The sequence below is a fragment of the Eulemur rufifrons genome, chromosome 8 (assembly GCF_041146395.1).
Source record: "Eulemur rufifrons isolate Redbay chromosome 8, OSU_ERuf_1, whole genome shotgun sequence".
In the NCBI taxonomy this organism is placed as follows: Eukaryota; Metazoa; Chordata; class Mammalia; order Primates; family Lemuridae; genus Eulemur; species Eulemur rufifrons.
The window spans coordinates 100576450-100698726 of NC_090990.1; the positions used below are offsets into that span (position 1 = coordinate 100576450).

Here is a 122277-nt window from a genome sequence, read left to right on the forward strand (position 1 = left end):
CGTACTGCTCCGCCCCGCCTCCGGGCCCCGGCCCCGCCCCGGGGCCCACCCCCGAGCTGTTGTAGTGCGGGCAGTAAATATCCAGGTAATCGTTCACATTCACCTGGACGGTGTAGCCCTCTCGCCGCAGGCTGTGGGGAAAAGGAAGCGGGTCAGAGAGAAGAAACCCCAAAGCCAATCCGCTTTGCACCTCACCGCTCCGCAGACCTTCCCTAGGGTCCCCGAGCCTCCCGACTTTCCCTCCGAGCTTCCTCTCTTCACAGCCCCTGTCTCTGTCCCCAGGGCCCTAGTGCCGCCGGTCCCTCAACTATCCTTCCGTGCCCTCTCCTTCTTGGCCTGTCTTTCTCCTGGTGGCCACCAGAGGGTAGCAAAGGCGCAGGGAAGCCCGGCCTGCCTCCAAAGAAAAAGGCGAGGGAGAGGGGCGGAGGGAAGGGAGCGTACGCTGTGGTTGCCACAGAAACGGCGCAGGCCCCAGCGACTCCCAGACCCAGGCCCGGATTTCCTTCGTCCATCCCCCATAATTCACCAGCCGGGAGGAGGGATGGAAGGGATGGAAGCGTAGGGTGAAAGTGGGAGGGATCCCTCCCGAGAGACACACACCCTCCCTCGCTTCTCCCAGCATGCTTCCCTGCCGCTGCCAGTCCACCCCCAAGGCCAGTCCGACAGGACTTGCCCTCACATACGCATGTATGGCGGCTTCATGCATATACATGCATAAGTTCTATGGCACACACACAAATATGTCCACCGTCTACTCATGGGCGGCATACACACAGAAATCTAGGTTGTATGTGTGCTGGCCCACATGCCAGTCTTGGTGACCCCAGCAATCTCAGGCTTTCTCCTTGCTCTCCCCACACTATGGTATCACTGGCCTTTGTGCCTTGAGTCCCCTGACCTCCACCCTAAGGCCATGGACAATTAGGTCCCCAGTAATCTGACACTACAGATCAGGGAGCTAAGGGACTGGGCACCAAGGCTCCACGTGGCATCTTGCCAACCAGCCATAACTTCTGTCTCATTATGCACCTCCCTCCTCAACCTGGGCACCACTGCCCCCCTGAATGATGCTAGGCAGAGCAGTGGGCATAGTGCCTAGACAAGATGGCTGTGCCTCTTACATCCCTGATCCCTCTTTGGGACAGAGAAGCAGATGCTGGGTCCCTTGTAATCCCCACCTGCCTTGCTAGTCACCATCAAAGTGTTGGTTTTAACGTCCTGGATAGTGGCACTGAGTGGTGTGGGTATGGGAGAAACCTCTGAATGGAGAAGGAAACCTGGAGAAGGGGGTAGGATTTTCCTCTAATTTCCTTGGGGTAAGAATGCACACATCTTGGCAGAGAGAGGGGAATATGGTGGACACAGGAAGGCATGGGGTATTTGGCAAAATGTCAAACCACTGGGGTCCCTAATCCCTGGGAACTCCCTGAAGGGAAGGACTGGCTCCCCATGTCACCAGGCACCACCCATTTCCACAAACAGTAATTAGGTCCATTAAGGAAATGAGCTGAGCTTGGAGGCCTCTGCCTGGGGTGGGGCTTTGAGGGTCCCTCCCCACTTTACCCTACCTTCCTGGCTTTGCCTGTGCTGCCCCCTCCACAAGCACCCCCTTATAAGCCTGGCAGTGAGGCAGACAGATGAGAGCCGGTGTTTTGGCACCCCAGTAAGAATGGGCACAGCCTTCTTGAGTCATGAGGAATGCCACCAGCCCCACTCGGTTCCCATGGGAGTAATGGGTCATTCAGGCCCCTCCCTGGCCCCAGCACTGAGGTGGGCAGGAGTCTTGGCCTGGGGTACTGGGAGCAGGAAAACAGGTTAGACCAGGCCTGGCACCAAGCTGCCACCCCAGGCTTGCCTGTCCATCCTCAACCCCACAGTCTCCTGTTCCTCCCCTCAGGCTTTGGGGAGGGGGCTGCCAGCAGTAAGGATGCCAGGCCTGGAGCAGCTGCACAGCCACACTGGGGCTTCTGTCCTTGAGCCTCGCCCATGTTTCCAGTCTCACTCTGAAGGAGCCCTTCCCTGCTGCACCGCCCAGTTCCCCCTGCAACACACCCCATTCCAGAAGGAAGTAAGCCAACTCTGCAGGTATTCCTACAGGTAACTCAGTTTCCTCAACAGGGCAGGACTAGCCTTATAAAAAGGTTGCTGGGTGACCACAAATGAAGAGAAGCCACCTTTTACCTATCCCTGTGCTGGGTAGCAGAAACAGTCCCTGAAATGACCCTAAAGCTGGGCATGTGAGAGAAAGACCTGCTAAGGGGGTGGCTGTGCCCAGTTGAAGCACAGGGGCAATGGGACAGAAGGGCTGGGTGCCAGGAATCCCCAGCCGCAATGCCTGGGAGACCCAACGTGTCTGCTTGGCTTGGGCGCTTTAATTGAATCTGTCATCCTCGCTGGCCCTGGCAGTGGAGAGGTGCCTCTAGGTCCCAGCGAAGCTCTGCAGCTAACCCCGCCTCCAGGGCCGCACCCCCCACCCCAGGGGTGGTGGAGGTGGAGGTGGGCTGGGAGCTGGGGACTGGGTTGTGCCCTGCCCCTTCATACAGTTCTCTTATTCTTCTTCTACTTCATCCCTTACTAAACTCTCACCTCTCTTGCAGAAAGGCAAATGGCGACACACCCCATCTGTAGTGGGGGGCCCCTCACCCCGTTATTTCGGTCTCTCCCGACTCTCACAGCCCGGGAAGCGCATCCCGACCCCTCTCTTTCACTCCTTCAGTGCCCCGCCTGCCCCTGCCTGGCCCCACTGAGCCCTGAGTATCTGCGGAGGGGGGCGGAGGAGGAGCAGGGAAGGAGCAAACCTCTCCCCCCGGGGCAATTAGGGGTGGATAAACAGGGTGTCTAACAAGACCAGGGTGTAGGGAAAGGATCCCAAGGGGCCCTGAACTTGTTAAATCCCTGACCCCAGCCTTAGACGCACGGATGCAGAGTTACGGGAATGGAGCAAGGGTGTAAAGACACCGGGCCCGGGTTCTTCTTCCCTCCAGCGCGCGCCCCCGAGGCTGCGCGCCGCCCGCTCCAGCAGGCGAGGCCGCACCACGTGTGTGCGGCGTGGGGTCCGCGCGCCCGGCCTTTGCGGGGGGTGGTGGTGGTGGCGGGAACGCTCGCGGGGCAGCGCGTGCACGCTTACACCCTCGCGCCCCTCAGACGCCCTCGGCCTTGGCGCCGCGCCTGTGCGGGTCTTGCCATCCTAGGTCCAGGCCCCGGGCTTTCCCGAGCAGCGTCGGGTGGGGGAGACTCAGCGCGCCCGACACCCCCGCCCCTCCTCCTTGCGACAGCCGCGGCGACGGCGGCGAAGGTTTATTGATCTGCAGCGGCGGAGAGGAGCGAGAGACCCGCCGAAAGCGAGACACACAGAGACCGAGTGAGAGCGGAGACTAACAGAGACCAGATTCACTGAGAGGGGAAGGGAAGGAAGACACAGCGAGAGGGGAAGCCAGAAACCAAGAGGGGGACGGAAGAGAACAGGAACTGAGTCTGGGAGGACCCCAGAGACACAGAGGCCAGAGAGGCCCACAGACAGCGGAGATGGAGACAGAGACGCAAAGGAGAGAATCAGGGACACAGAAGGGTGCAGGGCAGAGACTCGGTGACTGGAAAGACCATCGGGCACATAGTAGAGCCTCAATAAATATTTGTTGAATGAATGTATGAATGAAAGAGATCAGCAACAGAAACATTTCAGAGATAAAGAGACAGGTAGAGAGACAGCTAGAGAAAGATGTTCCTGAGGCTTCTTGATACAGGGGAGGATACCAACACCCTGCTCAGTTCTGCAAAGAAATGAAGCACAGGCCAGGGGGCATATACTTGGCCATCAGTCGCCTCCCTCCAAATTCAATTCCCGGCTTAGGGGACTCTTCGACCTCACATTCTCAGGCATCCCTCCAGTATAGTGCCCCATCCTAGTTTCTGGGCCAGGTTGGGAACAGTTCTCACCTATTTCAGAGGACTAAACGGAAAGGCTAAGTCCGGGGCAGAGGGCTGGGTCGCGGTGGTTGTGCAGGGCAATGCCCCCAGGTCTGTCAAAGGAGGCCGCTGCACGTGTCCCACCAGCACCCTCCCACGTGACCCCCAGGAGGCGGGGTCGCAAGACCCTCCCCACGTGACCCCAAGGGGCCAAGACCCTCCGCTCGCGACAGGAGGTGGGAGCCAGGAGCTCGGCTCACGTGACTGGGGGGAGGGGGCTCGGGAGCCTGTGGCTCGGCCCGGCCCCGCCCCCAGCTCCCCGGCCCTTCCACTCTCGGCTCCGGAGCACGTCGCTCTCACGATTTATGGGGCCGCGGCTGCCGCAGTGAGGGAGCCGGGGAGCCCGGGCGCAGCGGCAACAAAGGCCCGGGAAGCGAGGCGGGGGCGGCGGCAGCCTCCTGGCCGGGTGCGCGCCCCCTCCTACCTCTGCCGGTCCAGGCCCGCACCGGAGTGGAGAGGACAGAAAGGAGGCTCCCAGAACCCGGGCTCCTCCACCCCCTCCCAGAGCTTTCACCTGCGCCCAGGTGTATGCGGGGGAGGGGAACCTGATCAACACCCACCCCGGAAGGCTATTCCCACACCCCCCACCCCCACCCCCGGCTCTGGCGTCCCCTAAGAACGCTGAGGTGCTCCAAGGGTGGCGAGGAACCCGAGGCCCCTCACCTGCGAGCTCTCTACTCCCTGCCAGACTCTAGCGGGGCGGGGGGCGGACGTGTGAGTCTAGGGGAAGGGATGAGCTAGATAGAGCAGGGGAGTCAACCCCCAGCGCCCCCCGGAGTTCTTGGAGTCCCGCTCCGGGGGGGAGGGGCCACATACCCACCCCCGAGGTTTCCATGGGAAGCGAGAGGGGGGCGTCGTTGGCTCATCCCCACCCCCAGTCTGACACTCCGGGCGCGAGAAGGGAGAGAGGGGGAGGCGCGGAGCCCCAAACAACAAAGAGCGGAGCGGCGGGCGGCAGCCCCTCCCCCGGGAGGTTGGGGGTCGAGGCCGCCCGGCCCTCCTGGTCCCCTCCCCTTGGGTCTCGTCATTTGCTCTCTAGTTGCCCCCCGGGGTGGGGAGCCAGAGGCAGTGCTGCCGCCACCACCCGGGCAGGTGTGACAGTGACCCCCGCGTCCCCAGGGATCCCCCCCTACCAACACACGGACACACACTGAGGTGGCCGGGGTGACAGACACGGCGGCTAGGTGGGGAGGAGAAGACAAGGGCAGCAAGGACTGAGCAGAATGAAGACCCGGCCCCGCAGCCAGCACCCGGCCGCCGCGCCACACACCCCGGGAAACCACACGGCCTCCCTGACACCCGCCCAGACCGCGGCGGCGCCAACAGCCACCCCAGCCCAGACGCGGCGGGCCACGCGGACACCGGCCGCAGCCCCTTCCCCGACCCACAGCCCGCTCCCACCCCCAGACGATCGCCGACGCAGACACACAAATCACACACTCAGACACACACGCACACTGACAGCCGCGCACGCCCGCTCACACTTGGAACCATACGCCGTCCCCAGGCCCGGCGTGTGTGTGCGTGTGTGACACGCCGACATCTCCCTGCCTCCTTCCCTCTCGCCGGTACCCCACGTTCCCATCTTAACCAAGCAGCACTCCCAGGGCCCCCCAACTCGGCGACCCAGCCCCAGCTCACCCCAGCCGGGTTTATCCACACAACCAGGACAACCTATTCGCCTTGGTTCTGGGGAGGTGCTCAGTCGCACTCCCTGCCTCAGCTCTGGATCCCACTTTTAAAAGCAGGAGTCCTAGACAGAACCCCTGGAAACACTCATGGCCGAAAACAGGTCATTCCTGGGCCCCCAAATGTAGCGGCCTATCCTCAGCACACTGGTACCCCCAAACGCCAACCCAGCTAAAGGGAATGAAGATGGGGGGACTATGGGACAGGGGCACGCTGTTCCAGTGGTGGGTGTGGAGAGAAGCCAAGATGGGGTGGGGGGCCCCTCCAGCAGCCACCTCCGCACGGCCCGAGCGCTCCTTACTATACCCCAGCAGCTTCTCTCACACACCCCAGAGTTTCATAGACGCCCACAGAGTGCGTCCCTCTCTCCCCTAGCTCCCAGCCCCCAGCTCTGGTCTCCCAGGACTCCCACCCTGGTCTCTCCCAGGACTTCCCGGGCCCACCAGCTCCTCCCGTCACCGACATCGGACGCACCGACTCCCAGGGCCCCCGACTTACTGCTGGTTGGAGCTGTTCCAGTACACCGCATGCCGGTTTCCCAGCGCTCCCCCAGGCCCCTGGGCCAGCAGCGGCAGCAGCGGCACGGGCACAAGCAGCAGCAGCAGCAGCAGCGGAGCCGCCGCCATCCCCGGAGCCGCCGCCGCCGCCGCCCCCCGACTGAGCCCCGCGCTCCCGGCTTCTCCGCTTCCCAGCTCCCTGCCGCCGCCGCCGCCGGCCCCCAGCCTTAGGCCACGCCCCCAGCCCTTCCCTCCGCCCTCCTGGGCGCGCCCCCGAAGCCCCGCCCCTGGCGCGCTCTCGCCAGGTCCTGTCCCGTTCCGTTCGGGAGCGCGCGGCGCGTGGGAGGTGGGACCCGTACTGCCCCCTTGGGAATGACCGGCGCGCGCCTCGCCTTTCCCTCCTAGGTTCAGTTTGCTACAGCTGGTCCTGGGCCATTTGCTCCCCAGGCTGGCGTTCCCAGAAGGATTTGGGAGCCCAAGATACGGATCTCCATCTCACACGGAGGAGACCTGAGAGGAAGCTGGGGGTCTAGGACCTCTTAATAAGTTGGACTAGACCCCCTTCTTTCCTGAACAACCTGGCCCTTGGCTCCCTCCATGTCCCTTTTGCCGTGTGTATGAAGCAGGTGGGCACAGAAGGGTGATGGGGAAGTCCTCAGCTGGCATCAAGGACCTGACAGCTGGTGACCTGAAGTCCCCAGCTGAGCCTGAGGCTTGCTTTTCTTGGAGGTGGAATAAAAGAGCTCGGGCCCCCAGAATGTCAATACTGGGTGCTGGGAGGGACTTCCTTGGCCCAGGGCCCAAGGTGCAGGCCCAAGGGCTAAGAGTCAGCTAGAGCAAAGCAGACTTTCCTGGAACACCTACAAAAGATTCAGCCCTCACACTCAGGCAGGGCCTGCTCCCAGTGCAGCCAGTGGTGTCCCTGGGCATTCTCCCTCCTACTCACATAGACGCTGCCCCTGAAGGCAGGAGACAGAGCACCTTGTGTCTCAGCTCTCACCACAGTCATTGTCCTCACAGTGACACCCATGTGCACACGCATGTGCCCGCGCGTGCGCACTCACACACACACACACACACACACGCACACACACGCACACACATACATATTCAGGAAAAAGGCACTGACACCCAGAGGCAGAGGACATAGAAACAGGCACTTGACACACAGACACCCCTCAAAGACACACACTGCTAAAGGTACTGTTAGACACTAGAGAGCTGTAGAAACATAGGGACTTAGACACATAGAGACATAGAAGCACACACCCATACACAGACACACACACAGTGACTCTCACACACAAACCCACACACATCCTCTGACACACACACAGTTCCCTGCTCTCCTCCTCTCTCTTCTTTTCCTAGGAAGTAGAATTCAGGGAAAGAGTCCAGAATCCAGACCTGGGGGAGTCCACTCCTTTTCTCTCCTCTTTTGGAGAGGCCTAGACTAGGAGTGACCAGGCCGAACCAAGCCTGACTGGGTTGTCCAAGCCAACCACCTGTGCCTAGGGAGACAGGCATGATTCTGTTTTGCTCCTGTGCTTCAGGAGAGAGAACATACAGGCACCCTCCATCTGCTTATCCTCGGCAGGACAGGTCCTGACCACAAGTCTGCCTCAGGTGCTGGGTTTGGGGGAGGGGCAGTGCCATCTAGAATAGGCTCTGTGTCTAGCTGCTGCCAGGCAAGAGCAGGCTCTGTTCTCTCTGGGCTCCTCTCCACCCCAGGAGATCTCTTCTCCCTTCTCAGGAGCCAGAAAATAAATTAGGCCTCTTGGGGTGGCAGTGGGGGACTTTGCAAACAGCTTTCCCTCCCCCCAGACTCTTAATCCCCAGGAAGATTTATTTCACCCAAATGATGCTAACCTGCCTACTCCAGATGCCACAGATCCCAGCCCCCTCTCCTCCTACCCATACTCCCTGCTCCACAAGGTAGGCTTCTCTCTGTAGGGCCCACAGCTGGCAGAGAGGCTGCCTGTATTCATAGTGAGTGGGAGCTTGCTGGTTTGGTCTAAGGCTTTAGATTCCATTTTAGAAAACCTATGTCCTTCTTTCTAGAATCTGGGTCCTGCTTAAGAATTCTGGCCCTTTTCTATAGGGCCCAGATACTTCTTTTTAGAATCTAGCACCCCTACACCCACCCTCTAGTAATAACTGAGCCCTTCTCTCTAGACTCTGGAGCCCTCTCCATAGGATCTAAGCAGCTCTCTTCATGGGGTCTAAGCCTCTGGTTTTAAGTTGAGATACTCTCTATAGGGCCTAGGCCTGTGTCCATGTGATCCGGTGCTCTGTCTACCTGGGCCTCTGTCCACAAGGCTGCTAGCTGATTTGGGCCTTTGTGTGAATGAGAAAAAGTACCCCCTTATGCAGACCCAGTCCCTAGGGTACATATATTAGCAAGTGGTACCTTTGTGCAAAAACAAAGGTGCTGCTTCCTTCAGTGGAAGGTGGCTCTATATGTCTCCCTGTCTTAGTGAGGGACCTTGGGCTGATGTCAGCCTCTATGTGCTTCTTGGGTGGCTCATTTGTGCCATGCACAAACTGTACAACTGTACATGACCGTTCGGTCTATAGGATATATGCTTCCAGCTATAAGGCCTATGCCTGTCTATAGGCCTCTATTCATGGGGTCTAGACTTCTCTAAGGACTAGGCCTCTGTGTATAAGATCTGGCCACTGCCACATGCCTGGGACCTTATCTGAAGGCCTAGGCCTCTTCCTATGGCGTCTGGAAGGACTTAGGCCTCTATCAATGGGGTGTAGGCCTTTGTTTATAACTGTGACTCCATTTGTTTCTGTGACCCACAATAAGATGTATCTTTTGCATTGCAATCCAGTACACACATGCACACACACACACATTCACATAAATAACTGAAATGATGTTTTATAAAATAATACTTATCCTACTACAGAGCATACACTCTGATATTTTTTCTTCTGTTCTAGTCTTATAATTAAAAACAGCAAAATATAAAAAGCTGGTTGAGACCCATAAAATTGATTTGATTTCACCACCCCCAATGTCACAACCCATAGTGTAGAACACTTGTCTAAGGCCTGGACCCTGACTACCTCTCTGCAGAATGAGGGCCTCTGTGAAAGCTGAAGTTCTCACCATGGGGTGCTCACCATGAAGTTCTCTCTAGGGCCTTAGGCCTCCTTTCTCCTCACCTGCAGGCTCTGCCTTCATTTCCCTCTGACCCTGGGGCTTGCTAGTACACTGCTGGCTGCCATGACCTCTCCAGGGGCACTGAGCTCAGGCCCCTGGGAGCACTCTGGCATGGTGCCTCACTCTCCCTCTCTCCCTGGGGGCTAAGGAAGCAGGGAGCCAAGCAGGTCTGGGGCAGAGGGAACTCTTAGGCTGTGTGGTCCAAGGAGGCTCCAAGGGTGGCAACCACCGAGCTGAGCTGTGTTCAATAAATCATGGAGGCTAGGGCCTGGGGAAGGGGAGGCCAGGAGAGAAGGGTGGGCCAGGGATAAATAATTCATTAAACAAATAAACAAGACGCCTGTGAGAGGGAAGATCTGGCACACGTGTGAGCAGGAGAGGCAGCCGCCAGCTCCAGACATGAAATATTCACAAGTTCTGCACCTTGCACGGGGCTCATGTGTGTGCCCCAGCACAGGCAGGCTGTTGGTGTTGTTCTAACATGGAAACCCGGGTGTCAATGAGAGGGTGGTGTACATATCTTCTGACTTCCAAGTGTGTGTGTCAGTATGGCTCCATGGTGCGCTAACATCCATGAGTTGATGTGGAAGAATACACATGACTGACAGCAGGGAACAGGGTACAGTGCTGTGTGGCCCAGGACACAGGAAATTAGGGTACAGGGCTTGGTGGGTGGGGTTGGTGTATAATAACCTCTGATTCTAGTCATGCCCTGATCCCTCTAATGAGTCCAGCAAGCCAAGAAGCCTGGAGAGGGGAGGCATCTCCCGTGTGTTACACTAGAGCTGTGAGTCCTCTGAATGTACTTTGAGGAAAGCTGAGAGGGAGGCCACATGGCTTAGCAGGTAACAGCACGGGCCTGGGTTCGAATCCCAGTTCTAAGTTCTTAGACTCACTGGCTGTGCTAGTCATTTGACTTCTCTGGGACTGCTTCCTCACCTGTAAAATGGGGATAATGATACCCTACCTTGAGGAGTTGGCTGTTGAGAGGATTAAAGTCCATAATGTCTGGAAAGCATTTAGCACAGTGTTTAGGATCCAAGAGGTGCTTATTAATGCAGGGTTTTTCATTATTAAGAGGTCATCCTCTGTCCACCTAGACCAGCCCCAGACTCTCTTTTCCATTTGTTCTCCCTTACTTCCTAGCTTCCCTAAAAGCTATCATAGTGACAGAGGTGACCTGGGACATAGAGGGTAGGGAAAGGGTAGGAAAAGATTAGATGGAATGAAGGGAAAAGGAAGTTACAGTCAAAAAAGGAAGTCCCCATCCTTGACAGTGTGGAAGAAGGGGTCTGTCACCATCTCCTCAGACCCCAAAGCTTCTCCTTAACCCTGAAAAACTTTCCCTAGATCTAGACTTTCACCAAAATTTAGCTTTCTAGAAAGTGGCTGCAAGGAGACAGAGGGAACTGGAGTAGAGGTCTCTGAGTAACATCACCCCTGCCCCCCACCAGTCTTCACTGCCAGAGTTCTCTCCCTAGTGGCTGAGGGCTTCCCTGGCAAAGATGGTTATGTCTGGGCAAAATCCAGAAAAGTGGCACCCCAGAGTGGGTGGGGAGAATCCAGGATGGAGAGGGCCGGGGTGGAGTATCTGGCAGCTTCTCAGTAGGCCCCAGCATTCCCCAGCCCTCTCGTGTCCCCTGGAAAGGATCCGCTCCCTGTGGGAGAGAGCCAGCAGACAGGTCTGAGCTGGCCTGCTCCTCCGCAGACAGAAGAGGAACAGGTTGGGGGAGGGGGCCTGAGATCTTGGTGCGGAATGGTGCCTGTAACCCCCATGTCTCCTCTGAGGAGTCAGGGGCAGAGGGGACTATGGCCTGGGTATCTCCTACCAAAGCCCAGGCACCAATCCTTCGCCTCCTTTGGCCAGCTTGCTGCTACATGGGGAGCCAGAGGTCTGGGCACCCAGGTGTGAAGATGGTGCCTGCCCACCCTTTCCCAAGAAGCCAACATCAGTTCTCCACTTCCCCTCCCCTGGGCTGGGCAGGTTCAGGCCAATCTGTGCAAGAGCTTCACAGCAAACATTGATCTGTAATAAAACCACAATATGTGTTCAGGAGAAGGGATTCCAGACACACAGAGCTCCAGACAAAACACATACACAATCACACACATACATACAGATGCAAAACGTGCAGCTCTGTGAGGGCAGACACCAGCAGTCCTGAAAACACATCTAAACATGGACCCACACTGTGTCAAACACACAGACATCATTGGTTCTACACATCCCCTCTCTGCCATAAGCTTTGTCCTTCAGAACCAAAGCCTTGACTACCCATTTTCCTTGTGTTCTCATAGCACTCTGTACGTAGCTCTATATTGGCATTTATAGTTGGCATTATAATTACTCATTGGCCAGTCTGTCTCCTTGGGTAATCTGAAGATTCCTTAAGGGAAGGGATCCTGTCTTATGCAAGTGTGTACCCCCAGCATCTAACATGCAGCATGGCATTTAGTTAGCAGGAGTAGGTGAGGTGCTTAATGAATAATCGTTGAATCAAGGAACAAAAGAATAAATGTGTTCTGACCGTGGGACACCCATTCCTAGAATCCCTCAGAAGCCCACAGAGGGTGACCAATGCATGCCACTCGTGCCTCTTGCCCTGCCTTCTTGTCTCCTGGTCCCCCGACCTCACTGCCTCTCAGCTTCCTCAAAGGCCCCCCTTTCTCCCTCTCCACTCAGTGTGAGACCATGAATTTGAGTTCCACCTGAGGGTTGGCAGGCAAGGCAAGGGTTAATGACACCTCATTAGTGTTTAATTGGAGGAAGGAAGCTGCCTTGGCACCAGACAGGTGGGCAGGCCTGCCCCTTGCTGGAATCAGGCATCCCTAGTTCCAGCACCCCACCAGGCATGTGGGTGATTTGGCCCTGGAGACCCTCAACCCAGCCGGGCCACCTCCCCCACCACTTGCTCTGCCAATTCAGTCTCCAGGCAGTACAGACCAGCACTCCCCATCTGTCACCAAACATCCAGAGGGAGAGCAGACTCCTATCCTTTCTCCTTTAGCTGGCTTTGCCCCCTCCCATCCCCAGGAGACACTGGAGAGTGGGAGGAGGCGGGTATGGAGTTGGACAACTGAGAGATTAGATTAGAGAGCCACTCAGGGATAGATTCCGGATACAGACAAGAGACAGGGCTGGGGATGTGGAGATGTCTGCCCAATTTGACCTTAAATGAAGAGAATGCAAATGAGATGCAGACGATATGCAGATGAACACAAGGATCTCAGCGTTGACATTCCCGGTGGCAGCAGCTCTGCACCCAGGACCCCAACGCTGTCGCCAATAACTCCCTCCTACTCTTTCTAGGTTAAGTGGTGCTGACCATTACCTGGAGTGAGAAAAAGGATCTCAAGAAAGATAAGAGCTTGGTTGGGCTAGGGCTGCAGGACCTGAAAAGGTGAGCTCCACCCCAGCTTGCGCACCCCCACCCCAAGTTCCCACCCAAACTGCCACAGCGTCTCAGGCAAACTCCACTCTCTAGGTTACGCTGCCGGACGCACCGTCGGTTGCTATGGGGACCCCTCCTCACTTCCAGGCCTGAACCAATGGGTATCACCGCTGATGACCTCATGCCCCAGGCCCCGGATTCTATTTGCTGTTTGGAAGCCACAGTGCACCCTTTTAAATTGCGTCACCTTTGAGGTTCCCTCGACGACCCCTGCCAGTGTGGCCAACTGAAAGAAGGGCGCCGCCGCTGGGAGCTCACAATGTGTTGAATGAGTGAATAAGGAAAGAAAGGAAGGAACTAATATTAATAAAAGGGAAGACGGGAAAAAAGGAGCCGGGACAGAAAAAGAACAAAACTTCAGGGTTTAGTCCGGAGGGGGAAAGGGCTATATACAGCCCCACGAAGTGTGGAGCAGCATCCCGGTCGGGTCGCAGAGACTTGGGCTCTCGGGCTCTCAAATAGGGAGACAGGGCAAGGTAAAGATGAGTGGAGTTTTTGCATCTGTTCGGGAAAGACAAGGGCAGGCGCAGCAAATTGAGAGCCCCACCCTCAGCAGCCTAACGCCGCTGAGTTTAGGGGAGATTGGTGACGCCCCAAAACTTGCAGGCCTGCCCAGCCTTCTGGAACCCCGCCCGGGAACACGCCTCGAGGACTTCTCGTGGTAGGGCCGAGTGCCCGGAAAACCTCCCAGCGGCTTCAGCCCGTCTCAGCCCCGTGAGCGGACTCAGCCCTAGCTGTCCGTGGGGACGCACCCCGGGACTGAATCAGCCGCCCGCGCAGGGCCCAGGCTATGAGGAGAGTGTAGGGAGGGTAGGCTTGGCCTGAGCGCCTGTGGCTGGGCGGGCCTGAGTTTGCGACCCCCTAGCCCAGCCCCCGCAGTCCCGGAGGCATCCACCCTCACACCTGCAGAGGGCTGGGCGGCGGGCAGGGGCGTGTGTCTGTGTCAAGTGTGTGCGTCTGCGAGGGCGTGTGTCTGAGTGCGGGGAAAGCCGACTGGGCCCGGTGTCTCTCTCGCACATGCGTTCTTATCAGCGGCGGATCCGCGCGCCGGCCCCAGACGCGGGAGCGAGCGCGCCCGCCTTGGTCCGCGAAGAGGGAGTGCCTGGGGCAGCTGGGAGCAGGGTGAGACCCCCACAGTTCTCAATCCAGGGCAGGGGCTGCTAACCAGTCGCCCCCGCTCTGCCCCGCCTATGGTTTCACTGGGGAGGGGCAGAGGTAGCAATAAGTCTGTTTCCATGGCAACATATAGACACCCTCCTGGATGACAATAGAGACGGAACTCGAACCCGGGACTATTAGACCTAGCCCGCAGCTCCTCCGTCAGCTGACTCCACCCTATCCTCCGCACCAAGCCTCTCGCCCCCATAAAGATCGAAGTTTGGGGTGAGGGCCCTAACACGTGAATACACGGGCACACGCGCCTACAAAGGTATTTTCTCAAAGTGGCCTCGAATGGGGGGAAGGGATGGACTCGAGCCTGCTCTGCCCATGGTACTACCCTCCACCCCAGGCCTCAGCCAGAAATGGAATTAACATGAATGTGACGACCGAATGAAGTCGGCACATGGTGGTGGGGGACAGGCCCCCCCCCCCAGAGGGACCGGGGTCTCATCTAGGTGCGCAAGGGAGTGGGGGAGGGGTTCGCAAACTCCAGCACCTCGGTGTCGGTCTCTGGACCTCCAGTCCCCCACCCCACCCCGTGTTCACACGCTGCCTTTCGCTGCCGCAGCCGGCCGAGCTAATCAGCACAACATCCACCTATCGATCGCTGGCTGGGTGCCAGGCGGGCCGGCACCGTGCCAGTGGAGGCTGCGGGGCACTGGGGCGGGTAGAGCACAGCTGCAGGGGAAGGGGCGCCCCTTACCCTGGCTCCACCCAAGACACCGTTCAGAGAGAGGGCCCCGGTTGGGCTGGGGGCGATCATAGCCTCCCCTGCCAGAGGTGGAAGACTGTGGGCTGAGAGCAAAGGGGACCCTCCCTCCTCTGCCCCACCCCCTCCTCCTTATAAAAGCGAAGAACAAAGAGGCCGCTGGGGAAGGAGGCTTTGATCTGACCCCACCTTCCCAGTTCTAGGCCAGGCACCGCCCAGAGTGTCCTTGGGGAGAGGGAGGGATGCCCAGCTCTCAGGGACCCAGGCATTCTGAAACCCAGGTGCTGTCTGTCTCCTGCCCCTTGCTTTTGCCCCAGTGCCCTGCTTGGTGCTGCCAGGGCTTGGGCAGTGCCCCAAGTGGGTGGGCTGTCAGGAGCATCTGCCCCTCCTCAGCACAGGAAGCCGGCTGGGGAGGTAAGAAAGGGTGCCAAGCTCCACAGCTGCTGCTGGCACCCACCCCACACTGCCCAGAGGGGTACCCACTGAGGCCTGGCATGGATGGCCTGGGCACAGCTGGTATAGAGGTCAGGCCAAGCTAAGCTGAGAACACAGGCTGCAGGGAGTCCTGGTATCAGGGAAGGAGCCAGGGGCCAGTAGGTTGGGGAGGGCAACAAAAAGATGGGTGGTTTATTGAAGGTTTGGTCTAGACACTTATAAAAATACAAATTGGCATGAAATTCAACCTCATGACAAGTCCGTCTTCATAGAAGACAAGTGAGTGACCCCCTGGGGAGGGCAAGGTGCTGCCCCAGGGAAGAGGTCCACAGGGCACAGACGGTAGGTAGGGCTTCTTCTTTGCCTTGGTTCAGCAATCCACTTGTCCCTAGGTCTTCAGCCTTGGCCCCCAGCTGGCTCAAGGATTTGATCCCACCAAATCCTAGTCTTCCTGGGGGATGGGATGAGACCATCCAAACAGCCTACAAAGCCCCCGTGTTTGTCTTGCCTCTGCTCCAGGGTGTCCAGGGCTGTCTGAAGCTCCTCTGTAGCCTGTGATGAGGGGGCAAGCACTTGCCAGGGTCACCTCAGACCCTCTGACCTCCCCCATCGATGCTCCATCTTATCAGTCTGGATTGGCATCCCCAGCGTAGGTGGCAGGGATCCCTCCTCCTCCAGGGGATCTTGGGAGGGCTCTGGCTCCTTGGGGTGGCAGGGAGGGTCCGCTTGGCTCACAGGATTCGCAGGAGACGCAGAATCAGGAGGAGCAGCAACAGCAAGAGACAGAGGGGGCTGGGAGTGTCCCCCTCTCGCCACCCTGATGTGCCACTCTCTCCAGGGTTCCCAACAGGATGGGCTGACTCAGACTCTGTGGGGGGAAGGGGTAGCACTGATGGGTCCCTCCACTTCTTCAGCAGCCTCCTTCCTGCCCTTCCCATGAGCTGTTCCCTCTAGTCCCATTCTCCAGGGGCTCCCAAACCAGCCACTCCTTTCCACGATCCCCTACCTCATCCTTTCTAAGCCCCACCTTCCAAGTCTCCCCCAAATTGTCACTAGAGACAACCAGCCCAGCTAAGGCCTTGAAGGGCCTTGCCCCTGGATACCCCATTCCCTCGCCCCATATTAAAAAGGAGTACAGTGGAAACTCCCACAAGGCCAAATGGGGAATAGGCCCCAGCTTCAAGTTCCACCTGGACCTCTCACAGCCTGATGCTCCTAGATTCTCCACTCTCTTTCCCAAGAGCCCCACACTTGCCAGAAGGGTTGCTCCCCATGCCCCAAACCACTTACTGCTCTTCTTGCAGCAGACAGACACCTGGAGCCTCAAGCACTGCCCAGGACTCTCTGGAGTTGGCACCGCTGCGTGGTGGGAAATTGGGAGGAAGAAGTTGGCACAGGGAGTGACCCCTCTGTATGACCCTGTTTCAGACCCTCCAGCTTCTCTTCTCTCCAGGTCCCTGGAAAGCTTTTCCTTACTTTGGGGCCACAGTCACGTACCAGGCTCCATCTATGCCCCTCCTGCCCTCCCAGCCCCCTTTCCCAGCCCCTCCTCTCTATAGACGCTCAAGATGTTCCCCTCAAGATGTTCCCCTCAAGATGTTCCCCTCTTCTGTCCTGGGCGCAGCCCCCTTCCCCCCACAGGCCTTTCCTTCCCCCTCCTCAGCCTCTGTGCTTTGACCAGTGGCAATGGCAGGGAGCCCCACACCTCCCCACGTTCCCCAAGAGGTATCCAGTGTGCCTTTGTCACTCACAGATGTAGTAGTAAGTCTCTCCAGGCAAGAACTCGAAGCCAAGGGAGAAGGGTGTGAAGCGCTGAATCTTCTCTGAGAACTGAACATGGGCGAAGGGAAGGGAGCACACCCAGCGCTTGAAGGCACCTGGCCCCTTCGCCTGGCAGGCCTCGTACCCTGGCCAGTCCACCATGTATAAAGTAAACGTCTCGGGCCCCTCGGGGGGGCCTGGGCCTTCATAGTGGGGGCAGAAAATGTCTAGGTAATCGTTGAGGCCCAGCTCCACCACAGCGTCTCCTCGAAGCAGCCTGCGGGCATAAGGTAGGGGTGGGCTGAGCATGGCTGCGGATGGGGGGCAGAGACACCCCTTCTCAGAGGTCCCTGCCAGCCTCTCCTCCACCCACTAGAGACGGAGCAGCTCAGGAAGGCCTGAGTTCCCCAGACTGACAGCTCCTGAGAGACAAAGAGAGTGCGAGAAATGGATGAGATGATTGATTCACAGGTTCAGAGAGGCTCGGGACTGCAGTGCCCATGACCACATGCCTTAAATGTGAGAAGGCTGGTCACCACACCCTACCTTTCAGGCTGGAGCTGCCACACACCTTGCAAGCCCGACCCTGGGTGTGGTACAGCACCAGGCTTTGCAAACGTTAGGTGCATGGGTGCTGTGAAGAAGCTGGGCAGAGGCAGAGGGGACAGATATGGTCCACGGCGCAGTTACAGACACAGAGATGGAGACGGGGACTGGGAACAGTAGCCTCAATGACAGACACAGAGAGAGGAAGACTGCCCTTTAGACCTCAATCCAATAGTGAAAACAAAGCCATGGTTAAAAAAAAAAAAAAAAAAAAAGAATGAGGTAGTCAGTACTGGGTACCTCCCTTTTTTGGCCAGGAGAAGGAAGTGCCAGCCATGGAGGGGTCCACACACTACCCAGTCTTCAGCCTTCTCAGGAATCCCTTCCCCCACCTCAGGAGCTGCCTGGGGGAGCCAGCACAGGTGGGAAGGGCTATGACAGGCTGTCCACCACAGTACTAAATACTATATGAACCATTCCCCCCACCACACACAGAGCAAAGCTTGACTTATTGAAGGTCTCCAATTGTCCCTTAAAGGGTGGTCTGAGGACCACCTGTATCGGGAGTTCTGATTAGAAATGAAGATTCCTGTAATCCCAGCACTTTGGGAGGCCTAGGTGGGAGGATCACTTGAGGCTAGGAGTTTGAGACCAGCCTGAGCAACAAAGAAAGACCTCAAGACCTCATCTCTACAAAATATACAAAAATTAGCTGTGCATGGCGGTGCATGCCAGTAGTCCCAGCTACTCTGGAGGCTGAGGCAGGAGGATCACTTGAGCCCAGGAGTCTGAGGCTGCAGTGAGCTATGATGACACCACTGGACTCTAGCCCGGGCAACACAGTGAGATTTTTGTCTCAAAAAAATAAAAATAAATAAAAAATTAAAAAAATTAAAAATTCCTGGGCTGAGCCTAGACCTACTAGAACACAAGCTGAGCAAGGACAGGGTCTTTGTATGTTTTGTTCTACTGCATCCCCAGTGCCTGGAAAAATGCCCTGCACAAGACAGCGCTCAATCAATATTTGTGGATTGAATGAATTAGAAACCTCAGGGCTAGGGGCTAGGAACCTGAATTTTTAACAGGTTCTCTCAGTGATTCAGAGGCATTGGTCTGTAACAGAGATGGAGGAATTCAGAGTCTAAGGACAAGAAGAGCTCTTATCACTTGGTATTGTAATGACCTGTCTTTATGCCTGTTCTTCCAGAGTCTGTGAACTCCCAGAGGGCAGGGTCTTGGTCTTCTCCTCTCCCTAATCCCCAGCAACCTAGCACAGGTTGGGGCACACAGATTTTAGTGAGTGAACAAATGAACAGAGCCACAGATTGTCTCAAGTAGAAAATCAGAAAGGAAAACAGGTGGGAAACAGAAGAGAGGGAGATTTGGGGAGGAGGATGGAAACAATAAAATAAAAACAAAAACAAATCTGAGGTTCAAAGGTAGACAGCTCAGGGGAGAGAAAGAAATGACAGTGTTTATCTATACGGCCTGAACCTATTTCACATACATGACCTTAGTTAGTCCGCCTGGCTTCCCAGAATACTAGGTGTTATTAGCCCATTTTACAGATGAGATAAATGAGGTTAGGGAGGTCAAACGACTTGCCCAAAGGTGATTCGTCTACAAGGGCAGGGCCGGGACAGAAACAGAAGGACCAATAAAGACCGAGATGAAATCAGAGATAGCAAATGAGACCAGGTGATAGAACGAGAGCCAGAGGGGAGGCCCAGAGAACAGGAGAATAACCCACGCTCTTTCACCAGAGTAAAAGCCCCCTCCTTGGTTCTCCAGTCCGTCCGCCCCAGCTCCGGCCGGCGGTATGCTGGGGATCACCAGGAGAGAAGCGAGGGGGGCGGAGCCCGAAGTCCGGGCAAAGGCCCCCCAGCTCCATGCTCCAAGACCCCACAGACAGCCTTCTGGGCTGGGGTCCTCCGCTCGCCCCACAACACGTGCGGGCTGGGGGTAGACCCGGGGCGCGCCTCGCCCCTCCCCCCCTCCCCCGCCGGCTCAAACAAAGGAGCCCGGGCGCGCGGCCGAGTTCAGGCGGCGCCGCGCAAAGCGCGAGTGGCGGGCGCGCGCACGGCCCAGGAGCGCGCAGACCTGGCTTAGCGCTCGCCCGGTTCGGCCCGGCTACCTGGGGTTACTGGAGTTCCAGTAGACAACGTGGCGACGGCTGGAGCCCCCGCGCAGAGGGGAGCCGAGGAACGCGGCCCAGAGGACAGTCCGCAGCAGGGGCAGCAGCCGCATCGCCCCTGGGGTCCGGTCTGGTGTGGCCCGGCCGGTCCCGGCCCGCTTCACAGTCCGGGCGAGAGAGGTACAAAGTGAGGAGGGGGGTTGCGGGAAGGGGGGTGGGTGCGGAGACTCAGAGGCCCGGCCCCTGGATAACTTTTCACCAATGGGAGCGCATCTCCTCCTTTCCACTCAGCGCCGGCTCTGGTTAACCCTCTGTGCACCGTAGCGCGCGCCAGGGTAGCCAAGGCTTCTCCCGAGGCCGCCCCACACTGCGAGGGGGCGGGGAGGAAGGAGTATTCCACTAAGTGTTTTTAGGGAGGTCGTGTCTTTCGTGTCTGTCTTAGTACAGGGTAGAAAGCCTTATTAGAAATTTTGAGGATTTTAAATAGGGGCACGAAACCTTTGCCCAGATAGGGCAGTGAGGACGAGGATCCACGAAGCCTGTCCAGCCACCTTCATACATTGCCTCCTTGTCTTTGCACATCTAGAGATGGTACATGGGGAAGGGACAGTGCACCTTCTGGGACACCCACCTTTCCGTACAGAGCCTTAGCTGGCGCGCTAGATGCCTGCTTTGGGGTTGGCGTCTGTCTCTTTCCACCCCACACCTTTATTCTGTGCTGGGGGTACCACGCGGCCTGAGTCCCGATGACGAACTAATGAGGTGCTTGCGAACTGTACAGAGCGCCTTTGTTCCGGAGCCCTCAGGGGGTGCAGGAGAGGGGGAGGAGGCAGGTGCGCGGCCTGGGATCGTGGGAGCCGCTGTCACGCTCGGTCCTGGCTCTGGGACTCTAAGAACATAAGCCAGATCCATTTTTCCCAGCCACTGGTCAGAGGGTGGAGACGGGGTTCCGACAGCTCGGCCGGTTTTGTCGAAAGCCGCCCCTGGGGGCCGCGCGGCGATGGGGGAGAGGCCTTGGAGCCTGGGGGTGGCAACCGGAGTACAATTCCCCGTGATACAGGATTGCGTTGAGAGCCTTCCCTGGCAGAAATAAGCCAGGAGCATCCCCGGGACACACACGCTGACCCATTCTGGGACTCCCCCCGCGTCCGAGGCGGCAGCATCTCCTGGCGGCCAGACCTGGAACCGCAACAGGGGCAACCCAGCTTCCAGCAGCAGACAAGCTCCAAGGCACGGTCCCAAGATCTCACGTTTATTGCAGCTGAGCAGAGACAGGCTGTGCGCACCTCCCTCAACCCTGTCCAGCCCCCAGCCCCTCCCCAACCCCCGGCTGCAGCGACGTGGGCAGGTCCCCAGAGTGCTGCTTGACAGCTCGTGCCTTGTGCCTTAGGACACCCGTTCCGCTGCGTCTAGGCTCCGGCTCCTTCAGTCATGGCAGGGTACACTCCACGGGGCAAGTCCGCCTCTTGAAGTCCTAAGTCTGGGTTGGAGGCCTCAGGAGAGGTCAGAGGTAGAGCGAGAACGCTGCTGGGGGTGGTGGCGCTGGCCTGGAGTGCAGAAAGCCGAGAAAAACGGTCAGAGGTCTTCTTGCCCCAAATCACTCACTCCGTCCACCTATCCGCAGCTTTCCTCCTTGCCTACCTGGAGGGTGCCACTAGGGGCGGGATTCCAGCTCCTGAGCCAGGCAGGTCGTCTGATGGGCGCCGGCCCTGGGGGCTGGCAGGCAGTGGTTTCCTCGGGGGTGGGGGCTTGGCAGGCCCCTGAGACTGAGGGAGAGAAGGAAGGAGGTTGGCTTGGCTCCGGGGGTGTCATGTCGCCCACCCCCGTTGCACTGGTGCTGGGGAACACCAGCTTGGGGGCAGCACCAGAGGTCACTCGTGTCTCCAAACAAACCTGTCACCATTAAAGGCGCCACCGGGGTATGTGCCCTTGGGCACTGAGGGGCCATCTTGCCACGGCCACCACCTCCAGGACTACCAGCACCACAGCCCTAGGTGGGGGGAGAGGCTGTGCCCTTCTCTCCTCCCACTGTTACCTTCGGGCTCCTCACCACCGGGTCAGCGGGCAGAGGGCGGGTGGGGGGATTGGGTCGGTCAGCGAGCTCAGCCTGAACAGAGAGAGGGGCAGTGGCTATGAGAGCACAGCCAGGGGCAGTGGGCATGCAGAAGTTCCCTGGAGGGATTCAGGTCAACATGCAAAGTCAGCCAGTGGGGGAAGGAGAGAATGGGGGCATGCGCAGAGGGCTTGGGGGCATGCCAGCAGATGTCTCAGGGGAGGAAGGTGTGGGTCAACCGTGGAGTCCCTGGCCAGCTGCAGTCCCGCCACTGACCACCAGATGGTGGTAGAAACCAAGGCAGGAGGCTCACCCTTTGCTGCTTCTGGGGCTCAGAGTGTCTGAAGGCTGAGGGGCACCCTGGTCACCTAATGAAGAGCACCACTGACAGGGAGCAGGGATGAGAACTGCAGTTGGGCACCAAGCCTCCCACCTGCCCTGGGCCAGGGCAGAGCCTGGCCCAGATTTACCTGGAGTCTCTTAGGCACAGGGTCAGGCGGCAGCGGCCTAGAGGGGGGTGCCCGGAAGCCGAGATCAGTAGCCTGCCGAGAGAGCAGGAGGAGCAGACAGGCACAGGGTGGGGGAAGCAGAGAGACAGATGTGGGCAGAGAAGGGTTAGTGCCCAGGGAGGACAGTCAGGGCCCTAGGGGTAGGGGGTGCTGTGCATGCAGTTATTCAGCTGCATGCGGGGGTAACAGGTGGTGGTGGGGACATGCAGACCACCCACACACACATACTCCTGTCATCAGACCCAGAGAGCTCAGGGCAGGGGCACTCACCAGCCCTTCTACACATGGTGACCTGGGCCTCATCTGGTTCTGGCACACTGAAGGCCATTCTGAGCACCACCCCCCTTCTGCCCTCCAGGGGTCACTGCTGGGGGCACAGATAGACCCACCTCTCAAAGCCACCAGCTTGGCCAGCTGAAAGAGCTCAGCAGCCCCTTCTCTAGCTGTCCCTCCCACTCCAGTCTGCACTCTGCTTCTCTGCCTGCAGCCAGGCAAGGGCTCGCCCCGACTTCTATGGCTGACCTGGGGACAAAGCTGGCCTTTCTCTTAGTCTAGAGCTTTTAATGCCCACCCCCCAGGGCCCAAGCTGGATGCCAAGCCAAGGTGGAGCCCCTTTCCTCTGGCATCCAGGACTCACCTTAGTGCCTGGCATCAGCAGGGCCCTCTGTGGGGGTCCTGGCCGTTCAGGAGGACCAGATTGGGCTGCCCTGAGCATGAGGAAAGTCAAGGAGGGAGAGAGTCCAGCCTCAGACTCTGTTCTCCAACCATATGCCATCCTTGAGTGGGGTTAACCCTTTGCAGCCCCTTGAAGAGGAGTCTGTGTGTAGTTTAGGTCAAATCAGGGGTGGGGGCAGTTGATCAGCCTGAGGAAGGGCCCCACTTATCCAGCACAGGGGCTCCTGGGGAGAAATGGTCCTAGCATCCCAGCTGCCCCCTGAAAGGTTGACATATGAGGTGAAGAGTTATGGGGTGCATGTAGGGAAGAGAGGTGTGTGGGGTGTGGCAGTCAGCAAGCTCAGGGTCCAAGGGTCTCAGGGCTTAGAACCGGGTGGCAGGGGCTGCAAAGGTGAGAGCAGTCTTCAGGACTGTCCCCAGTTGAAGGAATTGGTAGCAGGAAGACAATGCTCATACCTGTATTGGCAGCTGGGTCCCTTGAGCTGGCAGAGTTGCTGGCGGAGGCGGCCACGGTACCAGTAGCTGGCACCAAGCAGCACCAGGACCAGTAACAACAGGAGGCTGAGGATTAGCCCTGTGGTCAGGGAGCTGGTTGCTGTGGGGTGAGGTCAGCTTTAAAGGTGGGCAGGGTTAAGAACTCTATACCCATGAAGGAGCAGGGGGCATGGAGTGAAGCTCAGTGATCAGAGAAAGCGATGGGGTCAGAAAAAGAGAGCCAAGAGGGAAAAGTAAGGAATGAGCCGCTCTGCCCTCCCAGCTGCCCCTGCCCCCACCCCATGCTACCTCTGAGCTGGGTTGTGCAGTCTGGGGGCGCCCAGCCCTCCTCACAGTGGCAGTGCCTATTGCTGTCACAGACCTAGGGGGCACAGGGCAAGCAATGAGGGGCTCTATACTTGGGAGGCCAAGGCGGGAGGATCGCTTGGGCCCAGGAGTTCGAGACCGGCCTGGGCAACATAGTCAGACCCCATCCCCCACCCCTAAAAAAGCGGGGGGCTCTGTACTCTTGGACTACTTCTCTGTCTCCAGCTTATCAAGATCTCAGTTGAGCTGGGGATGATGGGTAGAGAGAACTAGAGCCCTAGAGAGAGGGAGCCTTCCATGCCAGAGGAAATTAGATCAAATTAACACCGAGCCCCTTCTGTATCCTGGGTACTGTGCTAGAAGCTTTCATATTCATTTCATCTTTTTCTTTTTTTTTTTGAGACAGAGTCTCACTCTATTTCTGGGCTAGAGTGCCATAGCATCAGCCTAGCTCACAGCAACCTCAAACTCCTGGGCTCAAGCGAGGCTCCTGCCTCAGCCTCCCAAGTAGCGGGGACTATAGGCATGAGCCACCATGCCCAGCTAATTCTTTGTTTATAATTTTAGTTGCTGGGCAAATTTTTTCTATTTTTAGTAGAGACACAGTCTTGCTTTTGCTCAGACTGGTCTCGGACTCCTGACCTCAAGCAATCCCCCAGCCACGGCCTCCCAGAGTGCTAGGATTATAGACATGAGTCACTGCACCTGGCCCATACTTGTTTCATATACCCCAAGAAGTGGGTACTATTATTATGTCCCTTGGATAGATAAGGGAACTGAGCTCAGGGGGGTTAATAACCTGCCCCAGGTTACACAACCAGGAAGTAGTAGAGCAAGGGTTAGAACCCAAGTATGTCTGTTTCCAAAGCCCATCATCCTATTCCTCCCTGGAGGCTGTCTGCTCCCCTTCCATTTCCCTCATCCCAGCTCACCCCATGCCCATGGCATTTGCTCCGACATTCCTGTGCTCCCAGGAGATCCACAGGCTGGCATCGATGGGCTATGCATACCTGCCCCATGTGGAGAGAAGAGCAAAGGTCACATTCTCACAAAGCTTTGCTGTGACTGGGAGGCTAACAAGGCTTTTACAGATGGGGAAACCAAGTCTCAGTGGGATGGCAGGACCTTGCTCGTCTGAAGTAAGAATCTGAATTCCCTCAGAGTCTGTGCCTTTTACACTCATGGACGGTGAGGTCTGGGTACTGCTCACCATGGTCCAGATGTCCCTTCCTACCTGGTCTTGCCCACACAGGCTGCTCACCAAGCCAGGACCACACGCTGTGCCAGGCAGAGTCAGGAGGGGCTGAGCCACATCGTCGCCCAGGTCCAGGTGCACCCAGCTGCAATTCAGCTGGGTCCCGTTTGCTTCCAGTGTCTCCCAGAGCAGATCCTGGACTGAGCCCAGCAGAGGCTGGGCTCTACCCCCTTGGCACTGAAGCTGCCCACAAATGGCATCCCTGGGGAGAGGGGGGAAGGGCACACGGTCAGTGGAAGCAGGGCCAAGGCTCCCACAAACCCAGAGGAGGAGCTAAGTTTCCCCATTTACCTAGGGGCACAGGACACATAGCTGCCTTTGCGGCTGCGCCCACAGCTCCCAAAGGCGTTCCCCCGAGTGTTGGCTGTATGGAGGCAAAGTGGCGCAGCAGGCTGGGCCCCAGGTCCCCAAAGTGACTGGCACTGCTGGGCATAGGAGGCGCAACGCCCGTGCATGCACACAGCCTGTCCGCCAGCGCAGGGTTCACCATCCCCCAGGCTGACATCAGGGGGACACTGGGAGCTGTCTCCAGGGCAGAACTCGGGCAAGTCACAGTCGCCTCTGGTAGGGCGGCACTGCCAGCCAGCCGGGCGCAGCTGTGGAGGGTGGACAGGCATCAGTGTAGGATCAGAATGACCCTTTCCACCCTGGCCTCAGGCACATGAGCTCTTGCTGGCCAGTCTAGACTGTGCCCACCTGGCAATTTTGACAACAGGGTCCATCAGATGCACACTGTGCCCCTGGCCTCAGCTGGCAGGTGGAGTAATCACAGCAGGGATCAGTGCAGTCCTGTGGGCAAGGGCATAGAGGGGCCAAGCATCAGAGCAGGCAGGGCCTGAGAGCCTACCTCCAACCCTCCTCCCGGAGACCAAACCCAGAAGGATGCCCAAAGCCACAAAGAAAGTAAGAGCTAGACCCCAACAGCCCACGTGCTGTCCCTGCAGACAGAGAGGTCGGGAGAGGGGTGGGAGGTCCCTTCAGAACCAGAGAGGAGCACAGGAGGCTTGGAGAGGCTAATGAGCCAGAGCGAGGGCACAGAAGTGAGTGGGGCAAGGCTTTGGGTGAGGGGCTCACGTCCGGGAAGCCACAGTCACACTGTTCGCCCGGCTCCACAAGCATATTTCCACAGAAAGTGGCCAGAGAGGGCAGGCTGGGCAGCCGTTCAAAGAGGCAGCTGCCCATCCCATCCAAGAGGGCTTTCTCCAGGGCCTGTCGGCTGCAGTTGCTGAAGTTCAGGCCTGGCAGGAAGCTGGGGAGGGTGGCAAGGAAGGTTGGGGCTGTGGACCTCTCCCTGCCCACTACCCCATCACCTCTCTACATCCTGCAGCAACTCACTCTGTGGAGGCCTCCATGATGCAGCTCTTGGCTGGGGCTGGACCCGGACAGGGGCAGCTGTTCCCAGGTGAATCGTGGTCCAGGCCCAGGCTGTGGCCCAACTCGTGGGCCATGGAGGCGGCGACTCCCAGGGTGCTTGTGGAGTGGTCCTGTCATTGGGGAGGTGTACTCCAGGTACAGCCCCAGCCTCAGCCTGCTTCCACCATAATGCCTAGCCCACCCTGTCTGATCTCTTGGGCACGCAGTGGGTACTGCTTCCCTCCTTAATTGCTTCTAAAGTAGAAGGAAAGCCCAGGCCTGGGTGGCAGGAAACCTGGGTTCTGGCTCAGCTCTGTGTCCCTCCCTCACAGCAATGGCCCTAGGAGATCACCTCTGTACTTGGGCCTCAGCTGCTCCTCTACCTTCCTCTAAGAAATGGGAGGACTGCATGGATGAGGACGGTGTACACTGTGATGGGCTGGCCACAAGCGAGGGGTTGCCGGACAGCAGAGGCCACGTCATACACCTCCATCCTCTATACCCACAGCTTTGGGTTGGGCAACTTTGTAGGGTGTTTCAGTGAATAAGTGGTACCAACTTGGGAGGAACTGAATTGGGAATGGGCAGGAGACCTGGAAATAACTCACCATGTTCACACCTCCTGAGAATTCAGGAGAACAGATGGAGTTCTGAATGGCCATGCCTACCGTAGGACCAGAGAATGAAGTGCTGCTGTGGGATGGAGAGGTCAAAGGTGAGGCCCAAAAGCCATGGCACTCAGAGCTTCAGGGCCTGAGGTAGGGAGTTGAAGGAGGGTGAATTTGGCCAGGACAGGGTAGAGCCACGTCCCTCTGGCTCAGTCTGTGGGTCTTACGTCATCAGCTGGGCACTGTCATGGGGCAATCGAGGCAGCAAGTCTGCCTGGCGCCAGTGGAGGAAGTTGTCTAGCGTGACAGCTGCGTCCGGGCTTATCTCTACCAGGTCGTGATGGGTCCAGGCCTCTAGGCCCACTAGTGCCACTCGTACATTCAGAGGCCGGAAGAACTGAAAGAGAGCTGGGGCTCAGAAGAGGGGTTGCCATGGTCATGGGCTGTGGGGCTGCTGCCCTGTCTAACACTCACTGTGTCCAGCAGGAGGGCCACTTCCAGCGTGCGGTTCAGCAGGCGCTGGAAGTCTGGGTACCTCTGGACCTATGGGCCAAGGGAGGTGACCGTGAAAGGCTGCAGGGTGGGTGAGGGGTGGGAGTGAATGTGCAGGGGCCAGCAGGCTCACCTCCGAATGATCAGCCACAATCACCAACTCAACAATCTTGGTCTCTGTTACCACATCTCGCCTCCGCTATGGACAAGAAAGTGGAGTATCAGGCAAACCGCTACTCACAGCCAGCAGCCACGTAGGGCTCACCAAGACGTGTCCACTCCTACCTGTGTAGTCAGACAGAGGAGGGTGGACAGCCCATTTTACAGGTGAACTACCGAGGGCCAGCGAGGCCAGGGACTTGCCAAGGACCACCAGGAAGTAGATTATGAAACTGGGAGTAGACCCCTGCTTTTCTGTCTCCAAACTCAGTGCTTTTTCCAAATTTAAAGCAATAATAAAAATAACAATAGCCAACACTATCAAACACTTATCATATGCCCAGCACAGTTCCAGGAACATTATATATATATAGATTCATTTAATTTTCCCAGCAACCCTATAAAGCAAGTAGTTTTATTATCTCCATTTTAAAAATTAGAAAATTCGGTTTTCATTGCTTTATAATTGATAACTGTGTGTTATCTATAACCAAGTAAGAGTTCTCTGCACATGGGATCATAAGACGATGAGGAGTGTGAGCCAAATACCTGCTTCCGAATCCTGGATATACCATTTATTAGTTGTATGGCCTTGGGCAAGTCACCTAACCTCTCAGAACTGGTGTCCTCATTTTAAAATAGAGCTATTAATAGCACCTACCTCCTAGGGTTGCTGAGAAGAGTAAATGAGATAGTGTTCATAAAGTTCCTGGCACGTGGAAATTTCTCCGTTAGCAGGAGCTGTTGTTACTGTGAACACATAGCTCTGAGGGTAGGGGTCAGCCCTCAAGATGACCAAAGCCCAGCCCTCCTGCATTTCATCCTTACCCTGCGAATGTGGCGCTGTCCCTCTGGTGGAGCCTGAGTGGGCACAGATGCATGCCCGCGGAGGGTACAGGAATGTCCTGGCAGGAGGAGGTCTTGGATTCGGGAGATAATGGGAGGACCCTGAAGATCCCCAGGCCCCTGCTCCAGGGTGTAGCTTCTCTCTGGAGACAGGACCACTAAGCCCCTAAGGAAAAAGAAAGGTAGTCAGAGAACATTTCGGCTCCGTGCCTGGTGTCCCCTCACTCTCTCCACTGTCATGGAATCCACCCACTGTACCTGAGCCCAGAGCAGGTGCAGATGGACACCCAGGAGTCCACATGGCCCTGCACTCCTCCCTGGTAGCAGCAGTTCTCCTACAGCAGAGAAATGTTAGTGCTATCACGGATGGTAGTCAGGATTTGAACCCAGGAGTCTAGCTTGTTGGTAAAGATATGCAATGCCCACCCACATCCTCCAGGGCTGGCACCCCCAGATGCCCCCTCCCTCTTTCCCCTAGGCCAGAAACTAGGCACATGAGGGCCTGACTCACCAGAGTGTGTCCCTCACTGACCACCCGAGTGCCATCGGGCTGGTACCACATCAGGGTTGGGCGGCCTAGGGCTGACTCCCTGTGGAGTGAAGAAAAAGGAGGGCAGTGCTCAAGCCACCTCCCGGGTTGGTGTAATGACAAGCTGAGGCCTGGAGGTGGTAGGGGGACTGGAAACCAGGTAGCCCCCCAACCTTCCCACTGTCCCCCGAGGCAGCAGAGTGTATCAGTTGGGCCACTGACTCTGCAAGGCTATCTGGGTTCTAACCTGGTTTTCACCATACTAGCTCTGTGACCTTGGCCCAGTTATTTAACCTCTTTGTGCCTTGACTTCTTCATATGTAAAATGAAGACAATAATACATAACTATCTCCCCTACAGAATTTTATGAGGATTAAATGAGCGCAAGCGCTTAGTACCTGCCACATAGTAAATGCTATACAAGTTGTTAGCCATGCGATCATTATTACAATCATCACTATTACCTATTCTGTAGCAGCTCCAGGATATGACTCTCACCATCCAGCTCCAATTTGATCCTTAGGGACTCAGGCAGACTGGTCTGTGGGCACCAGAGGGCATGTCACCTCCCAGACATCCCTGTAACTTCTACCCTCTCTAACCAGAAAACCTCAGGCCCTCAGGAGAGCACCAACGATTAGATCACGGGTGGGGGATCCCAAGGGAAGGGCCAGGAAGCCCTGCCTGGCCAGGGGCATTGTTCTGGGGGGTTGTGTGGGGAGGTCAAGGAAGGTATTTGAGCCGCCCCTTCTCGGCTTCCTGCCCAGAGAGGAAGCATCATAGAGGACCCAGTGCAGGCCCCAGCCCTTCCTCTGACTCAGCTTTAGAGAGTGTGGGGGGTGGTTTGGGGAGGCCCTGACCCTTTCCAAATCCTCCCCTGAGAAAACTGACAACGTGAGATGAAGAAAGCAAGTTTGGCTTCAGAATTTCCCCAGTGGAGATGGATGGGTTGGGTGGGGCTGAGGCAGACAGATGTGTGTGTAGAGGCGAGAGGGCGATAAGTGAAGCCAGGTGTGTGTGGGGGGGGTGTGTGGTGGGAGAGGCAGCCAGACCTGGAATGGACCTGCCACAGCGAGGTCTCCTCACCAGCTCCTCAGCCAAGCTTTGGCTTTGAGACGCCTGATTGTGCTGGGGGTGAGGGCGAGTGTATATATTTATTAGAGGGGAGAGTGACGCTCACCTGAAGCACCTCTGCTAGGTTAATCGGGAGGTTGTCCTGAAAGACCTGGGGCTCCAAGGGCCCACTCAGGGCTCTCTCTGACCTTGCCTGCTGCTCCTCAGTGCCACCTGCAGGGTCCCAGGATACCCCAAGAGAGCGCTGAGGGAATGAACTCCAGACCCACCAGCACCCAGCACATCAAGGCCCTTAGGTGCTCGAAGGGCTCCTGCATTGCATGCTGAGACTTAAAGGAGAATACTGGAGGGAGGGGGCTTCTCTCCAATTTATGGCTTTCCACCCACCAATCTATCCACAAGTCCCACAAGTTCCCAGAGAAAGAAGTTCAGCTTGCCCAGCCTGTGGCTCCTCCTTGTCCCCCTCGAGCCAATCCCAGGTTCTCACAGGCACCCTCCCTTGTTCCCACTCCCTCCCAATCACTCCCCCTCCCGGGAACGCCCCCTCTCAAGTCTGAGCTAAGCCCTGTGGCCGGGTGCCCATTCACCCTCCCCTTCCTTCACAACGGAGATGCCAGGAACACCCATTTCTGGGTGAGCAGTGCAAACACCCCCACCTCCCGAAATACCCCTCATGCCCAGTCAGACACACCCGCTCCCCACAGCCTCGGCTTCCTCCCCCAGTACCCCTGCTACACACAATGGCCCTCTCTCCTCCGGACACTCCACCCGCGCCTGCCCTCTCGGCCCCCAGCCCAAGACAGCAGCGGGAAGTGAAAGTTCCAAGGAGGAGTTGGTGTCTCAGCCTCTTTCCTGGCCAATTCTCCCTTCTCCTGGCTCTTTCCGGGCCCTCCTGCTCGGCTGGGCTTCTGGTGGCAATAGCACCAGGGTGAAGGTACCTGGCTGCCTAGGCCTGGGATAAGGGGCTAGAAAGAATCCTCGTCACTAAACCCTATAAGCCGTGCCCACTCGGCGCACTGGCACCGGGTGGAACGGTCAGCTAGGCCCCAGAGGAGCGAAGATGTCAGTCCTAGGAAGCAGCGACCCTCTTTCCACGATCCCGAGGAGCGCAGGGCAGGCCCTTCGGTCCCTGGTACCTGAACCTGAAAGTGTCCGCAGACACCGCGCAGAGGACGGCCAAGAGTCGGGGCACCGGCATCCCCCCGTTTCCCCCTCCACTCCATCGCCCAGTCGCCGGGCCTTAGGCCCAGGACAGCAGACCAGGGCGGGCCGCGCTCTGGCTGGGCTCTCCCAGGATCTCTGGCCGGCCCCAGAACCCCAGTGCCTTCCGACTTCCCTGCACCTCCTCCCAGCCCGCCCCCGACCCGCTCCAGACTGAGGACTCACCTATACTTGGGAGCGGCCAGGTGGGCAGAGGGCTGCCCGCGCCCAGGAGCCCCAGGGCCCACAGCAGCGCCAGCCGCATGGCAGCGGCGCGCTGGGCTGGGCGAGGGCAGCAGGTGCGAGACCGCTCGCGGAGGAGCCGCCCGCGGCCGGGTCTGCTTGGAGCGACCTGCGGCGCAGCGCTGCCACTAGGCCCCGCCCCGCCCCCTCCCACCCGGCCCGGAGCCAGGCTCCGCCCCTCCCCGGCCCCGCCCTCCGCTAGGCCACGCCCCCGCGCGCCGGGTTCTGCAGAAGCCGGAACCCGCCCCGGACGCCGGCTTCGCCAGCGCTTCTCCTCTTTGCCGCTTTCCTTCAACTGCGCAGGGTGGGAGCTGAGGCCCGGTCCCACCGGCTTGGGCGTCGCGCCTTCACCTGGCCCCAGGTCTGGCCCCCTCCCTAGTGGCCTCGCTGTTTTCCCGCCTCCTGTCCGCGGTCGGGCCCTGTGGAGATCCGGCGAGCCAGTTCTCCCGACTGCCGGCTGGACAGCGCCGGGCTCACCCAGTCCCCGACCCATGCGAAGCGAGGGCAGCAGGAGCGTACAAGGCGTTTTATTAAACGGGAGGGAGCGGGGCGGGAGAGCAAGCCAGACGCCTCTTCACTCTGCGTAGGTGGTGTCGTCATTGCTGTCACTGAAGGCGGAGGAGGAGAGATCCTCGCGGGGCGTGCAGACCGGGCACCGCTGCCGCATATCATCCCAGCACGACAGGCAGTACACGGCCTCGCAGTCCAGCGTCGGGCACACGTAGGACTCGGGCGTCTCGGGTGCCAGGCACACCACGCAGCGCCGGCGCAGCCAGGGGCGCAGGAGCGGGCAGCGGCGGTGCAGGATGTCCACCAGGTGGTGGCGCTGTTGGGAGGTAGGGGTTAGAGCCAGTTTGGGAGCGAGGGGCTAAAGAAGGGTTTGAGAAGGGAACTGGACAGCGCTTCTTGTCTGAAGTCAGGAGACGTGACAGTGCCCACATGGGCGAGGCTAGGTTGGGCAAAGAAGACCCCGGAGGGCCAGTGTGCTAGGGAAATGAGTTCTGGAGAGCCTCCCTGCCCCACTCCGTGATGGAGAGTGGGAGGATGCAGCCTCCAGGTCTCTCCCAGTGGATATCAGCAACAACTATCTTTGGCGGTTCTCACGCGAGGCTGAGAAATGAGTAGGCCAGAAAGACTGTCACTATTGTTACCCCCACTTTACAGACAAGAAAGATAAATCTCAGAAAGGTGAAGTGACTTTCCCAAAGGCACAACAAATAGTAAACAATCAAACCTGGCTGGACCCACATGTGCTGATTCCAAATCACAAGCCCAGTTCATTATTCTCTCCCCTCCCCCATACACTGTCTCCACACAATTGCCAGGAATAATTCTTCACAGGCCACTTTATTAGGTCACTCTTTGTTCAAGAAGCTCCAGGGGCCCCACTGCCTGCCTGCCAGGCAGAACTCCTGGCTTTGGCCTTTAGAGCCTTCCATAATCTGGTCCCTCTCTAGCCTCTGCTCCACTTTACCCCTCCCTGAATGCTGTCTCTTGTGTGCCGGTCTCTCCTTAGACTAGCCCTGGCGCTTGGCAGTCCCTTTGGACTCTGAGTCTTTGCACATTCTGTGCCCTCAGCTTGTAATGACTGTCCCTCACATTTCCATCTGCACACTCAAATCCAGCTTACTTGAGGACCCTGTCAAGGAATCCCAGTAAGTTCTTTTTTCTTGTTCATTTTTCCATAACACATTCATCTGGCCACCTCTGTTGTGTGTCATGGGGGCTGGGAGGGTCTAGGCACTGGAGGAAAAAGTTAAGCAAACACAGTCTCGCTATTATGAACTTCGTGTAAGAATGGCTACCACTCATTGGTTATAATATCAGGCCCTGTACTAAGATACTGTAAGCCAATCAATAATCATACAAGGCAGACAGTGCTATTATCATCATCTCTTTTTCAGATGAGAAAACTGACCCTTGGAGAGGTGGTCACTTGCCCAGGGTCCCATGATGACAGCAAACATGTATATGGAACTTGCTGCATGCCAGCACCGTGAGAGTAAAACTCATTTAATCCTTACAACTTGATGGAGTAGTTAATGCCATTTTACAGAAGGGAAAAGCCAAGACAGAGCAGTTAAGTAATGTGCTCAAGATCACATAGTTGTCATGGTAATAAGGGGAGGAGCCAGGATTCAAACCCAGGCCCTCTGGCACTACAGCCCCACACCTCACCCATACTCTGTACTCATGTCTAGTACAGCTCCCTGACCTCCAGGAGCTGTATAACTGGGGCCCTTAGCATGTGTGGCATCAGAACTCACCAAGTTCAAGTAGGCCTGGGACCACTGGTAGGTGCTGGGTAGACTGAAGGATCCGCTCCCTTCCTCACAGTTCTTAGGCCCAGCCGGGAGCTGGCAGGACCATGCAGGCCTGGACTTACCGGACCCTTCTGCTGTTGTGCCCGTCTCACGATGGCAGCCCTCCTCAATTTGGTGAAGGCTGCTCTCTTTTTCAATAGCTCATTATAGAAGAACAGGATCCGCTTCTTCTCTCGCTGGGGGCAGGAAGGGGAGGAGGAAGGCATCCCCCAAAGATGGAGTTGGTGGGGAGCTGCTGCAGTGTATGTGTGTATGTGTGTGCACGTAGGTATGTAGGGGTGGAGAGGTCTAGGGAAGGGCACACCTTGGGGAAGTAGAAGGCTGCGATGACCCTCCGGAGCCGGTAAGCAAAAGCCTGTAACAGGCAGAGACACAGTAGCAGGCCAGTAGGTAGTGCAGCTCTCCAATAGGCCCTGGCATCCAGGCCCACAGGCTGGGGCAGGCAGGCTAGGGGAGAGGGCAGACCCATCAGGGGTCTGGTCAGGGTTGGCCTACGGACAGGGAAGCCCTGGGTTGAACCCCGCTATCCCAGTGGGAAATGCATGTTAGGCTTCTGATCCCTGCTCTCCTGCCTGCCCCTCACCCTGCAGAACTGCACTGTCAATACCTTAGCCACTAGGCCCATGAGGCTGTTTGCTCAATGTGGGACAGATCTTGAAAATTTCCACCACGGCAGAAAGTTCTGTTGGACAGTGCTGCTCTAGAGGGCTGGGACCCTCTGGTCCCAAGACCCCAGTCTCCAGACTCCTTCAACTCAAGCCCGTCATCCTCCACTTCTTCAAGCCTGCCCAAGTGTGCCATGTTCTGATTCCGCAACTCAAGCATGCCGACCCCCATCTCTCCATACCCAAGGCCCACTCTTTACCTAGGAATCTTTTGACCTTTGCCCCCAGCCCTCAATTTCTCTGATCCAAACTTTCAACCTCACTCACGCATGTTGTTTGATTTCATCACTGTCTCTGAGGAGGTGTTCAGGGCCCCAATGGTTTTCCTAAGAAGCCGGGCAAGCATAGAGTCTCCCCCGACCTTCACCTCCAGTTTATGACTGCCTGAGGCCAGGAGAGAGGGTGAGGAGTCAGGAAAGAGCTGGAGTTAAGGGGGTGGGGCAGGATGGTGGCTGGACTTTGGGGAAGAGTCTTTCTATGACTTCAGTGAACCCTAACCCCTCCCTGTTGTAAATGTAAAGGGTTAACTGAGGCCCCCAGTGACAGCTGTCAGGTTGCAGGGGTGAGATTTGACCTTGAGGAGAACAGGGAGGGGCTGAGTCACAGAAAAGGGAGCAGAAGAAGCAGAAGGAGGAGGCGCAATTGGAAGAATGGGGTGGGGTGGCTGCACAAGGGTTGGCCGTCTCCAGGGATTGTCTCTTGGGCCTGGAACCTGGAGTGTGGTATGGCCTCACTGTGGAAGGAGTACTCCAGGAAGGAGTGGTGGCGGATGGTGTCGAAGATGGAGTAGAGCGCCCAGTCCAGTCCGCACAGCAGCAGCAGCAGCAGCAGAATGGGCAGCGTCTCCAGGAGCTCCCTTACCTACCCAAGGAGCAGAAGGGTAGACCTGGACCCGCTGCCTGCCTGGGCACAGAGCACTCGGCGCCTCTGCCCTCCACCCTCAGCCCCAGGCCTGTGCTTGCATCCAGGAGCCGGCTGCCCATGCCGTCCTCACCACATTTCTCATTTCTGAGGCCTGGATAGTGGGCTTGCAGGGGAAGATGACGGTTTTCTCCTCGGCTTTGCGGAGTGGCAGCAGAGTCCGTTTGCCCTGGAAAAACATGTCCACACAGCTAGGAACTCCAAGGGCCTGCTGCCCTTTCCCTTCTGCCCTCCTGGAGCATGAAGCCCACACAGGGCACATAGCAAGGCATCCTTGGGCAGGGCTGTGCCCGCTCACCAGCTGCTTCCTGCGCTCATCTATCTGACAGAAGTAGGTGCTGATGTAGACATTGTCAAAGCGAATGTCCTGGTTATAGCTGTCCATGTAGGAGAAGGACCTGTGGATGGGTGGACGACGATGTCTCTGTCTCTTCCTCCGCATTCACCGCACACACCCTCAACCATGGGCTTCCTTGAGCCACAGTCATTTAACTGACCAACGAGTGTTCATTGAGCACCAACTATGTCCTTGGCCCTGTGCAAGGCAGTAGTGATAACAAGGAGACTCTGTCCATCTTCCAGCTGTGGACTGGGAGACACGCCCCTCCACGCAGGGGATGAGGTGGGGCTTAGAGGCAGGCATGGCCAGCCTGTCCAGGATGGGGGAGTGTGTGCATGTGAGGTGGAGGCAGGCAAGCAGCCTGCAGGATGAAGAGCATGCGGAGGCACAGAGACGGAAAACTCCCAAGGCTGCAGGAGTCACCTAACCCACCATGACTCCCACATTCACCTCTCAAGTCCCTGCCTCTTGGGGTTACCTGCAGCACATCTCTTGGAGGTTACCTCAAGTAACGCTCACTGAAAACCACCATCTCCCTTCCACCAGCACACCTTTGCCCCGCCCTGGCTACCCTTGAGCACGGTAGTGGTGTGTGCATGTGTATGTAGCTATCCTCTGTTATCTTCCAAAGTCCCACGTTTCCTAAGGAAGAAATGTTAATTGTTGGAAATGTGTTTAAAACTGTAAAAGTACATTAAATAAACTCTGTAAAGTGTGAAACATAAGTTCCAATGCTATTGGTTCTGGGCCCTGTAAAAATCCCTATCTTTGCCTTTAAAATAGAAACACTGTAACTATAAATGCAAAGGCTGTGAGCGCCCCCTTGTGGAGGGACCCATGGTGGCAGCGCCTGGGTTTACTGAGCAGGACTGCCCTCTGGCTAGCTCTGTCCTTTTAGTGAGTGACCTCACCCAGGTTGAAAGCCTGCAAGTGGCTTTGGACTCTGTGCCTCCTTCCTTCCCTCCCGAGCTGGCTGAGACCTGCTGCATCTTTCCCTTTCCTCCCTTCATCTCAAGCCATCTTCCTGCCACGCCCCACCCCAGCCAGGCTTCTGACCTACCTCACCTCCCTACCTCCAGCCTGCCCAGTCCATCTTGCGACCACCCTCAGTTCTGGGCCTTCCTTCAGGGCTTTCCAGACTATTCTGGTCATGCTCACTTCAGCCCAATGCCTCACCCCAGTCTCTGCCCTCTGCATCCCACGGATACCAGGATCCTTGCCCAAGGAACCACACCCTTCTTTCCTTGACCATAGGTCCCCATCTGCCACCTTGTGGAATCCACTTATGGCCCTTCCAGGGGCACCTCCTCAGCTCTCAAACCTGTCCTGATAGCCAGTCCATATGGCCCTTGAACCATCTCTGTCTTGTGGGTGTCTCTCTGTCAGCACTCCCACTAGATCATGAGCTTGGTTTTTTTTTTTTTTGAGACAGACTCTGGCTCTGTTGTGCGGGTCAGAGTGCCGTGGCGTCAGCCTAGCTCACAGCAACCTCAAACTCCTGGGCTCAGGCAGTCCTTCTGCCTCAGCCTCGCAAGTAGCTGGGACTACAGGCATGTGCCACCATGCCCGGCTAATTTTTTCTATATGTTTTTAGTTGTTCGGCTAATTTTTTTCTATTTTTTAGTAGAGACAGGGTCTCGCTCTTGCTCAGGCTGGTCTTGAACTCCTGACCTCAAGCGATCCTCCCACCTCGGCCTCCCAGAGTGCTAGGATTACAGGCATGAGCCACCTCACCCGGCCCAACCATGAGCTTCTTGAGGGCAGGAATATGGCTCATTCATCTTTGTCCCCCTACAGGGCCCTAGGTACACACACAACCACTCCCTTGCAGTCACTCTGGGACCCACAAACAGAGGCAGACAGAGCCCCTGTGGCTGCCCTTGCCCAGCTCCTGCCCACCCCAGGCGTCTGGGGTGGAGACAGGAAATAGAGGGTCCAGAGGTCAACAGGGAACAAGAGCAGAGAGGCCCAGGCTGCCCAGCTGGACACTGGGCTGGGTGGGGTTGAGGACTTTGTTCTAAATGGAGGGAAAGTAGCTGCCAACGCAGCAGGCGGGAGAAAATGAAAGCAAAATTGGATGATAAAAATGGCACAAAGTCAGAGCCAAGGGGAATATGAAGGGCAAGAAAAAATCAAAAGTCAAAGCTGAATGTAAAAAAAGTCAGTTTTGGGATAAAGGCTAGAAGGAGGTGGATAAACGAAGACAGTTGCCCTTTTAAGATGGTGGGAACTTGGGTAATGTTTCTTCTGACAAAATGTCCACATTTCCTTTGACTCTGTATAAACAACAAACTCAACTTAAGAAGGCAAAGTTAAAGGTAAAAACATTCCGATTCAGAGCTAGGGATGGGATCTTTGGTTCCATCTTTATCACCTCCCTCAGGGCAGGGCCCCCATCCAGGGCGAAGGAAGGGCTGCTGGGGCGGGGGTCATGGCTCACGCGTGGAGGACCAGCAAGAAGGTGCAGGACAGCAGCACGTGCAGCAGCCCCAGGGCCTGCTCCAGCCAGGCCTCCTGGCGTTCCACATAGTCCCGCACCTCGGTGCTCACGTGCTCCCAGCTCGTGTTGAGGCCCAGCACCCCGGCCCGCTTCTCTTCCTGGTGGAAGGCAGGTGTGCAGGCTCAGCCTGCTGCAGTCTCGCCAGACCCACATCCAGCCTCCTGGTGACATCTCTCCCCTGCCACTCGACTCCTGTCTCCAGGATCCTCCCAGGATCTTCAGGAGTTGTCCCTTCTGCCCACTACCCTCCTTGACAGAGTATTGCTTCCTTGCATGTATATCAGCTGACACCACCTCACGCCTGGCTGACCATTCCGTCTCCAAGCCAGGACCACGCATACCTGGCTTGGCTTTGTCCCCTCCCCCACATCACCAACACCATTCCCCTTCTTGTCCCCCTCCCTCATCCCCAGTCACCTCTTTCCTGTGCCCTCTCACTTCTCCTACCTCATGCCCTAGTCCCGAATGCCTTCCTCCCACTCCCTATCTGCCTCACCCCCACGCCCTTGCCTCTTACCTTGAGGTCAATGTTGGCTGAAAATTCCCCACCCAGGCCATGAATAGACTGGTTGAGGGAGTCGTAGGTCTGCCCAAAGTTGCCTTCCACTGGGATGCGACTGCGGCACCAAATCTCCATCACTGGTGGACACAAGTGCAGGTGGGGGCTTCATTCTTAACCATTCTTAACCCAAACCGATACTAATATTGACTGCCAGCATCTACAGTGCACGTCCTCCGCGTGCCAGCTCTGTTACCAGCTTCACATGCGTTAGCCCCTTACCTCCTCAAACTCTCCTGATGGGATAGTGCCATTATTACGCCCATCTTTCAGATGAAGAGAGAAAGCCCAGAGCTTTGTTATAACTTACCCTGGGCCACAAAGCCAGTCAGGGGATGCACTGCCTTGGAGGGTGCTGGTCCTCAGAGCCCAAGCCCTCTCCACCTGATGGCTTTCCTGTGCCACACCTACCAGTGGCCCCCAAGGACTCAGCTCCCTAGCCCTTTTGCCCCCCACCCTCCTGCCACTGTGCTGACCCTTGGCAATGCTACAGAAGAACTTGAACTTCATGGGCAGACAGAGCAGGTGGTTGAGGAGTGCGGCCCGGATGTGTTGCATGCACTGTTCATGCTTCCGGTCAAACCAACGACGGCAGCTGAGTATGGCCTGGTTCACCACATCTGCAGGAAGGAGGAAGGGATGTCTAAGGTCCCCATATCCTGACCTGGAACCCCAGCCCTGTGGCCCACCCCACCCTTCCCTGCCCAGGGATACTCCTCACAGGAGCAGCGCAGCTTGGTCTTCAGTTCATACATCTTCTGTGTCGAGAGGTGGAGTCTGGAGGCTGGGGCTTGGTGGGTCTTTATGCCTTGGGCTGTCTCCCCTGAGTCCATGACATCCTCTGGCTTGTAGCCAGCCTCACTATTCACCTGGCCATCCAGGTCTTCAAAGGAAGTGGTGATGTTCTGAGTCTCTGCTTTCAGTGATTCTTTGCTGCCCTAGAGTTGGAGGGGGAGGAAGGACTGGAGTGGCAGATGGGGGCTTAGAGCTTCTGCTGCCTGACAGCCTGTCCTCCCACCATTAGCCCAGCTTTGGGCTCTTACCCCAGGCCTGCAGGAAGCCTAGACCCTACGACACAGACTCTTATCTCAAATTCCCCACCGTGCATAGGCCTGGGTAGCTCTCTGCTCTCCCCAGCTGCCTCACCTGTGCCCACGTCTTAGCTGCACTGGTGTCCCAGGCTCCCAGTTCCTCCTCAGGCCTCCTGTCCCAGATCCTTACTAGACAGTGGTTCCCAGGTCCTTGGACCCACCCTTCACCACTAATGTTTTAGATCATTATGCCATCTGAATGTCCCCAACTTCCAAACCCCTCAGGCCCCGTCTCCCCTATTCTCCCAAATCCCCAATCTCTAGCCCTGGAGTATCCAATTCCCTAGTCCTCTGGTCTTCAAAGCTTCTGAGCTACTCAAGGCCAAGGCCCCCAGTTTTCCTAGATGTTCTAGTTCAGCTGCCCAGAGTATTGCCCACTCAGGTATTTGGAAAGGTGTGTAGGACATGTTCCAATGACTCGGGGTCTCTCCTGGCATTTAGTGTCCCAGGACCAGGGTACATTCGGCAATGCTCAGAGACATTTCTGCAAAACATGCAGTAGTATCTGCATTGGGAAGCCGTAAAGCCAGGGTGACAGCTCCCAGCTCAAGCCAACTTGGCCCAGGGAGAGGGAGCCCCAGGCCCCGCCTGTGCAGAGTCCTGACCAGCAGGTCCTTGAACACGGCTCGCAAGGGGGCCGTGGAGATGCGCCAGGCCGCGCGCGTGTTGTTGATCTGCAGTTCCACGGTGCAGCCCAGCGATGATATCACCTCATTGAGGTTGTGCCGCAGATTGGCCACTGGCCCTAGAGGAAGAGGCCCTGGTAGGTCACCGCTCTGTAGAATCAATACCTTCTCAAACCCACCCTGGCTCCTTCTCTATATCTAGTGACCATCTTCTAGAATTGTACAAAGGCGGGGCCAAGAAGCCTGTGAGAGGTTGTCTCATTCAACCCTTGATTTTTTCACTCATGTAAACTTAGGAGGCACAGAGATGGGGAGGTGCTGTCTTAGGGACATACAGCAAGTTGGAGCAGCTGGGATTAGACCCCCACCTTTTTTCCTTCACCAGGCCTGGCTCCCATTGGGTGGCCCACCCAGGGTCATTGCTTCAGTGTCACTAACTGGCACTCGGGGGCACACACTCACCCTCATAGATGGCAGCCAAGGCGTATCCCAGGACAAAGAGCCTGCCCTCTCTGCCCAGCATCTTGGGCACTAGCAGGAGGCTGGCACAGCGGATGTGAGGGGAGGTCCCCCAGCCTATGGCCCCCAAGCCTGTCAGGAGAGCCCAGCAGATGGGAAGGCAAAGTGAGGAAGCCGCCTCGTCACCATGTTTATCAGAGCACCCACCTGCAGCCACCCTGGCTGGAGCCACCACTGTCCTGCCCTTGCGCCCCTTCACACGGACCTGATAGGCCTTCTAGGCCTCTCATTCATTCATTCAACAGCCACTTACAGAGTTCACTGTGTGCCAGCCTCTGGAAGGGCATGGAGAGATGGCGAGAGGTTAAAAAGCCGTGAATGTGTGTATGTGACGTGCTTGTTTGTATGAGGGAAGGAAGCCAACACTTTCCATACCCAGGACGGAGTCGCACTTACCCTAGGTGCCGGAGGGAGCACAGAGAGCAAGAGAAAAATTCTGGAAACAAGCACTGGTGCTCAGAGTGGTCAGAAGAGAGGTCAGGCCGGGCGCGGTGGCTCACGCCTGTAATCCTAGCACTCTGGGAGGCCGAGGCGGGAGGATCATTTGAGCTCAGGAGTTCGAGACCAGCCTGAGCAAGAGCGAGACCCCGTCTCTACTAAAAATAGAAAGAAATCATATGGACAACTAAAAATATATATAGAAAAAATTAGCCGGGCATGGTGGCGCCTGCCTGTAGTCCCAGCTACTCGGGAGGCTGAGGCAGGAGGATGGCTTAAGCCCAGGAGTTTGCGGATGCTGTGAGCTAGGCTGATGCCACGGCACTCTAGCCTGGGTAACAGAGTAAGACTCTGTCCTAAAAAAAAAAAAAAAAAAAAGAAGAGAGGTCAGAGCCCACCTCGATATTCCCAGCGCTCTGACACCTACAGCACTCACAATCTCTGCCTCTAATTTTAGCCCTTAATCATGCCTGGTATGTTTTAGAAGTTTCACATGTGTCTCCCTGTGGTCTCTGCAAGGAGACAGTGAGCTCCTTGAAGCTCGTAATCCAGGGAGAGACAGATGAGTAAACAAATGACTGCAACGCGATGTGCTAAGTGCACAAGGGCGGTACTTACAGAGAGCTGTGGGAGCCAAGGAGGGAGTAGGTATTTCTGCAGGGAGGGGTGGGGCTGGGAAGGCTGGACAAAGGAGATGATGTGTCAGCTCAGCCTGGAAGATGAGTAAGTGTTGTTAGGAGGTGCGGATGGCATTCCAGGCCAAAGGAACAGCATAAGCTGGTTGGGAAGCTAGAAGATTCCCGTGTTGATGGAGTGTTCGCCCAGTGATGGTCAAATCAAATCCCAAATCCTTACACTTCCCTCCATCTCCCCTGTCCTCCTAGAGTCCCATCATCTCGCTGGGACTGTAGCCTTCTAACTAGTGTCCCTACTGTCTCTCTTGCCACCTTATACTTCAATTTTCACAAAGTAGCCAGAGTGATCTTGTAAAAGCATAAATTGGATCACGTCCCTTCCCTGCTTCAAATCATTCAGTGACTTTCTACCACATGTGGGATAAAATCCAAACTCCCTCAACACGGCCTGCTGCCCCTCGTGATCTGGCCCCTGCCTACCTTCTGAAGTGATCTCATGCTGCTCGGCCCTCACCCACCACGTCCACCCACACAGACTTTGTTGCTGTTCCTTGGACACGCCAAGCTCCTTCCTCCTCTCAGGTCTCTGCCCTGGCTGTGTCCCTGCCAGGGACACTCCTCCCCCGGTTCTTCACATGGCTGCCTCCACCTAGTCATACAGGTTTGTGGCAAACCCTGTCGGGTGCCACCCAGCAGTTTTTTCTGCCTTCCTCCATGCTAACACAACTTGGGTTTTGTTCAAGGGCAATAGCCTGGCCCTGTCCCGGCCCCTGGGGGGTAAATCTGGATCTGCCTAAACTCATCATGGTGTAACAGGACATTGCAAGGGACTTGTTCTGTGGTCTTGGCCTTCTAGCTAAAGACTCAAGCAAGCTGAGGACAATTGTTGACAAATAGTTACCCTAGGTTCTAATGTGAGCCCCCTGGAACTGCAGGTCTCTTCGTTGGGTTACCAAAAGAGCAACACTAGCCTTTCCCTCCTCTACCCCGAGTCCATATGAAGAGGCCAGCAATGTGAATCTCCCGGAAGTGGAAGGAGGCAGCGGGAGGGGGCAGGCACGGAGGGAGCGTCTGTGGAGAGGGTGGGCATCACATGCCAAGTGAGAGGCTGCACGGGTCCAAGGCTCTTCAGGGACTGGAGCTGCAGGAAGGGGAACCTGCCTCATCCCTCCTGGACGGGACTTCTGCCAAGCCCTCGCAGGGCAGCTCCAGGGCTGCCACCAAAGCACAGAATCGGGGGAGCATTTTTGGGAGTGCTGAGCAGGGCCTGAGACCGGCCCCAGCCCCTCATCAGGGCAGGAGAGAGGGCAGCCGCAAGAGGCCCTGCTTTCCCCGTCTGGCAGGGCAAGGATGTGTGCATTTCCTCCAGGACAAGTGGACATTTTGGGGGGCAGCAGACCCTGAGTCATCTGTGAGGTTACACTCCAAGGAGGCAGCCTGCTTGAGGGACAGATGTAAAAGTAAGAGGCTGTGGTGGCCTGTAGGAGCTAACGGGGCCTTCCTAAGAGGTCATCCAAACAGAATTGCCTTCTGCAGGGCACCGGGCTCGGCCGGGGTCCACACAGAGCCTGCCCTGAGACCATACACGGGCCCGCTGGCACGGCCAGGCTGAGCTCCTGCCACGCAGGGGGCACTGGCAGTGGAATCATAACAGCATCGGTGACTTCAGACTTTTGTCCCTTTTCCTCTTATTCTTCTAATCTCCTTTCTGACATCAGAAGAACCAAAAAGGGAAGGAAGTGGAGAAAAAAGTGAAAGAGCAGGCCAAGCCCCTTTTCTACATCAGGACCCCGTGCCAGGGATCAGGCCTGAGCTGGGGGCTGGGGTCAGGGGGAGGGAAGATGCTCGAGAATGGATGTGAGGTTGAAATTTTAATGTAGAGTGTACTGGACCTCTGAGCACCTGAAAATAAGTCACAATTGCTGAAGTGGGGCTGGGTCTTCTAAAGGAAAATAAGCTTTCTTTGTGAAAGGTCATCAATGGGAGAACATGTTTGAATACGGTGGCCAGAGAAAAAGTAGTTTCCTGTTGGTATCCGACAGGATTCATTCAATAAACTGATGAGACGCTAATTCCATTCCTCTTCCCTGGGACAGGTTCACGAAAGGACATGTGTTGCAGTTCTCACCAAAGAGATGGGAGGGGAAGTCTGCTGGGGGGATTATAGGGAAGTTTTCCTAGTTCTTAAGGAGGGACATGAGAAAGGGATGTTTCTTTCTCTTTTTTCTGGCCTTTAACATTGTTGTATGAAGATGTGATGCCTGGAGTTGCTGCAGCCATTTTGTTACCTGAAGAGGAGGGGTTGACAAGCCAAAGATGGCAGAGGGAAAAGACTGAAGGGACCCAAGTCCTGGGTGGGTTACCGAGCTGTTGAATTACCCAAACTCCAAAACCACCCTACCCTGAAACTTTTTACTATGTGAGATAATAAACTTTCTCTACAGTTAAACCACTTTTAGGTGGGTTCTCTGTTCTTGCAGCCCGATACCTCCTGATACAAGATCTCCATTCACATATCACCTTCTCTGAGAATCTTCCCTGACTACTTGAGGGAGGGTAGCTTCCCAGGCCCTTTCTATCACATCCTCCTGGTCTACTTTTTTCATACAACTTGTCACCATCAGAAATGCTCTTATTTATCGTTCACTCATTGTCTAACTCTGTCCACTGGAATGTAAACTCCAAAAAGCCTGGGTGCTTGTCAGCCGTGCTCCCTGCTGAATCCTCAGCAGGTGCTCAGTAAGTGCCGGATGAATGAATGAATGAACAAATTGAGTTTCTCAGGAGAAGCAGAAAACGAGGCCAGAGAGGTCGGGAGAGATGAGGGTTATCAAGGGTTGTGGGGTTTGGACCATATCACGTGGGTAGCAGGGAGTCTCTTAGATTGGGGATGGACAGTGTCTTCTTTCTTACATTGGAAACCTCTTCCCTCTGGGCCTCCCCCTAAAGCCTGAGAGGAGGCTGAAGCCACAGGGAAGCTTGGGTACAGAAGACACAAGCTCAGACTCCTTCCTGGGCATGCGGGATGGGGCTGTGTTCCTCAGGCCTCTCGAGAGAGCCTGGCCTTGCCCAGCACTAACCCACCAAGCTGTACAACATCACCATCTTCTGCTCTTCATAGATGTTTATGGGGTTCACCAGGAGCTGAAAGAGACCTAAGAGTACAGGGTACAGACCTAAGGGCCAAAGGTCAAAAGATGGGTCCCAGCCCTGGTCCAGCCCCTGCCCACCCTTGACCTTTTGTTTCCACACTCACCTATGGCCAGGAGCCCCCCAGCGCCTGCCCCCAGCAGGAAAGCAGTGACAGGAAACTCGCCTGGCTGGCGCCACAGGAACTGGCTACAGGACACTGGCAGCCCCCAGCTCAGGAGCCTCTGCACCGCTGAGAGGTGGGACAGTTTCTCTCAACAGCCCACTCTTCTGGCTGGGATGTGGCTCATTAGGATTGGGGGCTTGCAGGAGGACAGAGGTTGGGAGAGGATGAGGGACCCTGAAGAAGTGGGGCTGGGCTGGAGGGGGCCACTGGATGAGAGGGGTGGAGGGACCCCTGCAGGAGAGATGGGGTGAGAGGAGTGGAGGCTGGCGGTGCTGGGAGGGGGCGGGACCTCTGGTGACTGACTCACTGGAATGGGGTGGTTTCCTTCTCTGCCCTTTGGCTCCATTCTGATGACGTTTAATGTCCATGAGCCTGTGCTGGGGAAGCCCCTCTCATCCCAGAAGGCTCCTCAAGGATTTCCTTGGATGTGAGGTTCTGGCGAGAGAGGGGAGGGGCTGTCTGCCTGTCCTGTCTGGCTCACAGCCAAGGTCTGAGCTCCGCGTCCTTCAGTCCCTCTGCTCTGAGATGTGGGGAGGGTTAGAGACCTACCTATTCCCACACCAGTCCTTGGAACTGGGTAAGGGATTCCAAGATACATGCAGGAAAAGTCCTCCGGAACCTTAGAATATGGCGAGGAATTCCAGGAGCACAGAACCTGGTGGGCATCTCCTAGAGACAGGCAAACATTTGGTCTCAGCAGCCATGCCCAGAGTCATGATGGATGCTGTGCACCCCTTGGGGGATGAGGAGCCTAGCATGGCACGCGCTTTGGTCCTCAGCGTGGGGGCTTTTAGCCTGGGCTTGTCACTGGCCACAGCCTATGGGCTTCTAGAGCTGCTGGTGGAAGGACATAGTCCCTGGGGCTGCTTTGTGGGCACCCTCACTTTGGCTGCCTTCCTTAGCCTGGGCATGGCATTCTCTCGCCAGGTCCGGGTCACTGTCTTCCTGCTGCTGCCCCAGGCCTTCTCCAGTGAGCCTGGCACCCCATGGAAGGGGACAGGTCCTGGGTCAGGAGGGATCCTGGGGGATGGGGAGGGTTAAGGGAAATGTTCCAAAGGCTTACAAGGACTTGCTGCCATGTTCATGGCCCGGGTCCTGGTTCTGATGGAGCTGTCACCCCCAGGGCAGGGCCGGATGCTGCTGTTGGTGGCTGCCTTTGGGCTGGTGCTGCAAGGGCCTTGTGCCAACACCCTGCGCAACTTCACCCGGGCCAGTGAGGCTGTAGCCTGTGGGGCAGAGCTGGCCCTGAACCAGACGGCTGAAATGCTGGAGCGGGCCAGGCAGCCCCTTGTCAGTAAGTCTCCTCCACCCGCCACTGTCTCCCCCCGGCCCCCATGTCCCCCTTGCCCTGCATGTTCTACGGTCCTTGGGCTTCATTCCTCACTGCTGGTACTGTGTCCTAATCTCAAAGCATCCGGGCCTGGCAAGGACCTCTGGGCCCATTTAGACCCCCTTACTCGCACTCTGTGGCGTCCTCCACTCCAGATTAACCATCTCCCAGACCAGGCATCCAGGCTCCCCACCTCCGGGTGGCAGCCCCTCTCCACTCACGCCCCAGGGGCAATGTGAGAACCAGCCCCTAGAGGAGAAGGCCCATAGCGCCCCTGCCCCTGTCCCTCAGGTGCCCTGAGCAAGATTAAAGCTATCGCCCAGAAGGCCAAACAGGTGGCTGACCGGGTCCGCAAGTTCTTTCGGTCAATCATGGACAGTGTGAAGCATATAGGTAAGCACATTACCATGACTAATTGGCGGGGGTGGGGGGGTCAAGGGGCACCCAGTGTCCTCACCCTCACCCCTGCCCAGGCCTCTTCTGGCCCCTCCTGGGTGCTGACTGGTAGCCACTGGACACAGCACAGCCAAACCCCTGGCCACAGGCCTCTCCAGCTCTGGGTGTTGTGCTATTGTTCCCCAAACCCTGAGAAGTGGTTGCGGGACTCCAGCCCTGGGTACCAGCCCCGCAGCTGTCCCCAGCCAGGGCCCTGCGAAATGTGTGGTATTGGCTCCTACACATCGGCGATGTGTGCAACTCGGAGCTGGGAAACCCTTACTTGAAGTGTGCTCGGGTTTTCGATGATGCCAAGGACAGCTGCGTCAAGGTCGTGCCACAAGCCTACCACCTATGTTACGTGCTCATGCCCTTCAAACTGGTGCTCTGTGGACTTGCCAGCCGTGAGAAAGCCGGGGCCCGCCAGCAGGGAGGAGCTGATGTGGGGCGGGGGTCTGGGGGTGGAATGTGGGGGTTAGTTGGGAGGGCGGGCCCACGGGAGCAAGAGAGGGCAATGAATATGGACCCAATAAGGATGCTGGGCCCGAGGGAGGGACCAATGAGGGTGTGGGCAATAGGGAGGGGCTAAAGGCTTTGAACAAATGTGAAGGCTAATAGAAAAGTCAAGAGGCCCTGTGAGAAGGGGGTCCTGGGAGGTGGGGGAGCAGGCTGAGTCTCTGCTCCTCCTCCCAACACTCAGCAGTCTCCTACTCTCAGTGGCCCAGGTGTTCTGCGTCATCCCCAAGTACATCCAGCCCTTCTTGCGCAAGGCCATCGGCACCCGTGAGTGACCCCCTCCTAGCCCCTGCCACATACGGTGCTCCCGAGTGGCCTCCCTCCCTCATCCTGGTATGGCCATTGCCGGCCAGGGGTGCTCCCAGTCCATAAATGAGAATGCAAGAGCAGGAAAGGACCTCAAGAGGTCACCCAGGCCAATGTCCATGCTGTACAGATTAGGAAATTGAGACCCAGTGGAGGGGAGGTCCCTCATCAAAGCGAGACTTCAGAGTAGGAGCTGAGAGCAGAAGCAGGGCCACCCGTCCCAAGCTCAGGTCATCAAGATCATTCATTCTGGAGCATCTATTGTGTGTTGGGCATAATGCCGGGTGCCAAGCGTGCATGGTGATGGCCCAGATGTGGGGGCTTTGTCTCTTCCTCAGTCCACTGTAGGTGCAAGCACTGGGGGTTCCTGGCTGGTCTGTGAGCTGCGCCGGGGCCCTTGCCCGGTGGCAGCTCTGCCCTCTCCTAACTCTCCCTGCTCACTCTCCCCTGGACCTGCTGGTCCCAGCTGTGATAAAGTTGATTAACCGGGTGCGTCAGGAGTTTGAGTTCAACATGACAGCCACCCACCACTTCTCTGTCGATCTCAATGCGTCTCGGAGCCTGTCCCAGGTAGCTGTGGACCTCCACGAGGCCGTCAGCATGAAGCTGTACCGCGCCCGGGAGGCCCTGGCTCTGATGGGCTACACCACGCCTCTGCTGCTCGTGCTGCTCTACCTCCAGTGAGGGGCTGCGGGCTGCGGTTGCAGAGCCAGGGCTGTGGGGACCAGCTCATCCCCAGGGCATCCTGGAAAGCTGAAGTCATGGGGTGGGACGGGAGGTGCCCTGTGGGGTCTGGTCCGGGGTGCCGAGAGGCCTCACCTGCGCTCCATCCCTCCTAGAGCCCTGTTTTACCGGTACTGTTACCTGAACTGGGATCATTTCGACAACGTCTACATCACCAGCCGATTCCTGCGCATGGAGGCCGTGCGCGCCATGGCGGGGCTGCCCACGGTGCTGCCGCTCAGTGCTCACGAGGCCGGCCGCTACATCCAGCCGGGTGAGGGCCCCCAGGCTGGGGAGAGCAGGGGCTCTCAGGGAAGCCAGGGCTTTCCCCAACCCCCCTGGCCTGACCCTAAGCCACTGTGCAGGCAGGGATGAGGCAGGGCTTGGGGAAGGGCCAGAGAGAGGAGAAACAGCTCAGAGCTCAAGGAAATTTCAAGCTGAGGGGGAGACACAGCCAGTCCGTGGGGAGTTCTCAGTCTGCTGGGGAAAGCGGACACCTTGGAGATTGCGGACAGACAGGGAGGGGCAGGTGGTTCTTCTGGGAACACCCTGGAAGTCAGGACAGTGGGGAAAAGAGGGGGCTAATAGCCATGGAACAGGGGAAGTGAAGTTGGGGTAGGGGTGGGGGCAGGAAGTGTGAATGTGCTAAAATGGAGGGGAGGACTGCCTGTGAGGTGGGGAGCCAGGTAAGGGGATGAGGGATGCCCCAGGCGGGAGGGTTCCTGGCGACTGGGAATGGGTCACTGGACCCAGGTGGAGATGCTATGGCAGCTCCTCTAGCCACGGAGCCCGCTACCCCTGAACAGTGTTTCCCACCCTGGCTGTGGGTCCTCATAGCTTCTTTCCCTTTCCTCTTCCTGCTGCGCAAACAGGCCCAGGCTCAATCAGGGCCAGGAGCTGGGATCTGGTGCATGGGAGCACTGGGGAGCACCCTTCTGACCATCCACCCCCACTCAGGCTCCATCTTCCTGTCCCGATGGGAGCAGTTTGTTTACACCCTGGAGACCTTCAACCTTATCCGACACCTCCTCCTCGTGCTGCTCCTGGTCTTCCTGGACTATGCTGTCTTCTGGGTGCTCGACCTGGCCCGGTACCACTTGCAGGGGGAGATCGTGGCCCGCAGTGAGTATCTGCACCTCCTCCCGCCTGCCCGCTGCAGCCCCCTCGGCCTGCTCCTGCGTCCTCCCCATCCACTCTGAGCCTTTTCCTCTCTCCCACCCTCAGCCATGGGGGACTGCCTGAATGTCCCCATGTCACTATTACTCACCAGCCCCTGACTGTGCCCATGTTTCAACTCTATCTTCTGCCTAGTAACACCTGTGCGCAGGTCAAGTTTAGAACATAATAGACTGGCTCTAGAGTCAGACTGGCTTTGGGTTCAAATCCCAGCTCAGTCCTTTACTAGGCGGTGACTTTAAGCAAGTTGCTTAACCTCACAGAGCTCCAGTTTCTGCATCGGAACAATGGGATGACAAAGTTCGCAGACTGGGTTGCTAAAGGAGTAAATGAAATTATATGTATTGACTGCCTATAGACCATTGCTTGAGAGTGTGCCACAAGCCAAGGAATATAATTAATCTAATTTTGCTTTCCGGAGGACCAACAGAAAAAGTTTTAACCTCCCCCCCAAACAATAAAAAAGCCCCCAAACAAACTATAAAAAAGCACGTAGTCCAGTGCCTGGTACACAGTCAGTGCTCAGCCAATATTTTAACATAAAAGTCTCTGGGTGGTCGTGGAGGCAGAGGTGATGGCCTGGGAAGGCGGACCAGACACCAGTGCCACCCCGCTGGACCACGGGGCCAGTCCTGTGTGCCAGGACTGAGGCTCAGGCCCTGGGGCACCAAGAGGGTACCCGGGGCATCAAAGGCCCCTGGCTAACAGTATGGGCCATGTCTATAACTTGGACTGCTCCTCTTTCCACCTTCCAGAAGGTGTGGCCTTTTCTGCATGGTACAGGGGCGACTGCCATGAGTGCCACTTACAGTGTCTTTGTGCCAGGCCCTGTGTTGGTATCTATAACCGTGAAAGGGACTGGCTATACCGGGAATATTTATCGTGACCTGGTGTCGGCATTTGACGTCCTGCAGCAAGGCAACATCACTATTTTGTCCCCGCGCTGCCTCCTGCGTCCCTCAGAGCCCGATGCCACTGGCTACCTAGTCATCGGTATCAACCACACCCCAAGGGCCCTGGGGGAATGGACCATTCAGGGCATAAGGGGCACAGACTGCCGGAGGGGCGGGAGGCCAGGGGTGTGGCTGGCACCTCATGCCCATTGGTGATGCTTACTGTGTCTGCTGTGTCCCCAGGCATCATGTATGGCCTATGCTTCTTCGTCACTCTGTTTGGCAACTACGTCAGTCGGCTGCGGCGAGTCATCTGTGCTTCCTACTATCCATCCCGGGAGCAGGTGAGGGGTACATGGCGGGCAGCCAGCCTCTTCCCTCCCCGAGGTGCTAAGCTAGTGGCTGTCTGCCTTGGCTTTGAGAGCGTGGAGTTCTTCAGCAGCCCTGGCCCTCCCTTCTCTGGTTGAACCCAAAGCATGTTGCCTGGACTGCAGGCCCCTGGAGCCCAGCGGGGCCGGAAGGAATGGTGCCTCTGGGGCAGGCCTTCCAGAGACAGCGCTTGCCTCCAGGGTTTTGTTAAAACCAGGGGAGGACGGGGCAGTGGTGGCATGTTGAGGGGTGAATGGAAACTTGCCATTTGTTTGCTCATTTAGTCTTCATGCACGGAGCACCTACTGCATGCCAGTCACTGTGCTGGGCTCCAGGGTGCCAGGATGAACCACACGCAGTCTGGAGCTCACAGTCTCAAGGCAGGCCAGATGGGCTTTCAACAAGACGTTACAATTTAAAAAGTACTTTTATTAAGGAATGAATAAAGTGCTATGGAAAGCCGGAGGAGAGAGTGGGTAACCCCACCTGGGGGAAGTCCAGAAGGCTTCCCAGAAGAAGGGGCGTTTGAGCCAAGCCTAGGGGGATTCACAGGAGTGGGAGAGAAGGAAAAGGTAGGGGGTGGGGAAAGGCGCAGAAGAAACAAGGGCAATTGGAATCCCATTCCTGACCTCAGGAAAGGATCTCCTACCTCTACAACATACTTCTGAGCCGCCGAACCAACCTGTTATCTGCCCTGCGCCGAGCAGTGAGGCGGCGTGCAGCTGATGAGGGCCACAGCAGTGCTTTCTTAGTGCTGGCCAGCCGGTGAGGCCACTGTCTTTTTCCCAGAAGGGTGAGATGAGAGGGGACAGAAAATGAGCCAGGAGTTAGAATGGATCTGTCTTCCTAAGTGTCAAGAGCTTTGGGTGAAGAGGGTGCCCATTCCATGCCACTCATGCCCTGAGAAGGAGAATTAACGATGAGACTCCTTAGGAGTGGGGAGTGAAGGGAGAAAAGAGGACAGGGAAGCAGAGAGGTTGTTGCTAAAATCAGAGGGATGGAGGCTAGACTGCAGGAAGTCCTCCCGATTGTTTGGAGGTCAGTGCTGGAATAGGAGGGGTAGGCCGGCTGGCTTAGTGTCTGTAACCTCTCTTCTCAGGTGCCCCTGCCTGGGTCCATTTGTCAACCAATTCTGGCCGCATCGGGCCTACTGCCTGGGCTGTGGGCAGCTCCAGGATGAGGCGGACATGGAGAACTTTGTGTCTTGTAGTACCCCGAGCTGCAAAGGTGAGACCCCTGAGAAATGTGCCTTTCCCTGCTGGGACTCACCATATTTGCACATGATGGTCAACTGTGGTCCTTTCTTTATGGACTTCTTGGATATTTCACTTTTTTAACCCTCCCTTCATTACTATGCATGTTCTCATTTACATAGAGCCCTTAGGTAGCTCATTTTCTCTATGCTTGCCTTAATTCTCCTGGGTATAAACAGGATTTATATGCAAGTGGCATTGCAGCAGTTCCCTACTGTGCACCCCATGACAAGATGGTCCCTTCAGGGTGGGATGGGGGAGGCAAGTCCTGGAAACCAGGGAACACAGGGGGGTGGTGGACAACCTCAAGTTCACCTCCTTCCCTCCTGGCCTCTTCTAGGCCTCTACTGCCCCACCTGCTTCCGCCTCCTGGACAACACCTGCTCCGTGTGTGCATCTCCCCTCTCCTACCAGGGGGACCTGGAGCTGGAGCTGTGAGTCTTTCAGTGGCATGGGTGGCTGGAGTCTGTGGGGGCAGTGGGAGCAGCCACCCTTCTCCCAGGATGTCTGTGAGCCACTGAGATGGGAGGCTTCTCCAGGGACTCTAGTGATGAGGAGGGCCCCCAGCTATGGCTGGCTGCAGCTCGAAAGAAGGACCCCGAGCAGGAGTGGTTACTCCGGCAACGGCTCCAAGAAGCACTGGACAGGAGCCTCTCCACAGAGTCCAGCTCCGAGTTCAGGTCAGTGGGAAGCAGAAGGAATTGGCACTTGGGAACTGCGAGGCGTGAGCATGTTCTATCCCATTTACAAAGGGCTTCCTGGGTGCCTGGACCTCTGCTAGGGCTGGGGATGGAGATGAGGGGAAGGGAAGGAATGGAAGTTTGCCAAATGCCCACTCTATGTCAGCACTGCTGCCCTGGAGGAGCTCCCCACACAGCGGGGGACAGTGACATCAAATAGATAACAACAGTGTTGAGAGCACCCCAATAAAAGAGTGAAGCACGCTCTGGGCAGCACAGAGGACAGAACAACCAATTTGGGTTGGGGGTATATTAATGAAGGCTTCATAGAAGAGGCAAAAAAATGAACTGGATCTGGGGGGCAGCCTGGTGGTTTGCTAGGCTGAGACAGGGAGGAAAGCATTCCAGGAGGAGGCCTGTGTGACTTTGGAGCATGTGAGGCTTTCAGGAGGGCAGAGCCTGAGGGGGTGTGTCTGAGTGGAGACCTCAGAGGATACCGGGAGATGAGGTCTGAAGTGAAGGTGAGGAGAGACGGGCAAGGGCCTCACTTGCCATTTGAAGATCTTAGGTTGGAAAGTGACGTGTTCATACTTGTCATAAGCTCGGAAGGCAGAGCAGAGATTGGGCACAAGTAGAGGGCCCAGAGAGGTGTCTGTCTTAGCCTGGGAGAACTTGGTGGTGACCTCAGGATTGAGGTGCTGAGGGTGACTGGGATTTCTATGCTTGGGACTGGGCAGGTGTTAGAGCAGGAAGAAAAACAGGTTCTGGGTCGGCACAATTTGAGCTTTTTGAGGTGTCTATAGGGCATCCAGCTGGAGATGCCCAGGGGACAGTTAGAAAGGGGCAGGGCTCTGAGCTAGAGGTATATTTGGGGGGGGGGTTGTTGACTTGGAGACTGTAAGAGAGAGGATGAGGAGGTCATCCCGGTAGAGTGCATAGCCAGAGAGAGGGAGGGGACAGGGACAGAACTCCAAGAGCTCAATTACAAACCAAGGAGGGGAGAGGCTTAAGAAGGCAGGAGAGCAGAGCATATGAAATCAATTAGGACCATCTGAAGACAGATGGTTAAGAGATCATTGGAGTGGCGTGTTGGCAGTATTTTTCATGGCATCAGGAAGACCTAAACCCGATCATGAGGGGTTCAGAGGTGACTGGTAGAGAGGACTCAGAAACAGGGTATGTGGCTCCTGTATCACTGTCCCAAGAAGTTTGGTAATTCTATTAATATAATAACTGCTGTAGTTTTAAAAAGTAAGCTTGATGGCGAAGAGGAGGGAGTTAGCCTCACATGGTTAGAGAGTAGCTTGAAGGGGATCCAGCACTGAAAGATTTTTTATATCCAAGGACAGGGAGATCTGAGCATTTAGGCAATGAAAAAGAAAGGGAGCATTGAAGAGGGAGGGGATGGGCTCTAGGGCCAGGTGGACAAGGTGGCCTTAGAAAAGAGCAGGCTTGTGGAGGCAGGAGGGGAGAGCGAGGGTTCTTCCGAGCAGAGCTGAGCCCGCTCCAGCCCAGTGGCCTTGCTTTTCTCTGGGGAGTAGGAGGCAAGGGCATCTGCTGAGAGAGCAAAGGGGTGGCTGGGAGTAGAATAAAGGTTTCAAGAAGTGGGTGGTGGAGGTTGAAAGACCTGCCCTGTGGAATATGCAAAGAAGCTGACTGGGGAGGTTAAGGGATTTCCAGGTAGCATTAAAGGCCCAGATGATGTTGAAAACCATAACCCGTAATGACTGCTCCAGTGTGGTTATGTGGTTTTCTCTGGCAAATGTGGTAGCCATGAACAGGATTCAAGGGTTGAGGGCTTTTTCTGGGCAGGTCAGGAGAAGGACAAAAGAGAGCTGAGGTGTCTTTAGCAAGAGTGTCTGAGATGACTGGCCTCGGGGAAGAGAAGCGGCTGAGGCCCCAGGGGCAGTCCAGGGTCTGTGTTTTGATGAGGTGTTGGAGCAGGGGCAGTGGCTAGAAGGGAGAGCTGGCTGGACAGGAGGGGCTCAGAGAGTGGGCAAGGGAAGAATTCTGGGGTGACTGCAATGAGTGGCTGAGGCTGAGGATGTCTGAGTGGGAGCAGAAGTGAATGAAGGTCAGTCGGGCCAATGAGGTGAGAATTGAAAGGCCAGAACGTTGGATGGGTCCTCCAATGAGGATGCTGCTGGACCACACAGCCAGAGTCCAGTGCCGGCATCTTGGATGGATGTGGCAGGGTGTCTGGGAGGCCTGAGGAGCCAGCCACAGTGCTGGTGTTGTGGCTGCCAGGGGCTTTGCAAAAAACACTACGGGCCAGCTGGGTCTGAGAAGGTTAAGCTGCCTTCACTTGGGAGGGCTGCAAAAAAACTGTCCAGTGGGCACATTCCAGTGTGAATGGGGCGGTAGAGGTCGTGATGAGGTTGAAGGGGAAGCAAAGCTTTCTTTTTAAAGGTTCCAGAGAGCCCAGTGAGGTTCAAAGCTGGGTCAGCAGAGGGGCTGCTTGAGCCTTGGGCAGGTGTGATCACTGAAGTCACTAGTGATTCTGCCCTTACTAGCCATGTGGCCTCAGGCAAGTCATTGCCCACCCTCAGCGTCAACCTAAAATCAGAAAATCTCTACAGCCATGGGCTGTATGCCTCATGGCAGGAAGACAGGAGTGGCTGGTAAATAATAGGAGTGGATCTGAACAGATGGGGCAGGCAGGGGCAGGAACGCACCTGTGAAAACAGAATGTTGGTGACCAGGCCACCCCCCTTCCTTTCTTCATCAGTGACCCGGATGAAGAGAAGGGGCCCCGGCAGAGAAGGCACGAGCAGCAGCCCTTACCTGAGACCAGTCAGCCTGCCAGCCTTCCAGTGCCTCCTGAGCCCCATGGACCACCTCAGAAATCCTCTGTCCCCAAAGCAGCCCCCGCCCCAGCTTCAGAACCCCCAGTCCCTCTCTCACCTCCCTCTCCTCCTGATCCCTCCCTCCCACCTCAAGAATAAAGGAACCAAAAGTGGACACAAGTGTGAATCTTAAATTATTATTATTTCTTCCTGTTGTTTACACCCAAGGTGGGGGGGCAGAGGTAAGGGAAGGGAACAGGAGAGGGGGAAACGCCTCCCCCACTAAGGCACTGACTGGGAAAGCCGCAAGTAGGGAGAGGGGAGGCCACATTGTCCCCACTCTCTGGGGCTAGGCCCCAGGTCTCCCTAGCCCTGGGCTCCCTCCATCACCTGAAATGCTAAGATGAGGCCCAGGGCAACCTGACCTCCCCCCCCCAATATATTACATCATCACTTTTTAAATAGATACAGGGACTGGTCCCGATACCCCCTCCCTGTGACCCCTCCCCACTGTTGGGGGTACCTGGGCAGCTGTGCAAATGGGCATGGGGGTGCATGGGAGGGAAGAGCACCGGGCCCCTGAACCTGCCCCTTTTAAGGAGGGGGAGGGGCCGTCAGGCCAGGGAGGGGAAATAGTGCAAGGCAGAGCCCAGGCCATAACGGGGGTCCAGCACCCAGCGATGAAGGGGGGGGAGATACCCCCCACCCCGAGCAGAATTGGGTAGTTAAAAATCTGAAACTAGATTTCAACAAGACCAACAGAGAGGCTTATGTACAGAATGGGGGTGGATTCAATCCTAAGAGTGAGGGGATTATTCTCCCCTACCCAACAGGAAGCCCGCTGGCAAGGAGCCGGGAAAGGATCTCTTTCCCACAGGGCCGCGGCCCGCTTTCCCAGCGGCCGAGCGAGAGGTTACTTGCCCACTGCCTTGGCAAGGGGGCGCCCGCTCACCAGCCGGGTGGCTGAGGGCGCGAAGACAGCTCGCTCCAAGTGGCCGCCGGGGGCGCTCGCCTGCGCAGGGCATGGCCGCCAGATGGCGCCGGCTCGCCCGCTCTCCGCAAGGCTCTCCCAACCCCTCACTCGGTCCCACACCGTGCCCAGCGCCAGCCCGGGGGCGGCGTGAGTCAGGGGCGGCAGCGGTGGCGGCGGCTCCGGCTCGCACCTGGGCGGGGAGGAGGTGGGGAGGAGGAGAAGAGGGTAGGACGCCGCCCGGCCCGCCCTGCCCTCTGGCCTCGGGGAGGGAGCGGCGGGAACAAGACATTCCCTGCCCAGGGCCGCGGGAGGGGAGGGAAAGGGAGGGGAGAGGAGTGGAGCAGAGCGGCTCCCCTAGCAGGGCGGGGCCCCTCCCGCTGCCCCCAGGGGCGGGCGAGCCAATCAGGCCACCCCGCTCCCTTCTCCTCCAGGACCCCATGACTCAGCGCTGGGAGCAGGGCGGAGGGGGACTGGGATGGCTCCTTCCTTACAGGCCCAGTCCCCCAGTCTTTCAAGCTTCCACCTTGCTTTCCCCCACCTACCCTTCCTTTGCCGCCCCCTTTGCATAATTCACTGCCAGGAAAAGGGAACAGAAACCAGGAAGGAGGGGTCTCGGAAGGGAGGGGCAGTCCTTCACCCCCTTACACAGCCAAAACCCCCAAGGGGCATGGGGGCGGGGCAAGGCTTTGGTCCCAAGCCCCCACCCCTTAAAAACCCGCATAGCCGAAGTGGGACCCCACAAATCAGAAATACATTATTGCTTCTACTCCCCAGGAGCAGCTGGGGCCAGGGACCCCACATTTACAATACAGCTGTAAATATATACATAATATCACATGTATCACTCCTTGGGGAATCACCTCAATTTGGGGAACCTCTGCCCCAAAACCTTCTCAGCTTGCAATTGGAATGAGGGCTCTGGGGGGAAGGGGCTGATTCTGATACCAGCAAGGCTCAATGCCCCGACCCCAGCTCTATCTGTCCCACTGCTTGGCATGGGTGTCCCCGGCCTTGTGCTGCTCCAGCCTGGCCATTTGTCCCTCTTTAAGAGGACTCCATGGCACCTTCAGCCTGGGGTGTGGTGGGTGTCCCCTCCTCCTCCTCATCATCAGGAGGCCCTGGGGTAGAGACTGGGGGCCCAGTGGGGGCTGACTGCTCCCAGAAACGAGCCAGAGAGAGGCGGAAGGTGTCCAGGTGGCCATTGGAGAGGTCGAGGCCAGCGGGGGATGGGGTGGCGGTGGAAGGTGGTGGGTAGTGGGGAGGCGCATCGTCCTTGCGGCGCCGTCGGGTGCGCACCTCCAGGCAGTTCTGGCCCTTGAGGTGGCGCTGCAGGTGGTCCTCCTTGGCGAAAGCCTTGTGGCACAGGTGGCACTCATAGGGCCGGTCCCCCGTGTGCAGGTGCATGTGGTTCTTGAGGTCGTAGCTGTGCAGGAAGCGGGCTGGGCAGTGCGGGCACGAGTAGGGGCGCTCTCCTGTGTGCTTCCGCATGTGGATCTTCAGCTTGTCGTTCCTGGCACAGGCAGGGGTGGAGGGCAAGAGAGGTGTTCAGGACGGAATCCCTGGCTTGTCCTGGTTATGCTCCCAGGTCTTGTTCCACTCTGGTCCCTCACCATTGGTTTCCCCATTATTGCCCCAGGATACCCTTGCTGGCTTGCCTCCAGCCTGACTGGGCCCTCCCATCATCCGCTCCTCTGCCTCCAACACTGCCTTCTTGCTCAACAAATCCTTCATGGCCCAGACCCACCACCCTTGGCTTTCTTTCTCCTGGTGTCTCCTCACTGCAGTAACCCATGCATGCCCCAGGCCCTCCAGGACCACCCACCTCCACCGCAGCTCTATTAACCTACTAACTGCTTCCCTCCACTCCTCACCCTCCTCCCCCAACACCGCCTATGGCCCCTGCTGGCCGCCCCCCCCCCCCTTCGGGGGCTCACCGGGTGAAGCGAACGCCGCAGACCTCACAGGCAAAGGGCTTCTCGCCGGTATGGGTCCTCATGTGGCGCGGCAGTTTGCCCGCCCCGTGGATGATCTTGTGGCAGACGGGGCACTCCTGAGGCATCTGGGAACGCCGTTTACGCACCAGTTTGTCTTGGCCGTCCAGGCCTGGTGTCAGGGCGTCCTGGTGCAGGGAGCTTAGGTAGGCCATCAGGTCAGGATCAATGGCATCCTCATCTGAGCCCAGCTCCTCTGGGGACAGTGGGGGCCCGGTGCCCTGTGCCAGCCCATAGGCCGGGGGATAGACCAGCTCCTCTTCTTCTTCCTCACCCTCATAGGCATCGTAGCTTAGGGGCCCCTCAGGAGGTGAGGCAGTCCCTGTAGGAGGGCTGTAGCTGTCCCCCAGCCCACTGCCCCCACTGCTGCCCACTCTGCCTGCTACCTCCTCCTCCTCATAGGTCAAAGGATGGGCGGGCACTGTGGGCACCTCAGGTACTAGGTGGTTTGCTCGGGCCCCCTTGGTTTGCAGAAAAGCTTTTCGGGGCTTGCGGCTACGTCGGGCAACAGGCCGAGGCGGTGGTGGCGGCGGTGGAAGGGGCACCTGTGGAGGGCTGTCTTCACCATTGGGAACTCCAGAGGCTGTGGCTGTGGCAAAGGCCTCGAGGTACTGGCGCGCTCGCTCACAGTCATCCTCGTCCGGGCTGGGAGCTTCCAGCCCACTACCCTGCAGAATCTCCATGCAAGCAGCGATGACACACGGGATCTCCAGCAGCCGGGCAGCCTGGAGCACAGCCGGCATGTTGGCGCTGCTGGTGGTCAGCGTGGCTGTATAGGCAAATTCGAGCAGGGCACCCAGTGCCTCGGGCCCTACAAAATCCAGCTCACACACGCCAGCCCCTGCTCCCCCAGTGGCAGTCCCGCCACCTCCAGCTCCCATGATAGCCCCACCACCACCCTCAGTGAAGAGCTTCTTGAAGTAGTGGCTGCAGGCAGCCAGCACAGCCCTGTGGGTGCGGTATTCAAGGCCCTGGGTCCGGATGGTGAGGTCGCATAGATGGCCCAACTGACGCTGCTCATTGAGGCAGCTCAGGAGCTCACTGCTATGGTCCGGGAATGGAATCCCAATCAGGTCATCCTCAGGGCTCCCCATCTTCTCCTGCAAGGTCAAGTAGACGGAGAGGTTAAGAGCGCTCAGCCCTGCTGGAGGGTCTGGGGAAGGAGTACCAACATTAGCCAACACTTACTGAGGGACGACTATATGCCAGACACTCCTCTAAGCACTTTACACTCATTTAATCTTCCACAACCCTCTGAAGTATGATTATCATCTATTTCACAGACAAGCAAAAAGAGGTTCAGATAGGTAAAGTGACTTTCCAAGTTAAGTGCGGAACACAGTTCAAACCCAGGCAGTGGGCCCAGAGTCCTTATTCTTAACCACTGTACTATTCTGTTCTGCCTCTGTGAGAGCAAGAACACTGCCTTTCTGACCCTTTCCTAGAGACCCATCTGCTTCACCTGCCCCATTCCCCGTCCCTTTGGAAGGCGCACTGGACAGGGAGACAGGATGCCTGGGTCCTGGTTCAGGCTCTGAGTAGCTCTAGCAGCAGCCTCAGCCATCTGAAAAGTGGGGTAATGGTCTTTGCAATGAAACCTCCTCATAGCCTGGGGAGAGGCCAGTGAAAGAGTTCAGATTCACATTGGACCAAAATCTGCTGGAGGCCAGGCATAACGCTTTAACTCAAGTTAGGGCCAGCCTCTTCCTCCTTCTGCCCCTCCCCCAGCTACCAAAAGTTCATCTCCTCTTCTAGATCCCCCCCTTCTAGAGACCAAATGGGAAACACAGCTCCCAGCATCCCTCCCCCCACATCCTCCCCTCCCTCATGGGGCCAAGGAGCAGCCATCTTTTGCTGGGGTGTCTCGGGCTGGCGCGGGTGCTTCCTGCCCCACACAGATAAGCATCGCCCCCGCCCCCTCCCCTACTGCCAATAGGCCAAGTTCCAGTCCCACCCCTCCCCCCACCTCCCACCTCTCCCTCCCCATTCCAGGAGAGCCCCCTCTCTTCAGAGGGTCATGGTTCTACCCTCTATGCTTTCCCCTGCAAGGCACAGCCACAGATGACACAGAGCAGGCAGTAATCCCAAGGCTGGCAGAGGTGTGGGGCAGGGGTTGGGGCATAAGTCCAGCCAGGAAGGGGGTGAGACCTGTTTGAAGTCCTGGCTGTGCTACTGTCTTGACCTTGGGCAAGTCAGTTTCTCTCTCTGCTTAAATTTCCTCATCAGCTGTACAAGGAGGAGGGGTTGGGGCTGGGAATGGAAGCCTTTCAGGCCTGACATTTTGTGGGTCTGGAGCAACTGGAGACAGTGTTGGGGCCTGAGAAGATCTGGGCTCTGCAGTCAGCCAGGCTTGAGTTTGAATCCTCACTCTGCCACCGATGACCTCTGTGATCTTTTTTTTTTCTGAGACAGAGTCTGGCTCTGTTGCCCCGGCTAGAGTGCCATGGTGTCAGCCTAGCTCACAGCAACCTCAAACTCCTGGGCTCAAGCGATCCTCCTGCCTCAGCCTCCCGAGTAGCTGGGACTACAGGCCCCTCAGCCTCCCCAGTAGCTGGGACTACAGGCATGCACCACCATGCCCGGCTAACTTTTTCTATATATTTTTAGTTGTCCAGCTAATTTCTTTCTATTTTTAGTAGAGATGGGGTCTCGCCCTTGCTCAGGCTGGTCTTGAACTCCTGAGCTCAAACAATCTGCCTGCCTCGGCCTCCCAGAGTGCTAGGATTACAGGCGTGAGCCACCGCACCGCTGGCCAGACCTCTGTGATCTTAAACAAGTGATTTAATCTATGAGCCTCTTTCTTCATCTACCATAGAGGATAATTCCACCTGACTCCTAGGGTTGTGGTGAAGGTTAACTGAGACCAAGTACAGCACAATGCCTGATGCACAGTAGGAACTCAATAAATGCCTGGCCTTGGCCTAGCCTCAGGGCAGATTCCAGTATACAGGTGGCCTCTGTTAAGAAAACTACTTGGGGACAGGTCTGCCAGCCTCCCTCAAATCACCCTGAGGGAGCCAGGTTACTACCAAGTGACCTTGGACAAGTCACCTCCTTTCCCGGGGAGGCCTGTTCCTCATCTGTAATCTTAAAGGCTAGCCCAGATGATTCTTAGAGCAAGTCCCTCTGACATTTTGTAAGTGTCCTCTCTCTGCCACTCCAGCAGCTGTTCAGCCCTGGCCATTGATAGGAAAAGGTTTTGGGTTTTTTTTTTTTTTTGGTGGGGGAGACACTTGGGGGAGTCAAGGGCCACGAATTTCCTCATTAGGACACAAGAACTGCATTGTCTGTGCCTGCCTGCCTGCCTGCCACTTTCATTGCAATGCCAGAGCTCCTGCACAGAAGACTTGAGTGAGCAGCACCCACGTGTCTGTCTCTGCTTGTAAGCTACAACTGGGTACCCTTAGATAGCCCACCTGTTCCCACCTTAAGTCCCCAAATCATTTTTCTCCCTGGGGGCCAAGCAGTCTCTCTCCCTGCTCCCTTTAGTTCTCCTGTCTGTACTTTACAAATGCTACAAGTGGCAAATGGCCCCAGAACTTAGGAACAAACAAAAACCAGGTGGGCAAAAGTGGTGGCAACGGCAGCAAGGGCAGCGGCGGGGCGGGGGGGGGGGGGGGGGGGGGGCGGCTACAGCAGCAGTGAGGGCTGCAGCCACTTAAGCAGCAGTAGGCACACTCCTGGGCCCAAGTAGATCCTGTCCCTCCTAAGGGGGATGGGTGGGGCTGTCCTAGCTGTCCATTGAGCCAGGTTACTATCATTGGCTGAGAGCTGGGCACCCGCAGGCACGTGGCTCGCCCCATCCCTCTCCCTCCTTCCCTACCCACCCCACCCATTCCTGCTGCTAAGCCCGCCTCTTTTCTCCCACCCCCAGGGCCGGTCTCCGTGGCAACTTGGTGTGGCGGGGGTGCTGATTGGCTGACCCCGCTGTCAGGTCACAGGCTCAGGCTGGTTCACCACGCAACTCACACAGAGATTGGGCAAGGGTGGGTGTTTAACTCCTTAGGCCCAAATCCAGTGCCCATGGCCAAGAAGTAGCAATGAAGGAGGGGGAGAGGCAGAGGACACGTGTGGGAAGGAGAGGGTGTTCATAAGGTTCTCTAGCTTCTGGGAAACTCCCCCAGTCCTTACCCAGAGTCCTGGCACTTATGCCAACATAGGTGCCACCTGGAACTATGCTGGTGCCAACCAGGCCAAGGGGGCACTCCTAGACCATCATCTGGGAGGGGTGGATGGGGTGGAGGCCTCCCCCTTCTTTCTGCCAGGGTGGGGCACTGGTGCCAGGGTGCCCACCCTAGCTTGGGCACCCTTCCCACCTCTGCATCCCACAGGGCCCAGCCCCCTGACGCCCATGAAGGCGGCCCATCCCCACCCAGCCTGGCATGCCCCCTCTTGCTAAGACCTTGTGGGCATGGGTGTGTGTGGTGGTTGGGGGGGCAGCTGTGCCAGGGAACCAGGCGAGGTCTGTTTGCCTGGTAAGGGGAAGAACAGGGGGCCCCGCCCCATCACTCCCCTCTTTCCCGCCACCCCGCTCCAGGCTCCCCTCACTGTCAGGCCTGCTAGACCGGCCAAGCCGGTGGGCAGCGCTCTTGAAACTGGGCCTTGAGTCAAGCCTGCCCCATCTTTGGTTGGGGGAAGACTTTAGGGTGAGAAAGGTGGGAAGGGGGCAAAGGTGGGAGCACCTATCACCTACCCCTCAGTGCTCGAGGGCACCTGCCAGGGTATGTCCACCACCGAGAAACCAAAATGTAGAGGACACTGGCCTGGTCTTGGAAAGAAAAAGGAGATGGGAACTCTTTCCAGGTGCTGACCTCAGGCAGCGTCCAGGGCAGGGCTGGGGGGCACCAGGGCCAACACTGCTGGCTTGAGGCAGCTGAAGGGCAGGGATAGGAGGCCCTGAAAAGGGCAGCGGAGTAAAGCTGGCTCCCCTTCCCCCCCACCCTGGGGATTAGGGGAGTGAGGCTTAGTGTGGGGGGCAGCAGGCGGAACCAGGATTAGCGGCAGAGAAAATAGATATGGGCCTGAGACACAGGCACACAGAGCCCCCCCTCCCAGGTTCCGAGGCCCCTACCTCTAGGCTCTGCCCAGGAGCCTGAGAGGGGGCTGGCCAGCCTTCTCCAGGAGCAGCGGCTTGTGGTGAGGGAGGATGAGGACCAGGCTGTAACATCTTCCTGCTAGTGATGATGGAGAGACCTGAGGCTCTTCCCAATTCTCCTGGTGCCTTGGCTGGCCACCCCTCCCCCTTACTTCTTTCTCCTTTCTCCCTCCAGCCCCCTCCACCCCCCAACTCCAGCCTCAGGTTCTCTTCCTGTTTTTTGGAGCTAAGTTTGCACGAAGCCAAGGCTTTGGCCTGTGGCTGGGCTGGGGGGTGGAGAAATCAGACAGCCAATCCAAAGTCCTCAGGGACCCAGGAATCCTAGTTCCCCAGCATCTCCCACCTCTTCCCAGGGCCCCTGGGGCCCAGGGACTGTAGCCACCTGGACCGCCCAGTTGGGGAGGCAGGTTGAAGAGGCTGAGCCACATCTCACTCAAGGATTGGAAGGGCTTCCAAGGAGAGGTCCTCTGCCCAGGGATGCCCTAGGTACTCATGGAGCCCTCCCACCCCACCCCAGCCCCCCCAAGTGTGCACATGCCTTCCCCATCCCCCATATGACGCTTCCCCCCTCCTAACCTCACCACCCCCAGCACTCACACTTCCTGGGGGCCGAGGCGGGGAAGAGAGACCGCAAGCCACGAAGGGGGAAGGAGGCGAGGGGAGTTGGCTGCTTCCCGGTGCTGTGGGGGTTAAGTCTCTCCCCAACTCCAAATTCCCCAATCCTGGTTCTAGAGCTCCTGAAGAGGGGGAGACCTCAGTGTTCCCCCATGTTTTCTTCCCATGACACCAGCCCTCGCCCATGGCCCCTCAGGCCCCATCAAGGGAAATAAGAGGGAGATAAAAGATGGCGGAGGAAGGAATGGGGGCAACGCTCTTTCCCAGCCTTTGCCCCTTCGCCCTTGGGCACCTCCTGCCCATCAGCCAGCCCTTGCTCTTGACCCTTTTTTGGCCTCCGTTTTCTGTTCCCTTACTCCTTTCCCCAACCCTTGTCTTTCCTCCACAAGGTTCACCTTTGCTTTCCTTCCCTAGCCCTCTCGGGCTCGGGTCCTTTCTACCACATCTGTGTCCCTAGGCCTCCCCTTAGGAACCATCGCTATGTCTGTCTCCCTTCTTTTCCCCTTTGGTTCTCTCACTTAAGCGTCTCCCGCTTTCTCCTTTCTGGGCATCCCTTCTCTTCTCCCCAGGCATGTGGTGCGTAGAGAGGGGAAGAGGAATTAAATCAAGAACTAGGGCCCTCCCTCCAAGGCCTGGTCTTGCCAAGAGATGGTTGCGTTTAGGGCACCCATGCCCCCCTTCTGGATGAAGCGGGGGACCAAAATTTGGGGGCCAGTTGGGGAGGATAAGTGGCAGGGGGGAGCGGTGTGCAGTGAGAGCGGATGTGGGGTGGGGGTGGGGGGGACAATCTGTGCCTGTCTGCCCGTCAGAGTTTCCAGCCCTGGAGCTGCTGGACTTTCCCCGGAGCATACCCACCTTGGACAGGCAATTGTCTGCTAGGACAGACCCTGGCCATCAGGGTTCCCAGCAGTGTCTGCCTGGGTAGTGCCAGCTCCCCTTAGGGCCTGAGGAGACCGCACAAGGTGCCAGGGTCTACCCTGTGCCCACCCCCTCCCCCAAGCCTAGTGTCTCCAGCTGGGTAACCGAGCTGGCTGGTAACCCCACACCTGCCAAGCCGCCAGCAGAAACCTGAGCCCCCCAGCCCCAGAGGACACCCCAGCCCGATCCCCGGAGCCCGGCTCCCTGCCAGCCTGTCCAACCTCCTGGCCTGGCCCAGCAATCACTTGCTCCTATAGGCCCCTTTTCTGCCTCTTCTGGTCCTCTTGGGTCTCCTTAGACTCTGAAGCCTCCCCACACTCCAGCTCCTCAGACCCTCGGTTCCCTAAACCCCCCCAGTGACGTTTGGGCACCTTCTTCCTAGCCTTGTTTTTCAGTCCTTCTCTGACCCTTGGCCAATTCTAGGCCTCTAAGCCCCCCTGGGGCCTGATCTCCCAAGCCAGAGCAGGGCCTACTCACCTGAACGCTGAGGGGCCTTGCCGGCAACTCCTCCTGGCCCCTGGGGGCAGCAGGTTGGGATGGGTGGGGGAGGGCCAGGCTGGGGGGCAGGTAGGGTGGCTGTTCCCCGCTCCAGCTCCCTCCTTCAAAGGGGCCGCCCACGACCTGGCCCAGCCCCTCCCCCCTAGAGCCTTAACCCTCTGGGTGCTGTCCCCCCTCCCCCCAGCTTGGAGGGAGGGGTTACCGGAGGGCTGGCAGCGTGGGAGAGGGCCCCGAGTCTCTGCCTGTGGTGCCCGAAGCCTAGCTGTACCCACCCTCGTCCTGAAAGGGGAAAAAGGTGAGGGGCAGGAAAGGTAGGGACAGTCCAGGAGGACAGAGATGAGGAGGAGCAATGGGAGAGGCTGCTGGAGGTGGGACCAGGAGAAGGAAGAAGGGAGGGGAGGGGACAAGAGGCAGCAGTGGCCAGAAGAGGGAGGAGGGGAACCCTGGACAGTCAGTGCCAGGGGTGACAGGTGCCCAGGTCCCAGCCCCTCAGGGTATGTGGGATAGGGGACCACAGGGAGGCCCTCCAGACCCCAGTAGGCCTCTAGCCCCCCTGGGAGCTAGCCAAATTCTCCCTACTCTGTACTGGGCTGGGGCCCTCAGGGGCTGGGCAAGGCGGCACCCCGCCCTCCCCATAGCCTCACCCCAAACCCACTCACATACCACAGTTCCTCTCCCGGGCACCAGCCCCTGCCAACCAGGCCAGGGGGCAGCACTCGTGCCAGCCCCCAATAGCCAGGGGGATCAGGGGGACAGAGCTGGCCTGAGGGGGGTAGACAGATTGGGGGAGCTGTGGGCACCGAAAGAGGAAGAAGCTGGGAGGGGGCATCTGCTGGGAAGCGCCTAGCCCCACCCCTTGCGCAAGCTACTGCCACCCTGGCCGGTTGGGTGGGACCCGCCTGGGCCTGAGGGGCAACTCAGGAGGGCTCTGAGCCCAGAGATGGGTGGGCCACAAAGTTTCACTTAAACAACTCTGGGGCCCTTATTCCTGGAATGAGAGGTAGCCTAGTGTCCCCCAGACACTAGGCCACCCAAAGTCCTGCTAGGCTTGGGGGGACCAGAGAAATGCCCCCTAAAGTACTCCCTCCCCTTTCCCCCCAACAGCTGCTGGCTCAATTCCGCTGGCCTGCTGCCCCTCACCAGCTCCCGGCCCGGTTGGCACCTACCCACCAGGATGCTGGCAGTCCTGCCCTCCTCTCCCTCCTACCCCCCTGCTCCCAGCGCCCCATGCCAACTGTGGGCCCCGGGTGGGGGAGGGTCACTCTTGTGCCTTGGTGCCAGCCAGGCAGGCCGAGGCCCCTAGGCCCTACAGATAAGGCCCAAGACCCTGTTCTCAAGCCACCTCCTCAAGAGCAGCACACCAGTCAGTGCCTACACAAAGACAGCCTAGGAGTCTATGGGTAGCCCCACGAGCAGCTATTGAAGCCTCCATGGCTCAGGGTAGGGGCCAGTGTGTCTCCCTACCACTAGGCACCAACCTCCCAGCATTCCCCCTGCTCAAGCATATGCTTGGGCACCAAAGTCCCTGCAATTCCTGAGAGCCTGAGTGCCTGAAGCCTGCAAGGGAGTGGGGTGGGGCCGCTCTCTGCCCTTTGATCCCCATAAAGGGAGGGAACCAGCCTAGAGGGCAGGGGGCAGGGAGTGAGTTCATGAGGCCCCCCCATTTCACCCCTGCCAGGGGCAGCATGGCAGGGTGTGGGCATCTTTTGGGTGGGGCCTTAGGTGAGGATGAGTAGCATGTTTCAGCAGGGGAGACAGATGTCAGTCGTGGGTATATGGCATCACATGGGAATGGGATGGCAAGAACAAAGTAGGGGGTGTAGAGGGTACCCATGTTCTGACCCATCCCAGGCTTTTACCTTTTATCCAGAAACATTTTCAGACTCAGCCAAATTGAGAGCTCAAGGAGGACTACAACTCCCAGTGTGCACCACAGTTGCCCTGCATGTACCTTGGGAGTTGTAGTTCCCTTGAGAAGCCTGGGGTTCTCCCCTTCCTCAGGCTGATGGGTGATGGATGGGGAGGGCAGAGGACTTGGTTATGAATCTCCAAGGGGAATGTTTAAGAGGTAAAAGGCTGGGAGGTCCATGGGTGGGGGAGAGGACCCCTGCTCCTAGGCGAAGGGGGAGGAAAGGAGGAAGGAAGGAGGAGAGGATGTCTGTTGAAAGGGGTACATGGGTGGGGAGGTGTGTGGGGGGGGGGGTGGAAACAGGAAGGAAACTGAAGCCAGAGACATGAGGTCGAAAGCAAGGGCCTGGGGGAGCCCCACTCTGAGGCTAGGCAGGGACTGGGAAGGCATTTCCCCCCTGCCATTCTGGTGACCTGGGGAGGCATAAGAGGAATTAGGGATGTCAAGTTGTAGCAAATTCATGTATTTATGGGGGTCACTGGCTCCATTTGCCTGCCATCAGCCCTCTTTTGCCTGGGGCACCCTCAACTCTTGGATCTGGCACAGGTATTTGCAGGCTGGGAAGCTTTGAAGGCTGACCCGGTTCTGGGGAAGCTAGCAGGCAGAGGAAGGGGTTGGGGGAGGTCAAGGCCAGCCCCGAAGGTGAGTACAGTGAAGGTATATGTGAGGTTAGGCCCAGGTGTGAGGTCAAGGCAGGGTGTTGGCAAATAAGGATGATATCCTTCAAGGCAGAGGTCACAGCAGCTGGGAGGCCACAGGGAAGAGAGGACTAAGATGCCCAACCTAGGTTGTGGGGCAGAATGAAGAGGGCAGCCATCTGTGGCCTCCTTGGGGAATTTGCTAAAGGTAGTTTTTTCCCTGTGCTGGGCAGCCTGTGAGCATTAAAGATGGCAACTCAGGGGGCCAGATGGCAGCTGGGTGCCTTTCCCTAGTGGGGTGGAAGTCAGAAGTGGGCAGAGGACCTGCTTTGAGGTCACTTTCCCTGGGCTCCCCAAGGCTCTGGGACAGATGCTGACAGGCCCCAACTAAGGCTCTTGCCAAGACCAGGGCCTGGCTGGCAGGGGATGGTGGCAGGGTCTTTCCTGCCCTTCTCCCAAGCCCTTGATGGTGGATGACAGTAGCTCTATCCCCTTCCCCCCAGTTCCCCAGGCCCGCCTTGGCGCCTGGCCGCTTGTGTGTTGGCAGGACTAGGGTGGGGGGGCGGCGAGGCAACTTCAAACTGTCCGGGCAAAACGTCAAGTTTACTCACGAGTTTACTCAGCAGAAGGAGGGGGAAGAGGCCAGGGCGGGCACACCCCATGCCAGGGTCCTATCCGTCTGCCTGTCCCCACCTTCCTCCCCCACTCTTCTCTTCAGCCCTAGGCCAAAACAGGCATAGGCCCCAGGCCTAATGTCAGGGCAGTCTTCACTCTCAGGAAGGTCAGGGAGCCAAACGGCCGGAGGCAGGAAGCCCCGAAGCAGGTCCAGAGGCTTCTATCAGAGGGCAGTGGCCTCTCTGAAGCCCATTCACTGCTGATCTTGGGGCCTTGGTACTGGGCCAAAACTGGGTCTCTCAGCCATCAAGAATGGGGCAGTGCCAGCCCAAGCTTCCTCCATCTGAGTAGTCCCTTGGGCAGTGACTTCTGACCCCAAATACCCAGTCCTAGACTGTGCCTCAGGCACCAACATGATGCCATCCAAGCAGCCATATAGGATCAGGGGCTGGTTCTCTCAGCCTTGGCTTGGAATGGGGGGCTGGCACCCTATCTGACCTACTTCCCTTTCCTCCCCACCTGCTTTCATTCTCTGCTTCTCTCCCCTAGCCTTTACTGTCCCCACCCCAGAGCGCTCCGCCCCCCCCCATGCCCGCTGGGCCCCCCTCCCCCACCCTTCCCCAGGGTGCCAAGTGCAAGCACACAAAGGGCCTGATGGTGCATTGTTAGCCCAGCCCCCGCTGCCCGCCGCACCCTCCCTGGGCAGGCACTAGGCCAAGGAGGAGCTGGGGGCCCTGGGTGCCAGGGGGCACCATGGGGAAGGGGAATAGGGCAGCACCTGTCTCCTAGACACTAGGGTCCATATCAGCCAGGGCTGAGTAGTGATGAGAGTGTCCCATTAGAGCAGGCCTTTCTCCTTGACACCTGAGCCTAGTGGGCACTGCCTTTTTTCTTCCTCAGAGCCCCTTTCTGGTGGTATTAACCCCTTTTTGACTTCTGCGCCAAGGCTGGGGGGGTGTGGTACCCAAGGGAGGGGACAGTGTCTGGGGGTGCCAGCAGGCTGTGTCGTGCCCACAGCAACCATGTAACAGAGGCACGCTGGGGGAGCTGGGGTCCCGGGGGCCAGGGACAAGAGGCACTGACAGAGATTTCTCCTTGTTTCATCAGCTGCTCCAGGGGGAGCCCCCTGCCCTTCTCCCCAGTTACCACTAAGGAGGAACACTAACTACCACCCAAACCTAGTCACAAATATGTCCCTCCGCAACCCAGCACAACACTCCTTATGGCCACTGTCTCCTCCCAACCTGATGCCCACTCCATGCCAGCTTTCCCAGCAGTGCCAGGCGGGTACAGGGGTGACCAAACCAGTTGGTGTGTGTGGGGCAGCAGAAGGCAACCCCATAATCCTCCAGGCCTCCCCCCAATCCCACACACACATCCCTTTAGGGAACAGAGAGTTCCCATCCTGGTTTAACCCCTCGCTGCCCAATCTGGCTTCCCGCCCCTGGGCCCCTGATAAAAGGTCTGCCTCCTCCAGGAATAAGTTGGGGGAAGGGGGAATAGCTGCGCTGACTCATTCCCATTCTCTGCTGCAACTAGGGGTCTCCAAGGCATTCGGGCGGGGGTCAATTCAAGAACGCCCTCCACCTGGCCCGGAAGCCAGGACAGCCTGCCGGTCTCCCCCTCTCCCCAGCACCCACTTCCGGTGTCCCAAACTAGGTCAGCAGCGCTCGTTTCCTGTGGGTCAGCTAGCACCGGCGCCTCTGCCCCTCCCCTGCTCCGGACCCAGGCTCCCCGCCCCCCCCCCGCCCCCCAGGGCGCCCCGAGGTCTCACCACGTCTCAGCCGCCCTTTGATACGTGGGGGTTGTGCGGGGCGGGGGGCAGGGGACCCGCCCTCTCTCCAAACACCAGCAGGGCCGGGGCGCCTGGGCAGGCACGTGTCCGGGCACAACCCGCTGCCCACGCCGCCCCCCCACTCCCGGCCCCCCCTCGCTCTGGCCGGGACACGTCGCTCTCTTACTTGGGATGGGGTGGGAGGAGGGAGAGAAAGCTGGAAATTGAAAGCAGCGCCCCCCACCCCTTTGAATGGCAGCCCTCTGCCAGGCGCACACCGTAGGTTCCACAAAAACACAGTAGCGACCCCCACTCTGACTAGGGGCAGGTGCGCCGGCGCCGGTGAGAGGGCCGGGTAGTAGGTAGGAGAATTCTTCCTAGTCACCCACCCTTGCTCTCGGGTTCTGGGGGGCATGAGCTGGCTTTGAAACGGTGGCGGCAGGACTGGAGCCTGAAGAACGGGATGGGATTGAGGGACAGGGGAGAGAGGGGTCGTTCTATGGCGTTTGGAGGTTGTCGCTGAGTCCCACTACCACTGGAGAGAAAGCGCGGCTCTGGAAGCGCAAGAAACCGAATAGTCCAGCCGGTAACTTTCCCCCAAGCCTCGGCTCCTCCTGTGCCCCCCCCCAACCCCCATGCAACTGGCCCGGGTCCAACCCACCGCGCCAGGGGGCGCGGAGGGGGGGCGCGTTGTCCTAGTTAAAGTCCGTCAGCGTTTCCATTCCCTCAACTCGGTCGGGTCTGGGGTCCCCCCTAAAGTCATGGAGGAGACTAGGGGAACGCTCAGCGCCGCCTCACCCCCTCTCCATCCCGAAGCCGCCTGTCTGATCCCAGGAGAAGTGCAGAGAAAGTTTCCGGGGACCCTCCGCCCAGGGTTGGGGGGCAGCCGTAGTTGCTTCTCTACCTTTCCTCCCAGTTAAAACCAATTCCAAAGACCCAAGGTGTTGAGAAGGCACAAGGAAGGAGAGTGGTGGGAATCTGGTATGCATGCGTGCGTATGTGGGGGTCCCACTTACAGGACAGACGAAGGACACTGCAGTAGTCTCAAGTCTAGTGAACCTCAAGCCAGAAGATAAAAGTGGGGTACACTTACCTTACGGCCGTCGGGTCTGCTGGCTGGAGCTGCTGAGGCACAGGGTGTGGGGAGAAGCGCGTCCCCCGCCAGGCCCGGGGGCTTGGGGCCCTGCTCCGGTCCTGGTCAGAAGGCCGCGGTCAGTCGCTCGCCGCTCGCTGCTGGGGGGCTCCTCCTCCGCCGCCCTCTGCCTCCTCCTGCCGCCCGCCCCCCCTCGGCCGCCGAGAGCCGTACATTCACCTGGCTCCCACTCGCCCCCCCCTCAGGGCCCGCCTCACCTGTCCTGCTGTCTCACCTGTCCTTCTGCTTGCTTTCCCCCCATCCCTCCCCTCCCTCCCCCCGCCCCCTGCCACCCCCCAAACTCCCCCCCCAACCCTTAGCAACACCCTCTGTCACTTCCTGGTTTTTCACCCGCCCCCCCAGGCCCCCCTCCCTCCGCCCAATAAGGACATAAACTTCAACCCCTTCGTCCAGCCAGTCCATGCAGGGCGCAGATGAGTCCCTCCCTCCTTTTTCACTCCCTTCCTCCAAGCTCTTACTTAGCTCTCCTAGCCTTTCCCACCCTCCTCCTTTCCCTCCTTCTTTCCTTCTTGCTCTGTCTCCCTTCACCTGCCACGGTCCCTCTCCCCCCACCCTCTCTCCCTCTCGTCTCCTGCCTGTAACTCTCTCAGTCCACCTTAACTCGAACTCCACCCCCGACCCCCATCCAGCCCTCTGCTTCGGTTCCGCCCCGCCCCTGCACTCCACCGCCCGGTTCGCCCATTGGCCTGAACACCCGCCCATCCCAAGTGGGTCCCGCCTTGCGTTCGTCCTGGGAGGGGGCGGAGCCGAGGGGCTGGCCTGAAACCTGGAGGGAAGGGGGGAGGGGGCAGTGTCCGCAGTGGCCCGGGAAGTGAGCACCCCCTTCAGGGGCTCTCTCTCCTTCAAGAGGGGCTTCTGTAGGGTCAGGACCTCAAGAGGGAAGGATATGAGAGTTAAAGATAGGCTGGGTGGGGGTGAGTTGGGGACTTAGGGTCTTGAGGGAGGGGTTCCCGTGAGGGGCTAGAATCAGGTCAGAGCCCCGGGAGGTGGGGGTGGGGGAACGATCAGACCTTCAACTCCGGCCCCTACGCCCCACCCCCTCTCGGAGTGGGGGAGTTTAGCCTGCGGACACCCTGCGTCCCTCCCCACGCGTGACGGCGCCCCGCGGGGAGGGAACGGCGCCCAGGGCAAGCAGCCTCTGCGCTCTAGCCGGTGCCCGCTGCGGCCTTGGCATTGTCAGAGGGGAGGGGCCCGGTCCGTGAAGGGAGAGGCGGAGGGGGAGGCGCGCTCACGCATCTGCTCCCCGCCTCCATTCCGCCCGTTCCCTAAGTGGAGAAACTGAGTCTCCAGGAAGGAGGGACGTCTTGACGTGGATTCGCTGAGACCCAGGTGGCGAGGGGGCCTGGGTGTTTTAGAATGTGTGTTTAGGTGGGTTTGGGAGGGACCTGGATAAGTACTTCAGTGCGTGCCCCACCATCTGAGAAAGGTAGCCTGTAAGGGACGCTTCCAACTGGGCCTGCGGCGCTACGTACCCCAAAGGGCTCCTCCCACTAATGTCAAACGGAATCAAATCCGGCTACCTCGGGCCAGGTTCGGCTCCCCAGCGGCCAGCCAGGCCGAACCGGGTCGGACTCGCTTTTCCCTCCCCACCCCCCTCCGCAGGGGGCCTCCCTCCCTTTCCAGCAGGTGGCTCCGCGGGACACCAGCTCAACCTGTTGGACCACAATGGGCGGCGCCAGGGGGGCCCTGGCCCTCACCCTGGCTGACCCGGGATCCCAGCGCAGGAGGAGGGGCGGAGTCCATGTCCCTCCCTCCCTCCCTCTTTCTCCCTCTCTCTGTCTCCCTCCGGCCGTGACTCAGCCTCGGGGCCGCTGCCCTGCGCCCCAGCCAGGGGAGGAAAGTGTGAGGCGCCCCTGAGGGCTCAGGCCAAACCAAACAGCCCCCCACTCCAGACATTATCTCACTGGAGAATTAGGGGGTCTATGGGAAGGAGGAGGTAGCAGCGGGTATGGGGTACTCCGCCTTTTAATCCGCTCCGGGTTTTCCTATAGTCTCTGTCCCCCTTGGGTCCCAAGGCTGGTCACTGCTCCGGGTTTTTTTTTCTCTGCCCGCCCCACAGATTCTGGTCTGGAGGGCCCGGAGCGGGTGGGGTCCAGGCCAGGGTTTGTTACTTCCTTCTCCTGCCGTCGGGGTCTCGCTGGCGTGGGGAAGGGCAGTGCCAGGGGCCAGGCGGCAGTGCCAGACGCACAAGTGAAATGGAGAGGGGGTTGCTTCAGGGAGGAGGGGGCGTAGCCGAGGAAAACGGGGTGGGGTACGTGGCCCACGCAGGACACAGCCAAGGCCTCCAGAGGCAATAGAAGGGCGGGCGCCCTAGCACCAGCCCTTGGGTACAGAGACAGGGTTGGCGCCTAGTGCCTCGGGCTCGCCTAGCCTCACTCCCCCATGTCTCGGGGTCGCGTCTGGCGTCTGGCTGGACACAGCCCGGGTCATTCTGCAATTGGATTGCCACTCCCTGCTTCAGTCCCTAAAGTCTTGGAACCTACAGTTAGTTCCTCAGTAACCCCCCTCCCATGTTTCTCTCTCTCTCTCTCTCTTTTTTTTTTTTTTTTTTTTGGTACAAATAGCTCTTCTCCTCACTCTGAAGTAGGAAGGGGGAACCCCGAGTTGAAATTCCCTCCTACCCCCAACTCCGAGCTCTTACCGCGCCAAACCACTGAGACAGCAGTGGCTGAGAGGCGCTGACTGGGGGCCCCGCCCCTCCCACGAAACCCCTGCGGGGGCCCCAGGGACCTGCTGGCGCCCCAGCCCGGGGCCCCTCCACCAGGCCCAGACTGGAACTGGTAGCTGAAGGGCAAGTGTAGGGCCTGCAGGGGCCTCCTGGGGATAGTGGAGCGTCTCACACGCAGGTTCAGACTTAAATCTTAAGGCGACCAGCTAGACCTTAATATTTGGGGAAAGTAACAGGAGGTGGGCAGACACCCGGAGAGTGAGGTGTTTGCCCTAAGAGAGGGATGAAAGCCCCAGCTGGGAGGTCTCTATACCTGGGGCTGGGGACAGCGACTCGAGTGGCTGCCTGGTGCCGGGACTGGCTGGGCCACGTGCGCCGAGGGGTAGCTGCAGAGAAGTTAGATGCTTGCAGAGCCTGGGGAAGTGAGGGATTCTGGCAGCAAGAGAGGCTCTGCTCTGCTTGGGCGGGGTCCTGCGTGAGTGGGTCTGGGGGCCTGTTTCGGAATGTGGGAGGCTGAGCTGGAAGCGGAGTGTCAGCCTGAGCCAGGCGCCCACCTCTTCCCCCCTACTCCCCTTCTGCCCCGCTGCCTCCGCTTCCCTCGAAAAACCCGCCGCCCAGGAAACCGCTGGGGGCGCTCAGACCGCAGCGCCCCCCACGCCCGCCGCCCCCCAGCGCCCCACCGCGACCGCCCAACCCACCTGAAGGGGCCGTGGCCGCCAGGGGTACCCCCTCCCGTCGACTCCCCCTACACCTGCGGGTGGCACTATTTATAACTCCGCGCCTATTCCGGGCCTCTGGGCTGGAGCCGGCTGCGGCGCATCGCTAATCGCCACCGGGATCTCTGCGCCCCCCCTCCAGGGCCGGAGGAGGTAAATTTAGCTTCTGGAAGCTCCGGGGAACATTTTCCAAAACTCCACGTCCCAGAGAAGGCGAAACAGAACCCCTCGCCCTCAGCCTCCTTCTGACCAGCCGCCAGGCGGCGCAGGTCTCTCGGCTCCTCGAAGCCAGCCCGCTAGGTTAGTTTAGGGTCGCTGCTTTGAAGCTGGGGTAGGTAGAGGGCTGAAGGCGAATGATGGAAAAGTACCAAGGGGCCCGAGATTATCTGGAGGAATGGGGACAAATCCGAGGTTGGCCAAGACTCTGGAGTCTGAGAGTAACGGAGAAAGGCGGTGGGGAATTGTGTCAATTGAAGGGGAAATAACTCACATGCAAGCTAGATGCAAGTAGGATGCAAATAAGAGTCTATGCCCGTGGTGGTCGGCGCTCTGGCACCTTCAGTGAAACGATTGCCACACTCATTTTTCACCCATCTCTTCGTGTTGCTGGGAAAACATGGGAACCTCCTGAGAGCATTCCTATGATATTCAATTTATTTATTGCACATGGCTTCTCAGACCCGTTAGTCTTAACTCCTCTCCTCCACCTGCTTCTTGCATGCCATCTAGGGTCCTATATCGGATGAAATCCACCAGGAATCCTGGATATCAGGCCTTGCTGTCGTACTTGGGGGTCGTCACTCAGCTTATCCACCTTGTCTCCTCCATATCTACCCCACCCATTCCCCTACCCTTTGTGGCCACTAGAGGGCCCTGGGGCACCAAGGGGTAGGTGAGGTCTTACCCATCCCTCTCTATCTTGGCACCCTTCACCCCCTTCGCTGCCTCCCCAGCCCCACGTGAGCTCCTGAGGGAATAGTTTGGACACTCAAAACCTGAGTTGCTCTAGCTGGGGAGAGAAACCTGTGGGGAAACCATTGCATTTTTTTCCCCTTCTAGAGGAGTGGGGAGGTGAGGGCCAGGAAAGGTCTGGCCTGTGTGGATTAAGTGAAAAGGCTGTAGCTGGGACACCAAAATGAGCTAAGAAACCAAGGACAAGGGGAGCTTAGAATAGAGGTGGGAAGTGGCACAGCATGGAATGGGTGGGTGAAGAATGAGGGAGTGTACCGTCTACACTTTTGCTTTTGTGGCCTTGCCTCCCAAGCCACTTTAGGCCACTATCCCTGCACAAACACCAGCTCAGAAGAGGAAGGCAGGCTATCAGGAGAAACCCTGAATTTGAGATCTGAAAATCTGGGTTCACTAAATACTACTTTGCAATGTGCTGTGTGTATGGCCTTGGACACATCACTTCACCTCTCTGGGCCTGTTTTGTTCACATTAACGTGGGATAATTACTTGTCCTGCCTACTTTTGAAGCAGACTTTTGTGAGGCTCAAAGCATTCTGTAGTGTGGAAAGGGCTCTCAGAATGGTATATGACGTTTTTGTTGTTCTCATCCCTCTCCTCAGTCTTTCCACTATCAAGGCTCTCTTTTTCCCACTCTGATACTTTCCTTGGGCCTCTGGCAGTCTCTGCCCCCTCCAGCTCTCCACCGCCCATCTCACCACAGGCCACAGCCCTGGGCTGTGCCTTCCTCCACCCACCACTTCCCCAGTGGTCTTTGCCAGAAATCCCCTCCCCTGGCAAAGGCCGTTGTGCCCAGACCTCAGGCTTAGGATCCACCTCCAGGCACTGCCCAGCCTGGTGGGAGTGGGGCCTAAGAAAAGAAAAGAAGGTGGTATGCCAGGGCCTGAATCAGGGAAGGGCTGGAGCTGGCCAAGTAGGGTGCGCGCGATGAGGGGGAGGGAGGAGCCCCATATTCGGATGGGAAGGTGAATTCTGTGACTACCCTGATCACTAACCTCTCCCTGGTTGGCTTCAGGACCTTGCCCCTTACTACTGTGCCCGAGTCAAGTGTGGGGCTCTGAAGGGACCAGGCAAGAGCACTGACCTGGCTTTTGTGGATGCCTAAAGAGGGAGCACTGAGCTGCCAGGGATAAGAAATAATCTCAAATCAGAGTACTACAGAGTACTAAGCTGCTGTAAAAAAGAATGGACAGGCTCTAAATGTACTAATGTGGAATCCTGAATCCTGTTCAAGGTGCAGAGCAGTGTGTAGAGTATGTTAACAAACTGGGAAGAATAAGTATGTTCAGAGTCCAGCCACTTCTCACTACTGCTGTATCTATAAGCATGGCCTGAGTCACCAACATGTCTGGTGGATATTGTGCCCATTACTTCCTAATGGGTCTCTCATATACTTGCTCCCCTGAAGTTTATTCTCAAACAGCAGCCAGTGTGAGCCTTTTAAATAAAAAAATCATTTCATGCTCAACATTCTGCAATAGTTCCTCATTTCACTCAGCATAAAAGCTCACGTTCTTATTTAGGCTCTCTATGACCTGACCCCACTCGACTTTTTCTTTTTTCTAGGCTACCTGTTACCTAATAACATCTGTATACTTAAAAAAAAAATGTTTATAGTTTATCTTCTGTCTCCACCCACTAGAATGTAAGCTCCATAACTAACTATGGAGACCTGTTTTGTTCACTGTTGTATCCAAAGCACCCATACTGGCAGATATTACACACTCAGTATTTGTTGCATGAAAGAATGAAGATGCATTCTATGCACAGACCATCTCTAGGATGCTCTCCAAGAAACTGGTAATCATGGTTACCTCCAGGGAGGAAAGCTAGGGGGTTGAGGAAAGGTGTGGAGACTTAACTTTTTGCTATTAGAATTCTTTGCTCTAGGCATATGTTTACAAAAAGAACCGAGAGAAAAAGGAGTTAACTAAGAAGAAGGCTAAGGAGGAGCTGGTCTCAGGGAGGGTGGGAGAGGGCCCCATACATCACCTCCAGGCCGGTGCTCCGGTCAGAAAGGGTTGGAGGTCAACAACTGGGCCCCAAGAGGGGTCAGGGAATGCTAGATGGGGACTCCAAGATAATGCTGAACAAGTCCTGTGGCTGGCTCTGAGGCTTGGGTTGGGGGAGTGGGCTGTGGCTGGAAACATCAGTAAGCATGAGCAAGACGATGTACACAGCTGATGTGTACACATCACTGGGGTACTTTAGGGAAAGCAGGTAGTGGTGGCTACCAAGGCAAAGTGAGGAGTCAATTCTGCTTGGCTGGGCTGTTTAGGTCCTGATAGGCCTGTGCTGTGATAAGCCTGAGGGACAAGGTGCCTTTCTCTTTTAACTTTTTTTTTTTTTGAGACAGAGTCTCGCTCTGTTGCCCAGGCTAGAGTACCGTGGCGTCAGCCTAGCTCATAGCAACCTCAAACTCCTGGGTTCAAGCAATCCTTCTGCCTCAGCCTCCCGAGTAGCTGGGACTACAGGTATGTGCCACCATGCCTGGCTAATTTTTTTCTATATATATTTTTAGCTGTCCAGATCATTTCGTTCTATTTTTAGTAGAGATGGGGTCTCGCTCTTGCTCAGGCTGGTCTAGAACTACTGACCTTGAGCGATCCTCCCGCCTCGGCCTCCCAGAGTGCTAGGATTACAGGTGTTGAGCCATTCTCTTTTAACTTTGTATGTGAGCTGAGAGCTCTTGTAGCTCATGGTGCCCTCCTTCCTCCATAAGCTGGGGACCAGTATCAGCTTTGTGCTTTCCCCAAGATCCTCAGAGGCAAGGAGCTGCCTAGACCTGGTCTTCTATTTGGGAAAGGGTTGGTCCTTTGGGTTCCATCCTAACACTCTGGGCCTCACATTAGAAGACCTCACCCAAGCTGGACCTCTCCCTACCCAAAGGTTAGGAGGAACCTGGACTTTCTGCCTTCTATCCTCCCCACCCAGGCACCAGTGTCAGAAAACCTGGTTTTCAATCTCAATTCTATCCAGGGCAAGCTCCTTCCCTCCCTGGTCTGCACCCTGGCTCCAAGACTCTTCTAGTGCTTTTTCTAATTCCCTTTTAGACATTGAGAACTTTTGGCCTCAAGGACTTTTTATTGCACGTAAATTCAGTGATTCTCAAACAGATATCTTAGGGAGTGGTCCATTCCTGGTACTAAGAGAGTATGGTTAAGATCAACCATCTGGACTGGTGGGTCACTGTACCAAGCTTGGAGGAATACCAGGTCCTGCTGCCATCTTATTGGGGTCCTAGCCAGCAGGCCAAGCTCCTGCCCACCAGAGGTCCACCTGAGGTGGGGGCTGGGAAGAGAGGCTCAGAGAAGAGGCAGGTCTGAAAGATGGCACAACTCAAAGCAGGATCCACACTTCACTCTTGTGGCCCATCCTTGGTTAAGCACAGCTGGCCCCAGGAGTCTTGATGGGGGTTGGCTGGGTGCTAAAGAAGAGAATGGGAAGTTGAGAGGCAAGCTCTGCTGCAGAAGCTGCATCCATGCCTCCTGTTTGCCCTACCCTGCCCACCTGAGTGATGCCAGCCATGGTGCCAGTGGGGAGAGGAGGCAGTTCCTGTTGCCATTAATCCAGCAGTTCCTTGATACACCAGCAGCAGAGGAGGATGTAGGCAACTTCCTTCAGGGTCTGCTGCAAGCCCTCCCACCCTGTGCCCATCTTAAAGACAGGCAGCCGGAGCCCAGTGTCTCGCAGGGCCCCTCCAAGGGAGAAGGGTAGGGCTTGGGCTAGGAGCTGTGTCCGGGGCTGCATGCAGGCAGCAGTTCTGAGGGAGGGTGTGGGAGCTGCCTTTGGTGCCTTTTATCAACACTGTCCCTACCCCCCTCAGGTCTCATGACTACAAAGACAAAGGCCCCAGGGTCTAGCAAAGGGAAGGTTCTAGGCCTGGGAATGGGCTGAGTCAGCCCCTATAGACAGGGATGAGGGCTGGGGTTAGGAGGGGGGAGGGCCTGGCCACTCCATCTTTCATCCTCCACAGCCAGGCCAACTCAGCTTCCCTTCCTCCAGCTGGGGTGCTGCCCTGCCTGGTTGCCCCTTTCCCGGTGGTTGGCACAACTCCTGCTTCTGCCCTCTAGTGGGCTGCTGCTGAGGCTGACACTGAGAATCATCAATGAGCGCTCCTTTCCAGCCTGTTCTGCCCTACCCTGGCCTCTCCAAGTGAGCACAGCTAGCTCAGAGCTGGCAGCGTTGGCCCACTTCTGAGCCGGAAGACACAGCCAGAGCAAAAGGCACAGTGAGAGGCATGGTTTATTGACAGTTACACCCCAGGACAGCTGCCTTCCCTCCCTCCTGGGGTGGGAGGTCATGTTCGGGAGTTCCGCTCCTCATCTTCATTCTCCAGTAGGTAGGCTGGCCGGTAGGTGGGTCGTCCTCCTGGGCTCAGGCACTTCAGGGCGGGGTTCCGCACTGTGTTCTCCTGACTCCCCAGTGATGTGTACCTGGAGCAGGGACAATGATGGGCAAATGTGTGGTGGGGCGGGCTCTTGTGGTGGCTCTCCCTATCCCAGCACCCTCTCGTCCTCCCCATACCGATTCTCTTCCCCTAACACCCTTACCCTCGGTCATACAGGATACAGTATGGGACAAAGAGCTGACGCAGAAAGTCCCAGATGTCTCTGTAGGTCCAGTCCTAGGAGGTCAGAGTCATACAATAGTCACAGATGCTCCCCTCTCCCACACCTACCCCCTGCCATCCTGGGAAGGGGCCCATCCTGGCTCTTCTGCTCCCTTAGCCTCTGAGGGAGGGCTTGCTATCGGATTTTCTGGTATATCTTGCTCCCTGTAGGCTAAGCAATGAGAAAGAGAAGGCCTTCATCCTCTCCCCTCTCCATTCCCCACCTACCCTCCACTGGAGTGTAAGCTCAAGGACAGGGAGGGACCCATGTTTGTCTAAGCCAGCGCTGTCCAGTGAACTTTCTGTGATGATGGAAACGTTCTACGTCTGTGCTGTCTAATATGATGGTCACGTGAAATGTGGCTAGTACCACCGAAGAACTGAAAATTTTTTTAAATGTCTAGATAATGGGAGATGAATTTTTTTTTTTTTTTTTTGAGACAGAGTCTCACTTTGTTGCCTGGGCTAGAGTGCTGTGACGTCAGCCTAGCTCACAGCAACCTCAAAATCCTGGGCTCAAGCGATCCTCCTGCCTCAGCCTCCCGAGTAGCTGGGACTACAGGCATGCGCCATGCCCGGCTAATTTTTTCTATATGTATTTTTAGTTGTCCAGCCAATTTCTTTCTATTTTTAGTAGAGACGGGGTCTCGCTCTTGCTCAGGCTGGTCTCGAACTCCTGAGCTCAAACGATCCGCCCGCCTCAGCCTCCCAGAGTGCTAGGATTACAGGCGTGAGCCACTGTGCCCGGCGGGAGATGAATTTTTAATTGTATTTAATTTTTAAAATTGAGCCAAGCATGGTGGCATGCACCTATAGTCCCAGCTACTCAGGAGGCTGAGGCAGGAAGGTTGTTTGAGCCCAGGGGTTCAAGACCAGCCTGGGTAACATAGTGAAACCCCATCTCAATATTAAAAAATAAAAAATAAAAAACAAAACAAAACAAACTGAGATATAATTCACATTCCATACATAAAACTCATCCTTTTAAAGTATATAATTCAGTGGTTTTTAGTAATTTGTGTTTCATTTAATTAATTAAAGTATAAATAAATGGCTTGTGGCTATCATATTAGACAGCACACAGTAGAAAGCACAATTCCTGCCATTGAATTAGGGCTCCATAAATATTGGTCAAAAGGATGAATCAACAAATAGCACTGCCTCCCTTGGATGATGGGGCCCCTCATCCAAGCACAGGCTCTAACATCCCCCCACCTCCACCCCTGGGGGAGCCAGGGTGCAATGACTGACAGGCACGTGGGACTGAAGGCAATAAATCCTCTTCCCCATTACCAGCAGCGGGTTGATGCGCATGAATGAAGGCCAGCCTGGATCAGTGGGACTGAAAGGGCACAGGCTACAGGAGTAGGGGTCAGTCCGGCGGGTGCCCATCAGGACAGCCTCCAGTTGGGGTTGCTGTGCCTGCAGTTCACCCAGAGCTTGCTTCATGTTGCCCTCAGCCTCCAACACCTGCAGATTATATCTTAGGAAGGAACAGAAGTGGGAGTCAGGCATGGGCCCTGCCAAGCCCCTTTTGGAGCCCAAGCCTCCAGGCCCCTAGTACCTCTTGATGGTGTCCTGTAGAAACTGCTCCAGCTCAGGGAAAGGGGAGATGCTGCGGATATACAGGATCTGGAGGGGTTTTGGAACATCAGGGAATTTCCTGGGGAGAGGGAAGAATCCACAGGCTTGCCAGGATGGACAGGGAACTGGCTCTCCAGAAAGCTCACTATTCTCTTTGGCCCCAGGGACAGATCCCCTTCCCTTTTCCCCTTTCCATTCATCAGACCCTCTCCTCTGGGAAGCCCGCTCTGCACTCTCACCTCCCAAATCTAAGCACTTCTCTCAGATATAGCACCTCCCCAACAGGACTGTGACCTCCCTGTGGTCAGGGATGGTGCCCTGCACATCCATGCTCAGGGCCAGGCACATGACAGATGCTCAATAAATATGCTGGGGGAATGGAACTGAGAGGTCACCATGGCTCCCTCCCTCTTAAACTCCACCCACATATTCCCTTTCTCCCTCTTCTCTGGGGTGGGGAACTGGAGAATGGGCCAGCTCAGGTACCTCTGGGGTCTTGCCTCACTCTCTTCATCACTCCGAGCAGGCTCACCTCTGCACAGCTGCATGGAAAAGGTGCAGGAGGGCGGTGCAGTCCTTGCCTCCGTTGAAGCCCACACAAAGCTGGGTGAGGCTGTATCGAGCCAGGGCAGTCTCAATGGTCTGTAGGGCACTTGCCACCTTTTTCCCCAGAGAAGACCCTGCCATACAGGCAGGGAAGAGGGCATCAGATAGATACATGTGGTCATCAAAGGGGAGTAGGGGCCATGTTGCCCTTGCTTAAAACCCTTCCATATATTCCCAGTGTTCCTAAGATAAAGTCTAAACTCCTTCAAGCTGCCTGCTAGGCCCTGCAGGGCCTGCCACACCTCACCCATTTTGGTCTCGGTGTCTTTCCTCTGGAGCAGGGGATGTGGGGAGATGTGGGGGGTGGGGTGGGGTGTCCCGGCCCTCTTTCATACTGTTTGCTCTTGCCCACCTCCTGGTCTGAACAAACCCTCCTAATCACTCAGCTTATATATCTCTTGGCCAGAGAAGCGTTCTCTCACCCCAGATCAAGGCTGGGCCTCCTGCTGTGGGAGCTCACTCTCTTCATCACTCCATGCAGGAGCACCTGTTTAATGTCTGCCTCTTTTGTTAAACCACTGGTCCATAAAAGCAGGACGTATGTTCTCCTATTAAGCCATATTCCCAACACCTAGCACAGTGATGGTAAAAGTAGGTACTCAATCAGTATTTATGGGAATAATGAACGAATCAATAGTAGCTGTCTTCTATCCACTTCTGGATCTGTGGGATGCCCCCACAGCCCCTGCAGGACTGAGACCTAGTGTGGCACCAATGGCCTGGTGCATGCTGCCCCTCTCCCAGTGGGCCCCTACCTGATTCAGCAAGTTTGTATACAGCCTCACTGGCCTGGTCCACGGCGTTGGGCATGTAGGGGACCAGTGATCCCTGGGGCAGATGGGCAGTCAGGTAGGCCAGGCATTCCTCCAGGGGCCCTTCTTCCTCCGAGTCTAAAGTCAGCTTCACCTGATAGTAGTTGCTGCCCCAGTCAGGGTAGGAACCCAGGCTAAGCCTACGTCCAAAGTGGGTCTGGGCCTCAGCCAGGATGGGGGCGATAGAGGCCTCCTCAGCAGCCACATACAGCTCCCTGGAGTGGAACTGAACAGCTGTGTTTTGGAACAGTCCCTTCAGCCCCTCCAGCACTCGCTGCAGCAGCTCCGGAATGCCCGGGAAGAGGTACACATTTCGGACGGAGACCAGCGGGAATCTGAAGGGGCGGCCAGTGCGAGGATCTGTGCCATAATGCAGGCGGGCAGAGGAGGGCACCAGCGACAGCTTCTCCAAGCCCTCCCCTCCTAGGGCTTTGGTGGCTGCTTGCAGCTCAGGGTGTGGCTTCAGCTCATCCCCAAAGGCCTTTGCCACTGCCTCAAATGTCACATCATCATGAGTGGGGCCGATGCCCCCTGCTGTGAGGACATGGGTGAAGCGGCTGGAGAAAGAGGTGACCTCAGCTGCAATGGTGGCTACCTCATCAGGTACGACAGAAACTCGGCAAACCTGGACCCCTAGGGAGCGCAGTGTCCGGCACAAAAAGTAGGTGTTGGTGTCCTGAGTGTGTCCCTGGGGGTTGGGGGTAGGGGGAAGGACGAGACTGTCAATGCTGCAGGAATGAAGGGCAGAGGGGGAGCAAATGACAGACACATCTGCCTGATGATGGGGTGCTCTGCTCTTTGGAGGACACAACCTCGGGCTGCCAAGGAGCCTGGACTGGGCACAGGAGTAGGAAAATTCATTTGAATGGAGTCAAGGATTCAGTGACCCTCCTTGGACCTCCTTCTCTGCACTTTGACCCTGACCTCACTTATATTTATGGATTCAGTTATCAATTCTGACAACTTGTCCACTTCCTCACTAACTCTGATGGTTTCAGTCCCTTGACTCCAAGTGCTCATTGGGCAGTCTTACTGTATCCCTGGCTGTTGTCACTTTGGTCAATGGCATCCCCAGGCACTGTTCACAGCCAGTCAGGCCCTTCATCCTGTCAGCTCTACTTCTGAAATGTCACCCCATCTGCTCTCTTCTCTCTGTCCCACTGCCACCAAGTAGGTCCTTGGCACTTTTCACCTGGGCAATGGCAACAGCCTCCTGGCCAGAATCCCAGTCTCCAGCCACAGTGTTCTGCTCTGTCTCCTGAGTAGCCTTCCTAATGTGTCACAATGATTGCATCACTTTTGGGCTCAGAAGCCATTTGTTGTTCCCAACTGTATACAGAATAAAGTTCAAATTCCTTTGTAGGGTATTTGAGGCTGTCTGTGGTGTGTACCCAATCTTCTTTTCCAACCCCATTTCCTTCTACTTCTCAACAGAAGGTTTAGTGGTTAAGAGTCTGTGTTCTGGAGTAAGGGAGAATCAGGCTGGAATCCCATCTCTACCATTTCCTAGGTATGTGACCTTGGGCAGGTTTCTCAACCTCTCTGACCCCCAGTTTCATAATTAATTAAAACTTATAATAAAAGTACCAACTTCATGGAGCTGCTGTGAGGATTAGTAAAATTACATATGTGATGTAATAAGCATATTGCCAGGCCTTACTAAGCACTCAAAAAATAGGATTCTGGCCGGGCGCGGTGGCTCACTCACACCTGTAATCCTAGCACTCTGGGAGGCTGAGGCAGGAGGATCGCTTGAGCTCAGGAGTTCAAGACCAGCCTGAGCAAGAGCAAGACCCTGTCTCTACTAAAAATAGAAAAATTAGCTGGCCATGTGGCAGGCACCTGTAGTCCTGGCTACTCGGAGGCTGAGGCAGGAGGATCATTGGAGCCCAGGAGTTTGAGGTTGCAGTGAGCTATGATGATGCCACTGCACTCTACCTGAGGCAACAGAGCGAGACTCTCAAAAAAAAAAAAAAAAAAAAAATATATATATATAGGAGTCAATATTACTATTACAAACCTGATGCCTACAATGTCCTCTAGTAAGGCTTTCTTGACAATTCGGAAGGGATTTCTCTCCCTTCTAGCACATTCCTTCTAGCTAACTTGTCCAGTCTGCTGAGGGCCTTGAATCATTTCCAAATAGGCTGGACATAACACTTAATACAATACATGCACCTGTACCTCCTCTACTTGCTGGGCTTCCTGTCATTGTTGAATAGCGCCTCTACCCCCACTATATTGCTTGGCAAATTGTAGGGACTTTGCTACCTGTTTTTCGACAGAATAATTGAAAGAGGGCCACTTTCCTTCCAATATGTTGGACACACTCCAAGACACTACTGCGGCAATGGGGCTCCCACCCTGTTTCACCTCCCTCCACAGGATGTGGAGTAGGATAACGCCGCGCCCTCCCCCCTCTTCTGTCCCAGACACACCTTGAGGATCTCATCTCCAACAATGATGATGCCAGCCGTCACGCTGCGCCCCAGGGGAAGTTCAGAGGCCCTAGATGCCATGCTCCTGCCTTCTCTGCCCTTCCGCCAGGCCCTCCAGTAGCCACCCAGACCCCCAATTAGGGGTCGTAAGCACCAGGGTCCCGCCAGGTCTACAGGGCACTGGGGGCCATAGCCTGGGAACAGGGGATCCGGGGTCGAGGGAACCTGGAGGAGCCAGAAAGGACAATAGGGGAGAGCAGGAGTGCACGTTCCTCCTTAGAGGAAGACTCTTAGTCTACTCTAACCAGATCCTTGACAAGCGACTCCTTTATTCCTGCCTTTTCAATAAACGTGTTCTCAAACCCCAATCCATGCCCCTTTAAATGTCTTCTAAGTTTGGCTCTGGCCTCCTTAAAATGTCCTGCTCTCCCGAGAACATACCACTTTAAATGTCTTCTGTCTGCCGAGCCGGTCTCTTCAAGTGTCTGCTCGATCTTGGGCATCTGCACCTTTAAATGTCTCTTCTGTTCGGGGCATCTGCCCCTTTAAATGTCTACCTTATACAGGGCCTTGATTCCTTTAAATGCATTCTCTTTCCACCCACGACCAGAACCCAGTCTCCTTATCCTGCAGGTTTCTGCACCCTTTCTAGCCCTGAAACCCCTCTCTTCCCGACGAGCTTCAGATTATTGAGCACTTCCAGTTCTCACCTGCCTGTTTTGTCCCTTCACCGGGTCTGTCCCTCGTTACTTTCCTCTGTCCTGAGGCAGCTTCCGTACCGAAAGTCCCGCCTTACTCACACCTACCTCATATTGATTGGTCATTTTGGCTGTCGCTTAGACTCCCCAAAGATTCCACTGGCGTAGTTGACTACCGCTCTCAGGCTTTAGCCAGTGGGCGGGAGCAGTGCTGGGTTGTTATAGGCAACAACCACGTGGTCGCCCCTCACCCGGAAATGTGGGGGCCGGGCCTTAGCTCAGGGCAGGGGCAGGGGCTGGGAGGTTTAGGGTGTGAAAGGAGCTGCGATTGGAGATGCTCTAAGGACTTGGGGTGCTCCCTTCTAGTGCTGGAGGTAAAGGGAGGCTTGACTCTAACCTCTGTTCTGTATTCAAACTCTTGTATGCATATGCTGTTTTCATCAACCATGATTAATTCTAGACTAAGGGCTGGTACTGGAGTCAGAAAGGATTTTATTTTCTAGTAGAAGGAAGTTGGAAGAACACCAAGAATGATTATCAACATTGCCTGTCAGGTAGGAAGACCTTGGAGTAGGTAAGCTTTGTGTGGGGAACCTTCATTTATCTCTGATATAACCGATAAAATTACTTAAACCTCGTTGACAAAGTCCAAAACCCTCTTGTCCCACCTTGCTCCAGATGGTGGTTAGGTCAAACATCATTTCTCCCAATTATTGGTCTTGGTTAGGTACAAATGAGGCAGTGAGTAGGGAGTGCCTTGTGTGTTCACTTTGGATTCTCACATCATCCTAGCTCACTCCCATTTCAGTTGCCTTTGGTCCAAAAGTGCTTTGTAAACTTTAATTTTTATACTGATCATCTAGGGATCTTCTGTAATATCCAAATTCTGATTCAGTAGGTTTGGGTGGCCTGAGATCTGCATTTAATCAGCTCCCACGTGGTGCTGCTGGTGCTGGTCTGTGGTATTGAGGAGTAAGGGTCTTAAAATTCATGGTTTAAAGAGTACTGAACCTGGCCTAATTTTACTTTAAAAAACCCTGTTAGATATCATGCCCATTTTACAGATGGGAAACAGCCACACAACCACAAAACACTGCAGTGCATGGCAGAGCCAGGCTTCTAGATCACTCCTTTAACTAATAAGCCCTGTTTCTATCAATTAAAAAAAACAGCTCTTGCTGGGCATGGTGGCTCATACCTGTAATCCCAGCACTTTGGGAGTCTTAGGTGGGAGGATCACTTGATGTCAGGAGTTTGACCAGACTAGGTAACATGGGGAGACTCTATCTCTACAAGATAAATAAATTAGCCAGGCATGGTGGCACATGCCTATAGTCCCAGCTGCTCTAGAGGCTGAGGCAGGAGAATTGCTTGAGCCTGGGAGTTCAAGTCTGCAGTGAGCTATGATGGCACCACTGCACTCTAGCCTAGGGCGACAGAGCAAGACCCTGTCTCAAACAAAAGGCAAAACCCCCACTTTTGTAATGATAAACATCTCCCCTATTTAGTATTACTATTTTTTTTTTAAAGTAGAGGTTAAGCTATTATTTGGTGAAATGTTTTCTAAAACAGCTAGTTTATACCTGTTTTTTCAAAATTTAGTGCTGTAACTACCCGCATAAGAATGCTTAAAATCGCTACAGCCAGTCCACAGCCCAAACCAATTAAGCCATAATCTTTAGGAATAACTCAGGCAGGCATGAGTACTTGTAAAGCTCCCCAGGTGATTCCAGTGTTCAACCAAAGTGGAGAAACACTGATAACAGCCTCCAACCGGTGGGCACACTGAATAGGTCATAGGTATGCCCAAGCCATAGGAATTGGGGCACACAAGCAGGCCCTGGCTGACAGCCTCCTCTCTTTACCCTTCAAATATTGGGACTACAGAAAACAGTTCATTGTTTTGATGAGATGAGGCTGCCCCTATATAACCTCTATCTCAGGCTAGTAGAGTGAAATATATTTCAGTAGATGTTTGACATTAAGTCTGCTTAAAGTAGATCAGTTATCTGGGCTGGGCGCGGTGGCTCATGCCTGTAATCCTAGCACTCAGGGAGGCTGAGGCGGGTGGATTGAGTTCAGGAGTTCGAGACCAGCCTGAGCAAGAGTGAGACCACCCCCCCCCACCCCCGTCTCTACTAAAAATAGAAAGAAATTAGCTGGACAACTAAAAATATATACCAAAAAAATTAGCCAGGCATGGTGGCGCATGCCTATAGTCCCAGCTGCTCTAGAGGCTGAGGCAGGAGAATTGCCGGTAGTCCCAGCTACCTGGGAGGCTGAGGCAGGATTGCTTGAGCCCAGGAGTTTGAGGTTGCTGTGAGCTAGGCTGATGCCATGGCACTCTAGCCCAGGCAACAGAGTGAGCCTCTGTCTCAAAAAAAAAAAAAAAGAATCAGTTATCTAAGTGTTCAAATAAACCTCATCAGCAAAGAGCTAAGCTTCAGTGTCAAACTGAAGGGGCATATAATTAGAACCATGGTATTGAATGTGATGTTCACCATGAAGGGGGGCGGGGAAACCCTTACAATTACAGAATTAGATTATAAAAACTTCCTCTTTAATCAAGGCTTTTAACATGGAACAGATTTCTTGAATAAAATGGAAAGTTTCCAATACATTGAAACAAATCCATAAGACACCACACATATAACACCCAGCAGGAAAAAACAAAACAGCATGTTTATACAATCCCTGTAACAGCCATGGTCTTATTCTCAGATGGTTCCTCCATCTGCCAAATGTATTCTGGATACAGAGCACACTGTGGCTTCTGGGGTGACACTCGGCTGAGGTTGAGGCTGTGGCCCTCATCTGGCTGGGCTGTGGTGGTTGGCTCTACTCAGGAAGTAAAGCAGTTACCAGCACATTCAAGCAGTGTATTGAACATCCTTTAAATATCAAAGTGAGAAACAAGAAGGCAATGTAATAATGTTATCACAGAAAGATGTTAGAAAGTAAGGACAGCTGTGTAAAGCTCGAGGCTGAAAAGTGGCTCGCCAGCTTCATTTCTTTGGCTTCTTGGGTAGTGGGCGCCGGAACAGCAAGATGTGAGGTTCTGAAAGAGGGAGTGAAATCTAAGAGACAAGCTCACACCATTCTATGCACGATCTACGGTGTATTCCACCACCACCTCCCAGCTATCACCCACTCAGATCTTTATAACTAAATAAAGATTTAAGCATATGGCCTTAGAAGCAGACCCAGAAGTCTGGACTGTCTGCCAAGTACAGAATTGTTAATATCAGTTCTTTTGCCATGTTTGTACAGCCCTGGGGTGTCCTTTATTAGTTTTGCCTGGCAGCTGGGTGTCTGGTGTCTTATCGGGAAATATACTTTCTTTTGCTTATTTGGAACACATCCAAGAATTTGTTTTCTGATGGAGAAGGAAGCAGGGGCCATAACCAGGGTATATGTGGCCTTAGAAAGAGTACTCTCTGATTGAAGTAAAGATTAAAGGAGGTTTTTCAGTGACAGGTTGCCTCTGAACTTCTCTGATACTTTAGTCTGACTCTTATTTTTGGCCACTCCAGTTTTTTTAGATGACTAGCGGGGGAAAGAACCAGTAAACCATTCCCCATCCCCGTTTCTTTGGGTTATGCAATCTTATTCCTTTATTCCCTTAGTGAAGCAGTTCTGTATGGTTGCTTCTAGCCATTGCACTGACCTGGTTCATGGATCATATAATGGACCCATCCCTGACTCTGTTGAACGCCAAGATTCCTCCATTCAGATTCAGACATCAAATGGGTTTTAGGGACCAGCTTGGCTATGTCCTTGGGCAACATGACATGCCTGTAACAGAAACATAGGGAGGTGGGGCATTTTTGTCAGTACCATAAGGCCAAGAAAGGAAAGAGAAACTAGTTTCTGATGTCAGAGAGTTTATATAATCTTATCGTGGGGTAGCAGCATCTAGAAATACAGGCTAAGTTCTATAAATTCTCACAAGGGTATATTAAAAAGTACAAAGTAATTATTCCAATGAATGAGCACCTAAATTCCAGGCACTATCCATATATTTTCTGCCTTCACAGACCTTAGTCTTCTAGTTGATCACTCACAATATAACAGGAGCTCCACAGAGCACATGTTAGTAATTAGAGGTAGGTTTTGAACAGGACTGGTAAGAAAGGGAGAGAAGTTATTCTGTGGAGAAGAAAGCCCTTTTATGAAGTGCTGTGTGGAAGAGTCACTAAAAGGATGAAAGGAAAACATCTTATCTTTAAAGTCTAATATGGAAGCAGTAGTGCCAGCTACTCCAGAAGCTGAGGCTACAGGAGGGTGGTTTGAGCCCAGAATTTGAGGCTGTAGTACACTACCATTGTGCCTGTGAATAGCCACTGAACTATAGCCTAGGCAACATAGTGAGACTTTGTCTTGGAAAAGAAATTTAACTAAGGATAAGATTGTCTTCATGACAAAGAAATTATTACTCTGATGTGAATCAGACTAATGCAGATAGACTTTATCATGCTCAAAGAAAATTACATGCTCTGTGCTAGTAGAGGTTTATTTCCTCCAAGAAATATTCTAGTCTAAATGTCTGAAAATACCTCACATTTTAACAAGCCCCTGGCATAAAATTTGGCTTCAACATGTAGACAAAACCTCTTAAACCAAAATGCCATTGCTAAGCTAAGAGTTACATCTTCCAGGGGATGAAACTAATGATTTCTCTGCAAATATGTTATAAGCACATTCAGTAGTTTTAGTTAGTTTACTTCAGATGTAGAGGAAAACAGCTGAGGAAATGTTAATTGGGACTAAGAAAGGTCTGGGGTTGTTTTGGCATAAAGATGGTTATGTATTTGTCAACACACATTGAGTTTTCCAAAGTACCCAAATCCGGAACTAGGCTGGGTGAAGAGACACAAGAAAATCAAGTTTCCATTTTATATTCTCCAATTGAGGAGATAAGACACAAACCAAAAAGTTATCTTAAGTATTACAATTAATACAGATTAGTGTAATGCCAACATTTGTAGAATTGTCTTCATTTTTCAATCTAGAATTATTATGGACTTAGAATTTATCAAATCCAAATCCTTGCAATTAGTGCAAGGATTCCTTCTTCACCATCCTCGGCAGATGGTTATCCAGTATCTTCTAAGCGATTTCAGTCAAGAGGTGCTTTCTCGTTCCTACTTCTCAGAGTCTCATCTTGGGCAGTCTCCTCTAGGAAGCTTTCTCAACCTTCCCTCTTCCTTGGCAAGTGCTATGTGCTCCCATCACACTCTGTAGGTGGCTCTAGCAGAGCATGTATCAACTTTCTGGAGTCTGTCAGTATCTTCCACAGACTTTTAAGTTTGAACAGCAGAGACCATATCTTATCCTTACACTTTAGCAGAACACCTGAAACCTGTTGAGCACTCAGTAATTGTTTCCTTAAATAGATATTTAAAGGGCATTATGCCCGTATTGTCTTTTCTCAGTGCTCCTGGCCAGTTTTATCCCATTCCGGTTCCAAGAATCCCCCCTTCCTAAAGCAAGCCAGACAACCACGCCTTTTCTGTTCCACGAATTAATAAGCAACACTCAAGCTCTCTCAGAACTATTCTCCCATTGAGAACGCGAGGAAAATTCCAGCTCTGTTTTTGCCACCTTCTTCCAGTATGCCATATAGGATTACTGTGATACCAGCAGTCTCCAGAAGTCAAGTTCAACTTGCTCAATTAAGTTTAAGAGAATGATCCAGAAACCCCAAGGGTGAGGGGTGGTTAGTGGTGCCGCCTCACAACTGAGGACAAACCCCAAAGTCATAACCTTTTTGTTTTACGAGCGCCTCCCTTCGCGCATGCGCTTTATGTCCCCAATATACACCCCCATCAATCTGCGCATGCGCCAATTTTGTTGCCTCAGTTCCCCATTACTAACTCACGCTGCCCTCAATTGTCAAGACTCACGACTTCGCTATGGCCCCTGTGCCGGCACTAACCGGTACTCGAACTCCTCGTCGTCATATTTGTCCGAATAGTAAATTTGCTTGTGCGACATGATCGCTCCGCCGGTGGGCCTTCAGCCCCGTGCCGCCAACCTCCAAACAACTCCCAGCAGCACGCGCTCCCACCCTCTTTGGCCTCGCTTTCAAACACGCCGCCCACACTTCCTATTGGTCCCTTTGGCTGAAGGCGGGACAGCTCCACCTTCAAGCCTCCGATTGGCTTAGACTTTACTTCTCCTCCAATCCTTATTGGAAGGCAGCTCTTACGTTTCTCAAAAACCAGCTTAGGCTAAAAATAGGGCTCTTATTGGCTACCACTGCTCCTGTGCTCGTTCTCGCGCTGCCATTGGATGGCTCGGGAAAGTGGGACGGGTGAAGGAGGGACCGTGAGGTAGAGGGTCAGGGGTTAGTGAGGCCGGAAGTGAGTGTAATAAAGTTTCTCCAGGGAGGTCGGGCCCGGAGAGAAAGTTGGAGCAGTGACCTAGACATTAAGTGGCGTGATCTGAAACAAAATCGGCCCGCGGTGCGGTGCGGAGACTCCATGAGGACCTGGTGAGTCTTGACTTTTCTTCTCTTTAGGTGACCCACTCCTCCACCCCGGAACCCCTCTCCCGGGACCCCACTTCCGGCCTTCATTTATAAGCCCCGCCCCCTGAAACCCCCTCCCCGGAAGTCCCACCTCCCAACTTCAGGGGGCTCTCGAACCCCGACTTGTTTTTTATTTATAGTCACCGACTCCACCCTGCCGCCCAGTCTTTCTGGAAGTCCCACCCCCAGACATCTTTCCAAGCCCTACTACGAGAAGTCATTCGTTAGTCCTTCCAGTTCTCCGAAAGTCCGCCTCCTCGCAAGATTTTCCGCTAACTCCTCTCGGTCAAAAAGCCTATCTCCCAAAAGGGCAAATCCTTGCTGCTCAAAGAACGAGTCGAATGTGTTGAAGCTCCGCCCCCTGGGGGGCTCCACCCCTGTGGAAACCCCGCCCCTTCCGTAATCCACGTCTTATTGTCCAGAACGCTCACTTCCTAGAAGTCTGATGCACGCGTCCTAGGGGACTACGCCCCCTTGGGAAATTTATCCCCATGGGACCCAGGTCACCACCAGCAGAAAAGCCTTGTCTTCAGTCCCAGAAACTCCACCTGCTTACATTTTTCTGTCCTTTCTTTTGGCCCTTGGGATCAGTTTTCCGAGCTCTCTCGTGCTCTACCAGGTGGGAAGTCAAAGTTCCCATCTCTGGCTGTGAGGAGTAAGATTAGAGGCAGCCGTTTTCCTCTCCCTCCTTCAAGGGTGGACCTACTTGAAGGGCGCAGCACTTAGGGTTTGGCACGAGAGTTGGAGAGAGATTTGCTCATAGATTCCCAGCCCCACTCCCTGAGTTTCCCTTCCCAGGACCAACCCCACCCCAGAAACAGCTGTAGGTCTTACCTATCCAAGGCTGAATTGGGCCATGGATTTGTTGGTGTGTGTGACACGAGCGAAAATTTTCTGCCACCAGAAAACGGTGGCTTGGAGTGGGGTAGGGATTAGGTTTTTTTTTTTTTTTTAAAGGGACTGCTCAGCCCCCACTTCTGGCTCTTCCCCTCCCCCAAACCAGAGTTCTTGTCTGGGCAATCCTCCTGGCCGGGTTTGCCCAGCCTCCCCTGCTGGAAACATTCCTGAGGTTTTTGCCATTTCCTGCTACTTCCCGCCCCTTGCCTCCTCCCAACTGGGCTGAGAAGCCACACACAGCTTTTTCCCCCCACACTCAATCACCTGTACTTACAGTAGGCAATCTCCTTTCTCCCTATACAAATTTAGAGTCATACTTCCCCTTTCTTTTCTTCCAAATGTCCACACCTGTTGGTCTTTCCCTGCCTCTAGATACTGCAGGCTTCCACAGAATGTCATCTTTAAAGATGAGGACATCCTGGTGTGGGTTTGTGTGTTTTGGGAGTTGTGAGGCTATGGCAGAATCCTTTCCTCATTCTTGCTATGCCTGAGAGCCTTAGGAAATGGAGTGATAGAATTCGTTTTCAAGAGTGGTGGATGGGCCAGGGGCACGGTGGCTGGTGGCTCATGTCTGTAATCTTAGCACTCTGGGAGGCCTAGGCAGGAGGATCGCTTGAGCTCAGGAGTTCGAGACCAGCCTGAGCAAGAGTGAGACCCTGTCTCTACTAAAAATAGGAAAAATTAGTCAGGTGTGGTGGCATGCGCCTGTAGTCCTAGCTACTCGGGAGGCTGAGGCAGGAGGATCGCTTGAGCCCAGGGGTTTGAGGTTGCTGTGAGCTAGGCTGACACCATGGCACTCTAGCCCAGGCGTCAAAGCGAGACCCTGTTTCAAAAAAAAAAAAAAAGAGTGGTGGATGGAGTGATAAAGCTCTCCTGGGATGAGGACTAAGAGGAGGTGAAAGAGTTAAGCACAGCATCTAACACATTTTCAGTGCTAGTATTGTTAATCACTATAATCATATAGATTCTTTTAATCCTCTGAAGCAGATCTAAACATAATTCCAGGGTGAGCCTGGGGTAATACGTATCTTTCACTTGTTTTTTCATCATTTTCCAACTTCCTCTATGGCCTCCCCCAGCAGACCTGTGGCAGGAAGCTGTGGGTAGAAAGAATGGGCTTGGGATTGTTCCTTGCATCCACCCTCAGCCTGTCTTCTCTGGGCACCCCTTTCTCCTGTACTTATTGGCATAGATTTGTCTTCTGACCTCTCTACCCTTTCCTGGCCTGTAGCTCCCATGTCTCTTGGAGAATTGTTTCACTCTCCCACCTCCTCTAGCCAGATTCTGCCCCCACCCCTCGCTCCCTCCCAGTGTGAAGGAAAGTGTGCTCTATGCTGGGGCTTAGAGTACTGCAAGAGGAGGGGTATGAGTATACCTGGCAGGTCCAGGGAGTTGATCTTAGAGTTAGTGCCCTGACCCCTCATTCTCACCCTTGATGGCTTACTTTGTTAACTAGGCCTGTGGAAAGGGGGAACCGAACAGTGCATGGCTCCTTGGTTTGATAGGTGCCATACATAGAGAACGAGGCTTGACCAACTTGTCCTCTTGCTCTGCTGTTGCCTGGCAGCTCTTGCTTGGATGCCCCACCCAGGTTGGACTTTATTCTTTTTTCACCAGCTTTGCCCTTCCTCTTGGCCCCGCTCTGGTCCACTGGGACCACTTCCTTCTCTTTCCTATTTCTCTAGCTCCAGTCCACAGCTGTGTAGTAGAGGATGCTAATGGCCCAGGCTCCCTGGGGCCACCACCCACTGTATGTAGCAGTAGTGGGGGGTGGCCTGGGCTGGAGGAATTTGAGTGTTCCACCAGAACAGGAAGGGAAATGCTGAGCTCTGGCATCCCCTCCCTTTTCCACCCCCAGCTGCCTCTGTTTCCTCCCTCATTCCCCCCTGCCCTCCCCTGGCTTCCTGCTCCCTTTGGCCAGCCTGTGTCCGGTTTGGATTGATCCAGACCTCCTCTTATCTCCCTCCTTTCCTTCCTACTCCTTCATCCTTCCTTCCCACCCACACTTTACTCCTGCCCAAATTACTAGCTGTGTAGGGCAGGAGAGAGGGGCATGGGTAGCCCTACCCCTGCTAGAGTCCTAGGTTGGGGCGGCAGTGAGGGCTCAGCCCCTCTGAGCCTGTGAGTCAGCACTGTCCTTGGGATTGGTCTTTCCCCTTAGCTCCCCGCCCCTGGGAGGAGCCAGGCAGCTTTGGGTCCAGCCTGTTCTCTTCTCAGCCAGAGAAGAGGCTCCACGCTGGGCGGGGATGGGGCCTGAAACTGTCTGGGTCTGAGCTGGGGGAGCGGAAGCCACTTGTCCCTCTCCCTCCCTGGGACTCCTGTGATTCCTGGGCCACAGAGGTCCGACCAGGCTAAGGGGCTGGGAATGCCCCCTGCCTGGCCCCCTTGCCTGAACTGGCAGGGGGGCCGGGCCGGGCAGCAGCTCCCCTCTCACCCCAGCCATGGATCTCCTGCCCCCCAAGCCCAAGTACAACCCACTTCGGAATGAGTCTCTGTCATCGCTGGAGGAGGGGGCTTCAGGGTCTACCCCCCCGGAGGAGCTGCCTTCCCCATCAGCCTCGTCCCTGGGGCCCATTCTGCCTCCTCTGCCTGGGGATGATAGTCCCACTACCCTGTGCTCCTTCTTTCCCCGGATGAGCAACCTGAAGCTGGCCAACCCGGCTGGGGGGCGCCTGGGGCCTAAGGGGGAGCCAGGAAGGGCAGCCGAAGATGGGGAGGGGATCGTAGGGACAGCCGTGCCGGACTCAGGCTCCCTGCCCCTCCTCCAGGACATGAACAAGCTGAGTGGAGGCGGCGGGCGCAGGACTCGGGTGGAAGGGGGCCAGCTGGGGGGCGAGGAGTGGACCCGCCACGGGAGCTTTGTCAATAAGCCCACGCGGGGCTGGCTGCATCCCAACGACAAAGTCATGGGACCTGGGGTTTCCTACTTGGTTCGGGTGAGTGAACATCCTCCCTTCTACTCCCTCCCAGACCCCCTCCAGTTCTTCTGCTCACTCCAGCTTCGCTGGAATCTCTTTTTTCCTGCTGTTCCCCAACAACCCCCTATTTCAGTGTCCTATTTCTTAAACCTTTCTCACCCCGTTTTTGATTCTGTAGCCCCTTCCAGCTTTGCCTAGGCCCCCTTCCTTCTTTCAACTCCCCTACCCCCACCCTGCCATGTTCAGCACAATGCCCAGCACAGCAGAAGCTCTTAGTAAGTGTTGAAATGAGTGACTTCTTGATTCTCTCCTCCAGTCTCCTCCCCCTTTCTGGAGATGTCACTCCGTCCCATCCAATGCCTGTCTCTCCCCACCAAATTCTCTTTCCAGTGCATGAGGTCTGCCTTTCTCTCTCTCCTCAGCCCCTGTTGTCTTTCACATTGGTTGTGGGAGGTAGACTTGGGGAGTGGGCAGAACTTCATCTTTATTTCCCTTGGGGACCACATAGGGCAAAGTCTAGGGCCCTTTGTGAAGGGATGGGGGAAGCGGCTGACCTGTTATCCCCCCTCCCTCCCCTCAGTATATGGGCTGTGTGGAGGTCCTGCAGTCAATGCGCGCTCTTGACTTCAACACCCGGACTCAGGTCACCAGGTTAGTGGGGAGCAGGGCGGATTGTAGGAGTCCTGAGATTAGTGAGGCCACAGGAAAGGGAGAAGGAGAGTAGGTCACCTGGTGGTAGTGCCAGTGGTGGCTTATCCTTGGGTGGTAAAGGGGATTGAGAGAAAGTTAGGGGAGTAAGACTAAGTCTGAATGAAAAGAGGCAACTCTGGCTTGGATCCTCCTTACCTATCCAGCCTTGGGAGTTGGGGGGAAGGTGGCAGAAGCAGTTGGCAGCTGGAGCTGGAGTAGAAAATGGGGGAGGATGGAAGGTTGCTGCTGCCTTTGGGAAGGGAATGGGACATTTGGTAGCTGAAAGGGGGTAGGGCTATGCCCATTGAGGCCCTAACCCAATCAGCCAGGAAGCGGCCTCTCAGTGTCATCAAATATTAAAGGCCCTTAATTCAATCCACCACGACAAAGAGCCTGGAGTGCCCCGGGAGTCTGGCCTGGCCTTCCCCTCCCCCAGCTCTGTGGCAGCCACAGCTCAGTGAGAGGCAGGCTCTGAGTCTGAGTACCCCTCTTTCCCCAGGGAGGCCATCAGTCTGGTGTGTGAGGCTGTGCCGGGTGCTAAGGGGGCGACAAGGAGGAGAAAGGTACCTGGGGTCAATGGGCCTAGGGATGCTGCTGGGAGATGTGGAAGGGCAGGGGGAAGGCAAGTGTGCAGCATGTGGGGAGAAGGCCGAAAGGCAAGAGTGTGGTTTCCTGGTGTTGAGAAGCCTCAGCTTCTGATGCCCTGGGCCCTTCCCTAGCCCTGTAGCCGCCCGCTCAGCTCTATCCTGGGGAGGAGTAATCTGAAATTTGCTGGAATGCCAATCACTCTCACCGTCTCCACCAGCAGCCTCAACCTCATGGCCGCAGACTGCAAACAGGTTGGCGGGGCTGGGCAGGGGGACCAGAAACAATGATGGGAGGGCCAAGGGGAGATCTACTTATGAGGCCAAAAGCTAGGAGAGAGGGCTTGGGAGCAGCAGGACAGTAGGGAAGGAAGAAATGAGTAAGACATGGGGTAAGAAGCCAAGAGAATAAGACCGGGACTTCAGGGTTCTGGGCCAGGGTGAGGGGCACCCATGTGAGCCCTGAGGCTGCCTGACACATGACATTCCCTTCCTTCTCCATCCCCTGCCCTGATTCTCAGATCATTGCCAACCACCACATGCAATCTATCTCATTTGCGTCCGGCGGGGATCCGGTGAGTTGGGGAACAGAGCAAAGGTGGTGGGAGCAGAGCAAGGGGCCAGCGATTGGGAAGACATAAGCTAGAGAAGTGGGGGTGTTAGGGTTGTGGGAATATCTGAAAAGGACTGGGTTTTAGGGATCAGGAGTTAAGATGGAGCTGTAAAATTTAGCTAACTGGCTTCTTCTGACTTTGTCCACCCCAAGGACACAGCCGAATATGTTGCCTATGTTGCCAAAGACCCCGTGAATCAGAGAGGTGAGGCATGGTGGGGAGCACTGGGTGGGTCTGGCTGTCAGTGGAACAGGTGAGCAGGACCTGGGGTTGAATTTTCCTGCTCTTACTGAGTAGAGCTAACTAGGGGCTCCTGCCAAGGAAGATGTGGGCCCCATCCATGCCTCCTCTTAGCTCCCCACCTCAGAGCTCACTGATAGCCTCTGCTGTGTCTGCAGCCTGCCACATCTTGGAGTGTCCTGAAGGGCTTGCCCAGGACGTCATTAGCACCATTGGCCAGGCCTTCGAGTTGCGCTTCAAACAATACCTCAGGAACCCCCCCAAACTGGTCACCCCCCATGACAGGTGAGCAGGTGGGGCGTGTGGGCAGCTCTTGGGCTCCAGACTGGGATTGGGAAAGTGGGGCTGGTCTTCCCACACTTGAGCTTAGAGAGTTTCAGGGAAGGAAATAACCTGTGTGCCCCTGCTTCCCACTTCCTGCTATTCTTACGTTTCCTGTGGCCCATCAAAAAGTCTTTTGAGGGCCTGCCTGCTGTAGGGCCAGCTCTTCCTCTTGTTTGCCTGTAGTGGAGCTCTGTTCCAGGACTTCCAAATTGCATCTTTTTCTCTGTCTAGATGGGATTTTCTGTTCTCAGCCTCCTCGTTTCTGGCCTGTCCCTCTTTCTTGTGCATTACTCCATTTGTCTTTCTAGGTTTTCCTACCTATAGAAGCCACCAAGAATTTGGATTAGGGCTGGGTGTGGTGGCTCATGCCTGTAGTCCCAGCTATTTGGGAGGCTGAGGAAGGAGGACAGCTTGAGACCAGGAGTTCCAGTCCAGCCAGCCTGGGCAAAATAGTGATACCTCTGTCTCTGAAAAGAAAAAGAAAAATTACCTAGGCATGGTGGTATGTGCCTGTAGTTCCAGCTACTTGGGAAGCTGAGGCGGGTGGGTCGCTTGAGCCCAGGAGTTCAAGGCTGCAATAAGCTATAATTCCACCACTATACTGTACTCTAGCCTCAGTGACATAGTGAGACCTGTGTCTTTTAAAAAAAAAGAAAAAAAAAAAAAAAGGAATTTGGATTAGGGAGGATATCTCTTTTCCCTGAGATCACTACCTTTTCTACCTCAGGCCTTGAGGGATAAAAAGTGGGACCAGTAGGGATTATTTAGGAGAGGTTCAAATATTCTGGGGCAGCTCCTTCCGCTATGTAGTGCTTCCCTTCCCTCTTGGGAGACAGCACAGTGATCAAGGACGTGATCTTTAATGTCAAACTTGAATTTAAATCTCAGCTCTGCCACCTTTTAGTTGTGGGACCTTGTGCCAATCTTTTTACCTCTGACCCTCATTTTCCTCATCTGTAAATTGAGGAAGGAAATAATACCTACTTTACAGGGTTGCCAGGAGAATGAAATGATTATGTATGTAAAAAAAACACCCAGCCTCAGGCCTAGCTCATAGTAAATGCCCAATATGTGGCCACTGTCCTTTTCCCCTCCACCTGTCTTCCCACCCACCACACATTTATACCCATACTTCTCACTCCCTCCTGTTCCTCTCAGGATGGCTGGCTTTGATGGCTCAGCTTGGGATGAGGAGGAAGAAGAGCCACCTGATCATCAGTACTATAATGACTTCCCAGGGAAGGAACCCCCTCTTGGGGGGGTGGTAGACATGAGGCTTCGGGAAGGAGCCACTCCAGGGGCTGCTCGGCCCACTCCTGCCAGTGCCCAGACACCCAGCCACTTGGGCGCCACTCTGGTAAGTTGCTTGGATGGAGGTGGGCTGAGACTACGGGTGGAAGTGGCTGGTTAGGGCCTCTGGTCTCACCTTATTTTTATCCCTGCAGCCCCTAGGGCAGCCTGTTGGGGGAGACCCAGAAGTCCGCAAACAGTTGCCACCTCCACCACCCTGCCCAGGTATGAAGGGAGCTGAGATGGGCAGAGCCAGGAGTGCTGGAGGCAGGGCTGGGGTCACTGTAGAGCCTCCCTTTCCTCAGCAGGCAGAGAGCTCTTTGATGACCCCTCCTATGTCAACGTCCAGAACCTAGACAAGGCTCGGCAAGCAGGGGCTGGGCCCCCCAATGCTGCCATCAATGGCAGTGCACCCCGGGATCTCTTTGACATGAGTGAGTGCTCCTTTCTCCTTTCTGCATCCCCACCTTCCTCTTTGGTTCCTCCTCTTCTCCTGCCCTTCTCCTCTTTCCTTCCTGAAGTTCTGGATACTGGGTGTGTATTGTGCCAGCTGCCTCTCCTGACCCTCTTTCTATACCTCTAGAGCCCTTTGAAGATGCCCTTCGGGTGCCTCCACCTTCCCAGTCAGTGTCCATGGCTGAGCAGCTCCGAGGGGAGCCCTGGTTCCATGGAAAGCTGAGCCGGCGGGAGGCTGAGGCTCTGCTGCAGCTGAATGGGGACTTCCTGGTGCGGGAGAGCACAACCACACCTGGCCAGTATGTGCTCACTGGTTTGCAGAGTGGGCAGCCCAAGCACCTGCTACTGGTGGACCCTGAGGGTGTGGTGAGTGTGGCAGACGTATGGGTGGGGGTGGCAGAAAGGAAGGTACAGTACCCTACAGTGCAGCTCTGTTCCTTTCCTCATTGCTTTCTAGACTTCTCTGCTGGGCAGCCCACTATGGGCCTTTCCTGCTCTTCAAGGTGCTTGGTGTCCTCCTCCAGCAGATTAGGGGTCCTTCCCTTCCCTTCTCGTATCGCTGAGCCTGAGCTGTGTTCCTTACAGTCCTGACCATTCCTCAGATCCCCAGGCCTTAAGACCATCAGAGCTAGCAGGTGCTCATCTCACCTGTGCCCCTCTTTTGGCAAATGAGGAAACCACCCAGAGAGGTTGTGATGCCCAGTATTAGAGACGAGACACCCCAAGTTTACTCTCCCAAGAGGAGCCAGGGGCTTCCCCAGCTTCCTAGACCCAGGGCTCAGACCACTGTCCTTTCTCTTATCTGCACTGTCCCACTGCTCCTCAAAATTTTGGTCTCTTTTCTACAGCAATCTCAGCCTCCTTTCCACATCTTTTTTTGTGCTGTGTATATTCCTCTGAGACATGCTAACTTCTTCCAGGTCAGGAAAGGTGTAGATATCCCTCAGCTTCACTGTTTCTGGGCTAATGTCTCCTTTGCCTTTTCCCAGTTCACTGACGTGCCCATTCCCACAACTGTCTGTAGCTTCTCTTTATAGAGAAACCTCAGTGAGCAGGCCTTACAGCCCCACTCTCCTCCCCCTGCCATTTTTCTCCTTCCTTAATCCTCTTGACTGTTCCACCTTCCTCAACCTTAGGGACTGAGGTCTGATTTTTCTTCTTTACTCCTTCAATGGCTGCAAACCAGATCTCATTTGACTCTTTACTGGAATTGACCCTCTTCCTTCCTACCTTCCCAGGTTCGGACAAAGGATCACCGCTTTGAGAGTGTCAGTCACCTCATCAGCTACCACATGGACAATCACTTGCCCATCATCTCTGCGGGCAGCGAACTGTGTCTACAGCAACCTGTGGAGCGAAAACTGTGATCCGTCCCAACGCTCTCTTGCAGAAGATGCCCTCCAGCCCCTTCCACCCTGTTCCCTAACTCTCAGGACCTCATTTGGGAGTTCTTTATGGGCTTGGCCTTTTGTAGATGCCGGGAATAGTGTGGACACTGGGTTTGATATCTAGCTGCGTGAGAGGGTTTGAGTCAGGAGTCTGAGGTAGAATTCTGCTTCTCCCCAAACATCACCAAAGTATTAATGTACAGAGTGGCCCCTTACCTGGGCCTTTCCTGTGCCAACCTGATGCCCCCTTCCCTAAGAAGGTGAGTGCTTGTAATGGAAAATGTCCTGTGGTGACAGGCCCAGTGGAGCAATCACCCTTCTGGGGAAGAGGGAACGAACCACACCTCTGGTCTACCCCTGAGTTTCAGGGCACCCCAGACCCCTTTGAACAACCCTCACTCCAGTGTTTAAACTTTGTGCCTTTGACCATCTTCTAGGTCTGAAGATATTTTATGCAAAGAGTTCTCAGGCCCCTGAGTTCAATGACAGGGGTGCTGACACCTTCTTGGCTTCTGGGACGCTGTCTTCTCCTTGCTTAGCACGCCCTCCAGTTTGGGTTGGGAGAACAGAGGCAGGAGTGGCAGCTGTCCCCTCTCCCTGGGGATATGCAACCCTTAGAGATTGCCCCAGAGCCCCCCTCCCGGCCAGGGGGGAGATGGACCCCTCCCTTGCTCAGTGCCTCCTGGCCGGGGCCCCTCACCCCAAGGGGTCTGTACATACATTTCATAAGCCCCACCCCTATGTTGCATGCTTGTTATACTCTACAGCCAAAGTGCAGCCCTTCCTCCAGTAGCCTCGCCCTGCCTCCCCATTCATCCCCTTCAGGGGTACTGTGTGTGGGGGTGGACTGAATTTGGGCCTCCTTTACAGTTAACTCTCCCAGGTGGATTTTGTGGGGCGGGAACAGGGGCATTGAGACTATAAAGCAGTAGACAATCCTCAAATACCATCTGTAGATTTGGAACTGCATCCATTTTTTTTTTATTTTATATGCATATATTTTAGGGCTGTAGAATTACTTTCCTAATTTTGTTTTCCATGGTTTATTCTTGAGCACAAAGTAACAATAATCGATTGCATTTATACACCACTTCTTTGACTTTTCCAAGCCCATGTACAACTATTGGGCATTTTCCTCACCCTGGCCTGTGAGGTAACTTGGATCAGGAGCATTATCTTTTATACAAGGCAGAAATTGATTTCCAGCTAGAACCAGAAAAACTTAGGCCTCTTTCGGCGAGGCTGGGAGGCAGAAATTTCGCTGAATGCGTGTTACAGTTCCCCGAAGGGGAAACTTAAAACCTGCAGTTACTGATTACCTTCTACTGGCCAGGCCCCGCACTTGGCGCGGTGCGGCCGCGAAGAGAAGCCGGCAGCACTCTTTCTCTAGGCCTTGCGGATTGGGGGAGTTGACTTTTCATCCAGGCCTTCTTTTTTTTTGTTTGGATGTTTTCACGGGTCTCACTTATACCAAAGGGAAAAATAATCATTAAAGTCCGTATTTCTTCTACCTCGGCCTCTTAGCCCTTCTCGAAAGCCTATTGTGTTCGCCCTGGGCGCTCAGCGGCGGGAGGGATGGCGGAGGTCGCGGCAGCCTGCGGGAAGCCGGGAGGGCGCAGCAGAGCGGGGCCCGCCCGACCACGGGGCGGGTGGGGACGTCATGTGCACCGAAGGGGCTGGCTCCGGACGCCTGGGAGCCCCAACTCCGGCCCCCAGGTTGCCCGGGCACGCGCGCGCACCTCCGCGGCAGCCCCACCGCCCGGGATGGTACGGTCCCACGACAGGGGCCAGTGGCCGCCGCCGCTGCCCCTCGGTGAGCAGTAATGGGCCGCTCCTCTCACGGGAAACGACCCTCTCCACTAGGGTCCTGCCGTGGTACGCCTCGCCCCCTCCCGGTGCTTTCAGGCGTAGAGTCTGGTCCACTCCTTGCTCCCCCTCCCCGCCGCGCTCAGTGGAGGTGGCCGAGCTGAGTTCCGGTTCCGGTTGCTGCTGCCGCTGGCGGGCGGTGAGTCTGGAGCGAGCGCGCAGTTCGGGCCCCGGCTGGGCGCCTGTCCCTCGCTGCACTTTGGGGTTGCTGCAGCTCGGGGGCCTGTGCTGCCCCTGATTCCCCTTCCGGGCGATGGTGCAGCCCGAGGGCGCCTCCATCCCCCGCCGCCGCTGACCCGGGTCCCCACTCCATGGCCGCCTCGGCGCCGCCCCCACCGGACAAGCTGGAGGGAGGTGGCGGCCCCGCACCGCCCCCTGCGCCGCCCAGCACCGGGAGGAAGCAGGGAAAGGCCGGTGAGAGCGCTGCGAGGGGCGGGGGCTGAAGAGGCCCAGGACTTGGGAACCTCGGGGGTGGGGGTAGGGGTGAGGGTTGGTGGGGAGCGGGTGGTTCATAGCCTGAAGGGAGGTCCAGGTGGAAAGGGTGGGTGGGTGTAGCCTTCCAGGGGTTGGGGGAAAGTGTCACAGATGGAGGACTCGGTTTTGGAGCCACATGGAATTCAGGAGTCACTTGGAGCCTGAATGTTTGAAAAGATGGGATATTGTTTTAAAACGTAGCTGAGAGTATGATCGTATTGACAATTCATTTTTCATACTACATCCCCTGTTATTAATAGTATTTGTTAAATAAATGTATATTGAAGTTAGAGGAGTTCCTCAGAGCATGGCTGTGAGAAAGGAGGTTGGGAAAACCTCAGGGAAACTTGTCTGCGTCTGCCTTTTGCTGCTGTTCCAGGTCTGCAAATGAAGAGCCCGGAAAAGAAGCGAAGAAAGTCAAATACTCAGGTGAATGGTGGTTGGTGGCGGGGGTAGTTCCTGGCAGCCCCTTGGTGGAGCATTGGCTACTCTGCCACTTCAGTATCTGTATCTTGCATCAGGTGTGGGGAGAAGAGAAAACCGTCTCTCTGTTTCTGGTCCTTTCCCTCAACCTTATAGCAAATTTAGGGGGAAATACCTCTCCCAAGAGATGATTTAACCAAGAGTCATATCAGTCAGGGTTACAATTTTCCTCTCCCTGATTTTTCCTGTCCCAGTTCTCTCATGATGCTAACATGACACCTAACATTCACTGAGCCTTTTCTAAGTGCCAGAGATTGTGCTTAAGTGCTTTAACAGTTTTGGGAGATAGGCATTAGCCCTATTTTACAGACAAGACATCTGAGGCTTAAAAAAGTTAAGTTACCCGCACCAGGTTATTAAGGGGCAGAGCTGGGATTCCAGTCTAGTTCTGTCTGTTTTTCAAAACTGTTCTATGCTGGTTCCAAGTCACCTATTTCTCTGTCACATTCTAAGTTCCATCTTGATTTTAGATCTGAGCTGGCTAGTTACCAACCTCCAAAGTGTGCATGGTGTTTGTGGTGCTCTCTTGGTTTAGCTCTTTGTGCCCCTCCATGACCTTATTTCCCTCATCTCTTCCCCTCTAGGGCCCTGCATACTCACATCTGACGGAGTTTGCACCACCCCCAACACCCATGGTGGATCACCTGGTTGCATCTAACCCTTTTGAGGATGACTTCGGAGCCCCTAAGGTCGGGGGCACAGCCCCTCCATTCCTTGGCAGTCCTGTGCCCTTTGGAGGCTTTCGTGTACAGGGGGGCATGGCAGGCCAGGTACCCCCAGGCTATGGCACTGGGGGTGGAGGAGGTCCCCAGCCACTTCGTCGACAGCCCCCGCCATTCCCTCCCAACCCTATGGGCCCTGCTTTCAACATGCCCCCCCAGGGCCCTGGCTACCCACCCCCAGGCAACATGAACTTTCCCAGCCAACCCTTCAATCAGCCTCTGGGTCAAAATTTTAGTCCTCCTGGTGGGCAGATGATGCCAGGACCAGTGGGGGGATTTGGTCCCATGATCTCACCCACCATGGGACAGCCTCCCAGAGGGGATCTGGGCCCCCCTTCCCTTCCCCAACGCTTTGCCCAGCCAGGGGCTCCTTTTGGCCCCTCTCCTCTCCAGAGACCTGGTCAGGGACTCCCCAGCCTGCCCCCTAACACAAGTCCCTTCCCTGGTCCGGACCCCAGCTTTCCTGGCCCTGGTGGTGAGGATGGGGGGAAGCCTTTGAACCCACCTGCTCCCACTGCTTTTCCCCAGGAGCCCCACTCAGGCTCCCCAGCTGCTGCTGTTAACGGGAACCAGCCCAGTTTCCCCCCAAACAGCAGTGGTCGGGGTGGGGGCACTCCGGATGCCAACAGCCTGGCACCCCCTGGCAAGGCAGGTGGGGGCTCGGGGCCCCAGCCTCCTCCAGGCTTGGTGTACCCATGTGGTGCCTGTCGGAGTGAGGTGAACGATGACCAGGATGCCATTCTGTGTGAGGCTTCCTGCCAGAAGTGGTTCCACCGTGAGTGCACAGGCATGACTGAGAGTGCCTATGGGCTGCTGACCACCGAGGCCTCTGCTGTCTGGGCCTGTGATCTCTGCCTGAAGACCAAGGAGATCCAGTCTGTCTACATTCGAGAGGGCATGGGGCAGCTAGTGGCTGCTAACGACGGTTGACATTGGCAAGGTGGCCCAGGGAAGTGCACACATCCCTCCTTGCTCTTCCAGGGTGATTGTTTCCATGTCTGGCTCTTGGTCCTTGTTTCTACTGGCTTCCCATCCCCATGGGGCCGAAACACAATGGCTCATGGGGGCAGAAAAGGAATTGAGGTGAGCAGGCAGAAGAGCCTGGATCGCTCACTTTTTGGGAAACTTACGTGTTGAGATCTACAGAGATCCAGGAAACCAAAGCCCTGCTGAGCGGAGCCATTTTTTGTGGCTGTTTCTGGAGGCCTAGGAGTATGGCTGCAAGAGAAAAGGGGCTGGAGGAAGATCCCAAGGGCAGGGGTGTCCCCTCTGTAGATGATGGATGCCCCTAACACCTGTGCCTAACACCCCTATGTAGCCCCACAGCTCCAGCCTTAGTTTTTGGAGTCAAGTGTTAAAGGTTTCTGGCCAGAGGAGTTGAGGTCTCTTCCCATCCCTGCAATAGCCCTTTTTATGGGCTCTGGGAGACAGCTTTAGGGAATAAATGGAGATTTTCTCCTCTTCCTACTCTCTCCTTTGCCTCCTTCAAGACCTACCTAACTCCTCCCCCCCTCAGAGAACCAAATAGCTTGAAGAAGCAGGAGTTCCTGGCTATTAATGGCAGTTTCTTGGTGATTTGGGGCTTTGAGACAGTGGGTAAGAGATGCTGTCAAGGACATACCTTCCTCATACCAAAGTCACTGGTCCTTACTCAGCCTCTCTTGTGCTTTTCTCCTGATGACCATATTTTTGCCAAAAATTGGGATATGTGGTCTGATAGACCAGAATATTTGAAGTTTGGGCTGTTCTGGAAGTCTGGACTTTGCTGGTACACCTCCCCCCCACCCCTCATCCATCTGTTGCACATTATACTCAGTGCTGTTTTTCAACTTTCGGCGCCCTTGTTCCTCTGCCTTCCTGGCTTGATTGAAGGAAAGCTTGAAAAGGCACAGAGCCCTTATACCTCATTTCCTCTCCTGACAAAAGGATCCAAATGAGGCCCTGTCACAGTCTTGTGGGTAGGGGGATGCGGGGGCATCCTCATTGCCGTGGTACTGAAAGGTAGAAGAGCCTGGAGTTTTTTTGTTTCTCTCTTTCTTTGCTATTCTTTTATATCACCTTGGGCCTGGTGATCTAGCAATTCTCATTCCTCTCAGCCAAAGTCCTGCACTGGGCTTTATTTGTATTTTTTAAATTTTTTAAGCACTGCCTGCCAGAGATGAGCTTGAGGCCTGATAAGGAGCCCCTGGCAGCTGCTGGCTCTTGGCACCTCATGTACACATTCCTCAGTGGGGTGGGGAAGGCAGGCATGAGCTTTGGCCCTCTTCACAGAAGTCAGTGGTCCCTCAGAGGCATGAGGAATGGTGGCAAAGACCTACCCTCTGTGGCCCCCTATTCCGTCTTCTCTCAGTTCCCTGTCATGAGGAGAGAAGATACTGCCCTGGTAGAGCCAGTAGCCTTTGAGGCTGTAAGAAAATCTGGGCGTCTCTCTTCCAGTGTTCCTCCACACTAAAACAGCATAGATGTCAACCCCCTATTGCTCAACTTTGTGTTGTGTTTGTGGTTCTGTTTGCCGCTTTTATCTGTTGCTATTTTTGTGTTGTCTCCCTCCTACGAATTTTGTAAAATGGCTCCTGGGGGAGTGTCTTTGCTCAGTCAACTCCCTCTTGCTCCACAACTTTTTGGAAGAAAGTGGTGGAAGAGGTGGTTTTTTGTACGGTTGGATTAATAAAATGACTTAAAAATCCAGACGAGGACTCCTTGCTGTTGTGCAAAAAGGTTGGAATGAGCCACTATCACTGCTGGGAGGGATGCTTGGCATGACCCCCAGGGTCCCCGGAAGTGGGAATGGCAGAAAGATTCAGCCTCTAAGCTGACCCTGGTTTAGGCCGCTGAGCCAAGGGAGGCCTGTGTTCCCCTACCCCCTCCTCCCCTGTGTCCCTGCCGTGAGAAACTGAGTTTCCATTCTGAGCACATTCCTGGGCCCGGCTTGGAGCCAGGCAGGAGATTTGGCTCCAAAGCCCCTGGGAGACAAGTGCTTGAACTCTACTGAGTTCAGCACCCACCTCTGCTCCCCATCTCCCAGTTGTTTGTGTTAGGGGCCAAGCATAGCTCCAAGGGTGAAGGGAGGGGCTGCTCTGTTTTAGAAAATTGCATTTTTGGATATTTTTCAGACCCTCCCCCTTTTCTTTTTCTTCCTTAAAGTAGCAAGGGCATCCTTAAACAGTTTGCGCTGGAGCAGGGTGAAGGGAGTGGCCGGAGAGCTGTTTGGAAACCCTCAATTTGCCACCCCAACCACTCCCCTCCCCCATTCTACAGCTGTCTCTGTCTATCCTGGGGCCAACTTGGCCCCGCGTCCTTGTCATCTCGGAAGGCACCACCCTTTGCCCCTCTCTCAGTTTTAGGTCTTCCCTCTAAAAACTTTAGATACTGGGAAAGGAGGGGAGGTCACTCAAAATTCAGTTTGCTGGGACCCCCAGTCTCCCACCGGGAGGTAAGCCCAGGTTTGGGGGCTGTGTACACCTCCCTTCCTCTCCCCTGGCTCTCAATTCCAGCTCTTATTGGCCAGAAGTTTCCGCCCCCTTGGGGAAGTTGACTTTCCATTGGTCAGCTCTGGTCACATGACTCTTTTCTTGGGCTGGAAACCGGGGGAGGCAGCAACAAGTGAAGCTGAAGAACGAAGCAAGAGCTGGGTCAGGTAATACTCTAGCTGGGAAGGGGTCCAGGGATTTCCTGTGTCAAGGAAAGGGAGGACAGAACTCTAGAAGGAATGAGCTGCTTTTCATTTCTGGACTAGGGGAAGGGGGAGCCAAGTGCTGATGTTTCCAAAACAGGAACTTGCTCTGGGTCCCTCAGGCAAGTTCTTATGGCCCCACGTTCTTAGTTTTAGAGGTTTGGGGAACGACTGTTAGAGGTGTTGAGATCAACTAGAGGCGAAACTTGCTAGCTTTGTACTGAGTAGGAGAGCTCCCCCTTTAGCTGTTTTTTAGAAATAGCAGAAGTCTCTGACATAATCCTTACAGGATGTTTTTGTTGAATCCTGCCTGAATGAAAAGTAAGGGGATAGCGGGAAGGGGGTGGAGGTGGGTTTTCTTCCCAGAGGTCGACGAAAAAAAAAAAGATCTGAGAACACAGCAGGGAAGGGTGGGGATTAGAGAGCAGAAGGAACTTCCTAATAAGGCAGGGAGATTCTGGCTTGGGAGAACAGGGATATCTTTTGGAATCTTGAGTAAACCCACACAAGAGAGAAGTATCAGGGTTTGGGACCCTGAATGCGGGGGTTCCAGACTTTCTCCTGTTTGGGTCTCAGAAGTGTTTGTCTTGTTGACCCAAATACCGTTGCTGGTTTCCATGGAGACAGGGGTCTGACATCACTCTGGTTGCCATGGCGCCTGGTTCTGGAGGACCTGAGCAGGCTGTACACAGCCAGAGATAAACAGGGACTTCAGCCCAAGCTGCTGCCACTTCCTTCCTGCCACCACCTGTTAACAGTCACATGTAGCAACTGGGTATGGGGGAGATGATGAGAGGGAACAGCGGGGGAGGGGCCCAAGAGCAGAAGGCTGAACAGCAGTGGCTCTGTGAATGCCTGTAGAAGTATGCCAGGGTGTTCTGTTGGACTTGGTATGGGGAAGCCATTGCAGCCATTCTCCTGTCTCCACGTGAGATGAGTGCATGTATCTGCGAGGCATGGGCAAGGAGGCATGGGTAAGATATCCTTCACCTATCCTGGGCTTGGATCTTGACTGGCAAGAGCCATAGGAGGTTATTAGGGCACCACGCAGGACTTAAAACTGGCTCAAACAGAAGGGGGCAGTGTGGTTGGTTTCAAAGGTAGACTTGCCATACTTCCCCAGCCTTGATCCCTTTTCCTAAGTTTCCTTGTAGAGTCCTCTTCTACTTACTGCTATTCCAGTCCTCAGGAATCAGTTGTTTATCCTCTTTTGAAGGATCACAATCCAAGACTCTGAGAGGTCAGCTCATCTGTTACTCCCGATTGCAGCTGTCCCAGCCGGAGTGGACAGTCTTGGCCTTGGAGGAAGGGGTGAGCCCCTCTCTTCTTATCCTGCTTTGTGTCAGGCTTTGGAAGTTGGAATGATTTCTTGACCCTTCCCAAGTCAGAGCAGATTAGCAGGGGGCAGGACCATAGCCCTGATTTTTGACCATTCTTTGCAAACTGTAAAGTGATTTATAAACTGTAAAGTGATAGTTGCCATAAATCTTCTTTCTCAGTCACTTTCAAGTTCGCTAATATCAAACTCTGGATATTACTAAGAAGGGAAACAGAATTTAGGATGGAGTGACAAGGAGATATACTAAAGGTACATCCAGGTGGATCTAAGCTATGCCAGTGGTTCTCAGCCATGGCTGTGCATGAAAATCATCTGAGAAATTTTATTTTTATATTATTTAAAAAAAAAGTTTATTTTATTGAGACAGGGTCTTGCTCTATTGTCCAGGCTGGAGGACTGTGGCGCCATCATGGCTTACTACAGCCTTGAACTCCTGGGTTCGGGGATCCTCCAGCCTCAGCCTTTCAAGTAGCTAGGACTACAGGTGTGTGCCACCATGCCCAGCTAATTTTTCTATTTTTTTTTTTGTAGAGACGGGGTCTCACTGTGTTGTTCATGCTGATCTTGAACTCTTAGCCTCAAGCGATCCTCCCGCCTCAGCCTCTCAAAGTGCTGGTATTACAGGCGTGAGCCACTGTGTCCAGCCATGAGAGATTTTAAAAAAGACCCATGCCTACCCATCCCCTACCCAACTGAATCAGACTCTTAGTTGATTTCAGTGTACAGACAGTGTTGGGAACCACTGAACCAGACCATACAAAGGACTTATGGTGGGTGGTGGTGGGAGACTTAGAGCTGAAGGAGGCCATCACGTCTTCCCTCCTAGGCCCTAGGGGAGGAGGTAGTGATTGTGGAGGTGTCTGGTGTTATGAAGGTTGTTCTCCTTGCTCTCCTTTTTTTTTTTTTTTTGTGACAGAGTCTCACTCTGTCACCTGGGCTAGAGTGCTGTGGCGTCAGCCTAGCTCACAGCAATCTCAAATTCCTGGGCTCAAGGGATTCTCCTGCCTCAACTTTCCAAGTAGCTGGGACTACAGGTGTGTGCCACCATGCCTGGACTAATTTTTTCTATTTTTATTAGAAACGGGGTCTCGCTCTTGCTCAGGCTGGTCTCCAACTCCTGACCTCAAGCGATCCTCCCGCCTTGGCCTCCCAGAGTGCTAGGATTACAGGTGTGAACTACCACACCTGGCTTTCCTTGCTCTTGTTATTACTAATCTTCATATTGGCAAGTTAAGTCCGTCAACCTTTCTGGGCTTCATCTTCCCTGACTCTAATGTCAGGAGCTTGGACTAGATATTCACCAGGGCCTTTACAGCCCTATGCTTCTTTGACCTTTCAAGGTCAGTTCAGTTTCCCAAGGCCTTGTTGGTCCCTGGAAGAGGCAGGCTTCTCTGTGGCTGCTGGCAGATTCTGATTTGCAAGGCAAATACTGCCCAGAAGAGTTGAGGTGTCAGCGAGCAAAGGACTGGAACCAGGCTGGGTTCTGAGGGCTGTTGCCCAGCGCTTGAACCTTGGAATCCAGCCAAGGCTCCTTTGTGCATCCTATCTCTCCTGAAGGGAGCTCGAGTCCTTAAGAGAGCTTTTCTCTGCAGGTGACAGCCACAGCAGCCTCAGAGACCTCAGCAGCTATGGCCTCCTGCCCAGACCCAGACAATAGCTGGGTGCTTGCCGGCTCAGAGGTAGGAAGAGCGGGCCTGGCAACCATGTGGATGGGGGGGTCCTGCAGGGCTGGGCTGCTTTCTGGGTCTGTCCAATGACTGGGTCCTGACAATCCACCTGTATCACTGCCTGCTGGCTGTTAGGGGAACTCCCATAGCAGGGGGAAGGACCCAGGGGTCAGGGGTTGACACTGGGCCATGCCATGCCATGAAGGAATGGTGCCAGTGGGTATACTGAGAGAGGCAGGGAGGGAATTCTGGTGGGGAGACCAGTGTGAACAAAGGTCTTGAGGTGACAATGGGAAAGCCGTGTTGGAAGAGACTGTGAGGAGCCCGTGGATGAGCTGGAGACATGGATCGGACCCCTGGGAACCCCTGGGAGTGATCTGCGGGCCTGGCTGAGGCATTCAGGCCTCACCCTGGTGGGAAATCCGTGAAGGGTTGTGAGTTGGAGGGTGTCAGCACAGTCATTGCCTTGGGCCGAGGGTGAAGCTGTGGGAACAGGGAGACAGTGTTTTGAAGGCCCCTGGCGCTGTCCATGTAACAGTTGGTGGAACAGGAACCCAGTGGGCTCCTGTGCTCCTGAAGCCACTGAGAAGGGAGAAGGGAGAAGGGGGCTCGCAGGATGGGGAATTGAGTGGCTGGAAGGCGATGGCAACAATTTGTCAAAGGGATCTCTGAGAGAAAGCTGCAAGCCCTAGTGACTTGGTACATTAGAACCACCAGGAGGGGGGAAGGTGAGGAACTTGGTTTAGATGTGTAGAGTTTGAGGATCCCTTGGGGAGCCCAGTTGGGAGTGAGGAGTTGACCTCAGGGAAGACACTGGAGCAGGACACATGGACTGGGGGTCACTGGCAGAGGGGGAGGCAGGTTGGAGCAGGACGGGTACCATGTTCTTGATCAGAGCCCTGGCCTCCTGTCCGGTTGCCTCTGTTGACAGCTGGGGGATGTTGGGCAAACCATTTCACCTTTCTGTGCTCCCCTGTGAAACAGGGTTATTGCCTTGTAGAGGTGTTCGTGAGAAAAAAATGATTTGAAAATGGCAAATAAATGTACTAAGGTCAAGAATTATTCTTGAAGAGATGGCGGGAGCCATGGATGGGGTGGCAGGCAGTGGGCCGCCAGGGGGGAGTATGCAGAGACGGGAGGCCGAGGCTGTGGCCAGGGCTGGATGGCCAGGGTGAGGGCACCATGGGGGACAGGCTGTCTGTGGCAGGGCTGTGTTAGGCTTCTGTCAGCAGCTACTGGGGGGTGAGTGCGAGGGAGTGTCAGGGGCCAATGGGAAAGGCCAGAAGAGCTTGGAAGATGTAAGTGGTTGGCCAGTTGTGAAAGCAAGCACAGGGATCCCCTGGGGAGCATAACTGTGACCCCTGGGCACCCAGGGAACTTTGTTCTCTTGCCTTCCTCCCACCCCAAAACCAGTAATTGGGTTGTTCATTTGTGGGGGGAAGTACGGATGGTCTTGGATGAAGGGAGACCTAGGCCCTGGCTTGCCTCCTGGTGGGGGTGGCCACCAGGTTTGTTCTGAGGTCCAGTGGTGCTTCTTGGTTTGACAGAAACCTGGCCTCTGACGGTTCCTCATAGCAGTGAGTGAGGCGGGGGAGTGGCTGTACACTTTGTGATGAACTGAGGCCCTTTCTGGATCAGCTCGCTACCGAGTAGCTCATATCTTTTGAGATGGGGGTTGGGGTCCTTGAGTAGCGCAGCTGGTCCCAGGGACCCCGACAGAGCACGTGCTCCTGGTCTTGTCCTGCTGCCCTTCCTCTGGAGCAGCCGTCTGCTTGCGTTCCTCCTGCCAGAGCCTGCCTGTGGAGACCCTGGGCCCAGAGTCCAGGACGGACCCAGAATCTGAGAGAGCCCCCCAGGCCCCACGGAGGCCCTCCAAGGCAGATGGTGAAGAATTAGCTGGGACCTCGGATGGAGAAGGTAAGGGGGCCCTGCTGAGGGTGGATGTCGCCATCCTCCACATTCTGGGTTTCCCAGTTTCCTCAGGGAAAGGGAAGCTGCTTAGTCTTATTCGTGCTATAATCTCAGTTTATGAACTCCTTCCCTCCTTCCATCCTGGCTTTTTCCTGCCGCTTCCGACCTGGTAGGGCCCTGTGGGAGCCAGAGGGCTGCATAGGAAGTTCAGCTGGGGCAGTGGTTTTTCCTGGGCCTCTTCTCTCACCACAGGGACCCTCTTCCAGACTGGAAGCCCCCAGTCTGGTACCATTCTGCCAGAGGAGACCGAGGCCAAGGTGAGGACCTTCCCCGGGAGAAGAGAGGGAAGTGGGGGAGCCCTCAGAGCTGTTCACACTGTGTCTGTCTGTGTCAGGGTGCCCTGGAAGGTGATGGTTGTGCTGTGGAGTCCCCTGGCCCAGGAGACACGGTGGTGCAGGGAGACTTGCAGGAGACTCCTGCGGTGACAGGCCTGGGACCAGACACACAAGACCTGGAGGACCAGAGTCCTCCGCAGAGCCTGCCCTCAACCCCCAAAGCAGGTGAGAGTCCTCCTGTCTCATTCCGTCACTCTCCTTCTAGAAGATATGGGAGAGGGGTCAGCCATCACCGCTGAGCGTATGCTCTGGTCCAGGCCCTGGGACTTAGCAGCTTGGTGCCCTCCTTCTTCACTACCCCTGAGGACACTGAGGCTCAGAGAGGTTAAGTGACTTGACCAAGGTCACACCGATGCTAAGCAGAAGGGCCCACGTCTGGTTGCCTCTTTCCTGTCTGCCACGGGGCCTCCTCTTTTCTCTCTTCTAAAATTCAACCCTCGTTTCTGGAGGCCGTTGCTCGTGCTGGCTCTGGGCCTGGGAGGAGGGAAGGTAGGTGCTTCGTGGCCTACGTAAGGGGCAGACCAGACTGAGCCAGGACACACTGAGAGGTACAGAAGTGTAGTTAAGGTACTCCCAAAGAAAGAGGTGGGCGCTCAGTCAGGAGACAGGTTGAGGGAAGGGAGAGGCAGGGACAGTTAGAGGTGACATTTGAGTGGAGCCTTAAGCAAGAGTAGGCTTTTGGTAGGTAGGGCTGGAGGAAGAGAACATTCCAGGCCAAGGCTGCAGCACCAGCAAAAGGGTGGAGGCCACCGATCCCATGCTAAGGAGGCTCTGTCCGAGGCTTGTGGCAGAGGAGTGTAGGAGTCTGTCCCTGTGGCAGCGACAGGGTGGAGGGAGAGGCCAGGGCCTGGGGGCCATTAGGAGGCAGTTGCGCGGTCAGGCGAAGGTGATGCAGACCTGCGCTAGGCAGGTTCCTCGGGGGTTGTGAAGAGGGGTGGGCTGTGGAGATGTTTACGTGTAGGACTGTCAAACTGTCTGGGTGTGAGGTGCAGAGGGAGGGCGTGGTTAGCTAGATGGCAGCAGTGGTGCCTGTCCCTGAATTGGGGGAGGACCGGAAAAGAACCGGTTTCAGGGCGATGGGTTGAATGTTTGGTCCCCAAGGGACACCCAGAGTAGCCGGCAGGCAGTCAGACATCCAGGCCCAGAGCTCTAGGGAGGCCAGGTCAGGAGTTACAGATTAGGGATTCATCCGCTACAGAGGGGCCACTGGTGTGGGTGAGATAGTTGTGACTGGACAGTGAGAAAAGCAGAGAACCCGAAGTGGTGCCAGGGAGACCACTGCCTTTAGGACCAGGGAAGAGCCAGCGAGGGGACTGAGAAGGAGTAACCAACCAGAGAGTTCAGAGGGACGCAGGAGGGTGGTAATAGCTGCAGCAGTTTGAGGGGGCACACACTGGAGGAAGGACGGTGCTTTTAGGATGAAAGTAGCTTTTGTAGTTTGTAGATTTCAGGGACTGGTCTCCTGCCTCCGGACTGGGCAGGGGCCGTCAGCGATGACCACACAGAAGTGGGCAGGGTCTCCACGTGCCCCTCAGCACGGTCAGGGCCGGGGCCTCGCTGTGCCTTCCTCCACTTTCCCTCTCTCCCTATGTCCCGTCTCTTTAGTCGCCCTCTGCCCTGTCCCCATCCCTTCCCCTAGCTTGGATCACGGAGGAGGGCCGCCGCTCCAGCAGTGAGGATGACACCGACATAGACGTGGAGGGTCTGCGGAGACGGCGGGGCCGGGAGCCCAGCCTGCCTCAGCCCGTGGCGCCCCTGGACGTGGAGAACCAGGCTGGGGGCACGGGTGCAGGTGGGGAGCTGGGCATCTCCCTCAACATGTGCCTCCTCGGGGCCCTGGTTCTGCTGGGCCTGGGGCTCCTCCTCTTCTCAGGTGAGTGGCAGCTCCCCTGCTGGGGCCCCGCCCTCCTGCCATGTTGTCGCCTTACCTCACCCCCCTCCCCTGAGGGCCTCACCAGACTCCTCTGTCTCCATCCTCAGGTGGCCTCTCAGAGTCTGAGACCGGTGAGTGGGGAGGAGCCCTGGCTTGTGCTTGTCTGTCACGTGTGTGGGTTCCCTGGGTCAGGAGTAGGGGTGCTGGGGGTTGCACATCTATTTCTCAGTTATTGGCCTTGTCAGCTGTTCAGGGTGACCGCAGCCATAGGGTGGGTCCTGGGCAGGAGGGGTGACTGTGTGTGTGGGTGGGCAGGTGGGAGAGAGTGGGCTCTGTGTGCCTTGGGGCCAGTTTCAGGTCATCGCTTTCCCACAGGGCCCACGGAGGAGGTGGAGCTGCAAGTCCTCCCAGATACTGGGTCAGATCCCGAGTTGTCGGATGCTGTGGAGGATGAGCAGGTATGCGTAAATGTCACCGTAGGTGCATGGGGCCTGGTCAGGGAGAAGCTGGCTGCCCAGGCGTGGGGCAGCATGGAGTAACTGGCTCTTCTGTCTTCAGAATGGGCTAAGGGAGCAGCTGCAGGCCTCAGTGCCTCCTGACAGTGTCCCCAGCCTGCAGAACATGGGCCTTCTGCTGGACAGACTGGCCAAGGAGAACCAGGACATCCGGCTGCTGCAGGCCCAGCTGCAGGTGGGCACAGGCCGGAGGGAGTGGGCTGGGTTAGCATTCCCTAGGCCAGGTGTCTGTCCTAGTATCCTCCCCAAAAAGGAGTTTCTCCTATTCTCACACACACCTCAATGCTCTCCCTGTCCCACCATAGTCAGGGCATCCTCCTAGTTCTTTATTCACATCCCTCCTGCCAAGGTGTAGCCCAGGGCTGGCATACCTACTTCACAAGGCATGTCACCTCTGATTGATCGGTGTGGTCTGCCTGGAGCACTGTGTGGAGAAGGATTTCAAGAACATGTCAAGTGCTGTGATCAATTAATAATGTCTGTTTCAGGCCAGGCGCGGTGGGTCACGCCTGTAATCCTAGCACTCTGGAAGGCCGAGGTAGGAGGATTGCTCGAGGTCAGGAGTTCAAGATCAGTCTGAGCAAGAGCGAGACCCCGTCTCTACTAAAAAAAAAAAAAAAAAAATAGAAATGACCTGGATAGCTAAAAATATATTTAGAAAAAAAAATTAGCTGGGCATGGTGGCGCATGCCTGTGGTCCCAGCTACTCGGGAGGCTGAGGCAGGAGGATCGCTTAAGCCCAGGAGTTTGCGGTTGCTGTGAGCTAGGCTGATGCCACGGCACTCTAGCCCGGGCAACAGAGCGAGACTCTGTCTCAAAAAATAAATAAATAAATAATGTCTGTTCCAGGTATGGGAGATGGAAATAGGGCTATGAGAGCCACGTATGGGCTATCCTTAGGTGAATCTAAGAAGTGTGTGCTTATATAAGGACATAAATTATGAGGTCCAGGATGGAATTTGGGGATCCCTGGCTCTGGTTTAGGATGAGGATGGGGTGAAGGATGAGAACCAAGTCTTCTGGGTATCCCAGGCCATAAAAAGTGCTCAGTGTCCACTATAATGGAGTAGAATTGGGGGAGAAGGCATTGGGCCCATCCTGAAATGGACTCCTTGTGGTTTTCTCCTTCTTTAACCATATTCCAGGCCCAGAAGGAAGAGCTTCAGAGCCTGATGCACCAGCCCAAAGAGCTAGAGGAGGAGAATGCCCAGCTCCGGGGGGCCCTGCAGCAGGGTGAAGCCTTCCAGCGGGCCCTGGAGTCAGAGCTGCAGCAGCTGAGGGCCCGGCTTCAGGGGCTGGAGGCCAACTGCATCCGGGGCACAGATGGGGTGTGCCTCAACTGGGGCAGAGGCCTGCAGGGTGGCAAGGCCACCAAGGAGCAAGGCCCCAGGGGTCAGGAGCCAGACCCTGGCTTCCTAGAGCAGAAGGAGCGGCTGGAGGCTGAGGCCCAGGCATTAAGGCAAGAGTTGGAGAGGCAGCGGCGGCTGCTGGGGTCTGTACAGCAGGACCTGGCGAGGGGTTTGCGGGATGCCGGCCGGGGGGGCCCAGCTCATGCTGGCCTGGCTGAGCTGGGCCACAGATTGGCCCAGAAGCTGCAGGGCCTGGAGAACTGGGGCCAGGACCCTGGGATCTCTGCCAATGCCTCAGAGGCCTGGCATCAGAAGTCTCACTTCCAGAATTCCAAGGAGTGGAGGGGAAAGGAACAGTGGCGGGATGGGCAGAGGGGCCGGAAGGCTGAGCATTGGAAACATAGGAAGGAGGAATCTGGCCGGGCAAGGAAGAAGAGCTGGGAGGGTGAGGAGGACAGGGAGCTGGCAGGGCGGTGGGAGGAGCCCAAGCCAAGTGTGGAGGAGTCGGGGAGCAAGAAGGATGGCAGGCGACAGGGCCCCAAGGAACCCCCAAGGAAAAGTGGGAGCCCCCACTCCTCTGAAGAAAGGCAGAAGCATCCTCGGTGGGGGGAAGGGGCTAAAGGCCATCATGATCCCCTGCCACCCTGGGCAGAGCTGTTGAGGCATAAGTACCGGGCACCCCAGGGCTGCTCAGGCGTGGACGAGTGTGCCCGGCAGGAGGGCCTGACCTTCTTTGGCACAGAGCTGGTCCCAGTGCGGCAGCAGGAGCTGGCCTCTCTCCTGAGAACGTACTTGGCACGGCTGCCTTGGGCTGGCCAGCTGACCAAGGAGCTACCCCTCTCGCCTGCTTACTTTGGTGAGGACGGCATCTTCCGTCACGACCGCCTCCGCTTCCGGGATTTTGTGGATGCCTTGGAGGACAGCCTGGAGGAGGCAGCTGTGAGGGAGACAGGTGATGATGATGAGGTGGATGACTTTGAGGACTTCATCTTCAGCCACTTCTTTGGAGACAAAGCACTGAAGAAGAGGTGGGCAGCTGTCAGGGAGCTGGGACTGGTGGGACAGAGGGGAGGCAGCCAGGAGGATGGGAAGGAGCAGGGCCCTGAGTTTGGGGGTCTTTACTGTGAGGGCTTATCTTCACTTCCGGTCTCCGGCTGGCTTCCCTTAGAGAAGGCACCCAGGTATGCTTCCTGTCTTCCTCTGAGTGCACGAAGCGCCTGTGCTCACCCCAGAGTGGTCTTGAGGAGTCCACTTTTGGGCTGGGGGCATTTTCCTCCAGAGTTGTCCTGCTCTGCCAATGCCTGTGTGGCCCAGGGTGTCAGGGAGCTCCCCACCTTTCTGCCTCCCCAGCTGGAGCCGTCATCCTGGGAGACCAGGTTTCCCCCATGTGCTTGGTGTTAGCTGCTGAGTTGGCTTTGTCAGGAGGAACAGGGTCCCCTCTCCTCGGAGAGCCGCTTTTACCACATGGTATTGTCCCCTAAAGGCCTCTTCCTCCCCCCACTCCATGTCTCCCCACAGGTCAGGGAAGAAGGACAAGCACTCGCGGAGGCCCAGGGAGGAGCACAGCCACCACCACCACCACCGGGGCTGAGGCCCTGCCCCTTGGGAGAACGGCCTTGGCCTGTCCCTGGAGGCCAGGCTCAGACCCTTTACTGGTATCTGTCCTGGCTTGTTTCGTATCCTTGGATATCCTTCACAGAACAGAGTGAAATCGCCCAGCCCTGCACTGATGCCACTTTCGCTGGACCCACCTTGCTGTCTGTACAAATGTATGCAAATGCTCAGGGCCCTGGGATGGGGCCCTTGGGGGTCTGATTGTGTTTTGTCAATGTGAAGCGGGAGATGGGAGAGGAGCCTGATTTCTAGTGGGGAGTGGATATGGCATTCCGATTCTGAAGCCAAAGAGCTTTTGTCCTCGTGTGTGTGTGTGTGTGTGTGTGTACCCGCGTGTGTGCGCGTGCACCCACGCCCCCAGAGCAGGCCCCCTCCAGCTCCCAGCTCCACAGGCTGACCAGCACCCCTGGGATTTGACTAGCGTTGCTGGCTGGAGCGCAGCACAAGGACTTTCCCTAGGGGCTTGTTAGGTTTGGAAGCAGCTGTCCCCTGGGGGGGGGGTGAAGTCCCCCTTTTACCCCTGCATTTCACGTGGCCTCACCTCCCTGTATGAACTGTAGACTCAGATTCCAGTAAAGTGCTATTGGAGCTGTGACATTGGGTGTCTCTGTCACAGGTACTGGTACTTGCTCCCTTCCCCTTGCCTCACCCTCCCAGCAAACCCTAGGCCCTCTGGGCTGGAACTTCCCCATTTTGCTCACAGCTGCCTTGGCTGCACCCTGGGAGATGTAGAAAAACGAGTGTGGGATTTGGAGTCTGAGCCTTGGGCTCAAATCCAGGCTGAGTGATCTTGGGCAAATTAATCTCTGGGAACCTTGGGCTTCCGATCCTCACAAAAGGGGATTGAAGGGCTGGGGAAGAGATTAAATAAAGCTATGTAAGAAAAATGACTCCTGTTTTTGGCCCTCAGAATTTATTGTCTTCTTTAGGGCAGGGAGTGGTGGAGAGAAGGGGACCCACACCCCAGCCGGGCTTCTGGGGTTGGGGTGGGTGAGGGAGCCACTAGGTGGCACCCTGGCTCCACATTTGCTCCAGACCTCACCTCCCCCACTACTCACTGCCCCCAGATCTCAGACCCCACCCCACTTGCTCCACTGGCTAGCTTTCCCAGGAAGATCCGGACTCTGGCTGGACTTCTTTAGGAAGTCCTTCCTGAGATCTAACCTCAGTCCCTTTGGCAGCACACTGGGCTTCTTGACTACCCTGGAAATGCTCCAGTGAGTGCAGGGGGCAGAACACTGTGGTGTGACTGCTCAAGCCGGGTCAGAAGAGTGTTGTCAGTTAAGGAGGGGAGGGACTCTAGGCTCTAGAAGGGGGCTGTAATTGGTTTCTGCATTATTTAGCAAGTGCTTATGTAACACTGTTTAAGGGCTTAAGTGTATTAGCTCATTTAATTCAGGTGTGGGATGTGGCAGGGACAGGGTGGGCTACGGATGGTATAAGGACCGCTCATCATTA

The 122277-nt window shown here is 55.8% G+C and overlaps 11 protein-coding genes across 38 annotated transcripts in view; 3 read left to right on the forward strand and 8 right to left on the reverse strand.

Moving 5' to 3' along the window:
• The window catches only part of EFNA3 (ephrin A3), an 8700-nt gene extending 2314 nt beyond the window's left edge, over positions 1-6386 (reverse strand). The window contains exons 1-2 of one of the 2 annotated variants that reach the window (XM_069478656.1): positions 6154-6386; positions 1-131 (exon numbers count right to left, since the gene is read on the reverse strand). The exon at positions 1-131 is cut by the window's left edge and continues 183 nt beyond it. In XM_069478656.1, coding sequence (XP_069334757.1) covers positions 1-131; positions 6154-6281 — 259 coding nt within the window. In that variant the 5' untranslated portion in view covers positions 6282-6386. The remainder of the gene's footprint in view (positions 132-6153) is intronic. The other variant, XM_069478657.1, reaches the window with a different exon arrangement.
• Positions 6387-15247: 8861 nt separating this feature from the next.
• Positions 15248-19722, reverse strand: EFNA4 (ephrin A4). Of its 3 annotated transcripts, none has more exons than XM_069478658.1 (4): positions 19526-19722; positions 16836-17122; positions 16378-16443; positions 15248-15809 (listed from the first exon to the last, which is right to left on the reverse strand). In XM_069478658.1, the coding sequence occupies exons 1-4, from the start codon at positions 19636-19638 to the stop codon at positions 15667-15669; spliced, it is 609 nt and encodes a 202-aa protein (XP_069334759.1). In that variant the 5' UTR covers positions 19639-19722; the 3' UTR covers positions 15248-15666. The 3 variants fall into 3 exon arrangements, with proteins under 3 accessions (XP_069334759.1, XP_069334760.1, XP_069334761.1); XM_069478659.1 differs by having other exon boundaries at positions 15248-15952; positions 16375-16443; XM_069478660.1 differs by having other exon boundaries at positions 15710-15786; positions 16375-16443; positions 19526-19638.
• A 1252-nt stretch (positions 19723-20974) lies between these two features.
• Positions 20975-31430, reverse strand: ADAM15 (ADAM metallopeptidase domain 15). 13 transcript variants are annotated; one of them, XM_069480492.1, is made up of 23 exons: positions 31266-31430; positions 29986-30092; positions 29270-29346; positions 28788-28866; positions 28535-28611; positions 28259-28442; positions 27405-27470; positions 27254-27322; positions 27007-27176; positions 26780-26864; positions 26154-26302; positions 25893-26067; positions 25515-25607; positions 25110-25414; positions 24825-25020; positions 24496-24573; positions 23546-23618; positions 23219-23357; positions 22725-22794; positions 22049-22120; positions 21561-21632; positions 21167-21291; positions 20975-21072 (listed from the first exon to the last, which is right to left on the reverse strand). In XM_069480492.1, exons 1-23 carry the CDS (start codon positions 31342-31344, stop codon positions 21030-21032), a joined length of 2583 nt encoding a protein of 860 aa, XP_069336593.1. In that variant the 5' UTR covers positions 31345-31430; the 3' UTR covers positions 20975-21029. The 13 variants fall into 13 exon arrangements, 12 of the variants coding, with proteins under 12 accessions (XP_069336593.1, XP_069336594.1, XP_069336595.1 ...); XM_069480493.1 differs by lacking the exon at positions 22049-22120; XM_069480494.1 differs by lacking the exon at positions 21561-21632.
• A 404-nt stretch (positions 31431-31834) lies between these two features.
• On the reverse strand, positions 31835-45854 carry DCST1 (DC-STAMP domain containing 1). Of its 2 annotated transcripts, XM_069478661.1 has the most exons (17): positions 45806-45835; positions 45564-45691; positions 45197-45322; positions 45021-45095; positions 40811-40939; positions 40328-40467; positions 39353-39569; positions 39108-39251; positions 38590-38711; positions 38013-38170; positions 35531-35630; positions 35306-35401; positions 35046-35172; positions 34579-34695; positions 33951-34093; positions 33709-33822; positions 31835-32148 (listed from the first exon to the last, which is right to left on the reverse strand). In XM_069478661.1, exons 2-17 carry the CDS (start codon positions 45622-45624, stop codon positions 31897-31899), a joined length of 2121 nt encoding a protein of 706 aa, XP_069334762.1. In that variant the 5' UTR covers positions 45625-45691; positions 45806-45835; the 3' UTR covers positions 31835-31896. The 2 variants fall into 2 exon arrangements, with proteins under 2 accessions (XP_069334762.1, XP_069334763.1); XM_069478662.1 differs by lacking the exon at positions 45021-45095 and having other exon boundaries at positions 45806-45854.
• Positions 45855-45878: 24 nt separating this feature from the next.
• Positions 45879-55903, forward strand: DCST2 (DC-STAMP domain containing 2). The gene is made up of 15 exons (XM_069480505.1): positions 45879-46226; positions 46380-46550; positions 46878-46979; positions 47228-47425; positions 47739-47804; positions 48310-48523; positions 48683-48840; positions 49524-49688; positions 50568-50735; positions 50879-50979; positions 51639-51769; positions 52104-52231; positions 52598-52691; positions 52797-52937; positions 55666-55903. The coding sequence occupies exons 1-15, from the start codon at positions 45884-45886 to the stop codon at positions 55880-55882; spliced, it is 2397 nt and encodes a 798-aa protein (XP_069336606.1). The 5' UTR covers positions 45879-45883; the 3' UTR covers positions 55883-55903.
• A 3-nt stretch (positions 55904-55906) lies between these two features.
• ZBTB7B (zinc finger and BTB domain containing 7B) lies at positions 55907-72137 on the reverse strand. Of its 5 annotated transcripts, XM_069480507.1 has the most exons (6): positions 72117-72137; positions 71843-71943; positions 64380-64519; positions 63759-63858; positions 58631-59787; positions 55907-58206 (listed from the first exon to the last, which is right to left on the reverse strand). In XM_069480507.1, the coding sequence occupies exons 4-6, from the start codon at positions 63852-63854 to the stop codon at positions 57741-57743; spliced, it is 1719 nt and encodes a 572-aa protein (XP_069336608.1). In that variant the 5' UTR covers positions 63855-63858; positions 64380-64519; positions 71843-71943; positions 72117-72137; the 3' UTR covers positions 55907-57740. The 5 variants fall into 5 exon arrangements, with proteins under 5 accessions (XP_069336608.1, XP_069336611.1, XP_069336607.1 ...); XM_069480510.1 differs by lacking the exon at positions 63759-63858 and having other exon boundaries at positions 72100-72137; XM_069480506.1 differs by lacking the exon at positions 72117-72137 and having other exon boundaries at positions 71843-72110.
• A 7183-nt stretch (positions 72138-79320) lies between these two features.
• Positions 79321-80127, reverse strand: LENEP (lens epithelial protein). Its single transcript, XM_069478663.1, has one exon. The coding sequence runs from the start codon at positions 80003-80005 to the stop codon at positions 79820-79822; it is 186 nt and encodes a 61-aa protein (XP_069334764.1). The 5' UTR covers positions 80006-80127; the 3' UTR covers positions 79321-79819.
• Positions 80128-80482: 355 nt separating this feature from the next.
• Positions 80483-87069, reverse strand: FLAD1 (flavin adenine dinucleotide synthetase 1). Of its 3 annotated transcripts, none has more exons than XM_069480512.1 (8): positions 87018-87069; positions 86308-86532; positions 83813-84557; positions 82984-83131; positions 82432-82530; positions 82161-82350; positions 80809-80882; positions 80483-80691 (listed from the first exon to the last, which is right to left on the reverse strand). In XM_069480512.1, the coding sequence occupies exons 2-8, from the start codon at positions 86386-86388 to the stop codon at positions 80556-80558; spliced, it is 1473 nt and encodes a 490-aa protein (XP_069336613.1). In that variant the 5' UTR covers positions 86389-86532; positions 87018-87069; the 3' UTR covers positions 80483-80555. The 3 variants fall into 3 exon arrangements, with proteins under 3 accessions (XP_069336613.1, XP_069336612.1, XP_069336615.1); XM_069480511.1 differs by having other exon boundaries at positions 86749-87044; XM_069480514.1 differs by lacking the exon at positions 80483-80691 and having other exon boundaries at positions 80805-80882; positions 86749-87044.
• Positions 87070-89544: 2475 nt separating this feature from the next.
• Positions 89545-93245, reverse strand: CKS1B (CDC28 protein kinase regulatory subunit 1B). Its single transcript, XM_069480523.1, has 3 exons — positions 92944-93245; positions 90673-90800; positions 89545-90063 (listed from the first exon to the last, which is right to left on the reverse strand). Exons 1-3 carry the CDS (start codon positions 93000-93002, stop codon positions 90011-90013), a joined length of 240 nt encoding a protein of 79 aa, XP_069336624.1. The 5' UTR covers positions 93003-93245; the 3' UTR covers positions 89545-90010.
• Positions 93246-93371: 126 nt separating this feature from the next.
• SHC1 (SHC adaptor protein 1) lies at positions 93372-104912 on the forward strand. 4 transcript variants are annotated; one of them, XM_069480520.1, is made up of 13 exons: positions 93372-93501; positions 97203-97370; positions 97933-98003; positions 98542-98605; positions 98762-98881; positions 99148-99201; positions 99393-99444; positions 99639-99765; positions 100963-101161; positions 101250-101319; positions 101400-101528; positions 101678-101916; positions 102789-104910. In XM_069480520.1, the coding sequence occupies exons 2-13, from the start codon at positions 97206-97208 to the stop codon at positions 102915-102917; spliced, it is 1419 nt and encodes a 472-aa protein (XP_069336621.1). In that variant the 5' UTR covers positions 93372-93501; positions 97203-97205; the 3' UTR covers positions 102918-104910. The 4 variants fall into 4 exon arrangements, with proteins under 4 accessions (XP_069336621.1, XP_069336622.1, XP_069336620.1 ...); XM_069480521.1 differs by having other exon boundaries at positions 101403-101528; XM_069480519.1 differs by lacking the exon at positions 93372-93501 and having other exon boundaries at positions 96299-97370; positions 101403-101528; positions 102789-104912.
• A 20-nt stretch (positions 104913-104932) lies between these two features.
• Positions 104933-121693, forward strand: PBXIP1 (PBX homeobox interacting protein 1). 3 transcript variants are annotated; one of them, XM_069480515.1, is made up of 13 exons: positions 104933-105218; positions 105658-105707; positions 106346-106450; positions 113088-113174; positions 114953-115079; positions 115326-115390; positions 115468-115633; positions 117108-117341; positions 117449-117472; positions 117717-117799; positions 117900-118031; positions 119002-120233; positions 120724-121693. In XM_069480515.1, the coding sequence occupies exons 1-13, from the start codon at positions 105116-105118 to the stop codon at positions 120794-120796; spliced, it is 2481 nt and encodes an 826-aa protein (XP_069336616.1). In that variant the 5' UTR covers positions 104933-105115; the 3' UTR covers positions 120797-121693. The 3 variants fall into 3 exon arrangements, with proteins under 3 accessions (XP_069336616.1, XP_069336617.1, XP_069336618.1); XM_069480517.1 differs by lacking the exons at positions 104933-105218; positions 105658-105707; positions 106346-106450 and adding exons at positions 110087-110120; positions 111373-111467; XM_069480516.1 differs by lacking the exons at positions 104933-105218; positions 105658-105707; positions 106346-106450 and adding an exon at positions 110070-110120.
• The last annotated feature ends 584 nt before the right edge of the window (positions 121694-122277 follow it).

What these genes read in the sequence shown, in the direction of transcription:
- EFNA4 (XM_069478658.1), bottom strand. Translation starts at nt 19,638, where the DNA reads ATGCGGCTGCTGCCCCTGCTGCGGACTGTCCTCTGGGCCGCGTTCCTC. An exon ending in TGGAACTCCAGTAACCCCAG is followed by an intron (nt 17,123 to 19,525) that starts GTAGCCGGGCCG and finishes TTATGCCCGCAG; the next exon opens with GCTGCTTCGAGGAGACGCTG. An exon ending in AGAGACTTACTACTACATCT is followed by an intron (nt 16,444 to 16,835) that starts GTGAGTGACAAA and finishes CCCACCACGCAG; the next exon opens with CGGTGCCAACTCCAGAGAGT.
- ADAM15 (XM_069480492.1), bottom strand. Translation starts at nt 31,344, where the DNA reads ATGCGGCTGGCGCTGCTGTGGGCCCTGGGGCTCCTGGGCGCGGGCAGC. An exon ending in TTGTGGCTGATCATTCGGAG is followed by an intron (nt 27,323 to 27,404) that starts GTGAGCCTGCTG and finishes CTTGGCCCATAG; the next exon opens with GTCCAGAGGTACCCAGACTT. An exon ending in CTGTGCCTAAGAGACTCCAG is followed by an intron (nt 21,633 to 22,048) that starts GTAAATCTGGGC and finishes CTCTCTGTTCAG; the next exon opens with GCTGAGCTCGCTGACCGACC.
- DCST1 (XM_069478661.1), bottom strand. Translation starts at nt 45,624, where the DNA reads ATGGACATTAAACGTCATCAGAATGGAGCCAAAGGGCAGAGAAGGAAA. An exon ending in CAGCCAACATTGACCTCAAG is followed by an intron (nt 38,171 to 38,589) that starts GTAAGAGGCAAG and finishes GCCTTCCACCAG; the next exon opens with GAAGAGAAGCGGGCCGGGGT. An exon ending in GATGAAATCAAACAACATGC is followed by an intron (nt 34,094 to 34,578) that starts GTGAGTGAGGTT and finishes CCTCTCCCCTAG; the next exon opens with CCTGCCTGCCCCAGCCTGTG.
- DCST2 (XM_069480505.1), top strand. Translation starts at nt 45,884, where the DNA reads ATGGCGAGGAATTCCAGGAGCACAGAACCTGGTGGGCATCTCCTAGAG. An exon ending in GGACAGTGTGAAGCATATAG is followed by an intron (nt 46,980 to 47,227) that starts GTAAGCACATTA and finishes AGCTGTCCCCAG; the next exon opens with CCAGGGCCCTGCGAAATGTG. An exon ending in GAGTCCAGCTCCGAGTTCAG is followed by an intron (nt 52,938 to 55,665) that starts GTCAGTGGGAAG and finishes TTTCTTCATCAG; the next exon opens with TGACCCGGATGAAGAGAAGG.
- ZBTB7B (XM_069480507.1), bottom strand. Translation starts at nt 63,854, where the DNA reads ATGTTACAGCCTGGTCCTCATCCTCCCTCACCACAAGCCGCTGCTCCT. An exon ending in CTCCTGGGCAGAGCCTAGAG is followed by an intron (nt 59,788 to 63,758) that starts GTAGGGGCCTCG and finishes TTGACCTTGCAG; the next exon opens with GAGAAGATGGGGAGCCCTGA. An exon ending in TGCGGCGTTCGCTTCACCCG is followed by an intron (nt 58,207 to 58,630) that starts GTGAGCCCCCGA and finishes TGCCTGTGCCAG; the next exon opens with GAACGACAAGCTGAAGATCC.
- LENEP (XM_069478663.1), bottom strand. Translation starts at nt 80,005, where the DNA reads ATGCAGCCCCGGACACAGCTCCTAGCCCAAGCCCTACCCTTCTCCCTT.
- FLAD1 (XM_069480512.1), bottom strand. Translation starts at nt 86,388, where the DNA reads ATGGCATCTAGGGCCTCTGAACTTCCCCTGGGGCGCAGCGTGACGGCT. An exon ending in ATACAAACTTGCTGAATCAG is followed by an intron (nt 83,132 to 83,812) that starts GTAGGGGCCCAC and finishes CCTGTATGGCAG; the next exon opens with GGTCTTCTCTGGGGAAAAAG. An exon ending in TGCGCATCAACCCGCTGCTG is followed by an intron (nt 80,883 to 82,160) that starts GTAATGGGGAAG and finishes CTGACCTCCTAG; the next exon opens with GACTGGACCTACAGAGACAT.
- CKS1B (XM_069480523.1), bottom strand. Translation starts at nt 93,002, where the DNA reads ATGTCGCACAAGCAAATTTACTATTCGGACAAATATGACGACGAGGAG. An exon ending in GACGAGGAGTTCGAGTACCG is followed by an intron (nt 90,801 to 92,943) that starts GTTAGTGCCGGC and finishes TTTCTGTTACAG; the next exon opens with GCATGTCATGTTGCCCAAGG. An exon ending in TTATATGATCCATGAACCAG is followed by an intron (nt 90,064 to 90,672) that starts GTCAGTGCAATG and finishes TCCCTCTTTCAG; the next exon opens with AACCTCACATCTTGCTGTTC.
- SHC1 (XM_069480518.1), top strand. Translation starts at nt 96,876, where the DNA reads ATGGATCTCCTGCCCCCCAAGCCCAAGTACAACCCACTTCGGAATGAG. An exon ending in GGGTTTCCTACTTGGTTCGG is followed by an intron (nt 97,371 to 97,932) that starts GTGAGTGAACAT and finishes CCCTCCCCTCAG; the next exon opens with TATATGGGCTGTGTGGAGGT. An exon ending in TTGCGTCCGGCGGGGATCCG is followed by an intron (nt 99,202 to 99,392) that starts GTGAGTTGGGGA and finishes GTCCACCCCAAG; the next exon opens with GACACAGCCGAATATGTTGC.
- PBXIP1 (XM_069480515.1), top strand. Translation starts at nt 105,116, where the DNA reads ATGGCCGCCTCGGCGCCGCCCCCACCGGACAAGCTGGAGGGAGGTGGC. An exon ending in TGCTGCAGGCCCAGCTGCAG is followed by an intron (nt 118,032 to 119,001) that starts GTGGGCACAGGC and finishes ACCATATTCCAG; the next exon opens with GCCCAGAAGGAAGAGCTTCA. An exon ending in GACAAAGCACTGAAGAAGAG is followed by an intron (nt 120,234 to 120,723) that starts GTGGGCAGCTGT and finishes GTCTCCCCACAG; the next exon opens with GTCAGGGAAGAAGGACAAGC.